At 34.5% G+C, this 144,179-nt stretch overlaps 14 protein-coding genes and 2 pseudogenes across 23 annotated transcripts in view; 13 read left to right on the forward strand and 3 right to left on the reverse strand.

Annotated features, from left to right (window-relative positions):
* The first annotated feature begins 7,421 nt into the window (after positions 1-7,421).
* On the forward strand, positions 7,422-9,192 carry LOC9322015. 4 transcript variants are annotated; one of them, XM_021030520.1, is made up of 5 exons: positions 7,422-7,563; positions 7,641-7,776; positions 7,878-8,069; positions 8,172-8,235; positions 8,832-9,191. In XM_021030520.1, exons 3-5 carry the CDS (start codon positions 8,014-8,016, stop codon positions 9,135-9,137), a joined length of 426 nt encoding a protein of 141 aa, XP_020886179.1. In that variant the 5' UTR covers positions 7,422-7,563; positions 7,641-7,776; positions 7,878-8,013; the 3' UTR covers positions 9,138-9,191. The 4 variants fall into 4 exon arrangements, 3 of the variants coding, with proteins under 3 accessions (XP_020886179.1, XP_020886180.1, XP_020886181.1); XM_021030521.1 differs by having other exon boundaries at positions 7,717-7,776; XR_002333129.1 differs by lacking the exon at positions 7,422-7,563 and adding an exon at positions 8,501-8,750 and having other exon boundaries at positions 7,570-7,776; positions 7,878-8,080; positions 8,832-9,187.
* A 1,029-nt stretch (positions 9,193-10,221) lies between these two features.
* LOC9319938 (histone H2A.v2) lies at positions 10,222-13,840 on the forward strand. The gene is made up of 4 exons (XM_021032136.1): positions 10,222-10,475; positions 10,556-10,622; positions 10,823-10,923; positions 13,500-13,840. Exons 1-4 carry the CDS (start codon positions 10,222-10,224, stop codon positions 13,642-13,644), a joined length of 567 nt encoding a protein of 188 aa, XP_020887795.1. The 3' UTR covers positions 13,645-13,840.
* A 5,098-nt stretch (positions 13,841-18,938) lies between these two features.
* Positions 18,939-19,856, forward strand: LOC110230511 (annotated as a pseudogene).
* Positions 19,857-23,499: 3,643 nt separating this feature from the next.
* Positions 23,500-25,165, reverse strand: LOC9319939. 4 transcript variants are annotated; one of them, XM_021033843.1, is made up of 3 exons: positions 24,895-25,164; positions 24,507-24,668; positions 23,500-23,798 (listed from the first exon to the last, which is right to left on the reverse strand). In XM_021033843.1, the coding sequence occupies exons 1-2, from the start codon at positions 25,047-25,049 to the stop codon at positions 24,518-24,520; spliced, it is 306 nt and encodes a 101-aa protein (XP_020889502.1). In that variant the 5' UTR covers positions 25,050-25,164; the 3' UTR covers positions 23,500-23,798; positions 24,507-24,517. The 4 variants fall into 4 exon arrangements, with proteins under 4 accessions (XP_020889502.1, XP_020889505.1, XP_020889503.1 ...); XM_021033846.1 differs by having other exon boundaries at positions 24,550-24,668; positions 24,895-25,155; XM_021033844.1 differs by lacking the exon at positions 23,500-23,798 and adding an exon at positions 24,099-24,318 and having other exon boundaries at positions 24,895-25,165.
* A 3,261-nt stretch (positions 25,166-28,426) lies between these two features.
* On the forward strand, positions 28,427-29,351 carry LOC9322016 (probable thionin-2.3). Of its 2 annotated transcripts, XM_002883826.2 has the most exons (3): positions 28,435-28,772; positions 28,872-28,949; positions 29,029-29,351. In XM_002883826.2, exons 1-3 carry the CDS (start codon positions 28,535-28,537, stop codon positions 29,124-29,126), a joined length of 414 nt encoding a protein of 137 aa, XP_002883872.1. In that variant the 5' UTR covers positions 28,435-28,534; the 3' UTR covers positions 29,127-29,351. The 2 variants fall into 2 exon arrangements, with proteins under 2 accessions (XP_020886275.1, XP_002883872.1); XM_021030616.1 differs by lacking the exon at positions 28,872-28,949 and having other exon boundaries at positions 28,427-28,772.
* A 6,166-nt stretch (positions 29,352-35,517) lies between these two features.
* On the forward strand, positions 35,518-36,826 carry LOC9319940 (probable thionin-2.3). Its single transcript, XM_021033679.1, has 2 exons — positions 35,518-36,410; positions 36,524-36,826. Exons 1-2 carry the CDS (start codon positions 36,173-36,175, stop codon positions 36,673-36,675), a joined length of 390 nt encoding a protein of 129 aa, XP_020889338.1. The 5' UTR covers positions 35,518-36,172; the 3' UTR covers positions 36,676-36,826.
* A 3,780-nt stretch (positions 36,827-40,606) lies between these two features.
* On the reverse strand, positions 40,607-42,526 carry LOC9319941. Its single transcript, XM_002885904.2, has one exon. The coding sequence runs from the start codon at positions 42,303-42,305 to the stop codon at positions 40,725-40,727; it is 1,581 nt and encodes a 526-aa protein (XP_002885950.1). The 5' UTR covers positions 42,306-42,526; the 3' UTR covers positions 40,607-40,724.
* A 6,231-nt stretch (positions 42,527-48,757) lies between these two features.
* On the forward strand, positions 48,758-51,554 carry LOC110230321 (receptor-like protein 12). The gene has a single exon (XM_021032869.1). It carries the CDS (start codon positions 48,807-48,809, stop codon positions 51,546-51,548), a length of 2,742 nt encoding a protein of 913 aa, XP_020888528.1. The 5' UTR covers positions 48,758-48,806; the 3' UTR covers positions 51,549-51,554.
* Positions 51,555-65,360: 13,806 nt separating this feature from the next.
* LOC9319942 (non-specific lipid-transfer protein 7) lies at positions 65,361-67,242 on the forward strand. Of its 3 annotated transcripts, XR_002333724.1 has the most exons (3): positions 65,365-65,886; positions 66,208-66,293; positions 66,898-67,242. XR_002333724.1 is itself a non-coding variant. In XM_021033916.1 (2 exons), the coding sequence occupies exons 1-2, from the start codon at positions 65,528-65,530 to the stop codon at positions 66,215-66,217; spliced, it is 360 nt and encodes a 119-aa protein (XP_020889575.1). In that variant the 5' UTR covers positions 65,361-65,527; the 3' UTR covers positions 66,218-66,500. The 3 variants fall into 3 exon arrangements, 2 of the variants coding, with proteins under 2 accessions (XP_020889575.1, XP_020889574.1); XM_021033916.1 differs by lacking the exon at positions 66,898-67,242 and having other exon boundaries at positions 65,361-65,877; positions 66,208-66,500; XM_021033915.1 differs by lacking the exon at positions 66,898-67,242 and having other exon boundaries at positions 66,208-66,500.
* A 7,367-nt stretch (positions 67,243-74,609) lies between these two features.
* On the forward strand, positions 74,610-77,686 carry LOC110230353 (receptor-like protein 12). The gene is given in 3 exon segments (XM_021032990.1): positions 74,610-77,137; positions 77,139-77,571; positions 77,574-77,686. Coding segments are annotated over 3 exon segments (2,973 nt in total). The 5' UTR covers positions 74,610-74,704; the 3' UTR covers positions 77,681-77,686.
* Positions 77,687-97,659: 19,973 nt separating this feature from the next.
* LOC9319946 (3-ketoacyl-CoA synthase 8) lies at positions 97,660-99,384 on the forward strand. Its single transcript, XM_002883833.2, has one exon. It carries the CDS (start codon positions 97,763-97,765, stop codon positions 99,206-99,208), a length of 1,446 nt encoding a protein of 481 aa, XP_002883879.2. The 5' UTR covers positions 97,660-97,762; the 3' UTR covers positions 99,209-99,384.
* Positions 99,385-102,397: 3,013 nt separating this feature from the next.
* LOC9319947 lies at positions 102,398-103,356 on the forward strand (annotated as a pseudogene).
* Positions 103,357-104,572: 1,216 nt separating this feature from the next.
* On the forward strand, positions 104,573-106,989 carry LOC110230137. Its single transcript, XM_021032137.1, has 5 exons — positions 104,573-105,155; positions 105,241-105,426; positions 105,524-106,015; positions 106,073-106,122; positions 106,198-106,989. Exons 1-5 carry the CDS (start codon positions 104,573-104,575, stop codon positions 106,987-106,989), a joined length of 2,103 nt encoding a protein of 700 aa, XP_020887796.1.
* Positions 106,990-115,133: 8,144 nt separating this feature from the next.
* LOC9319948 lies at positions 115,134-115,943 on the forward strand. Its single transcript, XM_002883835.2, has one exon. It carries the CDS (start codon positions 115,176-115,178, stop codon positions 115,866-115,868), a length of 693 nt encoding a protein of 230 aa, XP_002883881.1. The 5' UTR covers positions 115,134-115,175; the 3' UTR covers positions 115,869-115,943.
* A 24,957-nt stretch (positions 115,944-140,900) lies between these two features.
* LOC9319951 (triacylglycerol lipase 1) lies at positions 140,901-143,738 on the forward strand. The gene is made up of 9 exons (XM_002883838.2): positions 140,901-141,137; positions 141,234-141,338; positions 141,425-141,565; positions 141,836-141,946; positions 142,028-142,171; positions 142,244-142,284; positions 142,376-142,452; positions 142,977-143,072; positions 143,201-143,738. Exons 1-9 carry the CDS (start codon positions 140,994-140,996, stop codon positions 143,521-143,523), a joined length of 1,182 nt encoding a protein of 393 aa, XP_002883884.1. The 5' UTR covers positions 140,901-140,993; the 3' UTR covers positions 143,524-143,738.
* Positions 143,739-143,995: 257 nt separating this feature from the next.
* Positions 143,996-144,179, reverse strand: part of LOC9319952 (protein unc-50 homolog) — a 3,409-nt gene continuing 3,225 nt past the window's right edge. The window contains exon 10 of the mRNA XM_002885905.2: positions 143,996-144,179. This exon is cut by the window's right edge and continues 200 nt beyond it. The gene's annotated coding sequence lies outside the window, so the exon portion shown is untranslated.

Genomic DNA, 144,179 nt, shown 5'->3' on the forward strand with positions numbered 1-144,179 from the left:
GCGTAAATATGCCGGTTAGAAAATAAATGTAATTTTTTATCGATAATATTTGAAATCTAAGTAATAACCTATATATTTTGTTGATCTTATATAATTCTTTTAAACCAGATTTGAACCTCACATATTCTATTTTCCAATATAATTTAACTATCTATACCATCATAATAAACCATATTTTAATATTACACACCTAATGGATTAGAGCTAAAAAATTATATCAAACACATTTTATACATAATATCAAATCTATATCTTAGTTAGAATAAAAAATAATTTAAAAATTACAGAACACAATTATTAAAAAAGTAAAATATAATTCACAAAGAAATTTGAATATCCAACATTGTCTTAATCAAGTAATCGAAAGTTAATTTCTATAGCCTCATTCTGCTCCAAATATTTTGTACTTTCACATATGAATACATGCATTAAAATCTATACAAAAAAAACTATACTAATATTTTCATTACATATTCAAAAATTCATTTTTATAAGCTCATTATTTTTTTTTTAGTTGTTTGTATGTTTTACTTCCAAATAGAAAATATATATTGCAACAACAAATACAATTTGTATCCAATTAAAATAATATTAAATAACTTTTGTCTCCAATTAAAATAATATTAAATAACTTGTGTTTATATTTTTGAACTTCCTTATTCATTATTGATTGGTTAATATCTATGCTAAATGTATTTTTTAATATATATCAAAATCTAATTGAGAACACACGTAAAATTAGCATATGCAAATATATATTTTGTTTTTATTGGTTTAGAAATATAAAAGTTAAACAAACTTTTAGATATAAACATGTAAATTATAAGTACTGGTTTTTAAATTAGTTTTCGCACTTTGGTAAAACTAAAAAGTTAGTTTTTGTGACATGTGTCAACATCTTATCGATATACTTGACATATTTCTTAATCATATTAATTACAAACTTTGAAACAAAGATTTAAATAGTAAGATATGTTTTTCAAAAAAAATTAGTTTCCTATTTTATTAAGGAAAAGAAGTTTAAAAAATTAAAAACAAATTTGCAAGTATCAACATCTAATCGAGATACTTGACATGTGTTGCGATATCATGTAAATATTGTAAAACCCGTAAATGAAATAAAAAATAAAAGCTTTGAAAAATGAAATAAAATTACCCATGAAATTATATCTATTACATATTTCAAAGAAAACTTTTGTGAATACAACTCTTGTTACGTACTTAATTACATGATATGTCATTAGAATTTTTTTGTGAATACTAACATTTACATTTATTTCTGATAAGATTTTAAAAATTAAAACTACAAACACAATTGAAATCACAATTTATAACATATCTTGAAAAAAATTTAACAATTTTGAAAAAAAAAAAAATTCTATTTTTTTAAAATATATAATATATGAAAGAAATGTTTCTTTACCTTTTTTTAAATCTTATTATATATTTTAGATTTGGAATTTTCCATATTTATGTTAATATAATGTCAAAAACTAATTGGTTGTAATTTTTTACATGTGTCAAAATCTTCTCTAGATATTTGACACGTGTCGCAATCATATGAGTTACTAACTTTGAAAACCATACTTTATATAATAAGATTGTCAATATCCCGAAAATATACGAATTATAACATATTTTTTGGTAGTTTGTCATATTACTAGATGCAGTTTTTGGTGATTAACCAAATGCATGAAGTAATAGGCCTTTTTCTATAAACTTTATTTGTTTTAGAAAATTATTTAATACTTTATTTATGGTTTTTATTATTATTTATATTTATTTATTATATATTCTATCATAATAATATAAATGTTTGCTGTTTTATACTTTTTATAATCATAGATTATATTTATTTTAGTCATTCTCGATTAACCACTGTCGAATCCACTGGTTAATCAGTCATAAAACTTCCGCAAACACACCAAGTTTTAATCTTCTAAGCACAATCCAAATGACTGATTCAGCGGCTTGTGATGGTGACCAGTTATCCAAAAAGACATGACTTTAAAGCTCATGAATGGGAGTATGCAAAAGATATACATAGTCAATCTTTTTTGGTAGTTACCATATATTTTTGTATAAACCAATTATGAACTCTTTTTTTTTTTTTTTTGAATGTAATTTTAAATTATATTCAGAGAAAAAATAACGTTTGTACAACTAGTGTAACGGTTTGTCGAAATAAAAAGCTAAGAATTTTCTGAATTTGAAAAACCAATTATGAACTCTTATGGACCACGTACCCATTTTACTCTTGTGGAAGAAGAGCCTCAAAAGTTAGAGTGTATCAGTGTATATAGAGAAGATTGAAAGCTTTCAAATTAAGTTGAAAACTGAAATCAAACGTTCTCAGGTAACATTTTATTAAGGTTTTGTAAACTAGATCGGATACCGACTCGGCATTGCTATTGCCTATTGGATAACAGGGACCCGTCTAACCGGTTGAACCAGGTTTTGAAATTCTTGTTATTTTCATTGTGCTTAGATGGTTTACCGATCGGACCGGTTTAACTGGTCGGACAGGGTGGTCCATGAAAGCACATAGAATTTATATTGTCGAATCGAGACTGCAGTTTAAACCATATTTGGGTAAAAATCCTTTCTTCTGTTTTTTTTTTTGTAAAAATCACTTCTTTATTATCCTTTCTTTATTTAAAGTTAAAAAAGGAAAGAAAGAGGATTTTAAATTAAATTAAAAGTTTGGAGAGGAACGAGAGAAACGCGGGGCCTGACAAAAGGGAAGTGTGTTGCCGTGTTGGTGGTCGAAAGCAATGGTCTAATGGGCACGTGAGACAAATGCCTAAATTCCATGCATGCATGCTTTCTTGCCTAGCCATTTCCACTATTCAAAATAGATTGATTCTCTCTATAGTTACTACGAATGCGTCTCGTTTTAAATGGTTAGGTTTGTACTGTTCAACGAAGGTGAGGCTTTCCAGCTGCCAAGAAGTTCTTCACAATACTACCAGCTGAGAAAAAAAAAAAAACAACAACAATAACAACACTAGCTACCAGCTTATTTTGCGTTTTAAAAATTAGATAAATTTGGCTTCTTCTTTTATACACTTTGGTGGCTTTTGATATTTAACAAGTTTGTAGTGTTTGTAAATTCATATATACCACAAAATTCTGAGAGCTGAGACCCAAGTTGAAGGCCTTTTATATATACATTAATTATTATTGGAATGAAATATTTTTTTTAAACATATAAATCTTTCTATTATATAAAATGAATAAAAATAAATATGGGAGCATTATACTTTTCTTGTTCTTGACCAGGTTTCTGAATTCTATATTTGGTTTCATGATGTCGTTTTGTAACATCAGTCTATTTTGAATGGACATCAAATACACTCTATCGTTACCTATCACTTCTGATAATGAATAGGCCGCTAAATTAATTGCGATCATTACACTAAACTAGTCAGACAAATCGGTCAGCTCAATCTGTCTTATAAAAGGCCACCCAATTATATTAATACTACGGTTACTCGCATAACCAGTTGGTTTAGACTGTGATGTATACCATGGGAGGCCTATCAGTCAACAAGCCATCCTCGAGAGGAACTGCCCCTAGAGCCCAATTTATATGAGAATTTTCTGAATAGAAAAGAGAGGTGGGCTGCTCCTTCTTCTTTGTTACTTCCGAAAAACTCGCTCGAGAAGACATTTGAGAGCCTCTTGATAGCACATATTTCTTGTCACAACTCAAATGAGCACCTAGAGAAGGAGTCTCCCACATCAGTGGTAAATGATGGTTTGTTGTCGCATTAGTCTATTGGGAGAAACACGAAACCAAACAAGCATATACGAATTGAGGCGACAAGAATATTTCTTAGTTTTACATTTTCAAATATAATACAAATCTAAATTTTGAAACAAGTGGATTAAATACATGCCCTTCGCTTCCAAGTTAGGACGCAACATATGAATGGAAATGAATTAAATTTTGCATCTAGATGAAACCTAATTACATAAAATCTAGGTATTTTGGTATCAAATCTGTATCTAAAGATGAGAGAATACCAAGAGACTGTTACAAAATTATTTTAAAAATTAAATAAATTTATGCCAAAACTCACACGTCATAATTTTCATAAATTTACAAAATCATATTTTTACATCCAATTAAACATCATGAGTTTATGCCAGAATTATTAAATCTCTTTTTAAGGAAAACATATGTTAACATTACAACAAAACGGATGTGTATCATCATTTTATTTTTAATTTAGCATCGTTTTTAAAAGTGATACTAGCATTATATGGTCATTTTAAAAAGCAATGTCAGATTTAGTGAAGCTAAATATATTTAGCACTAGAAAAAGACCCACGCGATGCGTGGGAATAGTTTGAATATATTTTATCGTAAAAAAACTAAATTAGTTTAACCTAAAAACCTATTAAAATCTGTATTAATTATAAAGAAAGTATTAACAAAAAAATCTTCCAGATTATTCATTAAAAGTATTAGCAAAACAATCTTCCAATTTATTTCTTCTCTACAACGACTTAAAAAGTTGTAATTTACATGTTTAACTGAATCATATGATTTGACAAAACATTATCAATATATTTGAAAGGCTTGTGAATTAACATTTCTAGGGATATTGGAAAAATAATGAGAGGGCTTTGTGTCAAAAAAAAAAAAAAAGAGGACGGTGGACAAGAAGTGAAAAAATTGGAGAGTTCAAATAATATTTTTTTATCTTAAAAGTCAAATGTTTGTTGATTATTACAATATTACCATCACAAATAGAATTTATACCAAAATTATAGAAAAAAAATAGTACTCTTAAATCCTAGTAACTAAATAAATTTAATAAAATAATTTATTATCACTTGATTTTCATATTTTTGCCAAATTTATAATAAATTGTAAATTAATGTAGTGAAATGTTTTGTAACTTATGTGTATCTATAGAGGGTAACAAAATTTTGAAATAAAGTACTACAAAATAATGTCGGACTACCGTTATAAAGCTAAGAAAATGTAAAGACAATACATTTATTGTAAACTTTAATAGAAATCTAATGCTGTAAGATATTATTAAAAATATTTAATCGATATTTTACGAAACTTTTCAAGTAGTATAAAATATTAAATAATAAAAATAGACGTTAAAAGAAATAAAAACATGGAATATTTATAACATGGATGTTATGTTAAATTATCATTTGCATCCATTTTGATAATTTGATTTATTAATTGTTTATGTAATAGTTAGTTCACATAGCTATTAGTATTTTAAATTAGAAAGGAAACAAAAAGCATCGGTAGTCATAATTATAAAAGGTAGTATTCATAAGTGTTGTAAAATCGAATTTATAAGAGCTTATTCAATATTATCTTTTTCCCTTATGTTACCTGTTTACTTTAAAATAATGGAAATTTAGGCATATTAATTTTAAAATATATAAAATGTAGAAATAGTTATTTAAAATGTAGGCGACTTAAACATCATTAGAGCATTTCCAACTCCACTCTATTTTTTTCTTTAAACTCTATTATAAAGTACAATTCTCTCCAATCCTACTATATATCTCACTCTAAAATAGAGTAAAAGAGAAGATTATTCTATATATAGAGGAACTCTATTTTTTTTTACAATACTTCTATTTTAGAGTAGGGTATAGAGTGATACATTGGAGAGAAATCATGCTCTACTTTAGAGTAAAATATAGAGATTTACATTAGAGATGGTCTTAGGAGGTAATTTATACAACTAATGCTCCATTAATAAAAAAATCATTTATTAATAACACGATGTAAGGATGTTCATTATTTATTTGAAAGTGAAAAGAAAAAAAAAATAAGAAAAATAATATTAGAATATCTTATATATGTTAATTCTCGATTTTAAAACGACAGTAAAAAGGAAAAAAAAAAAATATATATATATATATATATATATGTCAGAGTAATTATTGAAAATTGCTAAGTTGAAGATTGTTAAAAAAAAAATTTCAATTTATACCGCATTAATAGGAAAATTAATTTTTCATAATAATTTATTTTAAAGGAAGAAGATAAAATATGGCTCATGTTGGCAAAAAAAAGAGCAACTTTTATATATGTGTAGAATAACTTTTAAAACTGTTTTTATATGAGATTTGAAATTGTATTTAGTGATTTTGAAAACTTGTCACCTATTTAGAATTGTTAGATAAACAAAATTCATCACCATATAGAAATATTTTTAACAATTTAGTCTACATACACAAAACATATATATATTAGGAAATATTTTCTTTATTTTCTGATCAAAAATAATAGAATTCAAATATACAGAGCATATCTTACCATTATAAACGTAATAACATATGACATTCTGGACTGAAATATACTTAGAAAAATGACATAAAAACAAAAGAAAATAACATATGAAGGAAAAAGGAATAGAAACCAATAAAATTAAATTCAAAGCATCAAATTAAAAGAAGAGATAACACCTAAAAAAACAAATCTACTCTCAAAACCTCATGTATTTTGGTTTTTGTTGGATGTTGGGTCTCTCATGTTGAAATTTGAGATTGGTTTGAGATTTGAAATTTGATCTTTATTTTTTACTATAAATTATTTGGAAAAGATAAAATGTTGGAAAATATCTCTTTATTCAACAATATCCTTAAATTATTTTATCAGCAAATAATTTTGATTTTATTTTATAATCTGATTTGAGGACTATTGTGGTTATTGTTCTCAAAAATCAAATAAACAGATTTATTGCACTCAAATTAAAAAATAAACTGAAAATGACATGTGTCAAAAGAGTAGAACGCCAAATGTCACATTCTTAGAGCTTGTTTTGAAGAAACCTTGTCATATACTTTAAATTATTTTATCATCAAATAATTTTGATTTTATTTTATAATTTGATTTGAGGACTATTGTGGTTATTGTTCTCAAAAATCAAACAAAAAGATTTATTGCACTCAAATTAAAAAATAAACTGAAAATGACATGTGTCAAAAGAGTAGAACGCCAAATGTCACATTTTTAGAGCTTGTTTTGAAGAAACCTTGTCATATTATATAAGATTGCTTTATTAAATGACGTGATAACTAAATTTTAGCATCATTTATAATTGGTTAGTGTCATAATTTGATTTTGACGTCAAAATCATATATTGGTTCAAAGGAGCAATCACTACAGGAAATGTGGGTATTGATAGCACTAAAAGATAACGGTTTTTATGTCTCTGCTATATTTGACTTGATCGTGATTTAAAGATAGCGTTTTTTGAATTGTAAACGCTATAGATGATTTAAGCGGGACATGCTGAAATTGACGCGGCCAATTTTCGGGTTACTAAAGTTTAATTCCCGCTATTGAATCTGTTAAGAGGGAAAAATGTGAAATTTTGGCTAAGGCAAAATAAATTAAAACAAGAAACATCACTTTTTCAATTTTTTCTTAAGGCAAAATAAACTTCTTCTCTCTCGATTTCTCTCGATTTCTCACAGTCAACAACACATCTCACTTGATTTCACTCGAATTCTCACAATCTGCAACTCAATCTCAGTCGATATCTCTCGATTTCTCTCGATCTCCAACAGGTATGTTCATATTCAATCGTAGCAAATCTATCTTCGTCTCGTTCTCTGAATGTCAATCTCGATCCTCTTATGTGTAGTCTCAATCTGTATCAATTTCTCGTTCAATTCAGCATCTCGTTCGATTCAGTCTCTATTGTTTTTTCTTAATCTCAGTCTAGTACTTCGATCTCTGTCTCAATCCTTCATTGTCACTTTTCATCGATCTTCATCCGTGTAAGTCGAATTTGACATTTACGGTGACATTGTGTTTGGGTTTTGGGTATTTGTCTCATGTAAAGTTTTAATTTACATCGATGAATTTTTTTCTTTTGCAGGAAGAGCTTGGTGAAACTTCTGTTGAAGGTTTATGAGTTTCATTTTGATATATCAATTTTAATGTTTTGGTAAATAATTGATATCTAATTGATCTCTATGTGACTGTTCTTGACTTCTTGCAACTGAGTTACGCTCATGAGAATAACTGAGTTACATGTTTTGGCAAGATGTCGCTTGCCTGTGATCTTGTGGTGTCATCCATGTAAAAATACACCGGTTGTGGTACTTCCATTTGTACTTCGTTTGTATAGCTTCCACATTTACATGTTGCCGTTTTTTTATCTTTATTGCAGGAAGTGGAGATGTGATTGCCCGCTCATCACAACCTTTATTTGGTTTGATGATGAACATGAGGAGGTATATCAAAGTTATTTTATGACCAGATTTTTCATGATAATTTAGTTTCTTATTTGGGTAGGAGAAAAAGATACTCGCTTGTTTCATATGTGCAAGGTGGTTAAATATTGATACTTTGTTTTGATCTCATAGGAAGCTTTATATCGTAGATGCACTTTAAGTATGTTCTTAGGTTCTTCTCTTTGGCAAAGTCTGCATTTTTTGTTTTGGACTGTTTTTTTATTAGTGCGATTAACATAGACTTTCATGTTTTTACGGGAAGCAGCAAAGGAACAATGATTGTAGAGTAATGGGATTAGTATTTAGCCAAGTTTTGGCAAGTTGTACTGCCGAGTGAAAAAGACACACCTGAGGCTAACTCCGACCACATCCTGTAGATTTTGTAGAATGGAAGAAAAGTTCAATCCTTTTTGTAGAGTTTTAGGTCTTCATTATTATTTTTGTTCAGTCTTGATAAAGTTGTGGAGCTAAATTATCAGTGGATTGCATTTGATGATGTTTGTTACCATGTTCAGGTGAAATTTTTCACTCTTAAGATTTGTATAAGATCCATATGCTCTTGTTCAGTTTTCTGATTTTATGAGTTTGTTTGATAGGTGACAGTGAAGAATCCAAACCTCTTGTTGCTTGTGGTTTCGTTACCAAATCCACCACCTGAAGCAATGTCCTTTGATGGACTTCCATTAGGAGCTATAGAAGCCATTAAAGCTACTTACAAGACTGGTTTTCAAGAGGTTGAAGTATTGTCTCATATCACATGGAAACCCAAATGGGGAATGATCTTCTCTGATATCAAAAAGAAAGTCAGCAGGAACTGCGAGGTCTCTCAGAGATCCACGATGGCTATTACAATTAGTTTAAGTGTCGAACACTTTGTGTTTTCTTTTATTACATGCACTTGACTATGTTTTCTTATGTTACTAATGGCATATGTTTTCTCTTGGTAAAAATATATCTGAGAATGCAAACACAAATACACAAACTTAAAACATCTTAACTGGAAAAAAATTGAAATAATTATTTTATGGCATGTACTTTAGGTTTCAAGTTAAATGATTTTTAGGATTTTAAGATTTTGGTTATGATTTTCGAATTTTGTAAAAACAAAATAAAGGAAAAAGAAAGAAAAAAAATATAACCAAATATCTCAAAAAGACACAAATATTTAATTATAATATTAATAATTATATAAATAATAACAAAGTTATAATTTTAAAGAGTTTAGGGTATAGGGTTTTGGATTATATTTGTTTGAAATAGTAATAATATTAATTATAACAAATAATAACATAAATAAAATTCATTTTTAAAAATAGTTTAGGGTTTAGGGTTTAGTTTTAGGGTATAGGGTTTAGGGTTGGAAGTTCAATCTTGAAACATATTTCACTTTTTATAAATTAACAAAATAAAATGCAATGAAATTATTTTAAAGTAATAATACTTGAGTAAAAAAATTTAAACCCCAAAGTTTAAACCCTAAACCCTAAACTATGCCCTAGTGTTTATGAACATATAAGTTAGATAGTTGGAATACTAACTTATATTAATTGTTCTTAATTTTAAAATTTTATACTTATAAGAAAAAATATTCTAAAAATTGAAATACTTATATTAAATTTTTAAAGAAATAATTTATATTTTTTTTCATTAATAAACTATTTTATATGATAATTTTCTGATTTTTTCATTAATAGCCAATGGGAAGTAACCTCCCAGATTGTGGGACTAATCCTACACCGTTAGATAGCGCCGACTTTGATCTCAGCCGTCCATTCTTATTGTTGATGTGATTAATGTACACCGTTGATCTGTCTTGATAACTTTGATCTGAGCCGTTCTTTTTCTTAGCCAATGAACATTAACCTCGAGGATTGAACTTTGGCTTATTCTCCACCATTGATGAATTAAATCCAACGGTTAAGATTTTCTCCTTCTTTTCTTTTTTTTTTGGTTAAAACTTCTTTTCCTTTTACCTCTTCTCTTCGTATGAGAAAATCAAAGGTCCCAAAATCAACCTCTGCGAATCTTGAGCAAGCGTATCGCTCCCTCATCTCCGCTTCCAGAGGTTTATCTCGCACTCTTAGCCCTTCTCTTCCTGAATCTCAGCCTCCGCCACCGCAATTAGAATCCCAATCCCCTTCTACGGTGGTTAGCTCGTTCCCAGCTCCGGTGACGCCGTCGCCTCCATCTCAGGAGGAAATTCAAACCAGAAGCAGGAACAGAGAAGAGATTCGAAGAGTGCATGACTGCTATAAGCGTCTCAAATCTTCTATTGGTCAGAGAGATGGTGGTGGGTGCTCTGCGAATCTTGAGCAATTAGAATCCAATCCCAAGACGAAGGTACTTATAATAAGAAGAAGACGAAGCAGGATGAAGCTTCCCTCAAGGTTCCGTCAGATTTGCAGTCAGATTTTGAATTGAAATCGATCGAATTGAATTCGTATGTTATAGAATTAGGGTTTTTTTTTCGCAGGCAAGCTATTCGTTTGTTAAAGTGAATGTCATGTCTGTCATTCGATTAGCATGTTAACTTGTAGATAAGTATATGGTCACTTAATGACTCGGCTTCCATTGGCTGTTATTGTAGTCTGAAGAGGACTTGGAACTAAAGCAGAACCTTGAGCTCTATGTCGAGAGGGTTCAGGATCCCAATCCCGAGTTGCAGAAGGCTGCTCTTGAAAGCATGAGGTAATTCCTGAATCTCTTTAACCCAAATTTAACTTGATCAGCTTGGAGTTTTCGGATTGTTGCCATTGAAGCTTGTACAACTTATTACGTTTTTTTGTGTGTTTTGTCTTGTTGTTCCCACTTGCTATTTGGAGTTTGAGAGGAAACCAAATGCAGTCTCAGTTTTACTTTTCCCTTACAATTCTCCAAAACTACGTTCTGCTTACAGCTTGGATTCCCTTCATGGCGCCTGGAATTTCTCTCACGCCCATAGTATATGACTGCAGTAAAGCAGAGCCAGTCTTCTATCATTAGTCAGCTGACCTTAGGAGCGATCGATCATTAGTCAGCTGACCTTACTGGTTCTTCGTCAGAGCCGGGCGCCGTCCATCACGTGGCGTTTGTCCACGGGTCAAGGAGAGTAGAACCGGCGGGGTACTTCTTAGTGTTTTGTGGTACATACCAAAAGGTTTGTCATTTTATACCGATTGATATGGCTTTCAATTTGTTTACCACATTCACCGAGAGGCTCCGCTTGGTCTCTTGGCGCAGTGTTTTTGAATAGGCGCTGGAGTCTGTCTGAGTATGTAAAAGATGTGGTGGATAGGATAAGAAAGAAACCTTCTACATCAGCTAATTCTTCTTCCACGAGGGACTCAAATAAAGGAGGATCGGTTTCTTTCCCGTTCATCGTATCCATAGGATTGGGGGTCTCTTCCTGTCCTGAAGAAGCAGCTCTTTGCCTTTCTGCTTCAAAGAAAGAGGGGGAATGAGCAGATCAAGCCTTTCCCTTCATGCACTAGATGGATCACTTATTTTTATAAGGATGAACAGGAATGCTTAAGATAACGAACCTTGACCAACTTGTTCAAAAACAGAGGTCGGCCTCTTCATCCTTCAAGCTTTGAGTGGACCGGGTAGCGTCAATCAGAGTGTGAATGAAAGGTCAAGGGAACAAGCAACGGATTGAACAACGTTAGCGAAAGCCTGTAAGACAGAAACGGAAAGAGTATGCGCGGACTAGGTTGAGAATCTCTGCGAGGCAGCACACCGGTATAACTTAAACTGTTAGATAATCCTAGTCGGCGAGAACATTACTATTTTCACCGCTATTTCAGAACCGTACATGAGGTCTTCGCCTCATACGGCTCCTCGGGGGCGAAGCTCTTCTCCTTTCCTTACTCTAACAAGTAAGCAAATAGGAACAAGTTCTTATATTTGAAGGTCATCTAGAGGGCCAGTGGAAGTACAATCATATAATCTCGATGTTCATTGCTATACCATCATTTGCTCTCTTATACTCAATGGACGCCGACCCCCTGCCCCTGGTAGAGGCTGCTCTCCCCCGCAGCCCGAATCTAAAGCCACTTGGCGTTCCAACCCAGTTCCAACAATGCACCTTTCGGACCGAGAAAGTGGAACTGCTTGACGTTGCATATTAGAACTCATTAAAGCTAACTTCACTCCATCTTCCCACCCATTCTGTCGATCAAGTGGTTATAATGACCCAACCCTGGAATGAATTTGTTTCCTTACGTTTTCGATAAAACCCTCTCGTAAAAGGATTTTAACAATACTTTCGGTGATGTTAGTCGGTAACTGTATCGGCTAAGGGGCCGGCGCTCCGCGTTCTAAGAGTATCTTTTCGTAGGAACTCTCTAGGCACTTCTCAAGTTATTTGCAGCATTTCGGGTATAAGACTTGGATTGCTATCTACCCCTTCAAAGTTCACAGCCTAGCTACTGCACCCCGACCCGAGTCCCCACGTCCGCTCTTACCGCCTCCTGGGCGAGACAAGCTACCTTGAGCTAGGAGCCTGTTTTCCTTCTGCCTAGCTCCCCGAGAACAACGTTCGACTTGCATGTGTTAAGCATATAGCTAGCGTTCCTTCTGAGCCAGGATCAAACTCTTCTTTTGACTATGATTGGGCCCTGCAGTGGTAGAACCTCGTGAACACAACCAAAACACATTTCTTGTGCTCAGTCGTGCGGGAAGGCTAGTAAGACCTCTCCCCACCGAGGTCTGCTGCTATTGAATCACCTGTACTTGAATATGTAGATTCTTTCTCCTACTAGTGAAGAAGATTGCATGCTTGAAGCAAGATCGATATCTCCCTAGGAACGCCTGTTTACTTTGAGTGCGATACAGCTACTCGACCGCCTGCCCTTTCATATGGATAGAGGGAATTTCCCGCTCCGGAGGAACCATAAAAAAAGTAAGGGAAGCTCTTTTTCGCAGGGTCAGAGGGCTGCCGCGCCTTGCCGCAGCAGCGGGGCCTACGGTCGGACAGCTGGGACGTGTCTGTTGTGAGGCTTGCGGGGAAGCTTGCCTGGATTATCGCCCGTGCCTGTTGTCAGGAATGCGCGCGTGTCTCCCTAACCTAAATATCAAGGACTTCAGGTGTTTAGATTCCAGATCAGGGATTACTTGTTCTCTGGTAGTGGTGAAGATGGACTCAGAGAGGGAGTTTCTAGTTACGTTTCTATGCACTATTGTGTTGGAACTCTTTTATTTTCCTGAGCTATCTCTTTGGGGATTGTTGTTGTGTGGTTTGTTGCTTTATATTGCTGTTAGAGAGTTGGACTCTGTGTATTCAGATTATCAAGAGATTGGGATGGAATCGCCCGAGTCGTTTTCCACCATGTTTATGAAGCCTATCCACCAGCCGATGTGCAAGATATTGCACCTACACAAGTGACTCTTCTTCTGATTGAGATATCTAGTGCCAGAGGAAGAAGATGAAGATAGGAGACAAGGGCACATGAAGAGGCATTCTATGTAGAGGAGATGTATTGGTCTTGTATTTTTAATTGATGTAGTATTTTTATAAAAGTTTTTGTATATGATTTCATGTAATAATGATAATAAAATATTGTATTTTTTATTTTTGATATGTAATTTTAATCCAAAAATCACAGTAAAGATGATTTAAATACAATTAAAATAATTAACAAAAATATAAATATTATAAAAATATAAATTATTGAAATAATTAATCAAATAAATATTGTAGAAAAATCAAATCATGAAAATAGGTACAACCCAATCATAACAATTATTACACGTTATTATAAATATTAATAATAGCAGTGTCATAACCGCTATCGTAGTTCAATTAACTATAGCACAACGAAAAACCGCTATCAAAAGTGTCCGACTTTCTATAACGGGCGATGTCAGAGCGCTTAAGGAAACGCTATGGTAGATGAATAATTGCGTTTTTCGGCCGCTATTAATACCCACATTTCCTGTAGTGAATCCTTCGGCACGCTTCTAACATGTGGCTTTCTCACTTGAACAAGTTGCCTACAAAGCAGAGAATGTTGTCTTGGGGTATCTCCTCTAGCTCAGCTTACTCCTTTTGTTTGTCAGCGACGGAATCGAGGGACCACCTGCTACTCTCTTGTAGCTACTCGCATGAAATCTGGAGGCTGGTCCTTGATCTCCTTGATTCTTCTAGAAGTAGCTTCTTCTCTTGGGCTGAGCTCCTCTCTTGGCTACGAGCTTTGACACCATTAACGTACACCTACCACTCTAAGGAAGATTGTAGCTCAAACGGTTGTCTATCACACATGGCGGCAGAGGAATAATGTGGTCCACAATCAGATTTCTATTCATCCGGATATCATCTTCAAGGGCATTGATCGAGAAACAAGAATCATAATCACTATAAGACATAAGCGCTAATGATATCGCAACTTGATGCAACTTTGGATACGATGAAACTCTTTCATCCAATTTCCTAATTATTTTGTCTCCTTGTTTTATTTTTTTGCCGAGAGATTCAAATACAAAGGCTCATACTTTGTAAAGCCAAACATCTTCATTTTTAATGATACTAACATTCACAGCAAAAAAAAAAAAAATTAAGACATTCATTTTTGAGAAAAAAATGGCAAAATAATTAAATTTTAAAACTGACGATGAAAAATCGTGTTTCGGAGCAAATAGAGCCCCATCAAATCTCATTTTTGCACAAAATTTTGGAATCACAGTTTTGCACCAAAACCATGAAATAATATTTTACCATTAAACCATAAGATGTCGTTTCAATGCTAAAACTGCAAAATCTATTTTTTTTTACGCCAAAACTGCAAAATACTTTCTTGACGCCAAAACCGTAAACTATTTTTTGGCACCAAACTCGTGGAGCCCACGTTTTAGCGCCACAACCATTGTTATCAGTTTTGTTGTCCAAACCATGGAATCATGTTTTGTCAGCGAAACCATGAAATTAAATTGTGTTTTGTCTCCAAAACCACGAAATCCTTCCCACCAAAAACCGCATACTCACATTTTGACGCCAAAACTAACGAAATCCCATTATGGTTTTGGCGTAAAAGAATTGTGGATTTCTATTCCAGTTCTAAAAGTTCGAAATCAAGTTATGACAGTGAAAAAGCAAAACTTCAAAATCGAGATTTCATATCAAAACGATATAATTGGATATATGGTGCCTACAAAATGTTTGATACGATCATAATTTTAATATTATCAGACTCTTCTATATCAGTCTATATATTTCAGATGAGGTCAACGTTTATTTGGAGAACCGGAGGTTTCCTGTTGCATTACAAGCATGTTGCCGTTATAAAAAACAACAATACGTTAACATATAAATAATCTTGTAGATAGAGACATTAACAACACAATAATGATATATATATGCAATTAAAAAGTTATTGACGCAGACACAGCAAATAAAGAAAGGAACCGTCACACCGGCCATAAGATCTTCCGAAGATTTGATGAAGTTCGTGGACTTCGGTGACTCCTTCACGTGCGCTTGCCTTTCCTCTCCCTTTCCTCATATATCATTTCTTCACTCTAATGTTTATTTCCTTGAATACTAATATGAAACTAGGATATGATCCGCGGTACACCGTAGGTTAATTATTTGATTTTTTATCTTTTTATAAATTGATGAATTTGTTGTGTATAATATTTTTTGTTCTACATCGCGGGTCATATGCGTTGTATCTAAAAAATAAAAAATTTAAGTTGTATTTGTTTTGTTTAGTATTTAAGATTGTAATTGTATTTTGATTTGTTAATTCTATTGTCCCGTATTAATATCGACCAAAATCCGTCCCACCATATAATCCCGTCTTGTGGAATTAAACATCATTTTGTTATTTATTTAATAACACTTTTATTTAAAAAAACATATAATTCGAGTCAATTTAAAAGTTTGCTTTCAAATGGTTTTCATTATATATATTTTTAAATTAGTGTGTGTTTTTTTACCAACCCGTAAAAATAATTTATAATTGTATCTTAAAATACTAAATACTTCTATTTTGATTTGTTAATTTTAGGATTTCACCCGTAGTATACTGTCCCGTTTTAGATAATATAGCAATTAAGGAAAGATCCGAATGACTCAATTTCGGGTTAGAATAAAAAAAACTACCTAATTAAATGCGCAATTAGTTATTCAAAAATGTTAATATAGATTACACACATATTTTTTTCTTCATCGATTGAGTAATATATGTTCGTTTTAAAAACTTTGAATCATAACATATGTAGAAAAAAATCTAAAATTTATTAACAATATATATTTTATAATAATTCAAAATAATATAAATATAAGATCAAATAAAAGTGAAATGAGAATTATATATTTATGTTTAAATTAGGTAGAGAGGTTTTAGGAAATTAGTTTAAATTTATTATATTAGCATTAAATCTTCATATTTGATTTCCTTACATATAAAAAATCGTAAAAAATATACCATAATTAAAGAGTCTAGATATAGTAATTAGTTGAGAAAATATATATATTTTAGATTTATTAATTAATTTTGTTTTTGAATTTTGCCAAAATTTAAGGAAATATCCGATTGAAGATTTCCAGGTCAAAATCAGAAAAAAACCCGACCCGATTGGAAGGAGCAAATTTGTACTTCAAAAATGTATAATGACTAGATATAGTAATTAGTTGAGAAAATATATATATTTTAGATTTATTAATTAATTTTTTTTTTGAATTTTGCCAAAATTTAAGGAAATATCCGATTGAAGATTTTCAGGTCAAAATCAGAAAAAGAACCCGACCCGATTGGAAGGAGCAAATTTGTACTTCAAAAATGTATAATGATGATCAACCTCAAGGTCCTCAACATGTATAATGATGATCAATCTCAACATGTATAATGAAAATGGATTTACAATTTTTTTTTTTTTGTGATATAAAAATTGCGATGCCTCGTTAACAGATAATCAATTATTCGATATTTTATCTTTAGTTGACCATATGGGGATTAACGTAGACTTTGATTACAGGCAACAAACTGAAAGAAACACTAAAAACGAATCTGAGGGAAGTTTCTGTTATATTTCGTTTGCATGTGCAATATATAAAAAACAATTGAATGTTTTTAGTGTAACGTAAAAGATAATTGAATGTTCAGAAAATATGAACAGTCACACGAAAAGAATTTTGTACGAAGGAGTTTCCGTACTCTTCTAAGTCTACGTACAACCAGGCATCGTAATATTTAAGAAAATGAATACTATATGCTTCACTTGGATTATTAAAATTAATGATTCAATTTAATATTTGTACGAAATTATTGGGTTGATTAATTATTACACCTCCCCTAATCATTCAAAGCTGTTTTATGTTCTTTGACTAATTGTAGCTAATTTGGAGAACATATACATTTTCTTTCTCGTTACTACCATAATACTAGATTTTAACCCGCGGTACACCGCGAGATGATTTAATTTTAAAGTTAGTATAAAAATATTTTGTAAATTGTATCTCCTTATAACATATTTATTTATATTATAGTTTATAATTGTTATTAAGTAACGGTATACCACGAGTCTACAAAACAATTATTAATATACGGAGGATTTAACCCGTATTAAAGCGATATATAAATATTGATTCAAATTCGTTTGTCATATAAATCCTTTCCGAAATATAACTTGTTCCGTAATTTATTAACCCGTCCCGTGATTTGTTTTTATTTTAAAATTTAATGATTATTTATTATATATAAAAGTTTACAAATCATATCATCCTCTAAGACCACGGGACATTATACCACGGGACAATTTTTGGTTTTATACAATCTTTTCTAAATGAGACTGATTTAATATGTCTAATATTTGTGGTATTAAAAAAAATATTTAATCCGTATTAAAGCGGCGGATTAATGATATTTTAATCTTTTTATTATTGTTGATTCAAAAACCCGTCCCGCCAAACCCGTTCGGCAAAAAAAACTCATTTATTTTGTTAATGTTCTTATTTATGATATAATTCTGAATCATTGTCTAAATATTTTAATCGATGTAGAACGTTGAACACACTTTTTCTTCAATTGGATAATATATGTCCGTTTTTAAAATTTCGAATCACAGTATATATGCAGAAAAAAAAATTGATTTTTTTTACTTTATGTATTATATGATGATTCAAAACAGTTAAAAACAAATCAAACAAAGATGATAGGAGAATCATAATTATAAATCTTAATCAAATTTTCTAAATATCTAAATTATTAAATATAGAATATCCAGTGTATGAGTTGGGTTAAATATAACTCGACCCAACAAATTTTTTGTGAAGGAATTTTAAAAACGGGTCGGGTATCCGATATACCCGGAAGCATTTTTACCCACCCGTCACCAAAGTGTTGCAAAAATACTAGTATAGATATATATATATATTATTCTCTCTGTTTCAAATTAAAATATCTTAAACAAAAGAAAAAAATTTCATTTAAGCAATGTTTATTAAAAGTTGAATGCAAAATATATTGGGTTTTTTTTAATATAATATACCAGACTGATGATATATATAGTTATATTTTAACTTTTCTTGATTTCTGTGTAGACGTGTAGTATGTCTAGATATAATTTAAAATGAAAGAGATGAAGTATGATTTTTGATTTCCTTAGCATATGTGAAGAAAATATTCTTCTTCTAAATATATGGTAGAAACAAAACTGATATAATAAACCATATAACTTTAGTTGTTTGTCATATATATATATATATTTTGAGGATTATAGTAGTACGAGCCACGGCCATGCTTTGAGTTTAAATGATGAGGAATAATATAAGAATCTAGAAAGACAAAACAGTATTTCTTGTGTTTAAGAAAGTCACTTAAAAGTGCAAAAAAGACTAGTTAATCAAAAGAACATGGTATGGGTCCCGCCTCAAAGAGATGTAGGGCCTTCGGACTTGAACTTTCAGATATTCAAAAAAATATATATATATATCAAAAGAACATGATATCATTTACTCCAGTTCTGAAGAGTCTATTGAGAAGACAATTACAGTTCGCATATTCTTGATCATATCTAAAGTTTCATTCTCTAAATGAAGAGGACAAAGACTCTTGTGGAGACTTGTAACACCCATTAGGGATGTCATTTCAATATTCTATAACAAATTTTGTTCTATTTAGTTCTCTTCTATTAGGGAGACCTGTGGAGATTGGATCTCTTATATTTGGTTCAAAGGGGCTACTCCAAGAAACTCTTTCAATATGTGGATCTCACATCTTGACTGGTTGCCTACTCGAGCAAGGTTGGCTTCTTGGGGCATGCAGATTTCTCCGCTTTGTTGTATGTGCTCTTCTTTTGCAGAGACCAGAGACCACCTTCTCCTTACTTGCGTCTTCAGTGTGTCCATTTGAACCATGGTTAAATCAAGACTCAGGCAGCCTCTTTGTCAGTTCCAGGACTGGGATTCTCTTATCTCTTGGACCAAAATTGCTGCAGCGTCTTCTCCTTCTATTCTCAGAAAGATCGTCGCTCAGGCCATCGTCTACGCTATTTGGAAGCAGAAAAATAATCTTCTACACAATGACCAAGTGATTCAGCCGCATATCATCTTCAGGACCATTGACCGAGAAATCATTAATACCATCAATGCTAGGAGGCATTGGAGAAAATTTAGAATGCTAATGTCTCTTTAGATTAGGTGATCTACGGGTTCCACCTTATAAGCTTTTTGCTTCCTTGTTTTTTCTTTCTTTTTGCCAAGGAACCAAAAAAATTTTGGTAATCAACATGTAATTCCAAAAACTTTTCATTTATATGATACTAGTATATATGCAGTCCCGTACTACGTACGGAAAAACAAATGAAAGTTCATTATAACTACAACAAAATTATTATACAATTATCATGCTATTTATGATTAAATCTCCAAAGTTGTTCATTTCTTAGATTTAAAAGAGAAATAGATGTGTTTCTGAGCTAGAAGAGAAATATATTTTTTTTTTAAGACTATGAAATCTCTTAAAATATGATATATGTACCAGAGTCTTGACTTGGCACTTCATAGATCCAAACATTATATTTACTGTTTTATTTTCCTTGATTTAATAAGAAATCTGCAAAACAATATATGTCAGTAAGACCAAAACGTCGTAGATGTGCAAAAAATAGAGAATGATCAAATCTGTTTTAACTCCATAATTCATAACTCACGTACTTGTGCTCACCATGTGCTTTCATTTGGCCTTTGTTGTTCTTCCTTTTTATCTTCTTCTCGAGTGAATCGATAAATATAACATTCAAAGCAAACCTTCTTTTGTAGCACCACAATCCAACACTGATGAAGCATCTGACGACAAATGGCTGTGAAGGTCTTAATTAGGTATTTATACAAATCATAGGAAATCGTGGAGCATAAATTTATCTATACTAGTATTTTTGCAACACTTTGGTGACGGGTGGGTAAAATGCTTCTGGGTTAATCGGATATCCGATCCTTTTTCAAATTTTGGTCATAAAAACTTTGTTGGGTCGGGTTATATTTAACCCAACTCATACACCGGATATTCCATATTTAATAATTTAGATATTTATAAGATTTGATTAAGATTTAGAATTATGATTCTCCTATCATTTTTGTTTGATTTGTTTTTAACTGTTTTGAATCATCGTGTAATACATAAAGTTAAAAAAAAAATCATTTTTTTCTGCATATACTGTTATTCGAAATTTTAAAAACGGACATATATTATCCAATTGACAAATGTGTGTTCAACGTTCTACATCGATTAAAATATTTAGACAATGATTCAGAATCATATCATAAATAAAATCAATATTAATAAAATTAGTGAGTTTTTTGGCGGGACGGGTTTGGCGGGACGGGTTTTTTTTTTTTTTGTCAACCACACATTAATTAATATATAACTCCTAGATTGGTTGCCCAATTAAGAGGAAAAGAGTCTACAAAAGAAATTTCAGAGAATAAAAGTCTAGAAGAGCGGGCTAAGCAGTCCGCTTTAACATTGCATAAACGAGAAATAAGAGAAAGCGAGAAGAAAGGGAAATAATCGCGGAGTAAACCAAACTCATCTAGCAGATTGGAGAAAGCGGGCCATTCATCAGGTGACTGTATCATCGAGACTAACTCCGAACAATCTGTTTCAAACGCCTGACAATCGATCCTTCTTGAAAGGATATTCTTCATAGCCCATATTAAAGCTTCCATCTCCGAGTGAAGTGGGGAGGGACATCTCCGCAGGCACTTTGCACCGAGTAGTATCATTTGTTCATTTCCTTGAAAACACCACCATCCTATACCCATAGTTGGGTCCGAATTTTTCCAAGAGCCATCAATCCGACATCTTATTGTCTGAACTGGGCTTTCCATAGTTTCCGTAATGGGACTAGTTTCGATCGGTTCTAACTGAGCTTCTTCCCACAATGATTTTTCACTTAAAGCGTGATTTAAGATATCTGTGGGATCTTATTGTAATCCCTTGAAAACCTTTTTATTCCTATCTTTCCATATGAACCACAAGATCCAAGCATAAAGGTCGGTTTTCTCCCCCCCATCTAACGTAGATGGTAGCCTCCAATAAAGATAATCTAGGTTTAAAAGTTCCGAGCTTAGAGGAAAACTACCTGATGCCGTAGGGATTGTGGATAACTCCCATATGTTCTGAGAATGTGAGCACTCAAATAAAGCATGATTTATTGTTTCCTCTGCCAACTCACACCTTTTACAGATAATATCACATTGAATCCCTCTATGTGCTAATTTTGAAGTAACTGCTAGGGCTCCTGAAACAATTTGCCATAAGAAATGTTTTATTTTTGGAGGGCATTTGATTTTCCAAGCTTGTGCTTGTAATGATTTATAAGTTGGGCCCCATTCGATCGGTTCTGTCATCTCTCGAGCAACCTGATAGCCTGACCTTACTGTATATCTTCCTGATTTTGTATGATATTAAATCAACAATAATAAAAATATTAAAATATCATTAATCCGCCGCTTCAATACGGATTAAATCCTTAATTTTTTTTAATACCACCAATATTAGACACATCAAATCGGTCTCATTAGAAAAGATTGTATAAAATCAAAAATTATCCCGTGGTATAATGTTACTTAATAACAATTGTAAACTATAAAATATAAATGTCTTTGAAAATGATACAATTTACAAACTTTTATCTATAATAAATAATCGTTAAATTTTTTAAAATTACTACTTTTAGAAAACAAATTACAGGATGGGTTAAGAAATTACATGACGGATTATATGGTGAACGAGTTTGAATCAACATTTATAAAATTTTAAAATTACTACTTTTAGAAAACAAATCCCGGGTTTTTTTAAATATAGCCCGTCCCATAATTTCTTAACCCGTCCCGTAATTTTTTTCGGAACAGATTTATATAGCGAACGGGTTTGAATCAATATTTATAAAATTTTAAAATATCATTAACATGCCGTTTTAATACGAGTTGAATCTTCAGTTTATTATTGTTCCGTGAACTCGTGATATACCGTTACTTGATAATAATTATAAACTATAAAACATAAAAATTTTATAAAGAGATACAATTTATAAAATTTTATATATACTAACTTTAAAAAATAAATCATCCCGCGGTACACCGCGGGTTAAAATCTAGTTTTTAAGTAAAAAATTAATCTATTTTTCTGTGTTTGTTTAAGAAAGGCTGGAAAAAAGAAGAAGCATGCTCCTATAATTATGGCTCGTAACGATAGATTGTGGAGATCGTGGAGAAACTTGATTTATTTTTAAAAAATAACAATTATTTTGTTTCGTCACATTTTTACAGAAACTTGATTTATTTATTTTTTAAATAATTTTTGAATTGACACATGTCACAGTATTATTGGTATAGTGACTTGTGCTTTATAAGATAAAGGATTTACTCACTTAGAAAAAAAAAAAAAAATTTCCCGAAGGAAGTTAATTTCTATTTTTCTTTCTCGAATCATCAAAATTGACATTTTGTATATGATGGTTCATTGGTTCCAACAGATGATCTAGCTCTTTTTGGACATTTCATTTCATGGTTTTTCAATCCTTTTGAGACGCTCCATTTAAAAGGATTGGAAGACCATGTCCGATTCAAAAACTTATTGGGCCTTGTGCCATGTTAAAAGAGGTTCCAAATTATGGCCCTATATATTTAGCAGTTTAAAAATCTCGGCCCTATTTTTCAAATAATATTATAGATTATGATCAGAATCTTTCAAAAATAGAGATTAAATATGCACAACATTATCCTATTTTATGGTTATTGTTAGAAAGATTGATAACTCTGATGAATTTGCAGCAAGATTATGGTAAGAGAAGAAAAAAGACAAGAATCAGGAACATTATTGTTTTAGTACTGATCTACACTTATTAATGCTGTTATGCATTTTTCCGAAACAAAAAACTGTTCTCTGAAAAAAAACATTGTGCCAAGCAAACGAAAAGATCTATAACTAATAATCCACACATTGTGGAACTAAAACTTCTAAAAAAGCAACACAACAAACAAGTTTTTGCTGAGGTAACCCCACAATTTCGATCTCACATCCCTTCAAAGTACTGATTCACGCATGCACGGTGAAAAGACACTCTTTTGCCTCTTCAAGTACCTGTCTCAAGTTGCAACCAAAATTACACATCCGAATAAGACACTGAGAGAAAATTCATCGAGCTTAGTGGCAAACATTCCTAACTATCGATTCTTCTTTCTCGTCATTGTGTATCATATATGACTTATTCTCGTTATCGATTTCATGAAATCTAACACTCTTTGAATGATAACCAAGTCAACTCGAAGGGAGCACAAGGAAACAAAACCCCATTGTGCAACTTTATTATGCCAAGCCATAGACAGTCTCTGCGCAATGCAGTCTATTTGGTGTTGCAGCCCTTATATTAAGCTTCATGAATATGCAAAAAGCTTTAAATCAAGAGAATCAAACAAACTGTTTAAATGAACAAAATATTTGTTATTCAGTGCTAAGCAAAGCTTTGTTCTGTCTAATCCGCCAACACAATGCAAAAGGAAACAGAGTCTAATCTTCAAATATTGATAAGAAACCTACAATGCAGCATCACTCTCTTGCCAGCGACGTAAAATCCATGTGCATCACCCATCTTTTCCAATTCCTATCAATCCCAAACCCAAATAGTACTTTTAACAAAAACAGGAACAACCAAAATATCACTTAATCCTACTCAAACAAAGAACGGTAAGGACATCAATGCGCAAGAATCTCCATAGTGTTAAACAAGAAACATATTCAGAGTAATCTACCAAATTTCCCTATAAAATCCTAAGTAAAGTAAACACTCACAAAGAAGACTACTAGCGATCCGGACAAGTTCGTTGGAAGGTACCGTTAGACAGCTCGCAGAAAGCCCGCAAATTAACGTTAAGGTGAGATGTGAGTTGAGAAGCAGCCACAACACTGTACAGAGGTAAGAACGACTGTGTGCAACCAAGTGCTCCTAGATTCCTGAAGAATTCAATTCAAAAAATAACATCAGATTCTTCCAAAATTCCAAATTTCAAATTTCAAATGCAAAATCAGAGACCAAGCAAAGATTTTCAAATGTTGATTGAACTATTCGAAATCAAGATACTAAAATCTTCAATTTCACAAAAATTCAATGGATTTGAGTCATTTGACGGAATCGATTGATTAGATTCTACTGAAATTGAATAAGAGACTATGACGGAACCTAGAAGGTGATGAAAAGGTGAAGCGACGGCCAGGTAAAGAGGATTGGGGAGGACGGAGGCGAGGAAGGGCCGTCGTCGGAGAACGGAGAGACGGTGATCTAGCGGTGGCGGAGACGAAAGAACGAGCAGCAGATCCTGCGTTGCGCCAAGCCATTGAAGGAGACGTGAATTGAGAGAGAGCGAGCAGGTTTTTGTTAGGGTTTTAGGGAAATGAATAGAGAAAAAAACTCTCGATGTGTTTGGTTTGTACGGAAGTTCAGTGTGGTGCATCGTAGAGGATAACACCGGTTGGGCAATAGCCCATATTTTTAATCGCTATTCTAGGCCCAGTATATAAAGACACAGCCCAAGATCGTTGCATAGTGTCATATGTCATAGTCATACTAGGGATTGACCAAGTATATTGCTTGTCTGGCCTGTTCGTTTGCATATCGCTGGCAACTAAAACCAACGATATCGACTAAAAGTTGTTCTTTTTTGTCGTTGGTTCAGCTAACAATCGCAGCAACTGTCGTCGCTAGCAATCAACGATTGCAATTTTTAATCGCTAGAATTTTCAGCAATCATAGTGTTCAAGAAAGCGCTAGGTGCTAAGCGGACGGTGACCCAATGCCTAGCGCTTAGAACGTCTAATCGGGACCTAGGCGATTTTTAGGCGGTTTAAACGTTTATAACATAAAACATTATAAATATGATAAGGCCCGCCTAAATAGGCGGATGTAAGAAATAAATGTTAATTTTCAATAGTAATCAACCAACTTTTTCAAATATTTAGTTTATTAATTTTTCTTCTAAACTAAATTTTAATCTTACTCATTCAATTTTGCGATACACATCAACTATCTATTTCATCACAATAAACTAAATTTCCATTCTACCATCATCGTAACGGATAAGTGCTAAAAAATTATATCAAAATAATATTTCAAATCTATCTCTTAGTTAATATCCAAAATAAATAATAAATAAAAACCATAAATAATAAAAAAGAAAACTCCACAAATTATTTTGGAAAACAAATATTGTTAAAATATATGTTTTTCTATCTGTTTTAATCTCATAAGTGAATTTTACCTCAAGTCAAACTAATTTTAAATGAGTTAAAATAAATAAAGAAAACATAAAAATATATATACTAATTAGTATTGTCATCAAATACCGAAAATTTATTCCTGTAGGCCATATAAACCCAAAGATTTTGATGTTTTCACTAATTACTACTTGCATTAAAAATTTTAAAATAAAATATAAATATAACTGTAACTATACTAATATTCTTATCAAGCTTTCAAATTTTCTTTCTTATAAGCTCATTACTTTTTTCAAAAAATTTGTGTTTTCAATTAGCGAATAAAAACACTATATTAAAGTGATAAATATGGTTCAACTAAATTAATTTTAAATAACTTATATGTTATTTGAACTTCAACGGTCATTGTTTATTAGCTAATATCCATGTTATATTAATATTTATTAAATAATATATGCCAAATTTAATTGACCAATAACACATTTTAAAAAATTGTTAGTTTTTCTTTATGGGTAAGGAAAATAAAAGTTAATTTTTTTTAGATATAGACATATAAATAAGTATATGTAAATATGTTTCTTTTTTAGTTTTCCTATTTCCTTAAAAAAAAAAAAGTAAAATATTTTCTGACACATGTCAACATCTGATCGATAGACTTGACACGTGTCGCAATCACGTGAATTACTAGATTTGAAAACCATACTTTATATAATAAGATATGATATTATATATAAAAGTTATAAAAAATATCTATATAAAACTAAACATTATAAAATTATAAACAAAAACTAGATAAAATATTTATTTATATTTATATTAAACAATATATGAATATTTATAACTATATATATATATAAATAAAACTCTAATTGAAATTGAAAAAATACATTAAACAAGATTTATGTAATTTTAGGCGGTTAAGGCGGTTATCTAGGCGTCGCATGAGAGTCTAGCGCCTAGTCGGAGCCTAGCGACTAGTCGCTGCGATTGCTCGCTGAATCCAACGGCAGACAAACGAACAACATAGCGATCAATATATATATATATATATATATATATATATTTTAAATAAACAAAATAAAATTAAATTAGATTAAACAAATTAAATTAAATATAATCAAAACTAAATCTAACTAAAATTCACTAAATATAATTGAATAAAAATATAACTAAATATATTTATACAAAATTACAATAAATTAAATTGAATTAGTTAAAGTGTAATATTATTTGGTTTTTATATGGTTTCTCTTCTATTTATTCAATTTGGAAATCTGGACATCGACCTGAAATTTGTGCATGAGTGAATGAATTTGTTCATTAGAAGTATATAAAGGTTTATGTATAGAGGATACATTTTTTAAGTTGTAGCCAACGGATACTTATCTGCGCATAAGAGTTTTGTTTCAAACGGATACATACTCTTAATTTAGTTTCAATTAACAGAATTTAACATTTTTCATCAAAAATCATATAAACACATATTTATATATTTAAAATTTTGAATTTGAAAAATTGCATCGACTGTCGCTGGCGACCAAGAAACGAACAACACATCGACAGTTTCTAGCAACAGTTTTCAGCGATAGTTTGTGGCGACATGCAAACGAACAACACAGCGACAGTCGCCAGAGATAGTCGCTGGCGATAGGCAACCGAAAAAAATACACTGTTTTGCCACAAAGAAACGAACAGGTCAGTAACCGCATAAAACATGTCACTAGATTCAGAGTATTTACGTCTAGTTCAATTCAGTTTCATTCAACCGGAGCTATATATATATATTGACATGATAAAATAGAGTTAATTTGATTTGGTTCTCAAAAAAGTAGAGTTAATTTGGTTTGTTTAAACTATTTAACGAGTTGGAGATTCAGTTTCTAATTAGGGAATCTCGGTGTAGTCGAAAATGATAACATCGACTTCCTTTTCATTGAGTGCGAGATCGGCAAATTAGAACACTCTCGAACTAAACGTCAACTAAATTTGTAAGGTTGTCGCTCAAGCTACTGTGTACCATATCTGGCGTCAAAGGAACAATGTGCTCCACAAGACCAAAGGTTACCACCTTCTTCTCTCTTTAGGACGATTGACCGAGAAATTCGCAACATCATCACGGGGAGGCGTCATAGGAAGCGTTGGAGACTTCTAATGCTTCTTTGGATTCGATAATATCTTAATTCAATAATATGTTTTTCTTGATTTCTTTGTATTGTAACCTTTTTATTTTATTTTCTTTTTGCCAAGGTTACTCTAGATTTAGGTAAAACTTTTGTAATGCCTTCACTTTCATTTTCTAATGATATTTACAAGATCAGCGAAAAAATAAACTAAATTTTCCAAAACAAAATAAAAAAAAAATTACTAGAGAAACGCAATTAATATGAAAGATGAGTAGGTGCGTAGTCAGTTCGTCAGCGATGCATGTGACAGTCATCGTGTGGACTCTATAGAGAGCACTACATAAATGAAGCTTGTCGTGGCAAATTGTAGAAGTAGTAGTATTTAAGTCAGTCTAGTTTGACCAAATTAATACATATATAGCTTATAACTAAAAGTGTTTTCTCTATATACACTTTGTTATCAATTTAAAAGCAATCAATCGAAAGATGGAAGGCAAAACTGTGATTTTCAGTGTGCTCGTAATGGGTTTGGTCATCTGGCAAATTCAAGTAGATGCACAAGAACAAAGAACCTGCTGCCCAAGCCAGTCATCCAGGGAGGAGTTTGAAGATTGCATTTCACAAGGAAATTTGCATACAGTTTGTGGAGCTGGGAGTGGATGCCTAGAGTCTTATGTGGGTTTCTGCCCTTCGCAGTATCCTTACGGGAGTCTCACAAACTCTGGTAAAAATTGAACTCACTTAGTTATATGCTTTGTTAGAGGATGGATCAAGATTACATTTTTTGATGTAAGTTGTATGTATTTTGATTTTTTGACTCAAGGTGATGTTGTCAGTGTATACTGTAAGTTGGGGTGTGTATCCTCTCTGTGTGGTGCTTTAACCAGTCTTCAAAAATCTGGTAAAAACTCTCCAAGTGCATTATTATTACATTGTTATTAGAACAAGAGAAGTCATTCTAGTTTTGTTTCGGTGATCAGACACAAGTGGAAAAGTGAACGAAGCAGTTGAACGATGTTCCAAGACCTGTTCTACTATATGCACCAAAGGATCTAAAACCGCAGTTGAAACTGTGTAATGCATAAATAAGTAAAGGGGTGGTTATCACTGAAAGTGTTGTTTCAATGCAATAATTTTCCTGTATTTGACAAAAATGCTAGACTATGGTGCATTGGTGCTAGTATAGTTTAATAAGTTGTTGCCGGTTTGCCTATGTATCATAGAGGGTTATCGATCTCTAGATTGTATCTCCCTTCTACTTGTTATTATCTAAATAAAGAATAACTAAATGTTATCCTCTCCATGCATAGTTTAATTTATTTTATAAAATCATGATGTAGTTTAATTTATTTTTCAGACTATCTAATAATTGAAGCCGATATTAACATGTACAAATGTTTTCTAATGGTCATGTCTAGGCCTGGACGTTCGGGTATCCGTTCGGTTGGTTCGGTTCCGGTTCTTTTGGTTCTAGAGTTTATGATCTATAAACGAAAACAAATAATTTCGGTTCGGCTCCGGTTCCGGTTTTTTTGGTTCTGAAGTTTAGGATCCATTCAGATATTTTCTTTTGGATATTTTTAGGTATTTTGGATATTTTTGGGTATTTTTTGGATATTTTTGAGTATTTTTTGAATACTTTAAGTATTTTTTAATATATTTTCCAAATATTTGTTGGTCTTTCGGGTATTTTGGTTATTTATTTTTAGATATAAACTCATATTTCGGGTACCCGAAATATTTCGGTTCGGTTCGGTTACGGTTCCGGTTCTTTTGGTTCTAAAATTTAGGATCCATTTGAGTATCTTAAATTTTCGGTTCGGTTCCAGTTCGGTTGTTTTGCTTCGGTTCCGGTTTGGTTCTTATGGTTTGGTTATTTTGCCGAGGCCTCATGTCTTGTAAATATGGTTTTATTCTCTATATATTAAAAGAAAGTCATTGTTGCTAATGTGCCAAATTCACAAGTTTTCTAACCTATGTTATTTATATTAGTAAATTCTACTATACACATTGCCAAATACATTTATTACAAGATATTATATATTTTAATTATTCTAGCATCAATTTTCAAACACATTTGAAGAATCCTAACTTTACCAAAAATACTTACTTCCACAACTCAAATCTTATCATTAAATGTGAACAAAATTTTCAGTATTTAAACCGGCATTTAACTTTTACACCTTGAAGTGATCCCAAAGATACGAAAACATTTAGCGATGACATCACAATTTATACTCTCCCTGCACCATTTAGTATCGGAAGCACTTGTCTGAAATCACCTCCAAAAACAACAACCTTTCCTCCAAAAACCTTGTTGTCTACGTGCTTGATAATATCACAGAAACTTTTATCTAAAGCTTCAAAACAACTTGCCCATCACTGGCGCTTCACCCCATATAATTAGCGATGCTTCTTTGATCAAATTTTCTAGCTCAGATTTAGGCTTGATCTTACAAACTGAAAACACATGAGGATTTAGTGGTATTGGAAATCTGGAATGTGCAGTCCTACCCCCTTCTAACAACAATGAAGCGATGCCACTAGAGGCGACATTAAGAACGATCTTCCCTCTAGGTCTAGACAGAGAATCATAAAGAAGCAGCATTGCAAAAAAAATCCTCAAATAATCTCCAAAACAAAACTGACTTGCTTCTATCAGACCATCAAAATAAAGACCTGATCATCATCTAGAATGTCACGTAAAAAACATGCTTCTTTGTAAGTTTTGTAGACATCAATATTATATGTTTTGATTTCATCATAACTCTGTGGACCTATGACAATGTTAAGTAGGACTCTAAAAAAATATTCATCTTCCATTTTCCTTAAGACATAGTTAATATGACCTAAAGAAAATCCACTGGATCTCTTTTTAAACTGCTTATTTGTTACATCCGAAGTAAAATATGCTGGAATTTCGGCATATAGACAGTCTCGAGCATGTTTTTTATTATTTCTAACTGCATTTTTTCTATTCAAAATCAACCAAGCCAAAAATTGAGAACCTTCACTGGATATACGTTCAAGAACCTCTTCTATATGAGCCTTGACATCAAAATAAGCTGGTTGCTTCCTTTCAAAGTGAAAAGATAATTTTTGTACAAGAGTTGATCTATGTTGAATTGGAAATTTGAAAATCCTACAAGTAGCCTCTGACGTTGATACTTATCTAAAGAAAGAGTATTTATTAAAAAAAAAACTATTTCATATAGGAAAACAATATTTGAAGATAAAGGTTAGAGAAAAAACTAACCAGCAGTTGAACCAATCTTTGATTTCATTCTTCTTTTTCTCAGTTGAACCTCGTTCTTGACCAAGAGTTGCTGTTTCACCAGTTGTAGTCTGCTTTACTGGCTCTACAATGTATACAACTTTATATGGTCTTTTTTGATATACTTAAATAAGTATTTGATAGAACCATTCTGATTGCACCATTCCACGTTGATATGAGCGTTATATCGAAGAGAAAGTTTCTTATTATAAGACTACTTACAATGGTCATTTTTGAAACTGTTTAATTAATTATTCTACTATTGAATCATTACAATGATATGTTGAATAAAAAAAAATGATAATGTGGAGACAACATGGTTGAAGAGATTCAACTGCGTTAAAAAAAAAAAAAGAAGATGAGTTTCACTTTGACATGTGGCAGACAGTGAATGAGTGATTTGTTTTTAATTATATGATAGTATTTGGATAAAAACAAGTATTCTGTTTCTATTGGATGATGGAATTTTAGATATTTCTTATCCAACCTAATTATTTGATATCAATTATGTCATAGAATATTAAATTTTATATTAATATTTTTATACCAAAATTTATTTTCATACTCTATAAATAGAGACTTGTTTCACTTAATTTGAACAGACAAAAAAACTTATTTTTTTAAATATATTTTGCTATCATCCTTCAGAAACTCTCGTTTATTGTTTTACTCGTCTGTTTAGGAAAATAGATCCCAATAATTACCTTTTTAGCTCCCAAAAGTTTTCAAATTACCCTTTTAACTACCCAAATCCCAACAATTATCAGTTTTAAAATCAATCTCCCAACTATCCCATCATATACCAATTAAGTTATGAGTGTTTTCTTACTTGTGTTTTATGATTATTGTATTGCATTTTAAGTTTCTCGTTAATGTATGTGTTTTATTAATGACTATTTGTATTTCTTGTTTTTATTATTTACAAAATAAAATTAAAATTAATATACAAATTAAAAACAAGAACAAAAATTATTTATAATTTTTTTACTTATTTTAATTTCATTTGATATGAACTGTGATTAATAATATGTAATCACAAAAAACATAAACATAAATAAAATAAAAAATATGAAATAAAAATGGTAGGGTAAAGTGTTGTAATTTTATTAAACAAAACTAATGTAGAGAGAAAAATTATGTAAGTATTAAATTATGATGTGGAGTGTTAAAATGAAAAAATGGGTGTTGTAAACATAAAACCAATGTAGATAGACTAAGGCACAACATACATACTGTCACATTTAATACCACCTTCCTCAATATAGACTTTTTTCTTCCTACTGCTATAGACTGGGTAACCATCACTACCAACCTTTGTGATATCTTGATGGTTTTTCGGATATAGTTTAGAATACTGGCCACGTTTGTCCGACGGTCCCATTAAGAGAGATGGCGGTCGGGGCGTTACAAGTGGTATCAGAGCCGAATCCAGACGAGTGTGGAGTCAAGACAACTCACACCGTCGGGGGTGACAGTCGAGGACGTTGCGATCTGTTAGTGGGGGTGAATTGTAACATCCCGGTTTGAGGAATATGGTAGTCCATGAAGAGAGGTTTAAAAGAATTGATTTGGCTACCTATGTCATCAAAGTGCACTTATCTTTTCAGTCAACTGTCCTGAGAGCACTCCAGGGTTAAGCGTGCTTGAGCTAAGAAAGTTTCAGGATGAGTGACCTTTCAGGAAGTGATTGTCAGAGCTGTGTGAGTGAGGAAAAAACACAGAGAAAGATAATGTGGTGATTAGTAGGGTCAGTAACAAGTATTTAAAGCCTCCCGGAATTAGCGGACATGCCGTTGGAAGATGGTGGGCCCACGAGCCTAGAAAGAACGTGGGACCCATTAAGAGAGATGGTGGTCGGGGCGTTACAAAATTGTATTTAGTTTTTCTGTATTTAACATATTCAAACATAAAACATACTAATCGTACAATGTATATTGTAAAGCTATCTATATATACATTCTAATTACACAACTAAATAGGTTATATATATATATATATATATATATGCTATTTTATAAAAAAAAAATTCTCTTATTATCTAACGAAAATATCGTCCCGCGGTGTACCGCGAATCAATCTCTAGTGTTGTGTAAATATGGTTTTATTCTTTCTATATTAAAAGAAATTCATTGTTGCTCATGTGCCAAACCCACAATTTTTCTAATCAATGTTATCTATATCAGAAAATTCTACTATACATATTGCCAAATATATTTATTACAAGATATTACATATTTTCTTTATTCTAACATCAATTTCCAAACACATTTGAAGAATCCTAACTTTAACAAAAATACTTCAAAAACTCAAATCTTATCATTAAACGTGAACAAAATTTTCAGTATTTAAATCGGCATTTAACGTATATAAACAACACATTTGTGGAAGCCCCCTTGGCCCATTGGTTGAACAAAGGTTAATTAATGCTTCTACACCCAGAGGTCTGGGGTTCGAGTCCCAGATACTACGATTTATTAATAAATTTGCAGATTATTGGAGGCAAGTGTGCAGGAGATCTCCAGCGATGTACAATTATAGCCGTTCGCCAGGATTCTACGCAGAGTGAGAAGTGTCCATCAAGAACATAAAGAAGGAGGTGAAGAAGGTGTCGTCTGTCGTGGATCTAATAAGGGTCGGAAGGAATTGTCCGTTGTAGAATCGTCTATGTAAAAGTTCTCATAATTTGCAATAAATAATAAATCCAGACGTTAAAAAAAAAAAAAACAACAGACATTACTTTCTAAAATTTAAAATCGTAATATTGAAACCATAACTAAACCAACTGCTAGGCCTTCTTTTAGCCATCAAATTGAGTGCTTGTTGCGAACAACTCTTTGTTCGAGCGAAAGTAAAAATTACGGTGAAAAAACACAACATTGAATAAAAATGAATCAACAAAATGTTATAATAAAGAGATGAGTATAATTATTTACTAACTAAAATTTTTAAAATGTGTATTATATGAAGGGTTAAAATAAATAGACACTACCATATAAGGCAAATTTACGGTTGACTAAAATTTTTATAATCATTCCAAAAAAATTTCAAGATCAAGAATTATAAGAAATTTTTAATATTAGAATGACATATGTTAAGAAATAGTTTAGAGATTATATAATAATGTTGGTTACTGAAATTCAATTTCTTTGGATTCATCATAAAAACAAAAAATCAGTGGTTTGAATCAAAATATTTTAAACATCATTAATCGGCTGCTTCAATACGGGTTAAATCTTTATTTTATTATTTTTTACCACCACCAATATCAGAATCGAATGATCCTGACTAAAATAAAATTGTATAAAACAAAAATAATTATGTGGTATACCATTATTAAATAATTGTAAATTATAAAATATAAAAGTCTTATAAAATGTTACAATTTGCAACTTTTATATATAACATATAACCATTAAATTTTTAAAAATATGAATATTAAAAACAAATCTTCCAGCGGTATACCGCGGGTAAAAATCTAGTATATAGTTAAAAGGACAACATTTTAAATAGACACACATGTTCGTCAAAGAAAAAACTATTAGAATGGAAAGTTGTGATAAAGAATACTAATATGACATAGTGAAAGACACAACTCTAAATGAACATATGAACTTAAAAAAAAAAACATAACTGTATAAGATGCATTTTTAAATTAAATGATTAAAAATCTAACTTCTATTACAAAAAATTACGATAAAAGACACAACTATAGAAAGCATTTTTCGAATTACCTTCAATCTGGGCCGTCATTTAATATCAAAATAAGTTACCATTTTTTGAATTTGTGTCAAAGAACAAAGTTTGGTAGTTATTTAGGCAAAAAAAGAAAATATATAGAGTTCAGAAGACATTAACAATTAAATAGAGATAATTGTTTCTAAAAGACATAACTAGTGGAACAAAAGTTTTGATGGAAAACACAAATAAAATATATATAGTGAGACATAACTATAAATATGAATAGTTGCAACTTTGTAAAAAGACACAACCATAAATATTATTAAAATTAGAAATAAAATAAAAATATTTAAAGAAGAGATATGATGAAAGATGCAAGTCAGGCAACCGTAAAAATAATTCAAAATTTTTATTATTATCTATACTAAAAGCCAAAAGTAGTACTTAAAATGCTGAAATGATTTATAATTGTTTTATATAGTAATAATAATAAATCATTTATTTGAATTTATTTTTTGTACTAATATTAAAGTTACAGGGATCTGCGTATGCAAACATACACAAGTATATTAATACAAATATTTAAGATACTAGCTACATCAGTAGATCGAGATCCAAACGCATATACTAATTTGTTGAAGTGGGAACCAAAGGCATACCCATCAGGTTCAAATTTTGCCACACTTCAACACACTTCCTTCCATTTCTCTCCCAACATCATCCCTCAACTTGTCGTAAACACGTTCTTTAAACCCTCTTGGTTCGGCTTAGGCTTCACCGTCGTCACTTCTTGGTCGCTCTCTCAATCGTACAACACCGGCACTCTTGCTCTTGCCTTAACTCCCGGAGCAACATTACATTTCCCAAAGTTTCCCTTTAGAACCCTCAGAACGGAATTAAGCTTCAATTAAATTTTCCAAAAAAAAATATATATATTTGAAAACTGAATTCTCTATTAATATGAAAGATGGGTAGGTGTGTAGTAAGTTGGTCAGCGATGCATGTGACAGTCATCGGGTAGACTCTATAGAGAGCCCTAAATAAATGAAGCTTGTGGTGGAAAATTGTAGAGAAGTAGTATTTAAGTTGGTCTAGCTTAACCACCATATGATCAATACAAGAAGTGTTTTCTCTATATACATTTTGTGATCAGATAAGTAATCAATCAAAAGATGGAAGGTAAAACTGTGATTTTCAGTGTGCTTGTAATAGGTCTTGTCGTCATCGCGCAAATTCAAGTAGAAGCAGAATTCCTAGTCTGCTGCCCAAGCGAGTCATCCAGGGAGAACTTTGATTTATGCATTTCCTACGGAGCTTCTCAGCCAGCTTGTTCATCTATAACTGGATGCGTCCGGTTTTTAGGGAGTACATGTCCTCCATTTCTTCCGGATGAAATTGTAAAAAACTCGGGTAAATTGAACTCATTTAGTTATGTTGTATGAATTGTGATTTATTAAAGTTGTTCAAGGATGGATCAAGATTCCATTTTTGATACAATTTCATGTTTTTTTTTTTGAATCAAAGTGATGCTGTCAGTGTATACTGCAATTTGGGCTGTGCATCCTCTCTATGTGGTGGCTTAACCACTCTTCACAACAAAGGTACAGCAAGCTCTCCAAGTACAATTATTATTACTATTAATCTATTATTATTAAAACAAGAGAAATCATGCTAATTTTGTTTGGGTGACCGCGAATGGAAAAGCAGTGTTCTAAAATGCGCTATAAGCTAGGCGTACGGTGGAGCACCGTATAGCGTATAGACGTATATATGGCCGTTTATGCGGAAACTATACGGTGGATATTTTTGTTAAATAAATAAGTAAATATAAATATATATATATATATATATATATATATAATAACAATAAAACATCAATATAATAACATGATGAATGCTATATATGAATACAAAAAAAATTCAAATTTTCAACTTTACAAAATATTATAAAAATTTTAAATAACTAATAAGCATAAAATAATAGAAAAGAATGACAATAAAGTTATTTTATAGTTAATTATTATGATTAATTTTTTGAGAGCCAAATTAATAATTTTGTTAAATCATTATTTCAAACTAATAAAATTACATAGTTTTTGTTTTTGAGTTTTTTTTTTTAAAAAGCGCTGTATATGCGGATTTCACCATATATACGCCGTATAATCTCCGTATATACGGACCATATAGCTTTCACCGTACGGTTTGTACGGCCGTATATACGCTGTACGGTGGGAAGCCGTACTGTATTATAGCTATACAGTTGTTTAATACGGTGAAAGCTATACGGTCCAAGACAAGGAATTTTTCTTCCTGCTAATACACTTTTAATTAACTCTCACAGCATGGTGTGATTCGGATTGGGCTGTGTGTCCTTTAACACGTTATTCGATCACTGGATGGTTTATGCACCTTGGTGGTTCTCCATTGTCTTGCAAAACTCGCAGACATGACACAGTCTTACCCGCTGAATCTGAATACTGAGCCATGGCCGATACCATTAGCAAAAATTTGGTTTCGCGAGTTGTTACCTGCTATTGGTATTGATTGTTCTTCTTCTACTATGTTGCACTCCAAGTCTCCAATAGCTTATCTGCCATCATTACATCTACGAATCCCGTCTATCATGCTCGCACAAAATATGTAGGTTCGGATTGCCATTTTGTAAGAGATGAGATCATTCGCGGAACTATTCCCCCCCAAACACATCTCGACCAAGACTCAACTTGCCTACATTATGACTAAACAATTTGAGGATCTCCTTCTCAAGCATGGTGTTTGTAAATTGTAACCTACACACTCCACCTTGAGGGGGTATTTGGGGCCCCTATGGTCCGTACGTTTCTATCTTGTAATTAGGTCATGAAATATGTCTTAGTTTATAGCTTGTATTAAATAAGAAAACCCTTTAATTTACAACCACTAGGGTTTCTTGACGATGAATCCTTATGTTACTTGTGTTTGATTTCTCCTTGTATCCATTTCATTATGAGAATATTGGTCCAATTCGTATTACATGAAATTTAACTGAAAAAACAAAATTACATTAAAAAATATTATTATATTTATAAGAACCTCAACTTTCTTTTATACCGATGGAGTTTCTCTAAAGGATCATGTTCTTTTCTGAGTCGCTAATTCAGTGACAGTGACAAGAAAATAGATGCGGACGGAGTCGTAGCGTACAAAACAGCCGCTACTACTATTAAACCGTGTCGCTGGAATTTTAAGCGACAGGTGCATCAACTCATTTGATCAGGAGCAACGACTCTTCTCTCTCCACATGCTGACGTCAAGGTCCCCCACTCAATATTTTTATTAATAAAAAATGATTCGTGATTTTTTTTGTTTTGGTAGAAAAAAATGATTCGTGATTTTTACACTGATATGAACTGAGCTTATATAGGCTCGTTATTAAAACTAATAATAGTCTAAGATAATTACAAGAAAAATAAATCAACATAAGTATACCAATCAACAAAGGATTAATTGAAATTGCATTTATGGGTGATTTTATTGGCCAAGTATTGGAAAGAAGAAGGTTATTTATATCTAGGTAGCTTGGGCATGAAGTTGTTCACTCTTGAAAGCTTCTTGAAGGTATAGAAGTCCTCAAAAACGTGCCTTGTAAGTTTGGTAGAGAGCTATTGGCGTTTTAATGCAATTGGATTTAAATAAGAAAAATCTTGTCTTAAATGAATTTGTTCGATCATGTGCGGTTCGGTGCAACTATGAACGAGTATAGAAGCCTCTTTTATGTATTTCATGATCTTTAAATTTGATTTCCACATACGAAGTGATCGTTGCACCCTCCAGTCTTTTGTGGGAGTCACCTAAGGTTTAAAAAATATTACGAACAACAATAGATTTTTCGCGAACACATACAAAAAGAAAACTATTCATAATTAACTAATGTCTCTGGAATACTGCGTAATCACATAATACAATGAGAATATGTATAAAGTAACATTTGACTTAAAAAAATTAATAAAATAACCTTTGACCAAATAGTACTCATTTGCTACAGAATTTTTGATAATTTTTTGTCTATTTCGTCTTTTTGCTTTCTTCTTCTTTTTCTTGTTTATTATTTTCCCTCTCACGAGATTTCAACCATTAAGCTCTCTTTCTCTCTCATTGAATCTCTTTTTTTTTTTTTTTTTCTAAAACTCATTCACCAAGGAATCTCTTTTTTCTTTTTTCTCCTTCTCTCTTTCGCGTCGAATCTTTTTCACAACCGGATCTCTTTTTTTTTACCCATATCTTTCTAGTATCAGATCTCTTCACGACATATTCTCTCTTTCTTTTTCCTATAAATCTCTTCCTCTCTCATCCCTTGGTCGTTCTCTGTTTTTCCTCCTCTCGTCAGTGTGATATAAGAGATTAGATCTGATTTTAAAACACATGTCTGATTTTTAAAATACTTCGTGTTATATATGAGAATTGCATGCTTTTTGTAACTGGATCGTGCTATTTTAAAGAATCACATAATTTTCCACTGTTTATCCTCCTCGCTGGATTTCTCCACCACTCGCCAATGTGATATAAGAGATTATATATGATTTTAAAACACATGTCTGATTTTAAAAATACATGTATTCTAAAGACAAAACATGCTATTAACACTGATATATAAATATTTGACAAGCTATCCAACAAAAACCATGAAAGTTTGTAACAAATACATATATTATATAATACTTGGTGTTATGTAAGAGAATTGCATGCTTTCGGTAAATAGATCGTGCTATTTCAGAGAAACACATGATTTTTTAATAAGAGTTGTACACAATCATTAAAAACTTTATAACTACTACCACCGACATTGTTGTAAAAACAAGAAAATAGAAGGATATTTTAGTATTTATCTCACTCCACAAAAGGTTATTTACTTATGTTTTCTGACACAAAGCTATTCTCTTAATTCTTTTCTATTCTATGGTTAGTTTGTAATATTACCCTAATACAATATGTAAAATAAAAAATTATAGAATGAAAAATTACAAAATAAAATTACTTTATAAATTGTGGAATTGTATATATATTGCGGAATGAAAAACGTAATATTACATTCCCAATATAATTATTTTTTAATAAAATAATATTTTTAATGAACTTTAATATGTCTTAAGTAATATTTGATAAAAAAAGTTATATAGGAATATTAAAACTATACTAAGAATTGTTAAAAATTTGTGAAAGATTTAGATATTATTGAAAAGTGGTATATTTTTCATTGTAAACAATTTACTACTTAAATAATTCTTAATTTTTTTCATAGGTAAAACAAAATAAAAATATCTAATCACTTGTCATGAAATAAGTAACTATATACCCACTTATTTGTAAAATGTATTTTTAATTGAGATTTTAAGCAAAAACCGATTTTTATTTATTTTATTTTTGTGTTTCGTCGAAAATATGCATGTTTTAATTATTGATAAATTAATTTTTTCCATATTGATTTATATATAAATTACTTGCATAATCTCAATAAAAACATTATTTTCTCTATTATGTGTGTTATTATAGTTGGAGCCATATTTATAAAATTCGTTTTGTGACCAAGTTTAACTAGTTATTTCTGAAGCTATGCAAATGCACACAACTATACGAATACAAATATTTGATATATATACAACAACAGCTATAAGAAGTAATATTTACAAACACATATACCAATTTGTGACCGAGATCTAATTGTTTTATGTGCTTACATTTGCGACTCTAACAAGTGGGAAGCAAAGGCAAATCAACCTCATCACACCACTCTACACATCTAGTCTCATAAAACAAAGTGTTCAACTTGTTTGGCCAATAAGTTAGCCAAATTTTGCCACCCATTCTCCACTTCAACACACTTCCTTCCATCTCTCTCCCTACTCTCCACCCAACTTCATCTCCATACGCATCCCTTCCAAATACCATCCCTCCACTCTTCGTAAACACATTCTTTAAACCCTCTTGGTTTGGCTTCGGCATAACCGTTGTCACTTCTTGGCCGCTCTCTCTATCGTACAACACCGCATCGAAAACAGCTGCGTTTCCTTCACTCTCCTGCTCGATTCTCCAATCTTTAACCTTCCTCTTCGTTGACATTCTTGCTCTTGCCTTGACTCTTGGAGCCACTTTACCTTTTCCGAAATTTCCCTTTAGCACCCTAGTCACCTCAATATCTCTCTCTTCGTTCTTCGTTGACTTTCCTAGGCTTAGCCCCGATACGTGGCTCGACCCGAGTTCTGGCCCGAGCCAGACCCGTACCCGTGACGGGAAGTACCTCTCCTCCGAGTAACAATCCGCTATCTGATTCTCCACGCCAACTCCTCCTTTGTTAAACCCTAACTTTGATACGTGGATGCGTATGTTGTCTACACGTGCGTTCACTTTTATGTAGTTCTCGTAGAACCTAACGGAGTATTCAAACTGTACTAGTATTTCCGCTTGTTGATGCGACAAAGCGTAACGTAGGACAGCTTCTTTAGGCTCTACGAATGGAAACTTGATGATCTTGTTGTGAACCTCGTTAGAGCTATTATTTGTGACGTTCATTGACAAGATTGGGAAATAGCCTTTCAAGATCCAAAGCCCATGAGCTTCTGTTGCATACGAAAATCCCAATGAATGACGAGGCATGAGGCTGCTACTTAACTGTTTCAACCCGAGATTCCCAAGTCCTATCTCTTTAGAGATCATCCATTTGGATAAGGCGTAAGAAGCGGCTCGTACGATACACAGCTCGGCGTCTACACCAAGTGAAACGAGAAACGTTCGTAACACAGGTGCGTGTTGACATGTAAGCGCGTTCACGTGTGGACCTAGTAGGTGTTGGAAGAAGAAAGAGCCTACTTCGCTAGGCGCGTCAAATACACACAACCAGAAGAGGCGCGTGAGGAGGATTAGATTAAAGACTGATGAGAAGGATTCAGGTGAGTGAGAGTCCATGACCCAGCTAACCGGACCTGGTTTGATTTCAAGTTGTTCAAACTTTGTGCACGCGCCGGCACGTGAGGTAGGGGAATGGGTGATTAGTTCTTGAAGAAGCTGGAGAACAAGAGGGAGGAACGGTTTCTCCGACGACAAGGGACATGTGTCCGAGACCCAAATGGTCGATGACTTAAGGAGGTTGAAACCCTCTGCTACCACTTTGAAGGTGAGAGAGTGAGACTCTAGGTCAGAACCCGAAGCCCGTTCGGCTCTAAGTTTGATCGAACGTGTCAAATCGCCTGCAAGCTGAAACACTGCGTGTGAATCAGACTCGCTGAACTCGGGAGCTTCGGGAAGCTCGCATATCCATGACCAAGGGTCCATTTTCTTGGTTTATTTTTTTTAAGGAAAATGTGTGTTTAAGAGAATGGAAAAGAGGAAGATAAAATTCTTTTTGCGAGGAATGGAGGTGGAGAATTTTATAGAGAGATCGTGTGGTGGAAGGGAAGCCATGAAGGAGCTGAAACTAATCAAAGATCCTTCAACGAAGGGATCACGGATTCTATGAGGATCGCATCACATTAAAAAAAATATGTGGCTTTACAATATCGTCATTAATGATTCACTTTTGTTTTCTTATTTGGATATTTGGCTTATAAAGAACCACGACCACTCTTTTTTGCATGGAGGAGGTCTCAAGGAAGGGACGTGGAGTTTTAACGTTTTCTCGTTTGTGGTATAAGGTACGTGTTGCATGGATTGGAACGCGAATACGTACATTCATTTTTCGATCACATAAAAGAGTGACTATAAATAAAGTATAGGTACAAATATTTATGGTTGAAAACGACATAGTTAGACATTTTCTTTGATAACATTAAAATTGCCGAGAATTTTCCATCTATATTTCTAACATTTACAGAGAATTTCGTTGGTTATTATTACCACGGAATAAAATGTGGGTAACATTTAAAATGACGGATGTACTAGAAATCTATAAGAAAACATGTGATTACCGACTGTTGAATCCATGGGTAATCACTAGGATTCCGTTAGTAATGCCAATTACCTAAGACTTAACAAAAACAGAAAACCTTTTGGTATATATAAGTATGAATAAGTGACATGGCTGTTACTTATTCAAGAATCTTTTCGGTTGAGACCTTATTATACAACTATACAGTTTATATATATATATATATATATATATATATATATATATATATATATATATATATATATTGAGCATCAAAGATAAATCAAAAGACGTATAGCTGCGTTTTTGCCATGACGGTCTGTGGCTAAACTAAATCTAGTCACGAAATAGCCACTAAAAATAATTCAAAACAAACGTGGCTTCCGCGTGGGTATTTTGTGGCTAAATAGCACATCCCTAATTTGGAAACAAACAATGCAACACTCAAGGAAGATATGGTTGTGTTGAAGGCTGGACATGGGCACAGTAATTGATAATATCGTATTTTTGCCCGTTTTAGCTATTGTTTTCTCATGATGTATGAAGAGTTTAGAATGATTTCAAACTTAAAAGGGTTATTTCCAAGTATTTTTAGTGTCAAAAAAGCTTTTATAGGTTTGAAGGCAAAAACGACTAAAAGGGGACAAAAATTCGTTTCATGACAGATTCGAAGCACCAGAAGTTTGACATCCGTTGGAGACCCTCCCGAGAACCAAATTGAGAGCTGTTGGACTATATGGAAAGCTAGAAGAGAGTCAATATTACAGTAGAGGAAGAATAACCTCAATATAATCTGCTAAACGGATTCTACACCAGATTGCACTCAACCTATCAGAGACCAATCACAAGGAGTGTGGCCGGTGGGAAGCTACCTCTTGGGACCGGCCACAACCCATGTGGCCGGCGTGAAGCCTTCTCCAGAGACTGGCTAGAACCCTAAATCGACCTCTTGGACCCCTAGGCCTATAAATACTTATTCCTAAACCCTAAAAGATGTTTGTCTTCAAAGTGTGGAGTTAGTGAAAACCCTAAGGAGACACTAGAGATGCAGCAGACATCACTCTACCTCGATCCGAAGCTTTGAAGTCCACCAAACTTCTTCTTTTCTCTTATTTGTTACTTAGATCTATAAGGGAGAAGTCTTGACCTCTTGTATTCGACATTAAAGAAGTAATCTCTGAACCCTATTCAGTTATTATTCATCTTATTCTTATGAGTTTATCTAACCTTGCTTTGATGATTCCTTTAACCATGCTAGAGTAGTTTACTAGTTGGGGTTAAAGGGATAATCAAAGGGGGAACATGATCGATTGTTAGGTGGCAATATCTTTGGTTTTGTTTGTTCGTTTACACTGTTATCTTTCGTTATAAACTATCTCTTAATGCATTGATACAAATCTCGGAATCACACCAAGACTCACAACAAAGATTCTATGCTTAAAGAGGCTTATTGAAGGGGTGGAAGCGTTGGTAGAGATGGGCTTTGGCTCAGGGATGAATTGACTGAGACAAAGGGCTGAGACTTGGCTTTCTTGGGGGTATTCCTCACACTAGAAAGACAGGACTCAATCGATTCTTAAGCAAGGGGATGATCCACACACAATACTTAAGAGAAATCGACAAAGCAGAACCAAACTCAAAGGCAGTAGCTTTGATACAAAACTCAAGTTTTATGATGATAAAGATGCGTGGCTACTAATGAAGAATAGAATGAGCTTATATAGAGCTCAAAAATACAGAAAACGAATAAAACATAGAAGGAAAGGCATTAATGAGAAATATGGCCGTTGGCCTTAGTTGAGAGCTAGGAGGAAAAGGAAAGCTTGGGGACAACTCTTGACACTTTAAGAATGTCGTGGAGGCCTCCTCTTCATGGTAAAATCTCGAGTCTTTAAAGCATATAGCTGTTGTGTGTGAACACGTCCATTTAAGGTAAGTGCGGGTCCATGTAGACTCTTCTTGGTGTGAACACTCTTGGACGAATTGAGCTGGTTTCTTGCCTTTCTTGGAACCCTCTTATGCTCCTAGAAGCTTCAAAAGTCGCACTTTTAGTTGGCAAGAAATTAGAGTCAAAACTTTCCATATTTGGACCCGGGTAAGGCCAAATCAAGGGCTGTTGGTTATGGCTCGTTCTTGGGCTGACATGGGCTGGTTTCCCTGGATCAAAGGTCTTCTTATAAGTTTTTTCTCTTAGAATATTCAATATCTCAGCCTTTGTTTGAGCAGAATCATCTTTGGTCCATGTTGGTGAAATCTCTTGAACAAAAGACTCCTCAGGTTCAAGCTCGATCGAGTGGTTCAGTCCATGGTCGAGCTCAAGGTCGAGCTCCTTCTCCAAGTTTATTTTTTCAAGCTCGATTGAGTGCTTGAGTGTGCGGTCGAGCTCATGGTCGAGTCTATCTGCAGCTACAAGCTCGTCTTCAGGTTCAAGCTTGAGCAATGGTTTCTGGTCCGGTTCAGTTGTGAGGTGAGCTGAGTGGTTTGATGGCTTCTTGGTGATGGAATAGGAGTCTAGGGAGAACAAATCAATGACAGTCGTCTCCCCTCGTCATCGACTTGTTCAACAAGGGAGATCGTCTCTCCTTTACCCTTGTCTAGACTCGCATGTTCGTTGCACCTAACTTCTCCATGGTTCCCGGTACTGAAGCTTATATCATGCATGTAGTTAGCCTCGTGAACTGATACAAGTGTCTAAGTGTCGCTTATCGCTTACTTAAATACTTGAACCTAGTTTAGATGAGTATCATGTTATAACAAGCAAATACCACTTAGTCATAGGGCTTTATGGACTATAATCGAACCCGATCTTAATGCTTTGATGTATGCGCCGTTGCCTGCATGAGTTGAGTAACATAGTATAAGAATTTTAGACGGTTAATTCTATATCATAGGGTTAATTGAATATTCGTGTTTCGTATATCCGAGACTTGGAAGTAAACAAACATTCTCTTAAAATTACCTAGATAAAAAGATCATTGAACCCCCTACGATCCCTTGAATGTCCAACGCTTGTCTTTTATTGATTTACACATTCGTTTATTTGCTTAGTACTTTAGTCGTGGCATGAAATCAAATACCTTTTTTATTGATTAGTCCTAGCCTTATCCTCTTCTGACGGATTCGTAAAATAACGTCCTCTCTCTATGAGATTTGATCCTTAAATACTACAAACGATTAATTGTGAACTTGCAGTCGTCGTGTGGTCCTCTAAGGTAAATCCTTGAGGTGAAAAAAATACGCATCAGTAATGAATGAGCTGTCTACAACCAGACTTGCGCTCACGGTGATTATGCAGTCACTTGGAGTTCAAATCCCTCAAACTGCTGCTGCTCCTCCTAGTGTTGCTCCTGATAGTGTTGCGGCTGTTCGTGATGGTGCTGCGGCTCGAGTTGGTGCTAAGGCTCGTGATGGTGATTGGTGAAGCTGCTCTTTCTCGGACAACTTCCCCGGGAGTCCCTCCCACAAAAACAAACCAAAGCAACTTAGATGCTTGGTGTGCTTCACTAGGTATATACGTATAAATATTTTCATGTTTTGGTTAGCTTTTGAATGACTTTTGCAACCCTTTTGGACCTGGTAATGTATGATATAAGATATATTGTTATTAGGATTTCATGTTTTTTTTTAAGTCTTGCTTTTGAACATGAACCTATAAAATATTGTTTTCAGGTTTAGAATTATAATTATTTCTTTGGCCAAATACAACATGATTAACCACAGATATTACAAGTAAAACATGGCTTATATTCGTAGCAAGTAAGCCGCCGATATACTCACGAAAAATTCAAAAAATCAGTGGCTACTTTGCAATGATTATGCCACTTTCATAAAACATGGCTTAATCAAACTAGCCACGACTATGCCACTTGCTAAAACGTGGTTTAAGGCTTGATTGGTTCTCCTACTAACACGTGGCTAGCGGTTGTTAATTAGCGGTCGGTTGCGGTTGTTAACGGTTGGTACCAATTGTAGAAACCGCTTCATACCGCTTCGACCGCTGGAAATCGGTGGATTTTAAAAGCTCTTTCCCGCAAGCGTTTGCGGTTGGTTTGAAAAAGGAAAGATACTAAAAAAGGAAAATGAACAAATTCAAATATATATTATCAAATCTTATATATATTCACGTTAATTCTAAAAAAAATAATTATTATATAACTTTAACTTGCCAATATTAATAATTATTTTTGTTTTCAATACAAAATTTATTTGAATAATGATTTAGTAATTATTTATGGTTTTTAATCATTAATCATGTTTAAAAAATTTATACTTTTTCATATAATAATAGAATTTGGTGTTTTTATACTTTTTCATAATTATATATTAAATTTATTTCTGTAAATTTTGGTTTAACCGCTATCGTACTCGCTGATCAACCAGTCGTAAATCTCCTGCAAATGCACCTGTTTTTAACTGCTAAACCAGTCGATCAAGACGCTAAATAACGCTTAAAACCGCAACCGTCCGCTTCCGCAAACTCCCACAACCGCAACGACAACCGATGCGTTTAAACCAGTCAAGCCGTAATTAGTCACGGAATTCGGGTGTCATAGCCACGAATTATATTAGTGACTATTCGCGGCTACATCGGCTTACATCCACGGATATTCAGGCTCAACCACTAAAATTGAAGTGGCTATACGTACTTTGTTTAATAGTAGAGTCTGATAAGAGAGATAAAACCTTCATGAAACTATTAGTGTATCGTCTTTGGAGTAGTCACTGAAGAGAAGGTACATGTAAAGAATAAATGCTCACGAGTTTCCATCGGGGCTTGGCAAAAGATGAAAAGAAGCACGATGGAATCACTCCCCTGTTCCAAGTAGACATACACTTGCCAGTAGTAAGCCTATTCTTTGCAGCGAGCCAAAACAAAAGGGAATATTTCGGGATAGATTCGGAGAACCAAACACTCTTGTAGCAGTCTATTGCATCTTTTGCTATGTATTTTGAGATAGTAAAGTAATATAACTTAATTTTTACGAGTTGTAGTTTTTATTAAAAGAAAAACCATAAACTAGAGTAAGATTTCAATGATCGATCCATAAAGATATAAAACCAAATGAATCACCACAGATCTTCGAACTTAATGTTGTAACCTATTGGGTCTCTAAAGTCACATTCGAGACCCAGAGTATAAGAAAGATTTGGGAAAGTTAAGAACAATATGATGGTTAATGTGTGGATTTAAACTTAAGATATGTTTGAAATGAATTTGGATCATGATCCAATCATATTGCTAAGTCAACTATTAGAATGTCCCACATTGCTTGGGATTAAGATCTTTGGGTAGTATATAAAGGATGTGACAATCCTTAACTCTTGAGCTAGCTTTTGGGTTAAGTTAGACCACATTCCTAATATGGTATCAGAGCCCAAGGTTGGTCCAACAAGCAAATTTCCCACAAAAATAGTTTCCCACCTATGTGGCCCATATAAGTGGCATGTCTTGTTGTATTTCCGAGATGTTGGGCTTGGGCTGTTTCCTGTTGGACCGTTTCCCACCCACATCTCGAGGAGGCCTATTAGAATGTCCCACATTGCTTGGGATTAAGATCTTTGGGTAGTATATAAAGAATGTGGCAATCCTTAACTCTTGAGCTAGCTTTTGGGTTAAGTTAGGCCACATTCCTACAACAAAGGAAGCAGCCACTGAAATTGACTGAAAAATGATTTTTTAGACAAATCAATTTTAATATATCATCCCTGTCTCGTTTAATGCCACGAGGAACTCCTAACCTAAAGTCGTATCTTGACCGTCCAGGATTTTTTTTAATTATTGTTCGTCAGTCAACTCCTGTTTTTTTTATTGAGCATACAAAGATATAGGAGAATGAGACGATGTTATTATCATAAGTTCCATTTTCTTGCTTTTTCATTATTGATACCCAAGAAGGTAAAAAAGGAAAATGAAAGGCTCTTGGAACACAATCAGTCTCATTCTTATAACTACTTTTTGTCTCTTCTTTTTCACTTCTAATTATCGAGACGTGTTTGCGGCTCCTACTAGACACTTGTGTCATAAAAAACAAAGAGACGCAATTCTCGAGTTCAAGAACGAGTTTGAGATTCATAAGCCTTGTGCTGAAGGGACTTTGAAGACTGATTCATGGGTGAATAACATTGATTGTTGTTCTTGGGATGGTATCGGATGCGATGCCAAGTCTGGGGTTGTGATCGAGCTAAACCTTAGCAACAGCTGCCTTCATGGCCAGCTCCATTCCAATAGTAATATTTTCATGCTTCAAAACCTTCGTTTTCTTGACCTTTCAAATAATCATTTCAGTGGTCAAATCCTATCTTCACTTGGAAACTTTTCTAATCTCACAACTCTAGACCTTTCTGAAAATCATTTCAGTGGTCAAATCCCATCTTCCCTTGGCAATCTTTTGCATCTCACATTTCTTGACCTCACTGATAACAATTTTGTTGGTGAAATCCCAACTTCACTTGGTAACCTTTCTCATCTCACCATTCTTCTCCTTGGTGCTAACAAGTTTGTTGGTGAAATCCCATCTTCAGTTGGAAATCTTTCTCATCTCACTGATCTTGCCCTCTGTGAAAACAATCTTGCTGGTGAAATCCCATCCTCATTTAAAAATCTTTTACATCTCACCAATCTTGATCTCTCACAAAACAACTTAGTTGGTGAAATACCATCTTTTTTTGGTAGTTTTAACCGGTTGGTCAGCTTATCTGTTGAAAACAACAAGTTTAGTGGTAACTTTCCCCTCTCACTACTAAATCTAACAAATCTGTCAGAATTATCACTCTCCAGCAACCAGTTCACAGGCATGCTTCCTCCTAACATGAGTTCACTCTCCAACCTGGAGTTCTTTTACGCAGACGCCAACGCTTTCACTGGTCCTATCCCTTCGTCTCTCCTCAACATTCCTTCTTTGACTTATTTTGGCTTGAGTTATAACCAACTCAACGGTACTCTTGAGTTTGGGAATACATCTTTATCACTCGTAGACTTACGCCTTGGCAATAACAACTTTAGAGGGCCAATCCCCAAATCCATTTCCAAATTAGTAAACCTTGAGGAACTTGACCTTTCCCATTTCAACACCCAAAGCTTCGTTAACTTTAGCATCTTCTCGCATCTCAAGTCACTCGGAAGTCTTCAGCTCTCCCATCTGAACACTACGACTACGTTTGACTTGAATGTAATCTTATCAAGTTTTAAATCACTATATACATTGGACCTCTCAGGAAACCGTGTTATAGCCACAAACAAGAGTTCAGTTTCAGATCCTCCATTGTTAGGGCAGTTTAACTTGTCCGGATGCGGTCTCACCGAGTTCCCAGAGTTCCTAAGAACCCAACACAAAATGGCGAATTTAGACATTTCCAACAACAAAATCAATGGTCAAGTACCTGGCTGGTTATGGATGCTACCAAATCTGGAGTACGTGAATCTTTCCAACAACACTTTCAACGGTTTCCAAAAATTAACGAAACCTGTCTGGCAACCATCTATGAGTTACTTGTTTGGCTCCAACAACAATTTCACTGGAAATATTCCCTCTTTCATATGTACGTTGCGCTCTCTAACCGTTCTCGATTTATCTACCAACAAATTCAATGGTTCAATCCCTCGTTGTTTGGGAAATTTTAGTAGTACTCTTCAAGCTTTAAATCTAAGAAAGAATCATCTTTGTGGAGGTTTTCCAGAGAATATATCTAGAAGTGTAAAGTCGCTTGACGTGGGTCATAACCAATTGGTGGGAAAGCTTCCAAGATCTTTGGTTCGTATCTCTTCTCTTGAAGTTCTCAATGTGGAAAGCAACAGAATCAATGATACATTTCCTTTCTGGTTGAGATCTCTACAAGAGCTACAAGTTCTTGTCCTTCGTTCCAATGCATTCCATGGACCGATACAACAGACCGGGTTTTCTAAATTGCGAATCATCGACATATCCCATAATCACTTCACTGGAACTTTGCCATCAGATTTCTTTGTAAATTGGACGGCAATGTTCTTACTTGGAGAAAATGAAGATCAGTCTAATGGAGAGTACATGGGTACAAGCTATTATAGTGATTCAATGGTTTTGATGAATAAAGGCGTAGCAATGGAGCTGGTACGTATCTTGAAAATCTACACAGCACTCGACTTTTCGGGAAACAAATTTGGAGGAGAGATTCCAAAGTCCATTGGTCTATTGAAAGAGCTCCATGTGCTCAACTTGTCAAGCAATGCTTTCACTGGCCACATCCCATCATCAATGGCAAACCTGATAGAGCTTGAGTCACTAGACGTTTCCCAAAACAAGCTTTCAGGAGAAATTCCACAAGAGTTAGGGAAACTCTCATACCTTGCGTACATGAACTTCTCTCATAACCAGCTGGTAGGGCTAGTACCAGGGGGCACTCAGTTTCAAACACAGCCTTGCTCTTCTTTCGCGGATAACCCGGGACTTTTTGGCCCTTCACTTGAGAAAGTTTGTGATATCCATGGGAAAACACCGCAACAATCTGAAATGCCAGAGCCAGAAGAAGATGAAGAAGAGGTGATAAGTTGGATAGCAGCTGCAATTGGATTCATACCTGGTATTGCCTTTGGATTGACGACGGGATACATATTGGTTTGCTACAAACCAGAGTGGTTCATGAACCCTTTTGTCCGAAACAAACGCAGAATATAACTCATTGGAGAGGTAATGTTCTGAATTTGGAAGAATTTGGACTATATAATATAATATATATTTTTTGGATGTATGAACAAATGAAACTAACGTATTTAATCGTTCTTTGTTTGTATAGCGTTCTAAAACCCAAGCTGAAGAATCACTGAAGTAGAAAATAAAAGCAACCAAACCAGACGAAATGTAGAGAACAAGGCGTGGGGAAAAAGAAATCTAATTATAATTTTTTCTTGTGGATGGGATTATCATGTTGTTTCTTGTTTAGCTTCGTGTTTTCTGTTTAAATATGTTCAATCTTCATATTTATTTGAACATCTATGTTTTTAGTATAAAAGATAAGTAATCTAGCCGTAACACGAATGTGGATTGCAATTTTTTTGAACAGTTTAATTGGAAAACGAGATGTTTCTCACTAGGGTGGAAAAAGGAGTGTCATGAAAAAGATTATATTTGATCATTTGATCGTTTGCATCTAAATGCAACCTGATAACTGGCTATGATTAGGGATTGAAACTGACCAAAAATTTTGCAAAATAAACGATGTCTTATCGAACCATAAATTAAGTGGAGACTGGAGACAGCAGGCCCAATGAATCATATTTATTCAGCTCCAACCAATATTGGAAGCTTGTCTTATTTTTGAATGAATTATTTTTATTAATTGGTTCTTGCAGTTAGGTGGTCGTAATCAAAATAAATATTTTCTTTGTAGAAAGGACCCACGAAATATGATTACAAAGTTTGTTTGAAAACTTTGATTCATAAAAAGCAATTATTTTTTTGTTACTTTACTATTCCCACCTAATGTTAATCAAGCCATAATTGTAAAGTTTTGTACTAGGTGACACTCAAGGACAATCATGTATTACTAGATATGTGGCGAATGGTGTGAACGATGTAAATAGATTTAACTAGTTATATAATAGGGAATATCGAAAAAGAGAGTATATATTCTTTGAATTACTCACAAAGTCGAGATAGAGAGTATTCTTCGAACTACTCACAAAGTCGGAGCTGCGAAGATGAAGTTCGATGTGCTTTCTTAAAATAGGGAATGCAAGTTTCTACGAAATTTGAAAATTCAGAGAACGAGAATTTCCGTATTTTGAGTTAAATTTTTCAAGCTAGTTACATTCTATTATTGAGTGGATCTTCAATTCGCTTTTCTTCGGTAGGTCATACCCTTTATTTTTGTGCCATCGAACATATTGGTAGTTCAAAAAAAGTATTGAATTATAATTGAGATCATAAAAAAGAAAAAGTTATGAAAGTTGAGACACTGCAGTGATATACCAACTGGATCCTGACCAGCACGTACGTGCGGGAATTCATATTTAAAGTATCGAATTCTAATTGAGATCATAAAAGGAAAAATTTATGAAAGTTGAGACACTGCAGTGATATACCAATGTGCGGACGATCCAGTGGTATTTTGTAACCGAATGGAGCATGACTCGCGAAACCTGATATTAATCATCACAAATACATTAAATCAAAATAAAGGTGGTGACTGGTGAGAGGGAAGAGGCGTGATAGAAACCTGATATGATTGATTATATGAATCACAAATACATAACTCAAATTAATAACACATTTGGTCTTTCAAAAATTTAATTTCCATTATAAATTATAGATGATTATTAATAAATATTGAGACCCACATGCCAAGCAACTACCTGAGAATTCTTCCTAATTTAAAACAACATTTTTTTTTGGTTAAAACAAATCATGCAAATGTCTTCAAAACTTTTTTTTTTATCTAACCAAATTATAGATGATTATGAATAAATGAGACGGAGACCTAAGAAGGGTTGACGGGTACTTAAGTTAATTTTTATTTGTTAAAATAAAACCATGAAAATAACTTATTTTCTAAAAAAAATCCTATTAACTTTTAGAAACTTTTCTAATCCCTTTAATGTTATTTTAGTATGCTGACGTGGAATATTCATATCCCTTATATATTAATTGAGAAGCATTTTTTAAAAATAACCTTACCCTCATGTGTGATTAACGAAAATGCCATGCTGACGTGTCGTTCTCACAGAGCTTCTCAATCTATTTAATTAAAGACCCAACATTTATTAAGATATTTACAGATTTTGCCATTAGTTTTAGTTATGTTTATTTTTCTAATTAATTTATGCTTTTTATTTAGCTCAATTAATTAAAACGAAAATACAATTAAAATATGTAATGAAGAGATACAAATCTATACAAAATGGAGTAGCTAATATTTTGTGTATCTATTAATATAACAAGATATATATCATGAATCATGATAAACACAAAACATTAATACATAAATAAAAAATTTCACTAATCTTGATAATTATTAATACACTATTGTTTATCTAATAATATAAAATTCGAACACCTTCAATATAATTAATACATTAAAATATATTTAATAATCATTTTGTCCCGCACATAGTGCGGGTTATTATCTAGTTGGCTAGTATAATCCTATGTTAATATTATGTTTTTTTTTACTTAATTAAGTCTTTAGACCCTAGACAACTTGATCAAAGAACTTCCAAATTTCTATTTGCTAGGTTTTCCATCATTTATTAATTTTAAATTTGGTGTTTTTTATTATAAGAAAGATATATTGGTTATTAACTCCGTTTTAATTTTTGTTGTCAAATTGTTCTTTTAATAAACTACGTTTTGAACCCACGCTACGCGTGGGTTTTTCATATTTATTTTTATGAAAATCTATACTATATAAAAGTCGAGGCTATAAGCCTCTGAGACCGTCCACCTAAGATTTTAAATCACCAATTGTGAATAGACATCTCATTAATTAACATTTTTTAGCCATCACTTTAATTAACATTTTTAAATTCTACTATTTTCTATAATAAAATATTTATCAAAAGGAAAAAAAAACATATGGAAATAAGAAAACGGAATGTAAAATTCAATTTTTGTAATATAGAAAAAATAATATCATTATTAGTCTCAATATGTTAGCTTCCAAATAAATTAAAAAAATTCTAATTCTAAGATAATATAATTAATTGAAATTGGAAAAAAAATTCGAATATAAGAAGAAGTTTTCCAATTAACAAAAATGTATTACAAAACAACTAAGAAGAAAATTTTCCAAGGAAAATAATAAAGCCCTAAATTCTAAAACAGTGGTTTATATATAAATAACCATCTATGGCCATTGATCGTTGAAAGTTCAAACGAAGAATTTATTGACTTACTATGACACATACAACTTCTCCACCTTCAACGACCTCTTGACGAGCTTGAAAAAGGCTTTTACTAACAAGGAAAGAAAGGAATTTTCGAAGAATAAATATGGAGCCTATGAAAAGTTTGGAAGGTAGGGCACGTACTGCTTAGACAAAATCATAAGAGGATGGAAAGACAACGTGAAAGAAATTTTCACTAGAAGGTGAAGTGAAGAGGGATTAAGGTGTGTTTGGTCTGTGAATATTTGAAGAAGAAATATGGAGCCTATAAAAAGTTTGGAAGGTAGGGCACGTACTGCTTAGACAAAATCATAAGAGGATGGAAAGAGACACCGTATCTGAAAAAAAATTTCACAAGAAGGTGAAGTGAAGAAGGATTAAGGTGTGTCTTGTCTGTGAAGTTTTAAAGCAACGATGACATGAATGTGTTGACGATAACACGATGGCAGCAACCACAAAGAAAAATATTGGTTTATATATAAATAACCATCTATGGCCATTGATCGTTGAAAGTTCAAACGAAGAATTTATTGACTTACTATGACACATACAACTTCTCCACCTTCAACGACCTCTTGACGAGCTTGAAAAAGGCTTTTACTAACAAGGAAAGAAAGGAATTTTCGAAGAAGAAATATGGAGCCTATGAAAAGTTTGGAAGGTAGGGCACGTACTACTTATATATTAATTGAGAAGCATTTTTTAAAAATAACCTTACCCTCATGTGTGATTAACGAAAATGCCATGCTGACGTGTCGTTCTCACAAAGCTTCTCAATCCATTTAATTAAAGACCCAACATTTATTAAGATATTTACAGATTTTGCCATTAGTTTTAGTTATGTTTATTTTTCTAATTAATTTATGCTTTTTATTTAGCTCAATTAATTAAAACGAAAATACAATTAAAATATGTAATGAAGAGATACAAATCTATACAAAATGGAGTACCTAATATTTTGTGCATCTATTAATATAACAAGATATATATCATGAATCATGATAAACACAAAACATTAATACATAAATAAAAAGTTTCACTAATCTTGATAATTATTAATACACTATTGTTTATCTAATAATATAAAATTCGAACACCTTCAATATAATTAATACATTAAAATATATTTAATAATCGTTTTGTCCCGCACATAGTGCGGGTTATTATCTATTTGGCTAGTATAATCCTATGTTAATATTATGTTTTTTTTACCTAATTAAGTCTTTAGACCCTAGACAACTTGATCAAAGAACTTCCAAATTTTTATTTGGTAGGTTTTCCATCATTTATTAATTTTAAATTTGGTGTTTTTTATTATAAGAAAGATATATTGGTTATTAACTCCTTTTTAATTTTTGTTGTCAAATTGTTCTTTTAATAAACTAAGTTTTGAACCCACGCTACACGTGGGTTTTTCATATTTATTTTTATGAAAATCTATACTATATAAAAGTCGAGGCTATAAGCCTCTGAAACCGTCCACCTAAGATTTTAAATCACCAATTGTGAATAGACATCTCATTAATTAACATTTTTAGGCCATCACTTTAATTAACATTTTTAAATTCTACTATTTTCTATAATAAAATATTTATCAAAAGGAAAAAAACATATGGAAATAAGAAAACGGAATGTAAAATTCAATTTTTGTAATATAGAAAAAATAATATCATTATTAGTCTCAATATGTTAGCTTCCAAATAAATTAAAAAATTCTAATTCTAAGATAATATAATTAATTGAAATTGGAAAAAAATTTCGAATATAAGAAGAAGTTTTCCAATTAACAAAAAATGTATTACAAAACAACTAAGAAGAAAATTTTCCAAGGAAAATAATAAAGCCCTAAATTCTAAAACAGTGGTTTATATATAAATAACCATCTATGGCCATTGATCGTTGAAAGTTCAAACGAAGAATTTATTGACTTACTATGACACATACAACTTCTCCACCTTCAACGACCTCTTGACGAGCTTGAAAAAGGCTTTTACTAACAAGGAAAGAAAGGAATTTTCGAAGAAGAAATATGGAGCCTATGAAAAGTTTGGAAGGTAGGGCACGTACTGCTTAGACAAAATCATAAGAGGATGGAAAGACAACGTGAAAGAAATTTTCACAAGAAGGTGAAGTGAAGAGGGATTAAGGTGTGTTTGGTCTGTGAATATTTGAAGAAGAAATATGGAGCCTATAAAAAGTTTGGAAGGTAGGGCACGTACTGCTTAGACAAAATCATAAGAGGATGGAAAGAGACACCGTATGTGAAAAAAAATTTCACAAGAAGGTGAAGTGAAGAAGGATTAAGGTGTGTCTTGTCTGTGAAGTGTTAAAGCAACGATGACATGAATGTGTTGACGATAACACGATGGCAGCAACCACAAAGAAAAATATTGGTTTATATATAAATAACCATCTATGGCCATTCATCGTTGAAAGTTCAAACGAAGAATTTATTGACTTACTATGACACATACAACTTCTCCACCTTCAACGACCTCTGGACGAGCTTGAAAAAGGCTTTTACTAACAAGGAAAGAAAGGAATTTTCGAAGAAGAAATATGGAGCCTATGAAAAGTTTGGAAGGTAGGGCACGTACTGCTTATATATTAATTGAGAAGCATTTTTAAAAATAACCTTACCCTCATGTGTGATTAACGAAAATACCATGCTGACGTGTCGTTCTCACAGAGCTTCTCAGTTCATTTAATTAAAGACCCAACATTTATTAAAATATTTACAGATTTTGCCATTAGTTCTAGTTATGTTTATTTTTCTAATTAATTTATGCTTTTTATTTAGCTCAATTAATTGAAACGAAAATACAATTAAAATATGTAATGAAGAGATACAAATCTATACAAAAAGGAGTACCTAATATTTTGTGTATCTATTAATATAACAAGATATATATCATGAATCATGATAAACACAAAATATTAATACATAAATAAAAAATTTCACTAATCTTGATAATTATTAATACACTATTGTTTATCTAATAATATAAAATTCGAACACCTTCAATATAATTAATAAATTAAAATATATTTAATAATCGTTTTGTCCCGCACATAGTGCGGGTTATTATCTAGTTGGCTAGTATAATCCTATGTTAATATAATGTTTTTTTTTACTTAATTAAGTCTTTAGACCCTAGACAACTTGATCAAAGAACTTCCAAATTTTTATTTGGTAGGTTTTCCATCATTTATTAATTTTAAATTTGGTGTTTTTTATTATAAGAAAGATATATTGGTTATTAACTCCTTTTTAATTTTTGTTGTCAAATTGTTCTTTTAATAAACTAAGTTTTGAACCCACGCTACGCGTGGGTTTTTCATATTTATTTTTATGAAAATCTATACTATATAAAAGTCGAGGCTATAAGCCTCTGAGACCGTCCACCTAAGATTTTAAATCACCAATTGTGAATAGACATCTCATTAATTAACATTTTTTAGCCATCACTTTAATTAACATTTTCAATTTCTACTATTTTCTATAATAAAATATTTATCAAAAGGAAAAAAAACATATGGAAATAAGAAAACGGAATGTAAAATTCAATTTTTGTAATAGAGAAAAAATAATATCAATATTAGTCTCAATATGTTAGCTTCCAAATAAATTAAAAAAATTCTAATTCTAAGATGATATAATTAATTGAAATTGGAAAAAAAAAAAATTTCGAATATAAGAAGAAGTTTTCCAATTAACAAAAATGTATTACAAAACAACTAAGAAGAAAATTTTCCAAGGAAAATAATAAAGCCCTAAATTCTAAAACAGTGGTTTATATATAAATAACCATCTATGGCCATTGATCGTTGAAAGTTCAAACGAAGAATTTATTGACTTACTATGACACATACAACTTCTCCACCTTCAACGACCTCTTGACGAGCTTGAAAAAGGCTGTTACTAACAAGGAAAGAAAGGAATTTTCGAAGAAGAAATATGGAGCCTATGAAAAGTTTGGAAGGTAGGGCACGTACTGCTTAGACAAAATCATAAGAGGATGGAAAGACAACGTGAAAGAAATTTTCACAAGAAGGTGAAGTGAAGAGGGATTAAGGTGTGTTTGGTCTGTGAATATTTGAAGAAGAAATATGGAGCCTATAAAAAGTTTGGAAGGTAGGGCACGTACTGCTTAGACAAAATCATAAGAGGATGGAAAGAGACACCGTATGTGAAAAAAAATTTCACAAGAAGGTGAAGTGAAGAAGGATTAAGGTGTGTCTTGTCTGTGAAGTGTTAAAGCAACGATGACATGAATGTGTTGACGATAACACGATGGCAGCAACCACAAAGAAAAATATTGGTTTATATATAAATAACCATCTATGGCCATTCATCGTTGAAAGTTCAAACGAAGAATTTATTGACTTACTATGACACATACAACTTCTCCACCTTCAACGACCTCTTGACGAGCTTGAAAAAGGCTTTTACTAACAAGGAAAGAAAGAAATTTTCAAAGAAGAAATATGGAGCCTATGAAAAGTTTGGAAGGTAGGGCACGTACTGCTTATATATTAATTGAGAAGCATTTTTTAAAAATAACCTTACCCTCATGTGTGATTAACGAAAATGCCATGCTGACGTGTCGTTCTCACAGAGCTTCTCAATCCATTTAATCAAAGACCCAACATTTATTAAGATATTTATAGATTTTGCCATTAGTTTTAGTTATGTTTATTTTTCTAATTAATTTATGCTTTTTATTTAGCTCAATTAATTAAAACGAAAATACAATTAAAATATGTAATGAAGAGATACAAATCTATACAAAATGGAGTACCTAATATTTTGTGTATCTATTAATATAACAAGATATATATCATGAATCATGATAAACACAAAACATTAATACATAAATAAAAAATTTCACTAATCTTGATAATTATTAATACACTATTGTTTATCTAATAATATAAAATTCGAACACCTACAATATAATTAATACATTAAAATATATTTAATAATCGTTTTGTCCCGCACATAGTGCGGGTTATTATCTAGTTGGCTAGTATAATCCTATGTTAATATTATGTTTTTTTTTACTTAATTAAGTCTTTAGACCCTAGACAACTTGATCAAAGAACTTCCAAATTTTTATTTGGTAGGTTTTCCATCATTTATTAATTTTAAATTTGGTGTTTTTTATTATAAGAAAGATATATTGGTTATTAACTCCTTTTTAATTTTTGTTGTCAAATTGTTCTTTTAATAAACTACGTTTTGAACCCACGCTACGCGTGGGTTTTTCATATTTATTTTTATGAAAATCTATACTATATAAAAGTCGAGGCTATAAGCCTCTGAGACCGTCCACCTAAGATTTTAAATCACCAATTGTGAATAGACATCTCATTAATTAACATTTTTTAGCCATCACTTTAATTAACATTTTTAAATTCTACTATTTTCTATAATAAAATATTTATCAAAAGGAAAAAAAACATATGGAAATAAGAAAACGGAATGTAAAATTCAATTTTTGTAATATAGAAAAAATAATATCATTATTAGTCTCAATATGTTAGCTTCCAAATAAATTAAAAAAAATACCAATTCTAAGATAATATAATTAATTGAAATTGGAAAAAAATTTCGAATATAAGAAGAAGTTTTCCAATTAACAAAAATGTATTACAAAACAACTAAGGAGAAAATTTTCAAAGGAAAATAATAAAGCCCTAAATTCTAAAACAGTGGTTTATATATAAATAACCATCTATGGCCATTGATCGTTGAAAGTTCAAACGAAGAATTTATTGACTTACTATGACACATACAACTTCTCCACCTTCAACGACCTCTTGACGAGCTTGAAAAAGGCTGTTACTAACAAGGAAAGAAAGGAATTTTCGAAGAAGAAATATGGAGCCTATGAAAAGTTTGGAAGGTAGGGCACGTACTGCTTAGACAATATCATAAGAGGATGGAAAGACAACGTGAAAGAAATTTTCACAAGAAGGTGAAGTGAAGAGGGATTAAGGTGTGTTTGGTCTGTGAATATTTGAAGAAGAAATATGGAGCCTATAAAAAGTTTGGAAGGTAGGGCACGTACTGCTTAGACAAAATCATAAGAGGATGGAAAGAGACACCGTATGTGAAAAAAAATTTCACAAGAAGGTGAAGTGAAGAAGGATTAAGGTGTGTCTTGTCTGTGAAGTGTTAAAGCAACGATGACATGAATGTGTTGACGATAACACGATGGCAGCAACCACAAAGAAAAACGTAACTGTCACGAATGACTATGCCACAATTACGATTGCTTGCTAAATTTAATAATTTTAATTTGTTTTTTCGAATATTTAGTTGCTTTTTAGAATTTCATAATTAATATGTAATGTCCACCTTTGCTTTTACTTTCACATGTTTGTAGCTTTGCTTTTCCTTCTGTATGTTTGATGCCGAATTTTATTTCATTGACTTATAATTTGGCCTGGGAAAAAAACCGATAATCGAATAACCAACCGAACCGAACTGAACCGAACCGAACCAAAGTTTTCAAAATAACCGAATGGTTAGTAAAATCTCCTATACAACTAACCGAAACCTAACCAAACCAATAACCAAACGGCTAACCGAAATATCTAAAAATTTAGAAAATATCCAAAAATAATACCTAAAACTATGATTATAAACTCAAATAATAATTATTTTTAGAATCAAAACAATCAAATACTTTTAGTAATCAACATATCCAAATGTTAATAGTTATATTTGTCAAACTTAAATACTCTCTTACAAAATTGAACCAAATTTTAATTTTCTTTCTAATTTTTTCTTTTTTATTGTATTTTCTTCGGTTAATTTTGGTTAATTTCGGTTATATTTGGTTAATTTTGGTTGGGTAAAAACCAAACCGAACCTTTAAAAATTTTGGTAAGTTATAGATATCTATCTAAACATCTGAACCAAACCAAACAAAAAGGTAACCGAACTGATCCGATATGAACTGAAATTCCTAAAATACCCAAATAGTTATTATATTACCATATATCTGAACTAACCGAAACCATTGGCGGACCCATGTGGGAGAAAGGTGGGTCAGATGACCCCCCTTAAATATATAGATTAAACATTTAACTAAGGAATTATGATGTTTTGTTGGCTGAATTGGTTAGTTATTAATGTCTTGACCCACCTAAACCCACGTTCAATTCTCCCTTGCTCCCATTATTTCTCCTATTTTTTTTATTGGGCCATAGCCCATTATTTAAACTTTGGCAATAATTGTTTTGAAAGTAAATAAATTACTTATTTTCACTTGTTTTCTCTAGTCTCCATTTCAATTTGTTTGCAAATTAAGTATATAACTTTGTAAACAAATAAAAATGATAAAAAAATGTCTTAAATGTAGTTTGAAAAATTTATTCAAGTATATATTTTATATGAAGTGCAAAAATATTTTAAAACATATATTGATTTTTTTTATAAGTTGACCCAGGTAAAAAATATTTCTGGGTCCGCCACTGACCGAAACCAATCGCAACCGAACCAAAACCTAACGGTTAACCGAATGCACATGCTTAACTTATATAATAAGTAATGTCCTACTTTGTTTTTACTTCATATTTGTAGCTTGGTGCCAATTCCCATTTCATTGACTTCACATGATTGGTGTAAGTTAAGAATAAAGAGTCTTAATGTATCCGAAAAATTATTGAAACCAAGATTGTCTAATAGAAAAAGTAGCATATAATCATTTTAAATGAAAAATATTAATTTAATAATTAATCTCATTACAAAAATGAGAAAATTTATTGAGCTTTAAAAAAAGGAAACAAAAAACATTCACATTTACAAATTAAAAAGGAAAACTATTGTAAATTCGTGGTTTAACACAATGACAATTGATATATTAAAACAATCGATAAAAGTCGAAGCTATAAGCTCTTCAGACCGTCGTGGGATTTAAAACTACCAATCGTGACTAGCCATATCCATTATTAACATTTTTAGCCATCACGTTAATTAATATTTTTAAATGCTAATATTTTCTATACTAAAATATTAATAAAAAGGAGAAAGAGATGTTGATTTCATTTTTGAAATTAACAACATATAGAAATAAGACAAATGTAAAGTATAGATTTCAATATTATCTTTAGTCACATTTTACCAAAATTTATTTTATTAATAAATGTTGATGCAATATTTTCGAAATTAAAAGGTCATATAAAAAGATCGATTAATATCTTTTAAGAAATAGAAAGATTTTTTCTTGAAATTTTAAGAAGATAGTGATTAAAAATATTAAAAATGTTTTATTTTCTTTATTTGTACTTAACTTTTATCGAAAAATATTAATCCCGAAATCTTTGACCGCCTCTTTTTTCAGACCATGTATCTTTCATAAAATTAAGGAAATAGTTTTTTAAATAAGCTGATAATGATGTGTATATATAGAAAAATAATTATTTTTTTCTTATTATATAAAGTATGGTTTTCAAAGTTAATAACTCACGAGATCGTGACACATGTCAAAATTTTCGATCTGAGATTTTGACATGTGTTAAATAAATTTTTCCTTTTAAAAAGAAAGAAAAAGTAGAAAAATAATTATTAAAAAAAATTATAAATTTAAACAGTTTTAAAATGTAAATAGCTAATTATAAGGAAATTGTACATATATTTCCATAAGAGTGTATATATATGGTCGTTTAAAAGCTTAGGTGGACGGTCTCAGAAGCTTATAGTCTCTACTTTTATATAGTATAGATTTTGTCAAAAATATGCTAACTTTCCACAACCCGAAACTTATGGTTGTAGGTATTTTTAATTTACGTTTGTACAACCCAAAAATATATACAAAGAAACATGAAAATAGTTGTAGACTTGAAAAACGGACATATATTATCTGCATATACTGTGATTCGATATTTTAAAAACGGACATATATTATCCAATTGACGAAAATGTGTGTTCAACGTTCTACATCAATTAAAATATTTAGACAATGATTCAGAATCATATCATAAATAAGAACATTAATAAAATAAATGAGTTTTTTGGCGGGATGGGTTTGGCGGGACGGGTTTTTGAATCAACAATAATAAAAAGATTAAAATATCATTAATCCGTCGCTTCAATACGAATTTAATCCTTATTTTTTTTAATACAAATCACAGGACGGGTTAAGAAATTACGGAACGGGTTATATTTCGGAAATGATTTATACGGCGGACGAATTTGAATCAATATTTATATACCGCTTTAATACGGGTTAAATCCTCAGTTTATTAATAATTATCTCGTGGACTCGTGGTATACCGTTACTTAATAACAATTGTAAACTATATTATAAATAAATATGTTATAAGGAGATACAATTTACAAAATATTTTTATACTAACTTTAAAATTAAATCATCCCGCGGTGTACCGCGGGTTAAAATCTAGTTAGTTGTATAAAATCATAATTAAACAATTTGAGAGGCAAATAGCTTCAACTTTTAGATAAATAAATCTTTATTGTTTTTATGTTACCAATCGGACTTGACTTTCTATTAAAAATAACAATTAAGTTATCCATATATTTAAGAGCATCCTCAACGAGACTTCTTAACATAATACATCATAGGCTCTTATTATTTTTAATCAAAAAATAATGAAGAAAGGCCAAACAGTATAAGAAGCGAGTCTTAAGTTTAACTTTTTCAAAATCAAATTAAACAATTCATAAGAGCCTCAACTTAGTACCCCATGGTTGGAGATGGTCTAAGTCTTTTGTGGAAGCCTTCTATGGAAGCCTTCTAACACAATGGACAAGGTTCAAAGGTTTTCGTGCAAATTATTGGATGCAAAATTTATTGAAGATCCTAGAGTGATGCATGTAGGAGGGTCCATCTCAAGGATGTCATACATGCAGAACCAACATCAGTCGTAGATTCAAATGTACGGGAGAGCTGCATGATATTGTTGTTTGTGGAAACTATTAATCTTAATCACATACGCTATAAATAGATAAAAATTATGATAATAGTATTAAGTTAAATATCAAGAATCTTACCCAAGGGATACTGAATCTCAAGCTTCCCGACCCTTATCCGACCTTGAGGGTCACCCCAATCCTTGCTTTGTGAGTTTCTTGGAACATTTGGTTAAGGATTCGTTTTCAACGTCACAAGATCAAGTGATCGTGACTATTCATCAATTCCCCGAAGCATTCGCGGAAGTGATTTCAACTTACCTTTGGATCGCTTGTGGCAAGTCACTTGGTTGTTCTTGTGTCCAAGGCCTTATGGTTTTCATGTTGAATTATGGTTTTAAACCTATCTATCCTTCTCTTGCAAATTTGATCTTTGTTATGTTTATTGTATCCAACCAAGAGGTTAAAGACTTTGTAAGCTTTACGCCCTTTTGGGAATGAATGAAATCAACTACCTTTGCACAAAAAAAAAAGTATTAAGTTAAATATCCTTGATGATAATGTAATAGATGCAAATAAAAGTATTCCAAAGAAAAATAGGATGCCAAAAAGGAGAACAAATGCTTTTTTTTTTCATTTAAACGAGAACAAATATTAATAAAATATATATTGATAAATTTATCACTTTTCGAAAATATAGAAGTTAAATTGAAATATCCATCAATATAGTGGGAGGATCAAATTAAATGAGAGTAACAACTAACTACTCCTTTCTTCTATAGTCTCACATCCACATTTCATCAGATACGATTTGTTCTCTATATAAACTCTACATCACCCATCTCCTTTTGGAAACCAACAAAAAAACCGGAACTAGCTAATAGATATATATGGCTGGTCTTATGAAGTTGGAATGCTTGGTCTTCGTCTACATGATTGCGGCGTGTCCAATCACAGCAAAGGCGGCTCTGAGCTGTGGCGAAGTTAACAGCAATTTGAAACCATGCACTGGCTACTTGACCAATGGTGGTATCACTAGCCCAGGCCCACAGTGCTGCAACGGCGTTAGAAAGCTTAACGGCATGGTCCTTACAACCCTAGACCGTCGGCAAGCTTGCCGTTGCATTAAAAATGCTGCTAGAGCCATTGGTCCTGCTCTCAACGCTGAACGAGCTGCTGCGATTCCTAGGAGATGCGGAGTCAGAATACCTTACAATACCAAAATCAGGACCACCACCAGGTGCAACACGTATGTTACCGTCTTAATCTATAGAAGGCCCTTGGTAAAATAAAAAAAAAATAAAAAAACTTTCTTAACAAAAAATTTTTCTTAAAAAAATTGAACCCTTTTTCTTCACTAAACTTTTTTAAATGGCTTTGGACCCATGACAAATGCCTATGTTGCCATGGGGTAGAGACGAGCATTGTTAATCTCTTTCTCATATATATAAGGACAAAATTTTGCCAAAATAGGAATATGCGCATGCAAAAGGAAGTATCGAAACCATAATTAATCATAAAATTGGAAACTTGTATTAACGGTGTTATGTTTAATTGTATGTGGCTGCAGCGTGAGGTGAGCGGCGGTCAGATACTCAGATGAAACTACTAGCGGATATATATTTTCTTGTTCAGAAATTCGTTACTAATCAGAAGGTAAATAAAATGGCCCAGTATTGGACCAATTAATTGGACATAAATCGGACAGTACTCGAGGATTAGTTATTTTCTATAAATTTTACCTAAATACATGTTTATATAATATTTGTAAGAAATCATATGTCAATGAAATTACATGGTCTGGTTGTTAAATTTAATGGATAACTTTCAGCCTCAAGTTGAGAGCTTGGATTTATTTGGATCTATTTTTCCTCGTTTTAACGACTTTGATTTAATGAGTGATAAAATTACTTTTTGTCCCTTTCACTTCCTAGCTCGTCCTAAAGATTAATGACATTTTGTTCTTGTTGTCCTCTTGAAGACCATGATCTAAATTTACTGACACATAGTGGATACAACTACGAATAAAGTTTAGGATTATTACTGTGAACAAGATATAAAAAAAAGTTTCTAAGGAAAAAAGTATTATACAAAAGGGGAGACTTTATTTATTAAAAGCACGCAATGGATTAAAAAGACTCAAACACTCTTAAATTTTTTCTCTCTCACTTATCTTTGTTCTAACATTACATCAAGCTTAGGTATTTATAGCACAAAGCTTAGAGAATATTACCTAAAATCATGATCATCCAATCTACAGAGTCGAAGGTAAAAAGTATAAAATCAAAAGATATATTCAAGGACAAAAAATCTATGTGACGGAAGTAGCCTCTGACAGTGAAGAAGACGACATAAGGCAAACATCACTTCTCTTTTTGAAACAAGAGGAATAATATCAAAGATATTTTGTGGTTATGAGTGTATTGAATAAAGTTATGGTTATGAGTATGTAGAATAAAGTTATGGTTGTAAAATAAGTTTGTAAAATATTTTAAAGAATATTTTAGGTAATATTCCCTAGGCTTTGTTCTATAAATACCTAAGCTTGGTAAAGTGTTAAACCAAACTAAGTGAGTGAGAAAGAACCTAAGAGAGTTTGAAAGTCTTTGTAATCCTTTGAGTGTTTTTGATAAGTAAAATCTTCCCCTTTTTATAAGAAAGTACATTCCTTTTTTGGACCGATTGGAAGGAGTTGTAAATGCTGTAGAAAAACAATTTTTATTTCCATAGCCATATAGTAATTCAATCACTCATTGACTTAAAAAAACAAGCTATAGGCAACAAAAAAGAAAAGAAAATATATGGACTGTTGAAATCAAATTTTCTACGGCACAGAAAAATGAGATTTCTGAGATTGTATTATATTAAAAATATATTATTTCGGGGTGTACCGCGAGTCATATCCTAATTATAAATAAATAAAAGGATAATATTATTGAATAGCCAAAAAAAACACTGAAATTAAGAAAATAGCAGAGAGAAATTTTTTTGTTGCAAAATAGTCATAGTCCCACGTTGTCAGATGAAGTGAAATACCAAAACTATCATTTGTTTGTTGCGAGATCAACGATATGCGAGATAGTTTCGTGAGATTTTTCAAAATAGCATGTAACATTTAAATTTTACATGTTATATTTAACTTAAGGATATGATATTTCAAAAAACATAGTGAACTTTAAAAAAAAACATTGTTTTGTAATATTTTTTAAGAAAAAACATTGTTATGAAAAATTTAATCTGAATAGAATCTTTTTAAAAAGAATTCACATGTAATCTTCATAAAAATCATATATTACTAAAAAATACTCATCTTTTTTAAAAGAAATCATATGTGATCTTAATAAAACACGTGTATTATTACAAAATAACATGATAAAGAGAGATATTAAACTGAATAAAATGTTTTTTCCAAGAAATACCATGTGTTCTTTATAAATAACGTGTAATACGAGAAAAATACATGATAAAAAGAGATATATTATGCTATCACATGTAATTCGAAAAAAAAGCATGTTAAAAGCAAATTTACGTAATTACATATGCATTCCGGCATGTTACCGACAAGTTACTGTATCTCATAGTTAGTTTGTATATTTTTTTTGAATCCATGATTACTTTGTATAGATTCCCGAAAAAAAAACAAATCAATCACCATCAGTGAGGAGAGCACTACAAAAAAAGTGTACATTGATAGCACTATGTGATAGCACGGATTTCCTAATTGCTATTAAAGATGGTATCTGGAATTTTGTAACTATATCACAGCGTTTCAAAAACGCTAAGACAAATAATAGCAAAGCGGGAAGTAAAAATACTTATGACCGCCAACAATTTCCCAAAATATTAGATTTAACGCCCACCACTTAACAAAAAAAAAAAAACAAAAACTCGTTTAACCTAGTTCATAACACTCAACTTCTAATTTTTTGTTCTAAGTCTTTTTACTCGTCTTCTTCTTTTCTAAAAAAGTTCTCTCATCTCTAGATCCACACCACCGCCTAGCCACATACCTTCTCCGTTGACATGGCCTCGTCTCCTCCGTCTTCCACCGTTAAAGGTACTAGCCTATTCCTCCTCGTCTTCTCTCCACATCTTCTTCTCCTCCCTCCCTTCTCTTCTTCACTTCTTGATGAAATTAAGCCTTATGGATTGAATTGATGTGTCAAGGAGATGAATTCGCACAAGATGAATTGAATCGGTAAGGAGATCGGAAACCAGATGATGGTGACAAGAAGGAGAAGAAGTTCGAACGAGTCTCACCACCTGCTCGTGTTGGGAGGAAGCAACGGAAGCAGAAAGGACTTGAAGCGGCGGCTAAACTGAAGCGATCACTACATAAATGATTGGGTCATGACCCTCTATTTCCTTGATTCGAGTAAGTTCCTTCATCTTCCCGCAGACTCAATGACTCCTCCACTGTTCGTAGATCTCCCGTCTTCGTTGTCCAGGAAGTTGTCAAGGAGATGAAATCCACCAATAGCCTAGTATGCTTCCACTTTCTCGTCTCTCATGCTTGTAAATTTATGCGTGCTTTGATTTGTTGTTTTGAAATTGATTTTATTCACTGTATTTCTAAGGGGTTACGTTTTTAGAGTTCTCTGTGCATACAAGGTGTTCGACGAATTGACTGTGAGACAAACTAAGAAACGACTCTCTCAACATGTCTTCCTATGATGATCTTTCATGTTTGCTAATTGAGTGTAAAAATTTGACCTTTGCTTTTGTAGTCTAAAATGGTGGACTATATCCTTGGAGTCTCTAATCCTATGAAATGACACTTTGAGGTGAGCAATATTTTTTGACTGTAATTCTTAGTTCATTAGCTATTTAAAGCCCACAGATTTTAACTAATATTTTCTTATTGTGTGACCAAGAATCTGAAAATTAATTCAAATCACTATGCTTCATGGATGGTTCACTTGGTTGAGCCAGGCTAGTATACTTCTCTCAATATTCTATATTCTTGCAATGCTTATACGGCTTAGACAAATATTGAACGTGCCATAAGCTGATGATGATGTCTCTATGTTCTTGAGTGTTGTGTTTGTTTTGTGGGTTATAAACAAATCAAAAGCTGTCTCCAGAAAGTCAAACCATTTCGTTTAGATACACCACTTGAATATAGAAAGTGCATCATCTGTCAATTAAGTTCAGATTTGGTTTCATTTTTCTAGTCCAAATCACTTATTTGTAGAAACCAATGTTTAGATTGGTGATAAAACAGATTTGTTTCTTAAGCATTAATTAATGTTTATGTGTTTGTTTGTTTGTTTGTTTGACAGGATGAATATAAGGCAAAAGATTAGATCAAAATTTGTTCACGAGGTACTTCTAACACTAATTAAGTTTCTTAATTTAACATTGTATCTTCTTCGCATGACATGTACATTTGAATTTTAGTGCTTGGTTTGGTTAATTTCTCCGTTTGATATTATGGATTTTTTGTGGATGACTTGATGGTTAGCAAAATAAAGAACAAGGAAGGATAATTCAGGTGCTTTTGATATTTCTAACATCTTAATTAGTTTTATATTTTGATAAAAACATAGGTTGTCTTTTGTAGTTATGTATTCTCTTTGTGATATGAAGAGATCAGTTTATAAGACAAGTGGAAATAATGTTAATACTCTGCTGCTCCAAATACCTTTGCTTTAATGTTATTACAGATAGCTGAGCAGAATATACAAGAACAGGTAGTGGAAATCAATTCTTCTTCATCTTTAGGAGCTGTTAAGAAAGAGGTGGGACATGTTGAGGACGAATGCTTTTTTCTTAAGAATATAAGAATATAAATACCTTGCTTTTTTCTTTTCTTTATTCTGATGATTTTAAAACTGTTGTGTTTTCTATGGTGTGGTGTGTTTACTATGGTGTGGTGTGTTTATCGTTATTTGGTTTATATACATGGATTAGTTTAGCATCCTCTTTGTTTAATATTATTACCATGAGCTTCATCACCACTATTGAGTTTGAATCTCTTTACCATGTAAAAAAAATTAGAGACTGATATATGTATGAGTTATCTCTTTATTTTCTTTTAGATGTCTCTCTGAATTTGTTAAATTTTTGGCGTTTGATGCAGCATTGATTTTAAGATAAAAACTATTGAGGAAACAAGATTGAAGACTGTGATATATGTTGATGCTTTTGTACACATGATTACAGAGATTATGGACGGGGATGATATGGGAAGGCGAAACATATAAAGGAGATGTTAGCTTTATTTTGTTTAAAACTTTGTATGATGTTATGTAAAAAATGGATAATGTAGTAATACTTTTATGTATTTTGATGATTTATGAAAAAATAAAATTTATATTATAAATCCAATTAAATTTATTTTGCAAAACAGGATTTAAATATAAATCAAATTAAATATATATATATATATATATATATCAAATAGAAATATGCTACAATACAATATAAAATAACACTAAATGTGTGCTATAATATGGTATATTGCAGCATTCTATTACCGCTATAATTGAACGATCTATAATAGCACGTCAGAAAACGCTATCGTATGAGTGTCCTCTACCATAGCTGCCGAGAACATAGCGTTTGTGAATTCGCTATCTATAACGTAAGATAGCATATTTTTAGCGCTAACAATGAACAAATTTCTTGTAGTGGAGTTAGACAGCTAGACTATTAGTTTGTAATTTAAAAAATTTATTGTCATGACGAGAATTTGGATTAGTTAGGTTGTCAATCCAATCATGTGGACTCCTGATCAAGGAAGCAGCATCGCCACTGAAGTCGACGATATATGAGACAAGAATCAATTAATTGATAATATATAAATGTGGTGGAAATTTCAGAAGAAGAGATAAGACTTAACGACTTTTACTCAATGCATCCAGCGTGACTTAGAAGACTTCGTAGAAAGACTAGTCAAGCTTATCGGGTGTATCTTCGTTATGTATAGAAAGAGATGAACATGAAACCAGGTTACGTACTGACTTGCAAAAGTCGTAATGGAAGTATATAGTCAGAATGTTCTAACCGAGTTTATGTGATATGCAAGTCATATTTTATAATACGATTGTAGAATATTTATGAGCTCCCATGATTTTCAAACCATATCTCGTTCTTAGGCCAAGGAAGTTTGACGCAAAAACAGGTGTATGATGCCTTTAGATGTTCTGGGCCGCACACGCACTACACTGATGTAAAATGAGTTCATACCTTAATCGACACGTCCGAGTAATCTTTGAAATTTCTTGGTGATGGGGATAGATCATTATAATTAATGTTCTTCAACGAGGAATTCCTAGTAAGCAAGAGTCATCAAATCGTTTTGATTACGTCCTTGCCCTTTGTATACACCGTCCATCTCTCCTACCGATTGAATGATGTGGTGAAGTGTTTAAATCACGGTAACGTGGGTGGTTCACCACCCACAATGTCGCGAAAAGTCCACAAACCTTATCATTTAGATGAAAGAGAAGTCGTAATTTCCATAGGTGGGCTGGTTTCTTAGCCGATATCGTGCCCATCTAATCCGTTGTTTCGCATAACATCCCGGTCGGGAGCTCTATTTCGGTCTGGCCGAACGTTTAGTTTCTGATATTACAAAACCCCCATAAAAAGTGTCAAAAAACATGCAAACGTATGGCTGGCATTCGCCTCTCCGGAAACTATGTGTGCGCAGATGTTTTGCTGCGATCTAAAGTCTAAAACTACTCGTGGCAACCGATATTTCGGCTCTCGTATCAATGAACAACATAGCGAAATGTGATACTCGGTGTGTATTTCAAAATCCCTTGAACCATCGATCGAGTCTTTGAACATAAATTACACCCAAACCTTCTGGCAAAGGGCATATCTGTTTGGGTGTCACAAATCACTGTCCCCCACTATCCTTTGTGGATACGGGATGGAAGCTGGTCTCCCTTGTATTACCGCACGTGGTTGACCAAGGCAAGGAAGTCTTAAGTGTTCCCACATGCAGTGGGTGAACTTGGCCCATTTTCTTAACAAGGTTTTATATCTAAATGTTCTTAATGATAAAAATCGTCATGATTTATTTCTGAATCAATTACGGATTTGTCATTTTTTTAATGATATTTCTGGATTTTGCCATTTTTGAATAGTTTGTGGATTTTGCCTTTTTTCAGACTACAAAAATATGATGTAACATGCGTTTACCCGTTATGTTTGGGTTAAGTCGGTTTCATTTATTCATAGGATTTAGTATTTGGTATAAAGTACATGTTTTGCAGAAAAAACCGTAAATACGTACATTTTTAAATATTAAAAATAGCAAATTCATAAGATTTTAGTAAAGATGGCATTTTCAAAAGATTTTGATGCAAAAGGGTAAAATCAACAATAATCCCTTTAATGTAGGTCAAGGTGTTTCAAGTTAATATAAAAGTAGGTTGGACAGAGATGTCCTGGAAGATGAGTTTTATACTCCCTTTGTTTCAAAATGTAAGATGTTTTGGCTAAAAGCACAAAGTTTCATAAACTAATTAATCTGATTTGTTTTTATATTTTCTACATTAAGAACATAATTTAATATTTTATTAAATAAAATTTGGCCAATGAAAATTTATACTACATAATATAAATAGTCACAAATGTATATAAATTTAATTTTTGCATAGAAACTTGAACATTTTTGTCCTAAACATCTTATATTGTGAAACAAAATAAAAAACTAAAACATCTTATAATATGAAATAATTGATAACTTGGAAAACTTTTGAATATGTAATAGCCTTGATATCCAGCTAAGTGATTGTTTGTTGGACACATCGATATATTTTTTCTCTTGACTGTGTTAAGTAAACTCGGGCCATGGATTTTTTGCGCAGTAGTTAAGGATACAAGAAAGTTATGGATAGTAGTTTGGGCTACAGGTAGGAATCCAGATGTACTATATAAATTCAATTATGATCACTTTTTACTTTCTACATCTATCCAATTTACTATGTACTCTACTTATTCTTCTTAATTTCGCCCAAACTATTAATCCTATCCAATTAACCAAATTCATTTAATCTTCGTAATTACGATTTAAAATGAATCTCGCGTTTACTATTTCGAGATTTGAATATACCCGACTATTTCGAGATTTGAGTATACCCGAATATAAAATATTTCCAACATGTCAACAATACATTTAAAAGCTTTGGTGCAGTAGTTACATTTTTGTACTATCACGTACGTAGAGACTAATATGTTGTTAATTATAAATATAGGATTTTTAGTATTTTCTGGTAAAAAACAAGAATAATGGATTACAAAACTGGTGTAGAATATTCCAGAAGAAGAAAAAGAGTATCTTCAACTTTGAAGAAGTAGAATAGTAGCTTGGATAGGAAGCAAACTTATTATGCCCTAAAGGCTAAAGTCTACAACATTGAACATTACTTTTACTTCTTTTTTACTTGCCTAAGAAATATGGCCAAAATATTTTTAAAAAAAGAAACAAAATAATAACAGATGAGCAAAGTATTTATATATTGACTATTCAAAGCTGCAACGTTATTTGCATTAACTAAAAAAAGAAGTTAAGGTTTTCTTTTTAATAACAAACGAAGACCCAAATTAATCTACGATATTACATTATTACTCTATCGGTCTTGAACAGTTTCATTCGCTCATCTGGATGAAAGTCAATAAAAGGATATATGAAACCACTAAAATCAACAAAAACGATGTTATCCAGACAAAAATCAATTGATAATAATATCTATCCCTGTCTTGTTTTAATGCTACAACGACCTTTGGATAACAAAAATGTGGTGGAGATTTCAGATGGCTCTCTAATGTGGTGGCAAATTTCATATGCCTCTGGACTGTTCTTCTGGAAAAATATAAAATTTGAATCATTACCAACAAAGTCCACAATGAATAAAAATGGTGGAGACTTTTACACAATGCGTCCAACGTGAAGAAGACTTGGTAGAAAGACTGGTTTATCTCTATTCTGTATATAAAGACTTGAATATGAAACCATGTTATCATCACAATTTCCATTTCTTGCTTTTTCATTATTGATATTCAAGAAAGTAAGAAAAAGAAGAAAAAAAAAACACTTAGAAAAAAAAAAGATGAAAGGCTCTATAACTCTTTCTTTTCTCATCATTTTTATTTTTCATTTTCTTGACGTGTTTGCGGCTCCTAGCAGACACTTGTGTAATCCTGATCAAAGGGATGCAATTCTCGAGTTCAAGAACGAGTTTGAAACTTTGGAGGCCTCTTGTTTTGACAGCATTCCTCCGAAGACGGAATCATGGACGAATAACAGCGATTGTTGTTATTGGGACGGTATCAAATGTGATGCCAAGTTCGGGGATGTGGTCGAGCTAGATCTTAGCTTCAGTTGCCTAAGTGGCCAGCTCAATTCCAATAGTAGTCTTTTTAGTCTTCCACAACTTCGTTCTCTAACCACTCTTGACCTTTCTAATAATGATTTTATTGGTAAAATCCCATCTTCACTTGAAACCCTCTCTAATCTCACCACTCTAGACATTTCTAGAAATCATTTCAATGGTAGGGTTCCTTCTTCACTTGGAAACCTTTCTCATCTCACCTTTCTTGACTTCTCTCATAACAACTTTAGTGGTCAAATCCCATCTTCACTTGGACATCTTTCGCATCTAAAATCTTTCAACCTCTCTTTTAACAATTTCAGTGGTAGGATTCCTTCTTCGATTGGAAATCTTTCTAGTCTTACCAATCTCTGCCTCACTCGTAACAGTTTTGATGGTGAACTTCCATCTTCACTTGGAAGTCTTTTGCATCTCACCTTTCTCATCCTTGATCGTAACCGTTTTTCCGGTGAAATCCCATCTTCACTTGGAAATCTTACGCATCTCACCTCTCTCAACTTCCATCATAACAACGTTTTTGGTAAAATTCCATCTTCACTTGGAAAACTTTCTCATCTCTCATATCTTGTCCTCTCTGTTAACAATTTTGTTGGTGAAATCCCATCTTCTTTTGGTAATTTAAACGAATTAGCAATATTCGTCGTTGATTACAACAGCCTTAGTGGTAGCCTCCCCCTTGCACTACTAAACCTAACAAAACTGTCAAAATTATCTCTTATTTACAATCATTTTACTGGCACTCTTCCTTCTAACATGAGCTCACTCTCCAACTTGGAGTTGTTTGATGCAACAGAAAATGATTTCACTGGAACTCTCCCTTCTTCTCTCTTCACCATTTCATCTTTGGAAACTATTAGTTTGGTAAATAACCAACTCAACGGCACTCTTGAGTTTGGGGATATATCTTTACCATCTAATCTAACAGTCTTACGGCTTGGCAATAACAACTTTAGAGGGCCAATCCATAAATCTATTTCCAAATTAGTTAACCTTAAGGAGCTTGACATTTCCAATTGCAACACCCAAGGCTTAGTTGACTTTACTATCTTCTCGCAGCTTAAGTCGCTCGAACATCTCTACCTCTCCCATTTGAACACCACCACTACGATTGACTTGAATGCAATCTTATCAAGTTTGCAGTTACTAGATTCACTGGATCTCTCAGGCAACCATGTTTCTACTACAAACAAGAGGTCTCTTTCTGATTCTTCATTGGTATTGATAAGTCAGTTGTCCTTGTCGGAATGCGGTATCACCGAGTTTCCAGAGTTCCTAAGAACCCAAAAGCTTATGGTGTCTCTAGACATTTCCAACAACAAGATCAAAGGTCAAGTGCCTGGATGGTTATGGATGCTCCCTGATTTGCAGTACGTGAATCTTTCCAACAACACTTTCATCGGTTTCGAAAGAATAACTAAACTTGGACTCTCCTCTGTCCAAGAACCAACTATAAGCAAGTTCTTTGGCTCCAACAACAATTTCACGGGCAAGATTCCATCTCTCATATGTGAGTTGCCTTATCTCAGCACTCTTGATTTGTCTAACAACAAATTCAATGGTTCAATCCCTAGCTGTACGGGATATCTTCAAGCTCCATATCTTCAAGCTCTAAATCTTCGAAATAATCGTCTTAGTGGAGGCCTTCCAAAGAATTTATTTGAAAGTCTAATTTCCCTTGATGTTGGCTATAACCAACTAGTGGGAAAGCTTCCAAGATCGTTGACTCATATATCTTCTCTTGAAGTTCTGAATGTGGAGAGCAACAGAATCATTGATACGTTTCCTTTCTGGTTGAGTTCTCTACAAGAGCTACAAGTTCTAGTCCTTCGCTCCAATGCATTTTATGGACCGATAGAGCAAACACAGTTTTCTAAGTTGCAAATCATCGACATATCCGGTAATCAATTCAATGGTACGTTGCCACCAAATTTCTTTGTCAATTGGACTGCAATGTTCTCACTGGAAAGAAATGAAGATCAATCTAATGTAGAGACCATGCCATTGTCTGAGTCAAAGTACATGAGTACAGACTATTACTACTTTGTGTCAATGGTTTTGATATACAAAGGTGTAGAGATGGAGCTGGTACGTGTCCTAAAAATCTTTACGGCGATCAACTTTTCGGGAAACAAATTTGAAGGAAAGATTCCAAAATTCCATTGGTCTATTAAAAGAGCTTCATGTGCTCAACTTGTCAAACAATGCTTTCACTGGCCACATCCCATCAACTATGGGGAACCTCACCGCTCTTGAGTCACTGGACGTTTCCCAAAACAAGCTTTCAGGAGAAATTCCACAAGAGTTAGGGAAACTCTCGTACCTTGCGTACATGAACTTCTCACATAACCAGCTGGTTGGTCTATTACCAGGGGGCACTCAGTTTCAAACACAGAATTGCTCTTCCTTCGCGGATAACCAGGGACTTTTTGGCCCTTCACTTGAGAAAGTTTGTGAAGATATCCACGCGAAAACATCACAACCAGGTGAAACGCCAGAGCAAGAGGAAGAGGAAGATGAAGAAGAGGTCTTGAATTGGATAGCAGCTGCAATAGGATCCATACTTGGTACTGCATTTGGATTGACATTTGGTACTGCATACTATTTTCCTACAAACCAGATTGGTTCATGATTCCTTTTATATTTTGTGGACCTAATTTTGTTTCAAATAAAGGTAAAATGGTCATTAAAAATTAAAAGAGGGCAAACTTAAAAATGGACTCTCAAAGGAGGCATTTTTGAGAAGGGGTATTGAAAAAGGGGCATTTTTAACAATTTCTCTTTAAAAAACCAGGAATTTAATAAATATTTATTTAGAAGCTTTCTTAATTTGAAAATTTAAAATATTTAATTTTGGTAAGTTTAATTAATATTTATATATATTTTGTATTCGATTTTTGAGTAATAAGAATAAGTAATATAAGTAATATATATAAATAAGAGTGTTTGGCAAAGAAAATAGTAGAATTAAAAAACAACATTGAGATTAACTGTGAGCTTCACACATAAGCATCAAAAATATCTTTTAATATAAAGATGATATATATAACTAGTAGTTTTAAAAACTTTTAATACATTATATAATCCATGATGCATTCTCCTAGATTTTTATCAATAAAATATATGTAATAAAAATCAAATTGATTATCTTACAATTCTGAAATTCATGCAAAATAAGTTGAATTAGTCTTTAAGAAATAAAAGGTTAGGATCCACATCAATTAGACCCTTCTAAGTATCATACATGTATTTGAAGTTTGAACTCTCAAAATTTAGATATCGAACTTAGCCATGTATTTCAGTTAGTTAGCCAATTTTAATTTTGTTATCTGTATAATTTTCATGTTTATATAGATTATGTCAAAAACTGTAAAATACTTAACCATATTGTTTTGATCTTATAATTAAACATATATCGCTTTTAGTTGGCATGTTATTACTAGATTCATAACTCATTCTCTTATTAGAAGTTTAGAACAAAAATTTCTTATGCATACGTCAAATGGATTTGAAATAAAAAAAAATAGTGAATCAAAAATTCAAGATCAGTTGGAATATCCTTTTTAGTTTTGGTGGTAAATTCAATGTGCGTTTATTTTATTGGTCAACCATTCTTTTCGGCACTAAACTCTCATTTGACCATTCTTGGTTGATGTTTTTTTTTTTTAAGATTTAACTAAAGCCATAAACAGATTACTTGATAAATAAAGGTAAAATGTTTTCCACAAACAAAAAGTATAAATTTCACACTGATTACTTTATTACTCCAAAAATTATATTTTTTCCTACAAAAATGAATTACTTCATAGGTTTGATAGTGATTATTATTATGAATGCTTGGTTGAATGAAGCTTGCGCGTATATTCAAATAGAAGTTATAAACAACCTCCCTCCTTGTACAATTCTCGATGTTCATTGTCGTAGCAAGAACCCAAACGCAGATTTCAGAGTTGTACAGTTAAGAAACGCTACCGTTCCAAAGAAATTTTTATTCGAAGAAGGTATCGTCTATTATAAAAAGAGAGAAATTTATTGTCGTTTATCGTATAAGGATACATTCGAAAACTATTATGATATTCCAGTACACAGAGCCGCATCTCGTTATCGATGTGGCCAGCTACGTCGATGGATTGCAAAAAGAGATGGAATTTACTTTACAAAAAATCATGATAAACCACCGGGATTTGTATTTCCATGGTTGGTGAAGCTCCCTAATTAATAACCCTCCTAAATAATAAAGCATTATAAACCATCAACCGCTTCTTTTATAGAACTAACTAATATTAATGTAAGATATCTTTGTGTTTCATGTCGTATGAACTAAGTCATAAGAGCTAGATAACCGTTCTAATTTTGTGTCAGAGCATTGTAATAAAATTATGAGTTCATCTCATATATATATATACTAGATAAGGACCCGTCCGATGGACGGGTTTATTTTTATTAAAATTAAAATTAAATTTAACAAAAAATTAATTAACAACGTTGTAAGTAAAAAATTTCTTTCAAAAGTAAAAATAATATTTACTTTTTCGCGGTTGCATTGTTTTTTTAACCACTAAAATTATTAATTCAAAATTATTTCGAATGAAAGATATATCACATAACAATAATTCATGGTATACTTATATGAAGAACAAAAATTAAAAATATTCATCATAAAGTTGGTGAATAAAACCGAAGTGATGTTTAATTAGACACGTTAAAAATATAAAGATGATAAATCGACTAAATTCTTTAGCCTTCCAAGCTAACGTTGCGGGTTCGATTCCTATATACTCGATTGCAATAACTTTATGATCAATCAATAAAAAATTGATAAATTCAATAAATTATAAGCACGATGATATATGAATCTTATATAATTCATATATGAACATAGAAATTGAAATAAACAATTTTGAAATAATATAATTAAATGCAAAATATCAAAAAGAAAAAAGAAGCATATATGTTTCTTACATATTTAAGAATTTCAAATAAAACAATATAAAACTTTACTTAAAATCATCACATATTTCTAATTAGAAAATAATATTGATATAAATAATGTAAATTTGTAATTTAAATCATGACACATGTCGCAATCTTAAATCATTAGAACTATGATATATTATAAATCTTATATAATTTAAACTGAATGTAGAAACCAAAATAAACAATTTAAAGATACAACAGTTAAACTAAAAAAAAAATTATAAACACGATGATATATGAATCTTTGATAATTAAAATATGAAAAGAAAAATTGAAATAAACAATCTAATTATACTACAATCATAATTGAGGACAAAAAAACAGTTAAGTAAAAAAATATTATAAAATAGAAAAAAAAAAAATTGATCTCACATATTTCTAATTGAAAAAATAAACTCAAATAAATAATATGAGGATTAGTTTAAGGGGAAATTGTTAAAAATACTCTTTTTGGTGTGCCCCTTTTCAAAAATGCCCCTTTTAGATGTCCATTTTCAAAAATGTCCTTTTTTAAATCTAAAATTTTTATAAAGTTTTATTAGGTTTATAAGGTACTTATGGATTGTAACTACTACTTGAAGACTCGATCCAAGTATTTATAAGGTTTTATAAGATGTTTTTAAAGGTTTTACAAGTTATTTTAAAGGACTCTGGCCAAGTCTGGAGATAGACCAGGAAAGACATCTTCAAACCTGCCCGCTGACACTAGTACTGCTATAAGTAATGCAACTATGAATCTCATGGAGAGTTCGATCCTTGCTCAGGATGAACGCTGGCGGCATGCTTAACACATGCAAGTCGGCCTCTCCTCGTTCCGCCTGCTGGCCTATTGGGATAGCAGCCTGCGGGCTTTGCCTGCCCATTAGAATAATAATCAAAAATTCCGGCTGAGTTATATCCCTTCCCCCATCAAGAAATAGAACTGACTAATCCTAAGTCAAAGGGTCGAGAAACTCAAGGCCACTATTCTTGAACAACTTGGATATTACAAGATATTTAAAATATTTTAAAGGTTTTTAAAGATATTTAAAATGCATTTATAAGGTATTTATAAAGTATTTATAAGATTTTAGATACATAGAAATGAAGTTTGTGTATGTTTTAATAATATTACATACATATTTGGGTAAATCTTATATTCTTAAGAGCATTTTTTATAAGGTTTTAAAAAAGGTTTTTAAGAGCATTTTTTATAAGGTATTTTTGAAAAATGACATTTTTGCAAAAGCCCCTAGTTTAATTAAATGATCACATATTTCTAATTGGAAAAGATATTGAAATAAATAATATCAAATTTTAAATTAATATATAATAACGTATGTTTCCTTTTTAATAAATTTGCCTGATTTTTTTTCTTGTTTAATTGAAATATAAAAAACGTATAATTTCCTTATTATTATCTTTTGACATTTTAAATTTTTTTTATAGAAATATGAATTATTTACAATTATTCTTATAATTATATTTTACATTTTTAAAATTATTTAAATTTGTAATTACTTTCAATTATCTTCTTTTTTATTTTAAAAAGGAAATTTTTGTTTTACACGTGTCAAAATCTAAGATCGATAGATTTGCCACGTGTCATGATCATATGAGTTATTAACTTTGAAAACCATACTTTATATAATAAGATATATATATCATAGAATTGTAATAAAATTATGAGTTCATTTTATATATCTTATTATATAAAGTATGGTTTTCTAAGTTAATAACTCGCATGATCGTGACACGTGTCAAGTCTATCGATCAGATGTTGACATGTGTCAAAAAATATTTAACTTTCTTCATTAACGAAATAGGAAAACTAAAAAAAAAAGAATATTTACATATACTAATTTATATATCTATTTTTAAAAATTTGTTAACTTTATTTTTCTTAACCAAAAAAATAAAACTAACAATTTCTCTGCACATGTGTTATTGGTCGATTAAATATGGCATGTGTTAATTTTTTTCTATAAAATCATTTAGTATGGATATTAACAAATAAATAATAACAGTTGAAGTTTTAAATAACAATACAAGTTATTTAACATTAATTTAATTGGATAAAATTGTATTTATCATCGTAATTGGATAAAATTGTATTTATTCATTTTATTCGTTAAATGAAAACACAAAGTTTTTACAAAAAATAATGAGCTTATAAAAACGAACGAATATTTGAATATTTGATAAGAAAATTAGTGTGGTTATACTTAATTTTATTTTAAGAATTTTAGTGCATGTAGTCATAATTATAAACTAAAAATATTTGGGGAAATGGCTTATATGATTGAATTTTTGATTACTTAACGAGAATGTTAATATATATATTTTTAATGATTTATTTATTAATTTTAACTTATTTAAAATTAGTTTGCCATGAGGTAAAACTAGCTTATGAGATTACGTTATATAGAAAGCTATATTTTAAACAATGTTTGTTTTCCATAACTTTTGTGGATTTCTATTTTTTATTAAATGTTTGTTAATTGTTAATTATATTTAAATTTTTAATATTAACTAAGATATAAATTTGATATGATATATATACGATTTTGATACAAAATTTATATGATATATATACGATTTTGATACAAAATTATTATTAGCCGTTTATTCATTAAGATGAACTATGAAGACTTAAAATCAAGATTGTGATGTTATAAATAGTTAAATTATATTGCAAAATGGAGAGTGTAAGATTAAAAATTTTTTTTATTAAAAAATACTAAATTAAATATAGAAAATGTGTGTTGGTTACTATTTAGGATTTTAAATATCATCAATACGAAAGAGTCTGTAGAATTAAAATTCAGTTTATTACGAAGAAATAAATAGTTAAAATGTATAGAAAAATGGAATCTGTAAGATTTAATTTTTATTTAAAACAAAAAATATTAAATTATTAAATATTAGGGAAAGTGAATGGATTACTATATTAATCAAAATTCAAATATCATCGATAACAATTTATATTTATATATTATACCCGCCTATTTAGGTGGACCTTATCTAGTATATATATATAATATATATACTATTAATTGGGAATCATTAGATAAGAAAATACCTTTAAGTTGTAAGATATTACAAAGAATGCCATTGGAAAAATTACATTCAAAGAGTAAATGAGAATATTCGTTCAGGGGTAAAAGTATAATTACAACTTAAAAAACCGCGGATCATGGATCGGATCAAGACGTGGATCTTGGATTTCTTTGGTGGATAGACACGCGGATCATGGACTCGACCCAGACGAAATAGAATTGTCAATTTCGTTACTTGACATGTGATGCAGCGTATATTTGGATAATTCCAAATATCTTTATTATTTCCTAATATCTTTATTTAATTATTTAGATAATTTCTATTTATTGTTTCTAGAATATTCTAGGGTTTTTTTTATGTTTTATTATAAATAAGCCGTTAAGGCCTCCTTTTGTATACAGTTGATTTGATTAATATAATTATAGAGCTTTTAGCTTTTCAGATAAAAGTATTCTCTAATCCTTGTTTTCGGTAGACTCGAGAGATCTCAACGATTATAAGAAGACGTAGGATTCGGTATTCGGGGAGAATCAACGAATTCCTAACGTTCTCTCGTTTCTGGTATTCTAAGGAATCAACAGATCCGAGAAACCCTAGTTTTCCGGTATTCCGAGCAATCAACGGATCTCTAGTTCTATCCTTAGAAGCTTCCACTACTTCAACATGGATCCACGACATGATCTTGCTTGTTGAGATTTGGTAATCTGCACAAAATTACCATAAACCATAAATGACATTTACGGATTTAAAGATATTACCAAAACAAACATATCCCATTGATTCCGAATAGTAAATAAGGATATATGGTAAATGTAACAATAATTTTTGAATAATAAAAATATGTAATATATAGAAATAAGATTGTTTGGCAAGGAAAATAGTAGAATTAAAAAAAATTGAGATTAATTGTGAGCTTCACACATAAGCATCAAAAATCTCTTTTCATATAAAGATGATATATATAACTAGTAGTTTTTAAAAAATTTAATACATTATATGATCCAAGATGCATTCTCCTAGATTTTTATCAATAAAATATATGTAACTAGTTTAATAGGTGATGTTACTTTTGTAAACTCTTCTCCTCCTAATTGGACAACCAATCATGGAGTTGTTTTTTAATGAACGTGTGGTTGACAAAAAAAAAAAAAAACTAGTTTAATAGGCTGCGCTTTGCGCGGTCAAATCAGTATAGCTATTTATTTTTTACTTAAATGATTAGCAAATTGTAATTTTTTCTTTAGTAATTAGTTACAAATTTGTGTAATAGTATTTTGTATATACATTGAGTCAAAAAGATTTTTCAAAAAGATATTGTTGAGATTGTGGGGGATATGGGAAAGAAGAACAGTTTTTTAATTTTTATTTCTTTTTTTTTTTTCGTAAATTGATTTTAAAAAGAAAAGAAAAAAGTAAAAGAGTAGAATTTGAGACTTAAGACAGGTGTCAAATGGAGAGAGCTGCAGTTATTTGGAAAGTGACCTGTGATTTATTATAATAGGATAAGCGCACTAGTTTAATAGCCCGCGCTTTGCGATGTCAAATCAGTATAGCAATTTATTTTTTACTTAAATGATTAGCAAATTGTAATTTTTTCTTTAGTAATTAGTTACAAATTTGTGTAATAGTATTTTGTATATACATTGAGTCAAAAAGATTTTTCAAAAAGATATTGTTGAGATTGTGGAGGATATGGGGAAGAAGAACAGTTTTTTAATTTTTGTTTCTTTGTTTTTTTTTTGTCGTAAATTGATTTTAAAAAGAAAAAAAAATAAAAGAGTATAATTTGAGACTTTAGACAGGTGTCAAATAGAGAGAGCTGCATTTATTTGGAAAGTGACTTGTGATTTATTATAATAGGATAAAATCAAATTGATTATCTTACAATTCTGAAATTCATGCAAAATAAGTTTAATTAGTCTTTAAAAAATAAATGTTTAGGATCCATCAAATAGACCCTTCTAACTATCATACGTCCTATACTATTATTTGGGGAGTACAATTTATAATTACCCTTTAATAACCTTCCCCTTTGTAAGTTATTACATTAAAATGCCATTAGAGATAAAAATTTAAAGAGTAAATTAATTCAGCTCATTATTGATAATCAAATCAAATACTAATTTATGCAATTTAATCAATTTAATTATTAAAAACAAAAATTTATTATTAACTTAAAAAAAAGAATGACCAATCAAAATGACCATATAAGATTTGATATCTAACTTACCCTATTAATTTGTTATTAATCATTATACTTCACCTCTCATCTTTATATGATTCTGTTTTTTTGAAACAAATAAATCATCATATCATCTATATAACAAAAAAAAAAAAAAAATTGCATATGCCAAGATTAGAATTTTTTAAAACGAATATAAATTGTTAAATCTATGAAAAAAAAAATTTAACTGGTCAAGAATTCACATTTGAGTAATATATTTCTTTTAACCAAAAATAAGTTCAACAAAAAATTTGAAATGTATTATTTTATTTACTACAATAAGATTTTTAAATATTTTAATGTGCAACATATAAAATTAGTTTTACTTGATATTTTTCAAGAATATCATCAATATTTAAAGAATATCATCAATAAATACTCTAATTTGATTTTTTAAAACAAATATTTATAATAGGCCGTGGGTTAAATATAATTTATTATATTAACAAATGAGTTATGATCCTTATAACTGTTTGAATATTTCTATTTAATTTTTTATAATTCTTTTTTGAAATTCATAATTTTTTATACTACAAGATATATTTTTAAAGATTTTAATTTGGAACATTTAAAAATAGTTTATTTAATATTTTAATGAATATCATAAATATTTAATAGATTAGAAAGATAAAAAACATTATAAATACTTTAATTTGATTTTCTAAAAAGATATATTTAAACAAAAGAATTAGAAATTAAAAAAAGAATTTTCTAAATTAATTCAAAATAATAGCTAATTTTTTTAATTAATTAAAAATAATCTACGTTTTAGAAGTGATTCATTTATAATATTTTGATTTTTGATCTAACCGAATTATATGCAATCTCATTTTGTGGTTGTTGTTGGGGTCGGATCCCACACATTTTCAGTAGGATCCACTTGGATCTGTCCACATCATTATTACATAATAATCTTCTCGGAATTCAAGATATTTAATTATAAGTATTGAACTTGACCGGTCGGGAGTTCGATTCAGTCCACTAGGAGAGTTCGATCTTTGCCAGTATGGAGTTCGCTCTCATTCGATATATAGTTCGCATAGAGAAAGACCGAAGCGAGGAGAGTATTGTTAGAGACTCGCAGTAGCGTCAAAACGCGGGAGTTCGGAGTCAGCAAGAAAGAGTTCGGAAAACCCATGTGAAGCCCAAGATAGTTCAAATTCAAGCCGTTTCGGTCAAATTGTAACTTACATGATTAATGCGGATTAATATGATTATGAGCAGTAAATGACCGCATTAATCATGTTTTCTCTATAAAAACAACCTCAAACGCATGTGTTTGGGAGACAGAATTTTATACACTACGATTAAGCAATACAACATACTTTTCCTCTTTACTATTTTGCAAGGCTTTACGTTTTCGTTCTTATCAAATTTCTTTACTTTTTCTTCTTGGTTAATTTCCCTTTCGAATTCCCATATTCGTTTGTTGATTTTAAGAGTTTTTCTCCACTGAAATACTACATCCACAGTTGTTAATTGAGTGTGATTGAGTGTGAATCCTACATCCACAGTTGTTAATATAAATTAACTCATTGTTCAGACCATATTAATTTATTAAAATAATTTTATTTTCCGTTTTCATATCTTCAAAAAATATATCCATAATTGAGTGTAATTAAAAAAAGAAAATATATTCATTCTAATATTATATATAGGGATGGACAAAAATCTAATTATATTTTTTCAATTACTATTATAATAGATCACAACTTTATTCTAAAATATATAATATATAAATTTTGTAATAAATAAAATTTAACCTGTACTGATCTAGTGTATTTGAAGTTTGAACTCTCATAATTTAGATATCAAACTTAACCATGTATTTCAGTTAGTTAGCCAACTTTAATTGTGTTATCTGTATAATTTTCATGTTTATATATATTATGTCAAAAACTGTAAAATACTTAACCATATTGTTTTGATCTTATAATTAAACATATATCGATTTTAGTTGGCATGTTATTACTAGATTCATAACTCATTCTCTTATTAGAAGTTTAGAACAAAAATTTCTTATGCATACGTCAAATGGATTTAAAATAAAAAAAAAAAAGTTTAGTGGATCAAAAATTCAAGATCAGTTTTGAATATCCTTTTTAGTTTTGCTGGTGAATTCAAAGTACGTTGGCATACTAGACACGTGTTGGCCAAAAAAAAAAATATTTTATTTTATTGGTCAACCATTCTTTTCGGCACTAAACTCTCATTTGACCATTCTTGGTTGACGTTTTTTTTTTTAAGATTTAACTAAAGCCATAAATAAATTACTTGAGAAATAAAGGTAAAATGTTTTCCACAAAAAAAAAAGTATAAATTTTACACCTTGATTACTTTACTACTCCAAAAATTATATTTATTCCTACAAAAATGAATCACTTCATTGGTTTGATGGTGATCATTATTATGAATGCTTGGTTGAATGAAGCTTGCAAGTTAAATCAAATAGAAGTTATAAATAACCTCCCTCCTGGTAAAATTCTCAAAGTTCATTGTCGTAGCAAGAACCCAGACGCAGATCTCAGAGTTGTAGAGTTAAGAAACGCTACTGTTCCAAGGAGTTTTTTTTTCGAAGAAGCTATCGTCTATTATAAAAGGAGAGAAATTTTTTGTCTTTTATCGTATCAGGATACATTCGAAAACTATCAAGATATTCGAGTATATAGAGCAGCAGCTCGTTATCGATGTGGCCAGCTACGTCGATGGATTGCAAAAAAAGATGGGCTTTATTCTACCAGAAGTAATAATACACCACCGGGATTTGTACTTCCATGGTTGGTGAGGCTCCCTAATAACTCCTAAATAATAAAACATTATAAACCATCAATCGCTTCTTTTAAAAACTAACTAATATTAATGTAAGATATCTTTGTGTTTCATGTCGTATGAACTAAGTCATAAGACCTAGATCATCGTTCTAATTTTGTATCAGAGAATTGTAATAAAACTATGAGTTAATCTCATATCTAGGTCTCTATTTTAATGCTTTAAATAATAACATGATATTCATATCATTTGCAGTTTTTTAATAAAGAGACTTAGACCATCTTTATATTAACTATATGAGTAACCGCACGTATCTGGTTTAGCTTTTAAATTTATTTTATATAATAATTTTATAGTATACGATTATGTTTTATTTTAAGTATAGCCGAATGCATTATCGATAAAGTACAAATACAATTCGTAATTATCTAAAATAAATCTAACTATATTGGTGTCTTTGACAAACGAAAGTTTGTTGAATCCGAAGTTCTTCACCACAAAAGAGAATATTGCGGGAAAAAAATCGGGATATTGTAAATAAACGACACAATTTGATATTCCATTTTGGAATAAAAAAAAGGGAGACGAAACACTTTTTAATTTTAAAAAAGTTTTTCTTTCATGTACGTAATCTTTAAATTTAGAGTATTAATAACTGAATACGAAGAAAACTCAAAAAAGTAATTTGGTACAATATTATAATATGAAATTTTAAAATAAAGAACAATTATATATTATAAAATTTTAATAAATACAAAAAATGTTAAAATACTATAACCAAAAAATAAATATATTGATTCTTGTTATTGCAAGGGTTAATACATTTAAAGTAACCCACTTGTAGCAAACCATTTGAATTCTCTAAACAAACAATAGTGTGGCTGTTCGAAGATCAAGAAAATATTTCCCCTCTTCGTTAATACGTTTATGCATGTCTCTCTTCTTTTGGGATGTGTATCATCTTGCATCAATTGAGTAATACGTTGTAGAAAGCATATTGGAGGTTGTGTTCGAGAGAAACTCTTCTTGATATATGAACAAATAAAATTCTAACTTTCTTTGTTTGCAAAGAATTCGTTACCCAAGCTGAATAATCTTAATAAAGAAAAAATATTAAAGGAATCAAACTTGACGAAATTTAGAAAAAGAAATTTGTGAAGAAAGGACTCTATTTTAAATAATCTTGTTTTTCATATGGATGGATAAGATAATGACTGTTCAACTATTTGTTGTTGTTTCGCATTCACTATGGTCTTTGTTGCTGTATTTTTGAAGACTACTGTTTCTTAAGTCAAAAGATAAGTAGTTAAAAGCGAAAGTAGTTAATTCATGTGCAAAATAAAATTATATGTACTTATATCTACAAATGTCATTCTTAACATAACTAAATAAATATTGTCAAAATAGATCATTTTTTCTCGGCACTATTTTCAGTCATTAAACCATGTAATTACACCCACTATTTTACGTCTATGTCCAATGAACGAAACTTATTAAGCTGCGACATTGTAAGCTTATCTTATCCTGGGATGACTTGTTATTTTTCATATTGGTTCTTACAATCAAGTGGTGGTCGTAATTAAAATATCAAATTTTTGTGGAAAACTAAATTATATGTCATATTTTACTCTTCCAACCTAATGTTTAGGCATGGGCATTCGGTTTACTCGGTTTAATCGGTTCGGTTTTTTCGGTTTTTCGGGTTTTTCGGTTATCTAAAATTCTGCCGAATTGAACCGAATAAAAGTTCGGTTCGGTTCGGTTCGGATCTCAGTTTATTTGGTTCGGTTACTGGATTTAAAATCAGATCTGAAATAAGCCGAAATTATTTTTTTCTCGGTTAATTCGGTTAACCAAAAATTTTCTTAGCAAAATCAGCCTTTCCATGAGAAAATATCTGACCTAAAAATCCAGAAGAAGCCGAGTCAAACCATTCGAAAACAAAAAGGAGAAGAAAAGATAGGGGGATTCGAAGTGAGATTGAAAATAAAAAAAATTGAATAAACAGCTGTCAATGGAATTTTGAGTTAAATATAGGGTTTCTGTTTTATATAAAGATTGTGGTCTGTATAATAAATATTGGGCCAAATAAAAAAATATTGGGCTTATGGCCAACTCAAATTGATTATATATCCAATTGAGAATATTTTGATTATTGGGCCAACGACCATAGCCTAAATACAAATAAAAATCCAGATTTAAGCCCAAAAATATTGAAGTTAATTAGGGTTTTGTAATGTCAACGCGGCGGCTGAGTCTTCTTTTTCCTCTTACACACACAGAGATGCAGACGCGAAGAAGAAGATGGAGTGATGAGAACAAAACCGAATAACCGTTCGGTTTCAGCTCGCCGAACCGAACCGAACCGTTACCCGAATTCCCCAAATTATTTTGCCGATCGGTTCACTCCCCTTCATCATGTGTTTGCCGAAAACCGAAAATTTCGGTTTGTTCGGTTCAGTTTTCTTGGTTTTTGCCGAATGCCCAGGCCTACTAATGTTGATCAAGCAAGGGTCAACGCTTATTATTGAAATTATAATGCCTCAACTAGATACTATCCAGCGTTCTGCATGACTTGGGCTTGTATGCTACGAGAAGGATCTCTATATCGTGGCTCCTGTGAAACCCCTTTTCGAATAGACAAGACAATGAGCCTGTTGCATAAGCAATTTTGAGAAACCTAATAATTCGTCAACTTTTTTGTAAACACTTCCAACCAAACTTTGTCCACATGTTACATTCTGATTGTCATTCATAATCAATTCCAACAACAACCAGATATGATATATCATCAGATCATCACTATATGATTTTTTTTTCATCACTATATGTTAATGATTATATAAAAATAAAATCTCTATAAATTAATAATGTTAAACTCACAATTTGAATCTCGGAACCATTTGTTTTTTGAATGTTGGTATTCTTCAAGTATTTGGGACATCTTGCTCGACAAATTCTGCAGAATCGATACACAACTAGCTATGATGATCTCTTTTTTGCTGCTTTCCGGATCCACATATACATCCACTACAAGATTTATCCTTAGGTGTCTCTTCCAAACTTTAGCTCACTCTATTTGGCATTAACGGAACTGTCGAAGGCATGGTGACATCCCGACGCCTCTTGAGTGTGGATGTAGGATTCACACTCGATTATCTTTAAGTATTTCAGTGGAGAAAAACTCTTGTAAAATCAGGAAATGAATATGAGAATTTGAAAAGGAAATCAATCAAGAAAAGAAGTAAAAGAAATTTGACAAGAACGAAGTACAAAATGCCTTGCGAAAGTAGTAAAGAGAGAAAAATATATTGTATTGCTTCGAAGTAATGAGTAATGAGATTCGTCCTCCAAACACATGCGTTTGAGGTTGTTTTTATAAAGAAAACATGATCAATGCGGTCATTTACTGCTCATAATCGCATTGATCCGCATTAATCATGTAAGTTACAATTTGACCGAAACGGCTTGAATTCGAACTATCTTGGGCTTCGCGTGGATCTTCCGAACTCTTTCTTCTTGACTCCGAACTTCCGCGTCTTGACGCTACCGCGAGCCTCGAACAATATTCTCCTCGCTTCGGCCTTTCTCTATGCGAACTGTATGTTGAATAAGAGCGAACTCCATACTAGTAAAGATCGAACTCTTTTAGTAAACTGAATCGAACTCCCGACTGGTTAAGCTCGATTCTCATAATAAAATATCTTTAATTCTAAGAGAATTATTATGTAATAATGATGTGGACAGATCCAGACGGATCTTACTAAAGATGTGTGGGATCCGACCCCAACATTGAGAAGCTCATTAAACTCATAGATAGGCTGGTCCGTAATCGACTCTTCTTTTTTACGCAACAAGCTCTATGTTTAAGGATGGGTTGCAAATTTGATTTGGCTCGAGAAATTTGGCAAGAGTTCAAAGACTTCCAACCAAATTTTCGATTTTGATTCAACTATTTTCAGTGGTTCCTTATAAAAACTCTACTAAAAGCTGCATTCATTGTAAATAAAGTTTTTTCGCTGAGTAAATTTTGCATTTATTAAAAAAATATATATAAAATATATCACAATATTATATTAGTTTATAAAATTATTTATTTAATTAGGACTCCGGACCCCCGCGATGTTGCGGGAAAAAATATTTTAAAAATCGTTTAAGAAAAATAACAAACGAAAAGTAAATTGTAACAATTTTGATTTTTTTTAATAATAAATCAATATATATTTACAAAAATTATGATAAAGAAAACTCTCACAAGCATTTATTAAGTATACAAGCATTTATTAAGTATATTAGCATTAGAAATACAGTAATTTGTTATAACGGTTTGATACATAAGACAAAATATTCATTAGTTTGTCAAATAAATCAAATGCTACTATGTTAAATTAAACGGTAGCAACAATTCATTTAAATATATTTTAATAATAAAATATTTTTTAAAAAATATGACGACCTTTAACCGAGAGAAGCGACCTTAGATATCAAATATACCAAAAGTTGCAACGATCCATCAAATATACCACATGTTGTAATGGTTCATCAAATATGCTAAAGATTACAATGGTTCGTAAAACAAAACCAAAAATTACAATGATTCGTCAAATAAACTAAATATTGCAACAGTTCAATTAAACACTTACAATCTCATTTAAATACATTTTAATAATTAAAAATTAAAAATTAAAATAATAATTTAGAAAAAGTTACACCGACGCTAGATGATTAAATGTTATAACGATTTATAAAATAAACTTAAAGTTGTAATTTTTCATGAAATAAACTAAATTTTGTAATGTTTCAAATAAACGGTTGCAACCGTTTTACGAAAAGTTACGATAAAGAGATGCAACTGTAAAAAACATTTACTCGGATTGCAACTTTCTCAAAAAACATAACGTAAAATTAATTTTTTTAATTTAAAAAAATAAACGAAATGTTGCGATATACCAAAAGTTGGAACGGTTGGTCAAGTTCGTCAAATAAACTAAATATTACAATGGTTCGTAAAACAAAACCAAAAGTTGCAATGATTGGTCAAATAAACTAAATGTTTCAACGGTTCAATTAAACTATTACAATCTCATTAAATACATTTTGGTAATTAAAAATTAAAAATATTAATATATGAAAGTTATACCGAGAGACACGACGGAAGATTAGATGTTATAGCGATTTATAAAGTAAAGCAACGGTTGCAATTGTTCGTGAAATAAACTAAAATATATAAATCAAATGTTGCAATCGTTCGTGAAATAAACTAAATATATAAATCAAAGGTTGCAATTGTTTATGATATAAACTAAATATATAAATTAAATGTTGCAATTGTTCGTGTAAACTAAATATTACAATAATTACAATAAGAGGTTCCAACTATTTATGAAGAGTTATAATTAAAAGTTGCGCTTGCAGAAGACGTTCTGATTGTAATTTTAAAAAAAAAGCCATAACCGTAAAATATATATTTTAGTTTTAAAAAAATTTAACGAAAAATTAAGATAAAAGATACAACCATTCAGATGTGAAAAAATCATTTATTGAGATTGCTATTATATATAGATTAGAAATAATAATATATCTGAACATTTAATATATCCAATACTAATCTATAGTAAAAGTGTAAATTGTTTTGGTGTACATGTTTTCATTATTCTAATCGCATTGAAAGAATCATTAAAACCAATCAACGTCAACCTAACTGTGGTAGGAAATTTAAAATGTTATTGAAAGCTGTGCCTGAGTCTAGGAGGCTCCATTTTTTCTGGATAGCACTCAGGCCTATAATTAAAGTTTTTAATACGATGGCTAAACCTTGTACTATGATTTTGTAATCTTTAATTTCCTCAGACGTCACACCTAACGTCTTTATCAACATAAATGAGCAATATTGGTAGCAAATAAAGTAAATTGTTTCTTTTTTTCGTAAGTATTTTTTTTCTCTGCCTGATTTTAAAAAAGAAAAAGATCTCAATGCCTAAAAATGGGTAAAACATCATTTAATGTTGATTGTACTTTATATTTCAAAATGGTATGAAATTATCAAAAGTATATGAAATCTTTTTTTTTTTTTTTGAGCAAAAGTATATGAAATCTTTGTTTCGATTCACATAGTAAAATTCGCTTTACCGGCACTAATTGGTTATTTTTTAAAAGTTTGAAGTGTATACAAATGTTGAATGAGTTAAATTCTTAATCTACTTTTCATGGGTCTTTTTACATCACTTTAAGTTTTCAGGGACTGCGGTAAAACCGTAAGATTAGTTAATTTTATGTACTTTACCTATATTTTTTTGTTTTTTAAGCAAATGTATTTTAGCTAGATAAGATATTGAAATCTTATTAAAATATAGAGAAATTGTTAAAATGTCCCTTTTTCAATACTCCTTTTCAAAAATGCCTCCTTTGAGAGTCAATTTTTAAGTTTGCCCTCTTTTAATTTTTAATGACCATTTTACCTTATTTGAAACAAAATTAGGTCCACAAAATACAAAATATTTTTTGGCGGGAAAAGTGATCCCGCAAATTTTTGGCGGGAAACGTAATCCCGCAATTTTCCCGCCAAAATTTTTTTTTTTCGGGAAAAGTGATTCCGCAATTTTTTGGCGAGAAAAATTTACAAGGTATTTTAAAGATTTTACAGAGTATTTACAAGTGTTTTGTAAGGTTTTATAATGTATTTTAAAAGGTTTTACAAGGTACATATAAGGTTTTATAAGGTATTTATAACTTGTATAGGGTTTCATAAGGTATTATAAGATTTTACAAGCTATTTTATAAGGTTTTACCAATGTATTTTAAAAAGCTTTTACAAGGTACTTATAAGATTTTATAAGGTATTTATAACTTGTATAGGGTTTTATAAGGTATTATAAGATTTTACAAGCTATTTTATAAGGTTTTAGCAATGTATTTTAAAAAGTTTTACAAGGTACTTATAAGATTTTATAAGGTATTTATAACTTGTAAAACCTTATAAAAAACTTGTAAAACCTTATAAAATAGCTTGTAAAATCTTATAATATCTTATAAATACCTTATAAATACGTTGTAAAACCTTTTAAAATACATTGTAAAACCTTATAAATACCCTATAAAAATAAAACCTTTAAAATACCTTGTAAATTTTTCCCGCCAAAAATTTAACGCCAAAAAAATTGCGGAATCACTTTTCCCGCAAAAAAAAATTTTTGGCGGGAAAAAATTTTACCGGAATATTTTACAAGGTATTTTAAAAGTTTTACAAGTTTTTACAAAATCAAATTTGTAATTTTGATGTTTGCACATTCTCGTGTGTTCCTTATATATTTGTGATATCTTTTATTAATAGAAGGGTAATTTAGTCATTTTGTACATAAAAAGGGGTATTTTTAAAAATTGACAGCCAAAGGGGATATTTTTGAAAATGAGTATTGAAAAAGGAACATTTTTGTGAGTCTCCCAAAAATATATAAAACCTTATAAATTAATGGATTGCAACTTATATAATATACCCATCTTGAGGGTATTTTAATTAGGTTTTTTTTTAGTATTTTAATTAGTTGATCACATGTGTAGGCTGAATCATTAGTTATAATTTACGACAAAGGTTATTTTTTTTTCCTTCAACCATACCACTGCCTGTATGGCCATCGAGATCTGCACAGAGCCCAGCGATCTTAACCGACTATTTTGGAACGCCATAAAAGATATTGGGTCTACTTGAGTCGCTAGGTACAGTACATTGAATAATTTATCTTTTATGCAACCATAATTTATGGCATTGTTGAATATATCTTTTATCTTGGGGAATATTGTTGATTTTGCTATTTTTCATAAAATTTTTTTGAAATTGCCATTTTTACTAAAATTTTACGGATATGCCATTTTCTAACACTTAAAAATATACGTATTTCGGATTTTTTTTGGTAAAAATACGTAGTTTATACAAAATACTAAACCCTAAGAACAACCACAACCGACTAAACCCGAACATAACGAATAAAATGCATGTTAAATCATATTTTCGTAGCCTGAAAAAAGGCAAAATCTATAAACTATTCAAAAAAGGGCAAAATCCACAAATGTCATCCCAAAAAATTAATCCATAATTGATTCTTTATCTTGTATGAATGATAATATTTTGAGCGAGTTTTGTGAAACTTAGGTAAAAAGTGTATTTTAGAGTTGAATATAGCGGTTTATTATACTGCTTATTAATTAGCTATATTTCACTACTTAAGTCTTGTATATAAACCATTCGTAAATCACATTTTTTTTATTAATGAAGCTGAAAAAAATATTATCAAAAAAAAAATTTTATAGACAATTATAGCACACACTTCATAGTTATTCAAAAAAATCAACATTATTGAGTTTACACAATAACTATTTTACCCTTATCTAATTATGTAAAATAATAAAACTAATTATAATTTGAAATCATGATTATAATACGATTGTGTGAAACGTCAATCAAATGTTTGTATTAGTCTTTTTAATATTAAATTTGTGCTATTTTTTCAACTTTGGAGACTGTGCTAAATTTGGTAACAAAACTTAATTTTTTGCTATTTGTGAGAATTGCCCAAAAATTTCATAGTTTATTCTAAAATGTTATTAGAGCTCAACTAAAAATTTCTGCCATAAAATACATCATTTCCATTTAATATAATTTCAATGATAATTTTCTTTTCGAAATTATTTAATTAGTTTCAGTATTAAATAGAATATATGTGCTACTTAATCAAAATTTATTAGTATTAAAATATATCTTAAATTTATAAGGTTATGGTTTTTAAAAGGAAATAAATTTCCTGACTTCTTATTGTGTGTTGCTTAATAAATGAGAATATGGGTACATAAATGGTTTGAGGAATATAAGAAGCTGAATTGAAGATTCATCTGAAATTCACCATATACAAATATACAACAAAAGTTGTGGTAATATTTTCAATTATGTGTGTTTCAAACATAGAATAAAAACCCACCCTACAAGGCCACAATAACCGAGATTAAAAACTACCACTAGATACGGCTACGTTACCTTGTAATGGCATGTTTATGATATTCGAAGCACATAGTTAGAAGTATACGGACAGCAGTAAAATGAGGTAGTTGATTGTTTCGTCACTCCTATTTATTACTCATGAATGTGGGTAGATACTCCATAAATATAGCATTATCTAAACATACTGTTTCTTTGGTAATAATTCAAAGAACCACGACAAAAAATAGGTGCGGCTTCATTTTCATTTTTTTTTCTTTTGGTACTGAATTATGTTTGCTTACATACATATATGTATATATCTAAATAATGAGCATTTGTCAACGTTTATGTCCCCTAGAGAAAAGAATAATTTTCAGAACAAAAACAAAGTACTTAATTTCTGATTTCTGTTGAGTACTTGAGTACTGTAATATTCATAGAACAAGAAAATTTAAGCCCACAAAGTATACGTAGTTTAAGTGTTTGAATTCAAGTTTCAAGTGTAATAAGTGCGTGCCAATTATATCATTTTCTCGGATTTAAGAATTTGTTCTGATATTTTTTCTTCACTTCTGAAACTGAAAGCAATTAAAAAATAAAATAAAAATATCTTATACAACGCGGAGCAAGAATAATTAATACGTTTGGTCATCACTCTCTCGATTCACACTCAATTTTCTATATATGTAAACCAAGCCAGCTAGAACCAAATGTCACGGACACAACTTAAAATAGGACCAAAGAGTAAACACTTAAACAAGACTTTTTTTGTCCTCTTCTTTCTACTCTTAGGTTATATCCAATGAAGAACTTAAATATGGTTTTCTTCAAGATCTTCTTCATCTCTTTAATGGTAGGATTAGCCATGAAAGGATCTTGGATCAACTTAGAAGATCTCCAAAACTTCTTCCTCCACCATATACAAAACAACCTCCAAACCATAAGCCTTCTCTCGTTTCTTGTCGGTTTTGTGTGGATCCTCTACATGTTAACCCGTCCTAAACCCGTTTACCTTGTTGACTTCTCCTGCTACCTCCCACCGTCGCATCTCAAAGTTAGTATCCAAACTCTAATGGGACACGCAAGACGTGCAAGAGAAGCAGGCATGTGTTGGAAGAACAAAGAGAGCGACCATTTAGTTGACTTCCAAGAGAAGATTCTTGAACGTTCTGGTCTTGGTCAAGAAACATACATCCCCGAGGGTCTTCAGTGCTTCCCACTTCAGCAAGACATGGGGGCTTCACGTAAAGAGACTGAAGAAGTAATATTCGGAGCTCTTGATAATCTTTTTCGCAACACCGGTGTAAAACCTGATGATATCGGTATCTTGGTGGTGAATTCTAGCACGTTTAATCCAACTCCATCACTCGCTTCCATGATTGTGAACAAGTACAAACTCAGAGACAACATCAAGAGTTTGAATCTTGGAGGAATGGGTTGCAGTGCTGGAGTTATAGCTGTTGATGTCGCTAAGGGATTACTACAAGTTCATAGGAACACTTATGCTATTGTAGTTAGCACAGAAAACATCACTCAAAACTTGTACTTGGGGAAAAACAAATCAATGCTAGTCACAAACTGTTTGTTCCGGGTTGGTGGTGCTGCGGTTCTGCTTTCAAACAGATCTAGAGACCGTAAACGTGCAAAATACGAGCTTGTTCACACGGTGCGGATCCATACCGGATCAGATGATAGGTCTTTCGAGTGTGCAACACAAGAAGAAGATGAAGATGGTATAATTGGAGTTACCTTGACAAAGAATCTACCTATGGTGGCTGCAAGGACTCTTAAGATCAATATTGCAACTTTGGGTCCTCTTGTTCTTCCACTGAAAGAGAAGCTTGCCTTCTTCATTACTTTTGTCAAGAAGAAGTATTTCAAGCCAGAGTTAAGGAACTATACACCAGATTTCAAACTTGCCTTTGAGCATTTCTGTATCCACGCTGGTGGAAGAGCTCTAATAGATGAGCTAGAGAAGAATCTTAAGCTTTCTCCGTTACACGTAGAGGCGTCAAGAATGACACTACACAGGTTTGGTAACACTTCTTCTAGCTCAATATGGTACGAGTTGGCTTATACAGAAGCTAAAGGAAGGATGAAGGAAGGAGATAGAATTTGGCAGATTGCTTTGGGGTCAGGTTTTAAGTGTAACAGTTCTGTCTGGGTGGCTCTACGCAACGTTAAGCCTTCAGCTAACAGTCCATGGGAAGACTGTATGGATAGATATCCGGTTGAGATTGATATTTAATTTTATGGTTAAGAGTCCAAACTATCTTATCTTGTTTATTTTGATTGACATTTTATCCTATGTTTGTTCTTTAAAGAGTTTGCATTGAATATTTGTTGTTGTCTATTTGGTAGATTTGTTTTTGGTACTTGTTTTAAGTAAGAAGTGATGGATGATACTGAATTTTCTTTACATAAGAGTCATTTCAAGAGAACAGAGAATTGGTCACTGAATGTTTTTGGCTCTAACCACAAATTTTGTCAGTGGTAATATGTGGCCAAACTGTTTGCAAAGCGATCACGGATTAAATCGATAGATGTAAAACTGATATACTGTATTTACAAAAATTAATTTTATGGTTGAGATTGATATTTAATTTTATGGTTAAGCCCTTATGGCTAATAGTTAAGGTTGAGCTTGATATTAAATTTTATGGTTAGGCCCTTATGGCTAATTAATTACTCCCTCCGTTTCGTTTTAGTTGTCGTTTAAAGTTTTTTCACACAAATTAAGAAAAACATTAAATTTTCTGTTTTATCCTTTATTAATATATTTTATAAAAAATTTCATTGACCACAACATTAAAATAATAGGGATAATACTGGAATTTTTACAAAATATTTGCTTGAAAATCTAAAACGACAACTAAAACGAAACAAAAATTTAAGTCCTAAAACGACAACTAAAACAAAACGGAGGGAATAATTAATAGTCTAAAGTATCTTATCTTGTTTAATTTTGTTGACATATCTTATGTTTTTGTTTTATATGAACATTTTAGTCTTATGTTTGTTCTTTAAAGAGTTTGCATTGAATGTGTGTTGCTATCTTTGATACCTTTGTTTGGGTACTTCTTTAAGTAATAAGACTTGATGGAGGATACTGAATTTTCTTTAGATAATCGTCATTTCAAGAAAACAAAGAATTGGCCGCGGAATGTTTTTTGCTCTAACCCTTATGTGGCTAAATTTAGTTTGGTCATAGATGGCCACAAATTTTGTCAATGTTAGTATATGGCTAAACTGGTTTGGTTGCAAAGCGGCCACGGATTATATCCATAGATTTAACACTGATATAGCTAGTAGCCCAGTTTCTAAGGATGGCAAGAAATATCAGTGGCTAAATGGCTATTGACAGAGTGGCAGTCACGATGGAAACAACAGTGACAAGTGGTTTGAGAAACTGTCACAAAAAATGCCTTAGGATATGGCGATGGTAACATATTAATACTTACGTACCAGTACACCGAATGGCCAACGCCCCATCAATAAATAAATGTTATAGACTAACCACGGCACACTACACGCATACACAATACATATAGAGCCATGTTATTTTTATTTTTATATAATTATCTAATAATATTAATAATTTGGGTTATGTAATAATAATCTCAATGAATAATTTGGTCTTCAAAATTAAATAGAACGTTTAATAAATAAATAAATAAGCCTTTGCCATCTATTCGTATTCTCTTATGGTGTTGTAAGTTTCAATTGGAAAAGTCATATACATTACTATCGAAAGGTTATTGACAATTTAAGTGAAATTTTGTGCATTGATTTATTAAATGTAGCTTTGAAAATAAATTCATTTGTTTTTTTTTTTTGCTTTTTTTTATAACAAATAAAATCATTTGTTAGTATTATCAAGATAATGAATCATTCATTTAGAAGAAAAAAAATATATATGAATACTTCTTCACAGTATAAGCTATGTTGCATGGAAACTCTCTTAAAGGTCCGTTTCCCGTTTCCAAAACGTTTCGGAATCAGAAACTCTTCGGAAGCACCAAAAACGTCACGGAAACGCGTTTCCTAAAATTTATGTTTGGAAACACGATGGAAACTCACGTTTCTAAAATGGAAACGCGACAAATCGTTTTTATTGACTTTGGAAACTTAATAAATAAAGATTGGAAATATTAAGATTTATAATACATATAACTAATTTTGGAAACTCTGAGTTTTAAGATCATTCTCTCGACAAACCAGATTTGGAGACATCTTTATATGATCTTTGGTGAAACTAATGAAAATAGAATGAAAATAGGTATAAATTAAATATTTGAACTTGAACTTTTTAATCTTTATCTTTTAGTATTTTAGGTTAACCTATTTCATATTGATATTTTGGACTTGTATTGTTTAAACCATTTTATCTATAATATAGTTTTATGTTAGTGTTATATATGTGTGTGTATGTGTGTACGTTTCCAAAACGTTTCCAATCCTTAATTTTAGAAAAAATCGTTTTTCGTTTCCGAAACGTTTCGCTTCCGCGTTTCCGTTTCCGTTTCCATGCAACATAGAGTATAAGAATCTACCACTCATTTTTTCTTCCAACCATTGAAGCCGATATCCATTCTCCAACAATATAGTGGTCCTCTTTAAGCATACTACGAGTGTTCTTGGTGACATGATTTATGAATAACCTTTTCACCATTATTAATATGTTGGGTATTTGATATATATGTTTTTAATTTATTGTTGGTAACCTGCATACTACAAGTCGGTACGAAATGTATTCTTCTCGAAATGGCATTACAAGTGCAAATCTTCAGTCGAAAAGTGCTTCCAAAAAAACTAGGACTCTTATAACCTAAAAGGAAAGATAAGTAGAATTCCACATCAATTAGGAGCATAAATAGAACATATGATTCTGATTTAGAAATAGTGTATTTCTAAATTTTAAAAGACTAACAGGGTCAATTAAAACTATAAGTTCAAATGAGAGAAAATCATTAGGATTTATTTGCATACAACATGGATTGTACCGAGGGTTGAGTGGACTATAAACCTAGGTTGATTATGATTGTTCTCAGTTGAGTATGGTTCACAGCAGGAGTGGACCAAAACAAATATGTGAAGGTCCGGCTTGGTTGCTTGAGATTGATGGATGACTTCAGCAGATCAAGTATGTCTCTATGCGCAACTGCGGCCGAATCCTTCTAATTATAAAAATCATTGTATTTGATAGATCTTTGGTTACGTAAATTAAAGTTGAAGCCATTGTCTCCCACCTGTGATGTCCACAATCTCTAACCCTACCGTTACTCACATGATGGTCGTTACTCGTCGTCGTCCAAGTCTACTTGCGCCGGCCTTATTAATGAGTCTACCATTGTTGTGGGATCCACTACCAAAGGAAAGGTCTTCGATTGACTAGTATCTCGATTATTTTTCATCGTTCCATGTTCATAATTCCATTTATTTTCTATATAAAGCTCCCTCTAAATCTAAACAGATGCAAACAAGATCAACAAAAGAACAAAAAAATGACTTGTCACAAAATCTTCCTTGTAATCTCTCTAATGCTCGCCATCTCATTGGTTAATGCAGTAGACTTCTCAGTCGTCGACACCACCGGCGACTCTCCTGGAGGAAGGAAATTCCGGGAAGAGATTGGCGGCGCCAGTTATGGCGAACAAACACTGAGATCTGCAACGGACTTCGTGTGGGGTTTGTTGCAACAAACTAACCCTTCAGACAGAAGGGACATTAAAATGATCACACTGTTCATGGAGAACGGTAACGGCGTGGCCTACAACTCGAACTTGGGAAACGAGATACATTTCAACGCGGGATATCTCGCGGGTGTATCGGGAGATGTAAAGAGGGAATTTACCGGTGTTGTTTATCACGAGGTGGTCCATTCTTGGCAATGGGACGGTCCGGGTGGGCTTATCGAAGGGATAGCGTATTACGTGAGGCTTAAAGCAGGTTACGCTCCAAGTCATTGGGTCGGGCCTGGTCGTGGTGATAGATGGGACCAAGGTTATGATTTTACGGCGAGGTTTTTGGATTATTGTAACGATTTGAGGAATGGATTTGTGGCCGAGCTGAACAAGAAGATGAGAAATGGTTATAGTGAATGATTTGCTTGGAAAGGACGTGAATCAGCTCTGGAGAGAGTACAAGGCCAAGTATGGTCAATGATTATAAACTAGTATGTAATAATAATCTCAATGGATAATTTGGTCACCCAATATAGTGGTGAGTGTTTATATGGCAAGTGAAAAGAAACAAATAACTAGTGGAAGACAAAATACTCGAGAAATATTTTACTTAGCTAATTTGGCGATGTGTATTTAATCTGTGATGTGTAAGCGATGATCTACCAAGTTAACGTCACCGCATTAAATGCTTATGCACAAGTTAATGTCACAATGTCTTCAGTAGAACACAACACCGATGCATGTTATGAAACTCCCTTATTTATTTGTTCATTGTTACGCGAATTAGTTTGCTCTCTTATTGATCCTCAAAATCACACAAGTACGTATTCGGAGTCTTAAGGGAGAAAGAAGAATCTCTTATTTAATGACGAGCCGACGATTACAAAAATAGACGAGCTGAGAACTTAGTATACGAGCTGAGCCGCAAAGTGCTCTGACGGTTGTACGAAATTCTCTGTGAAAGCGGTTATTTCGGGATCCCCCTATAATCGTTCCTTTTTTGCTATTTATAGGGTACAAAAGTAGGGTACCCTGTACGTGCGAAACGTCCCTTTTACCCTTTGGTCGGTGGGAAGGTGTGGCCTGGGCTTTTCTCGGGCTTCTGCTGGATTTCAAGATATTTAGGTTTGCTGGGCCGTAGAGAATCGTGGGCCCGCTAAGGGGTTTTGAGCCCAAGCCTAAAACCCACCATCAACAGTAGCCCCCCAACCCTAGTGCGTAGTGGTGACGCGGCTAGGGTTGCAATCATTTCGCCGTTCTCGTTTCAACTTCCTTTGCGCATTCCCGAGGCGCGTGTGTGAGACGCTCTTTCTGGTTCCCCCATTGCCGCTTTCGAGGCATCGGGAACCGGATCGTTCGCGTGTAATGGCGGCGAAGACGTGATGATTACATCGCTATTCGAGGTAATGATGACGCGGGTTTCTTCGACCGAATCCCTCTATAAATATTCTGCCCCCTTCTCATTTCTCTCATTCTTCCTCCGTACCAGCAGAAGGTATTTTTCTCTGTTCTCTCTCTTCTTTTCTTCTGTTCGTCGCTTTCTTTTTCCGATAATGTCTTCCAGCTCCGGTTCCCGGGGTTCCTTCTCCGATCACTGTCAGTCTCGTACTACCGAGGACTCCGCTGTCCAATCCGTTGATCGCTTTCTGAACGAGTCGCCTGATAGTCGCCGGGGTCGTAGATCTAGGTCTTCCAGTACGTCGGCGTCGTCTGTTGTGAGGAGTTTGGCAGATGCCGCGGAGTTGCAACGTCGCGAGCTCTTATGCCGAACAGGAGCTGCCGGGCCAAGCGCCGCTGCCAGACCTGTTACGACAATGTATCTTCGTGATGAGGATAGCAACGCGGCGTTTTCGGACGAGGACGACGTCCCGCTAATTAGATGAAAAACTGCTTTGGCTAGAACGGGCCCATCTGGCGGTGCGGCGTCTATGATTCCAAGTCGTCTGGATGACGTTCCTGCTCAACCAAGGGGTCCGGCGCCTGGTGTTGCGGATCATCTTCGCTCGTCGTCTTCGACGGATGAATCGATCGAGCTTTCGCTACGCTTCTGTGACGCCCAGGCTAATCTCGTCAAACTGGTTCCAAGTGCTTCGGATCGACCTTGGATGGCTCTGCCGGGTTATCTCTGCGTTTATGAGAAGCATATCACCGATTGTGGGCTGACCTTCCCGATTCCCGCCTTCCTCTTGCAGTACGCTTCGCGGCGACCGATGGCTTTTGCGCAACTATCCCCTGCTGCAATTCGAAATGCCTACGGTCTGATCCGTCTAGCGGAGAGGTGCGGCGTCGAGCCTCGTTGTTCCCTGTACGAGGAGTTGACGACGAAGAAGAATTTTGGGAAATCCAAGCCAGGCCTGGTGTATACCCAGTCTTCGCTGACCCCAAAGTTGGTTGTCGGTGCGAAGAACAAGACCAACGATTGGCTTCGTTGGTACTTCTTTGTTAAAGTTAACAACGAGTCCTCCGGGGACGTAGTGGTTACGAATTACCATGGGTGGACTGTTTCAACCGGTAGTTTGCTTATCTCTCCGAGATCGATCCCTTCTTATCTGATAGTTTTATTTGACTTGTTTCTCTTGTTTCTTTCTTTTTGCAGTTCGTTGTCCCAAGATCTTCGATCCGTACCCCGAGAAGCTTCACGACGACGTTCAAAAGATTCTAGCTTTGTATCCGTATACTTGGTCAGGTGAAGAAGATCCGGTCCGCCGTCCTTCATTGAAATCGAAAGGAACGAGCCGCAAGAAGGTTCCTTTGAAGTCAAAGAGAATCTCAAAGACTCCAGGTTGGTTTCGGCACTATTCTCTAGCCCCTATTTTGTCTTTTCTTCGGGAGTCGGAGCGTACTCATACATTTTTTTTTAGCGCCTCTTACTATCATAGGTAAGCTAAACGTTGAAGCGGTGGGCAACTATTCGTCGCGGTACAAGAAGAAATCGTTGGTGACGCCGACGAAGAAGATGACTCGGGAGAAGGAAGAGGCCACGGCTTTGGCCAAGCGTTTGTCTCTCGAGGAGTATGAGACGAAGGAAGTAGAGGGACGAGCTGAAGCTCGTCAAAGGAAGGAGTCCGGAGATGATCGTCGTGACCGACGTAGTCGTGACTCTAAGGAGAATAGGGAAAGAGAGGTGGCCGACGCGAGGTCAGCTAATCTGCCTGTTACCGAGACTTCTCGGGATATACCTTCAGGTGGCAGGGAGGTCGTCCTGTACGACGATTCTCAGGCTGAGCCTACCCGGAAATGGGCTGCGGATGAGTCCGAAACGACGTGCTCGGACCCGGCCAAGAAGCAGAGGACGGCCTGGGCCCCGGACTACCGCTGGCAGTATGATTATGGCGGGCGCGATGTCCATATTTCGACCGACTCTACGTCCTGTGCGGAGCTGTTCCGCAAGATCCATGTCGGTCCGTCTCCTTTTTTTGAACTCTAAGATATGTACGAGAGGACGGCGTTTACTGACGCCGCGAAGAAGACCGTTGCGGTAATGTCTTAGGAATTTTTTGCTTTACTCTGTTATTAAGTGTTTCGCTTCCTGACCGAGCCCTGACTTCTGTAGGCCGTTACCGCGATTGACTGGATGGCGTACATGTACGAGCGTCGCCTTCGCGTTATTGCTGAACAGAACACGGCTTCGAAGGAGTACCAGAGAGCCTTGGCGGCCGAGACGAAAAGGGCCGATCAGGCATCGAAGGGCCTGGAGAGTGCTATCTCCGAGGTGCAGCTTCTTCGCGAGGAGGTCGCCAGATTGAAGGAAGAACGAGATAATGCTCTCTTAGAACGAGAGCGCTGTCTCAAAGAGTTGTCAAAGTCCCGAGTCGACTTCAAGCATTATGCTGAGCAGTCGCAGGCCGAGGAAGCAAGGCTTCGGGAGCGGCGTACCGAATATGCTCGCATCCACATAACCAAGGCTCTCAAGGAGGCTGCTGACCAGTTCCAGCAACGTCTTGACGGGATCCAGAGGCACTTCACCACTAGGGACGCGGCGCATCCCAAATTTCTTGATTACAATCAAGCTACCGGGAGCGTGAATCTGCTGAAGACGCTGGCTGAGTCTGGGGAGATCGTCCTAAACTTCAAGGACGTAATCGAGAGACTCGAGCCCGATGTGGAGGATCTTAAGAATGAGGTGAACGCGTTCGAATTTGCCGACCTTGAAGAAGGTTGGGCTGATGTTCGGACTTTCTTCAAGGATCATCTTGTCGTCGAAGAATTTACTCCCTCCGTTATTAATGCTGATAAAGGGATTGCTGTTGATGCGGACGCCGTAGATCAAGTCATTGCGGATCCGGTTGCTGGCGACGGAAGTGTCCAGGTCGAAGATCTTCCTCAAGATGAGGCCGCGTCTTGAGACTTATGTTGTTGTTTTGGTTTTTAAGTTATCTGCCGCGTAGTCGGCCTTTTGTAAGACTCTTCGCCACTTTTGTTGGCTTTTTATCAAATATTTTAATGTTTTATTATTGTGCGTATACTGTTGAGGTCGGTCTTTATGTGCTTCAACCTTTGGGTCGGGCCCAAGACACTCGGTGATACGACCTTCGAGGACGTACCGCGCAAGTTATTGAGGACGACCTCAATAACTTGGTCGATAATCGTGTTTGGGACGGGTCCAAAACACTCGGTAGTACGACCTTCGAGGTCGTACTGCACAAGTTATTGAGGGAGACCTCAATAACTTGGCCGATAATCGTGTTTGGGTCGGGCCCAAAACATTTATAGGTGCGACCTCCGGGGTCGGCTTATCCTGTTCGAATGATTAAAACGGGCGTGACTGCGAGTTCAACCTTGGCTTACGCGATCAGTCGTTTTGATTATGCGAGTACGGAACTCGGCTTTCGTTCGATTAGACACCGGGCCAGGGTGCTAATGTATTTCGTTTCGTTTGTCTTTAGAAAGATAGATTTTATTAATATTTGCAGCTGTGCCTCGTAAACGAGGCTGCCTACGTACCCTCTGATCGGAGGGATCAAGCCGCTCGTAGTTCACATTACATAGTGAGGCGTCGGTAAGGCCGAGCTCTTTTTTTTTTTTTTTTTTTTGGTAATAGTATCGCTTCAGGTGCATCGAATTCCATGTGCGGGGGACTTCGACGCCGGACATTGTGAGGAGCTCATAGTCTCCGGGTCGGACGATCTTCGATATCTGATAGGGACCTTCCCAATTTGCGCCGAGCTTCCCGGCGTTGAGTTTGGCCGTGTTTTCGAACACTTTTCTGAGGATAAGGTCGCCTTCGACAAAATTCCGATTATGGACTTTCTTGTTGTAGTACTTTGCAGCGGCGAGCTGATAATTCTGGATTCGACATAGTGCGGCGTTGCGGTTTTCTTCTAGATCGTCGAGGCTGTGTCTCATCATCTCGTCGTTGAGGTTGTTATCCTGTACCATTATGGAGCGACGGAGGCTCGCACATCCTACCTCGGCTGGGGCCATTGCTTCCATTCCATAAGCTAAGGAGAAAGGCATATATTCGGTAGCGCTGCGCGGGGTCGTTCGATAAGACCACAGGACACCGTAGAACTCGTGTGCCCAGACTCCTTTCTTGGCTTCGAGTCGTTTCTTGAGTCCTGCTAGTATTGTCTTGTTTGTTGCTTCAGCCTGGCCGTTGCCTTGGGGGTAACGCGGTGTTGACTTGTTCAGACGGATTTTCCAGCTAGCACAGAAATCTTCGAACTGCAGTGAAATAAACTGCGAGCCGTTGTCCATGATTATTTCGTACGGTAGGCCGTGCCGACAGAAGATGTATTTCCAAACGAAGTTCTGTACGTCTTTGGCTTTGATCATTGCATAGGATTCAGCTTCGACCCACTTGGTGAAGTAGTCAGTCATGACGAGGATGAAACGTTTTTGCCGCGAAGCTGGAAGTGGACCGACGATGTCCATGGCCCACCGCATGAAATGATATGGTGCAGCTCCAGCTTTCATTAGTTCGGTTGGCTGGTGGATGACGGGGGCGTGCCGTTTGCATTGCTCGTACTTGAGTATGTAGTTTTTACAATCCGAGATCATCGTCGGCCAGTAGTAGCCGAGCTTTCTGATTTTGACTGCGAGAGATCGTCCTCCTGAATGGTTTCCACCTGCTCCCTCGTGTGTCTCCTTCATGACTTCTGCCGCGTCTGCCTTATGGAGGCAGCTGAGTACTGCCCCGGAGGCATTGTACCGAAGTAAGTGTTCGTGGTACAGCGTATATCTTGACGCTTTGGCGCGTAACCGCCGGGCTTCCCATTTATCCACCGAAACCGTCCCATTTGATAGGAAGTCGTGTATTTCGAGGCGCCAATCGTCGGGATTGCTTATCGGATATGGTGCGGCACGGCTGCACACAAAATTGACGGACTCGACTCCTTCGATGCTGGGGTGGTCGATGCTTTCGACTGGTATCATGCGGCGAAGGTCCGGGTTGGACGTCGAGGCTAGCGCTGCTAGCGCATCTGCTGGAGCGTTATCTCCTCGTGGTATCTTGCTTAACTCAAACTCCGTGAATTGTTTAGACAGGAGTTGGACGACCTTGAGGTAGGCGTCCATTCTATCGTTTCTGGCTTCGTAGTCACTGATGTATTGGCTTGCTACGAGCTATGAATCGATCATGGCTCGGAGCCATCAGATGTTCATTCCAATCGCGAGTCGGAGTCCAGCGATGAGTGCCTCGTACTCGGCGACATTGTTTGTGGCCGTGAAACGTAATCTGAAGGATTGTTCTAACATTTCTCCGGTTGGAGAAACGAGCCTGATGACGACACCTGACCCATGTGAAGAGGACGATCCGTCAGAATAGAGGGTCCAAGTTCCATTCGTCTGACCGGTGTTTGGCGAGGTGTCATTCGAATCCGCTGTTAGTGACGGTAGTTCGACGATGAAGTCGGCGAGAACCTGGGATTTCATGGCTGACTGAGCCCGGAAGTCGATGTCGTATTCGCTGAGCTCGACGGCCCACTTGGTCTTTCTTCCTGATAGGCTAGGACTGTGCAATGCGGCTTTAATGGGCTGGTTCGTGAGAACTGCTACGGTATGGGACTGGAAATAGGGACGCAGCTTCCTCGCCGACGTAACGACTGCTAGCGCGGCCTTTTCCATTGTAGGATAGCGGACCTCGGCCTCGATTAGCGATTTACTTACGTAGAAGATTGGCCTCTGTTCGCCGCGGTCGTCTCGTACTAATACCCCACTGACGGCCCAACTGGATACAGCTATGTATAAGAATAAAGTTTCGCCGTTTTCAGGTTTTGCGAGTACTGGTGGTGTCGTCAGATACGTCTTAAGCTCGGCGAATGCCTTTTCACTTACGTCGTCCCAGGTAAACTTGTCTCTCCGCTTTAGGAGGTTTTAGAACGGTAAATACTTATCCGTCGACCTCGAGATGAATCGGTTGAGGGCCGCGATCCGGCCTGTCAGCCGTTGTACTTCCTTGGCGTTTCTGGGAGAGGGTAACTCCAGTATAGCGCGAATTTACTTCGGGTTGGCTTCTATACCTCTCTTGGTGACGACGTAACCCAGGAACTCACCGGAAGTTACCGCAAACGTACATTTGGCTGGGTTCAACTTCATTTGGTATTTGTTTAGCACGTCGAAGCATTGTCGGAGGTTCTGAACGTGGTCGTCTCCTTTAAGAGACTTTACGAGCATGTCGTCAATGTAGACTTCGACAGTTCGACCGAGCTGTTCGGCGAACATTTTATTGACGAGGCGTTGGTACGTTGCTCCGGCATTTTTCAGACCAAAAGGCATCACCTTATAGCAATACGTTCCCCGATCAGTGATGAAGGATGTCTTTTCCTGATCGTCTTTGTGCATGAGAATTTGGTTGTATCCAGAGAAGGCGTCCATGAACGATAAGAGCTCGTTCCCTGCGGTGGCTTTAACTAGCCGGTCGATGTGTGGCAAAGGGTAGCTATCCTTTGGACACGCTTTGTTTAGATCGGTGAAGTCGACGCACACCCGCCATTTGCCGTTCTTCTTTTTTAATACGACGGGATTCGCCAACCATTCTGGATATCGGACTTCGATGATGGAGCCAGCGCCTAGCAGCTTTTCGACTTCGTCATTTACTGCTTTGGCTCGTTCCGGACCCAGTTTGCGTCTTTTCAGCTTGATAGGCTTGAATGTTGGATCCACGCCTAGCTCGTGAGACGTTATCGAGGGGTCGATTCCTGGCATGTCTTCGACGCTCTAAGCGAAGGTCGACGAATTCCCTTTGAGGAGGACTACAAGGGACGTTTTGATTTCTGGACTAATTTTAGCTCCGATACTAACACATCGTAGTGGATCCGACGCGTCAATATTCACAAGTTCTGTTCGGTTTAGCTCTGATTCTTCATAGGATTTGCCCGGCGCTTTTACTATTTCGGGGCTGGGCGCGGGCTCCTCTCTCTTTGGTTGTTATAACTTCTTTTCGGCGCGGTTCTTGTGTTTGATCAGGAAACACGTTCGCGCTATTTGCTGATTTCCTTTGAGAGTGAAGATTCCTTGATGAGTGGGAAACTTGACGCATTGGTGGTAAGTAGATGCGACGGCCTGCATTTGATGAAGCCCCGGCGTCCCTAAGATTACATTATATATCGCCGGTTTATCGATGACAACGAATTTCACCCAGGCGATCGTACCACCAACGAACGTGGGCTACATTCATCGCGGTGAGAGTATCTTTAAAAATTAGGTCGACTGAGCTGCCCGTATCGATCATGACGCGTGTGAGTCGGCTGTCACTGACGATGAGCTCGACGACCAGGGGGTCGTTGTGACGAAGGTCGATTCTGACGAGGTCTTCTTTTGTGAAAGAAATGGGTTCGATCTCCTCGGAAGGTTGGCTTGGCGTTACCGGCCACGTCTCCATCATTTCGGCTTTCTTTCAATACTGCTTGATTGAACGGACCGAATCGTTGCAATTTTGGAGGCCGCCCATGATCATGTGAATTTGTCGGACGACGTTGGGATCATCAGCGACTGCTTTGCCTTGGCGCTGTCTTTTGGCCGGGTCGTTTGCTTGATCGTCGCCTCCAGCTGCTCCGTCGGCTCGATCTTAAAGGAATTGCCGAGCAGTGGCCTCGTTCCGTCTTTGGTTTTTATTACTCCCTTGGGCGCGGTCGCATTCGATTGCGATGCGGCCGCTCTTGTACTTAGCCATGAGGAGCCCTTGCAGGTAGCGGCAGTCCTCCGTCGCGTGGGCCTTGCTTTTATGATACTCGCAATACACTGTCCCTGTTGCAACGTCGTCGGTGTCTTTCGTCCATTTATACCAAGGTTTGGGCGCCGAGCCTTGACCATTTATGGTGAACGTGGCCGGCTTTCTACCTTGGCTAACATTGCGGTCTAGATGTTGTCTTGGCTCTGTTGGTTTTACCACGGGAGCTTCTTTCGGTGTCGATGCCTTGTTTACACCGTGCTTTTGTGAGAGGACGAGCCGCTCCTCCTCTAACTCGATGTACCTCATCGCTTTATGGAGCGCGTCCTCGAGCGTGTTTGGTACGTGCAGCGTGATATCGTCCCTAAATCTTGAATCATACCACACCGCGTTGCACAGGGCTACGATCGCGGCTTCATCTGGAACGACGATTCGGGTAATGACGTCTTTAAAGCGATTGATAAATAGTCGGAGGGATTCTGTGTGTCCTTGCGAGAGGGACCAGAGGTCGGCATTGGACGTCTGGTTCTGTATGAGCGGCGAGTAATGCTAGAGGAACGTTACGGACAGTTCACGATAGCTGCTGATCGAGTTCGGCTTAAGTTTTGAAAACCAGTTGAGGGCGGCGCCGGTTAGATGTTCGGTGAAAATCTGGCATTGTCCTGCTTCGAAGTTTTCGTCGGTTAGTTCGGCGCGGTTGATTGCGATGCTGAACGACGTCAGGAATTCTTTTGGATCACCATTCCCGTTGTATGGCTCGAGCTTTATTTTCTGGCGCCCTCGAAGTGAGACGCTGGTTATTCTCCGAGTGAAAGGAGTTTCCTGCGTTTCTTCCAGGACGCGGTCAAGTTCTGGTGCGGCGCTTGTGGCCTTGTGAACCTTTGCGTTCATGTCTTGGTCAATGCGTCATAGCTCGGCGAGCTCTTGGTCCCGGGCACTTTCGCTTGACGAAGTAACAGGTTGAATTTGCCGAGCCGGTCCTTGGTTTCCTTGAGTGGGTCGGACATCCTGTCCTTGCGAGAGGGACCAGAGGTCGGCATTGGACGTCTGGTTCTGTATGAGCGGCCAGTAATGCTTGAGGAACGTTACGGACAGTTCACGATAGCTGCTGATCGAGTTCGACTTAAGTTTTGAAAACCAGTTGAGGGCGGTGCCGGTTAGATGTTCGGTGAAAATCTGGCATTGTCCTGCTTCGAAGTTTTCGTCGCTTAGTTCGGCGCGGTTGATTGCGATGCTGAACGACTTCAAAAATTCTTTTGGATCAACCTTCCCGTTGTAAGGCTCGAGCTTTATCTTCTGGCGCCCTCGAAGTGAGACGCTGGTTATTCTCCGAGTGAAAGGAGTTTGCTGCGTTTCTTCCAGGACGCGGTCAAGTTCTGGTGCGGCGCTTGTGGCCTTGTGAACCTTTGCGTTCATGTCTTGGACAATGCGTCATAGCTCGGCGAGCTCTTGGTCCCGGGCACTTTCGCTTGACGAAGTAACAAGTTGAATTTACCGAGCCGGTCCTTGGTTTCCTTGAGTGGGTCGGACACCCTGTGTTTGACTTGCGTTTATGCGGGTTATTTCGTCTTGAGCGCAAGCCTGGGCCGCTGCCAAGGACTCGAGTCGCATGTTCGTTCTTGCCTATTGCTGGCTCAGATGTGTGAGAATGTTTTGGAGCAGGTCGTTTGGTTCGCTGCAGCCCTGACTCTTTTGGTTCGTCCTGGCTCTGGCGTTGACCTGCGGGTTCGTCGCGTTACGTCCGTTCGAGGGCGTTAACTGAGCATCAGGACGTGGTTCTGGGTGCGGTCTGGTAGCTGCCGCGGTTGGTCCTTCTGGCGTCGGGGGAAGCAAAGGCGGTGCGGCTGCGGGCGTGCATGCTTCTCCTCCCGAGCTGGAGGCACTTGCGCCGAGTGCGTTGTGGAATGCGTCTGTCATCTTTGCTGTTTCGTCGGTTCGTAGTTATGAGAGAAATCTTCGAGCTTTTCCCCTACCTGGCGCGCCAATTGTTGATCCTCAAAATCACACAAGTACGTATTTGGAGTCTTAAGGGTGAAAGAAGAATCTCTTATTTAATGACGAGCCGACGATTACAAAAATAGACGAGCTGAGAACTTAGTATACGAGCTGAGCCGCAAAGTGCTCTGATGGTTGTACGAAATTCTCTGTGAAAGTGGTTATTTCGGGATCCCCCTACAATCATTCCTTTTTTGTTATATATAGGGTACAAAAGTAGGGTACCCTGTACGTGCGAAACGTCCCTTTTACCATTTGGTCGGTGGGAAGGTGTGGCCTAGGCTTTTCTCGGGCTTCTGCTGGATTTCAAGATATTTCAGGTTTGCTGGGCCGTAGAGAATCGTGGGCCCGCTAAGGGGTTTTGAGCCCAAGCCTAAAACCCACCATCAACATCTCCATCGGCTGAAATATATTTTCCTACAACATTAATTTTATTATTTGTAAGGAGGAGAAAAGTTTCTATTAATCAACTTTTATGTGTGGAAGCCCCCTTGGCTCATTGGTTGACCAAGGGTTGATTAATGCTTCTACACCAAAAGGTCTGGGGTTCGAGTCCCAGGTATTGCGATTTATTAAAAAATTTGCAGATTAATGGAGGCAAGTGTGCAAGAGATCTCCAGCGATGTACAATTATAGCCGTTCGCCAGGATTCTACGCATAGAAGGAAGTGTCGCCAGGTCGTGGATCATTGAAGGTATTCATCAAGATTACGAAGAAGGAAGTGTAGTCTGTCGTGAATCTAGTAAGGGTCGGAAGGAATTGTCAGTTGTAGAATCGTCTATGTAACAGTTCTCATAATTTGCAATTAATAATAAATCTAGACGACAAAAACAAAAAAAATCAACTTTTATGTTTTTTTTTTTTTTTTTTTTTGATAATAAATCAACTTTTATGTTATAATATCACATGAACAAAATAAGAAATTAAATTAGAGATATAGACATATAGTTAGTAATTCTTTTAACATACAATTGTTAGTAATTGTTTAACTGACCTAGTCTACTTTATAACTGACATAATCTACAACTAAAAACTTTTTAGTACAATCGACAATTATAGTTGAATCACTCTTCTTCGACTTAAAAAAAGAAAGAAAAAAGATATACTAACAAACTCACATTTCGTAAAAGAATAGTAAGTTAGTAACACACATTGTAGTTTTTGATTATAAAATAAAAGAAAGACCGGTCTTAGTTTCTTCTACCATCAAATAAACTAGAAAACTATGTTCCTCATTTCAAATTTGTTTTGTTACAATAAAATATGTAAAAAGACCAAGTCCCATTTGTACAAAGACACTGCCGAAGAAAAGGTTTTTGATTGACCATTCTTGATTATTTTTCTCAGAAATCCATTTATTTTCTCTATAAATACATCCATCTAAATCTAAACAGATCATTGTCCCAAAATACAAGCAAAAGACAAAGATGACGTTTCACAAAATCTTTTTTGTAATCTCTCTAGTGCTCGTTGTCTCATTGGTTAAAGCTGTTGACTACTCGGTCGTCGACAATACCGGTGACTCTGCCGGTGGAAGGAGATTCCGAGGAGAGATCGGCGGTATAACCTACGGCACACAGTCACTAAGAGCTGCGACCGACTTCGTGTGGCGTTTGTTCCAACAAACCAACCCTTCGGACAGAAAGCCCGTTACGAAAATCACACTGTTCATGGAGAACGGTGACGGCGTAGCGTACAACTCTGGAAACGAGATACATTTCAACGCGGGATATCTCGCAGGTGTATCAGGAGATGTAAAGAGGGAATTTACCGGTGTAGTTTATCACGAGGTTGTCCATTCTTGGCAGTGGAACGGCGCAGGTCGGGCTCCGGGTGGACTTATCGAAGGGATAGCGGATTACGTGAGGCTGAAAGCAGGTTACGCTCCAAGTCATTGGGTCGCGCCCGGTGGTGGTGATAGGTGGGATCAGGGTTATGATGTCACAGCGAGGTTTTTGGAGTATTGTAACGATTTGAGGAATGGATTTGTGGCAGAGCTGAACAAGAAGATGAGGAGTGACTACAATGATGGCTTCTTCGTTGATTTGCTTGGGAAAGACGTTAATCAACTATGGAGAGAGTACAAGGCCAAGTATGGTCAAGGAATACAAACGATATAACATAATCCCAATATATGGTATTGAAAATAAAATAAAATGGTTAATAAAAAAGTTAAAAATGTTTTGTAATCTCAATATGTGGTATTCAAAATAAAATAAAATGGTTAATTCGATAATAATAACAATCTCAATAAAAAACATTTTGTACTTGTGAACGGTTATGTTTTTTTATCGCTTATTTTTCGATAAAATATTTACGGTTATTTTTTCCGGTTATGTCTTTTTATCGCATCTCTTCGTTAAAATATTAATGACGTGGTTGAATAAAAGACAGAGATAAACATGATTGAAAAACAGAGCAAAACCAAGTTTGAAAAAACAGAGCACCACCTATTGAGTAATACGTGAGCTGAACCACCTTTGCAACAACCCTCGCAGATTCCTTCCCTCATAGTACCTCAACGACATGATCCTTGTCTTTATCACCCTCTCAATCGTGCGTGCCAGTTGGAAGTGTGTGCGGTGATGCGTATTGTGTCGCCTTTCGTTTCGCTCGCGCCATATATAGTAAACAGTAGCTTGGAAACATAGCCGGATGAGAATGTAGTCAGACCTCTCAAAGGAATGTGTTACTAGCCGCTGAATTGTGTCCGTCCAGTTAGGATCCGGGTCCGTCCTTAACAGATCGCCTGCAACATGAATCCACACCATGAATGAATAAGGACACGCAAAAAACAAGTGGTCTCGCGTTTCCTCAGGTTCTCCACATAAAAGGCAGGGTTGGTTATCTCCCCAAGCTCTCATCCATGAATCCACATCTCGCTTTTCGCACTTCTTAATGGTTGTGTCTTTTTATCGCAACTTTTCGTTAAAATATTTACGGTTATTTTTCGGTTGTGTCTTTTTTTCGAAATTTTTCGTTAAAATATTTATGGTTATTTTGTTCAGTTGTGTCTTTTTATTGCATCTTTTTGTTAATATATTTACGGTTATTATTTTCTTCAGTTGCGTCTTTTTATCGCAATGTTTTTTGCACTTCTGAACGGTTGTGTTTTTTTATCGCAACTTTTCGTTAAAATATTTATGGTTTTTTTTTCGGTTGTGTTTTTTGTCGCATCTTTTCTTTAAAATATTTACGGTTAAAAAACGGTTGTGGCTTTATGGACTGCCTCATCTCTTTATTATAGCTTTTTGTTATGTATTTTTCACTCATTAATAAATAAGTTTACATTTATAAAAAATGTTTCAAAAGTCTTTTTAATCATAAGTTTTCTTTTCTACATTTTTATTCATAAAACTTTTTAACATCTTTGAAAAATATATACGATATAACGTAAAAACATGGTAACTTTTATGTAATAATTCAAATATTTGAATATATTCTCATAATAATTTAATACATAAATACAATCAAATATTTCTTTGTAAATTTAATATATAAATACAAAAACTTGTTGGAATTGCCAATGGACCAATCTTTTGTAAGAGAAAGAGGATGGATTCTGAAGCTTATTACCGTCAATGTGAAGCAGCAGAAGACCAGGCAGTGATGGTTCATTTTCGTAAAAAGAAAAGAGCAGAGTCTCAGGGTTCTTGCTCCATAACAGGACGTGACGGAGGCGCGGGGGGCCCGGTACCCCCAGAACCAATATGAAGATTCTCTCCTGGAATTGTCAGGGATTGTGTGCGCCGCAGACGGATTCAAGGTTACATCGTTTGTGTCGTTTTCTTAAGTTTGATGTATTGTTTTTAGTAGAAACTCTAAATAAGTGTTCTATTGTACATAGTTTGGCTTTAAGTTTGGGATTTCCTAATGTAATAACTGAACCTCCACAAGGTAGAAGTGGGGGTTTGGCCTTAATGTGGAAAAACAATGTGTCTTTGTCCAAGATTTCTCAGGACGAAAGACTGATCGATGTACACATTAATAATAATAATCTAAGTTTTTATTTGTCATGTGTTTACGGTCATCCGGTTCATAATAGACGTCATGAACTTTGGGAACGTCTAGAAAGGATCTTATCTAATAGAGATGGAGCTTGGATTTTAGCGGGTGATTTCAATGAAATTATATCAAACTCTGAAAAAATTGGTGGTCCTCCACGTGATGAATGGAGCTTTCGAAGTTTCAGACATATGCTTTCACTTTGTGACTTAACTGATATGAAACATAGAGGAGACAAATTCTCATGGGTTGGAGAACGTCACACCCACTCGGTGAAATGTTGTTTGGATCGGGTTATTCACAACTCAGAATTTGCAGCCTTATTCCAACATTCTGAAGTTGAGTTTCTAGAATTCAATGGCTCTGACCATCGCCCTTTGTTTATCAACATTGACATCTCAAATCCTTTCATCAGAAAACCTTTCCGTTTTGATAAACGTCTATTTGATGTGCCGGATTTTAAATTACATGTTCGTGAAGGCTGGGAAGCTTGTAAACATTCCCAAAGATACTCGATTTTAGATCAAATTCGTACGTGTAGGAAGCACATGTCCTGGAGTAAACAAAAATTTCAATTGAACTCAGCCAAACGGATTAAATATCTTGAAGGACAACTAAACAGAAGGATGTCTAGTCTTCTTCGGTCAGATAGAGCACTCATTCCTCAAATCCAAGCTGACTTGGCGGCAGCTTATCGAAATGAAGAAATATATTGGAAACTCAAAAGTAGGAATCAATGGCTTTTTGAGGGAGACAGGAACACAAAGTTCTTCCATGCTTGCACAAAATCAAGATTCTCTCAGAATTATATTGTTTCAATCAAAGATGCCAACGATTTGGTGTATAGAGGATTTTCAGAAATTGGTTCTCACGCAGAACAGTTTTTTACTAATGTCTACACGTCCACTGGTCATCCGGTTTCACCAATGGATTTCGCGGAATTTGCACCAACGGTCACTCCTGAGATTAATGAGGATCTAACACAAGCCTTTACTAATAAAGAGATCTATGATGCTTTATCTCAAATCGGTGATGATAGAGCTCCGGGGCCTGATGGATTACCAGCACGTTTTTATAAGGAATGTTGGGACGTTGTCGGTGACGATGTAATCAAAGAGGTAAACAGTTTCTTTACTACGTCGAGCATGAAACCGGGCATCAACCATACCAATATCTGCATGATCCCGAAAATAAATGATCCTATCACTCTTTCTAATTATAGACCAATCGGTCTATGTAATGTTCTCTATAAGATCATATCGAAATGCCTGGTAATGAGACTGAAAAAACATTTGAACTCAATAGTGTCCGACTCGCAAGCAGCGTTTATCCCAGGACGTCTAATAACTGATAATGTGATGATTGCTCATGAGATTATGCACTCTTTAAAATCGCGGAAACGGGTCTCTCAAACATATAGGGCCGTTAAGACGGATGTAAGTAAAGCTTATGATCGGGTTGAATGGAACTTTTTAGAAACAACCATGCGACTCTTTGGATTTTCAGAAAAGTGGATTAGTTGGGTTATGGCTGTGGATGTCGGATTCACACACTCAAGTATTTTATTAAGTAGGAAAGATTATTCTTGAGGGACAAAAATGAATGTATAAAAACTTGTGAATTGCTACGAAAATTGCTATAATATTTCTCTCTTGAGAGGAAGATCCCTTTACATGGCCATTGGCCTTTATATTTATACATAGAGAATTGACATTAAAATGAATAATTAAGTACAATTATTCCCTCTTAAATGTGTCCGTTTTGATTCTTCAATTTTAATGCTCAACGTTTGAATTTGAGTTGACTCTGATCTTCGTGGGCCTCGCCTTTTCGGCCCAATTATCCTTGAACCATCTTACCCACGCCTTCTTCATCGATCTCATGTCGCAATGTAATCACTTCGGATTCTCGAAGTGGTGACAACCACTTCGACCGTTCCTTCGGCTGATGGGCTTCATTCTTTACGGGCCACTATCTTGACTACGTGGCAATCTTTGGTTGGTCTCGTACTTCTGGTGCGGGATCCGACACCAACAGTTAGCCCCCCAAGTTCTTCGAAGTGCTATTCCAATTCGGAGGACTTTAAATGCTCAAATAGCCAAAGATTGCGCTCGAGAATCTTTCTGATTTCCCGCCAAAAATCTCATCACTCCTTTAATTTCGGCACTAGCCTTTTTTAACTGAGTGACATCTGTCATCATTATGACCGTATATTGTTTAATTACTATTAAAATGGGAAAAACCTTCCCACTTCCCACACGACTTCCGAGGCGGTTTCATCATTAGCTTGAGGTAACTTCTTTTCACCATTACTCTCTTCTTTTTCTTTTGTGCTTTAGTCAAAAACTCTCTCTACTTTCCTTCATAAAAACCTTTCTTCGCCGGATCTTGAATTTTTCGTTTTTCCCAATGACTTCCGATTCCGATAGACCCGAGTCTCCGTCTTTCGATGAGAGGCGTTCTAGTAACGATGAGTGCACCCGCTCTGATGATATTGCCGGTCCGCACTATAGGTCCACTTGTACTCTTCAATCCCTCGAGCGGTTGAAAGAGCTTTGCCGGATTCCGTCGGAAATTATGGCGGAAGCACAAATAGCTTCCCCCACAGAATCCCCAGAGAACCATCGCGATGGTTACTTCTGTGTGTACGAGATTTATTTCAAGGGTTGCGGGCTGACCTTTCCTCTTCCCGAAGCCCTAGTTCTATACCTAGCGGCCCTTGAAATCGCTCTTCCTCAATTAACCCCCAATCTCCTCCGTACTATTCTTGGAATTATAACAATCGCGGCGGAGGCCGGTTACGTTGTCGGAGTTACTGAACTAAATGAGCTTCTAAGCGTAAGAAGTTCATCGAAGAAAACGGGGTATTTCTCAGCATATCCCAATGCCAACAGGAACATCATTTCTCATCTTCCGAACAAGGATGAAAATTGGCATCATCCTTGGTTTCTGATTAAGAAAACTCCCGCTTCGATTGGAAATCTTGCAGAGTTTCTCCCTTCGAAGTGGTCCGCGAAACCCGGTAGTGATTAGGTCGCCCGTATCTTTCCCGGTTGTTTCTTTATCTTTATTGACTAATACCGTTGTTTCATTTCGCAGCTTTCGTCGCTTCCACTCTCCCATCTGAAGAGTTCATCGAATTCTTCAAAATAATTCTTGAAGGGGAAACCCTTTGGAATTCTTTCACTCTCGAACGATTCCTAGAAGCTAACCATAGACTCAGGATGAGTCCTCCTGGTCATCTTCACCAAATTCCGCCTCCTCCTTCAACTCAGGGAATGTCATCTCGGGCCCTTGCGGCCAAGCGTAAGTTGCTTTCCAAGCCGATGGCTGAAGCTTGCGAGGAGAAGAAAAAGTTTCTCGCGACTTCTATAGACAAGAAGGACTACAGTAGGACCTTGCTGGTTGATGATGGCAGCACCGAGGGAGCTCGATCTGTGGCTTCCTTCAGATTAACTCCTCGTCGCGATCGTCGCGACTCACGTTCTCCTCGGAGGGATCAATCTCCTCGCTGTGACTCACCTCGTCCTCCCCGAGATGATTTTAGTAACGAACCAATTAAGAACTTGGTTCGCCGGAAGAGAGACAAGTCCTCTCGCAGTGATTCTTCCCCGCGGAGGGAAAAGTCAAGGGCCCGGACTGACCGCTCACCTCGATCATCCCCTCCTCCTGAACCAATGGGTCCTCCACGACCGGTTGATATGTCCTCCTCTTCCCAGCCTGATAGTGGAAAGACTGCCCGGAGTGCGTCTCCGAAAAAGGGGGATTCTGAATCTCGAGATGCTTCCTCGAGGTTAAAACCTGCTCTTGTCCCTCAAGTCAAATCGCTTTCAGGTTCGGTGGTTCATACAGTCTTCAACGTTTTTTTATTACCATTAAGATTTCGATTTTACAACTCTTCTTTCTCCGCAGCTATGGAGAAAGAGGGCAGCGTCTTCCGATGCTTCAAAACCCGATCGGGTTCGATCTTGCCAGACTTCGACAAATGGCGCCCTGCGATTCGTGAACGCTATTTGCTTCACGCGCATCACTCATCTCGGGTTAGTTCCGTTTTTTTTTTTTTTTTTTTTTTTTTTTTTTTTTTTTTGACACTCCATTCTGCGAACTGACTCGCTATCCCGGGTTTGTGTAAAATGCCAGGCTCATAGCGAATTTAACGACATGATCAAACAACGAAGGGCTGGTCATTGGACGGGAGAAGGAGATTGACATGTGGAAAAAGAAGTTCTCAGCTCTTGAGGCTGAACTCAATTCTTCTGCTGGCTCCAAGCACGATCTGGAGGATAAGGTCGATAGGTTGACGTCTGAGCTGGCGCAGGTAAAGGGGGAGCTGCAAGACTACTACGACCGGAATTACAAACTCCAGGACGAACTTTCTGGTGTTCAGGGTAGACTTCATGAATCCGAATCAACCGCCGATACCCTGAACAACCAACTTATCGAGCTTGACGCGAAGTACAAAGCGCTAGCCAAGTTGCGTGATTCTGAGTTGGCAAGGTCGGCATCGAAGGCCAGAAAGGAGGTTAAGGGATGCGGGATGGAATTGATCCAAGGGGCCATTCGCTTCATGCAAACCGAGAAAGCTAGGTCGGACTTGGACTCAGACATCAAGGAGCACGAAAGCAACCTGATTCTGCTGGATCAAATCTATGAAGCAGACTTCTCCGAGGAGCAAGAAAGGACTGAGCTGTCGACTAACCTTTCTGAAAAACGGAGTCGTTTGGCAGCTCTTCCCACTTCGATCTTCAACCCTCAGGACTTCGAGGAATTCTTCACTGAATCGCCTCCTATAAGTGAATCAGGTCTAGACTGGGCAGGTAATGCTTGGCTCCTGATATTTATTACCTTTTCTTACCTTGTACCTTTAATTGACTGGAATTATAATTCCTAGGCTCAAGTGAGACGGAAGACGTTGTCCCGCCAGTAGTTCCTATGGTACCGGAGGTCACTCCGGAGGTTGGTTGTACCGTGGAGAGTGGATCAGGAGTTCCATCTGACCAAGCGGCTGCCAAGGAGGCGAATGAAGCTTCGACTGTTGGGCCGGATTCCGAAGTGGCTGCTGCTCCGTAGTGGCTGTGTCCACTTTAAATTGGGAATTGTCCTTTTAATTTTAAGACTTAATTTCGAACTTGTCTTTGCCTAAGGAGGCTTTATTTTTTTTTTAAACAAGATATTTGCCTGAGGAGGCTTTTAAACCTTTCTAGGCTGTGACCCAAGGGGGTTTGGTTAAATTTATATGCGGGTTTGCAAAGTCCGCTTTTAACCTTTTGTGGCCTTGTGGCAATGCTTTCGAGATTTTTAGGCTGATCAGACCTTTCTCTTTAGAATGCGAGAGCTGAGCTCGGCTTAAAGCGAGTTCCCCACTTTGGGTTTAGTCAACTCGAAAGATTTATTGGGCTTGGGCCTTAGAAACTTTTGCAGTTAATGCGACGGTTGCTCTTTCCCTTCTTAAGGAAAACGGCTCGTCTTTTAATGCAATAATTGCCTTTTCTCGATTTTCCAAAAATGGTTTAAACCACTCGGACACGCTACCATTAATGGATTTATGGTTCCAAGACAAACCCTAAATCATTATAAATAAAGGCTCACCTACCTCTAATCTTTATTTAAACATGACTCTAGAATCTTACTTGAGAAACATTTTAAGAATGGAAAACGAAACAGTAGCCCCCGTTGATCCCGGCAGCCCACTCTTCTTGTCCGGCGACGGCTTTGAACCGGCCGGCGTTCTCTTCCCTCACGCCGTCTTTCACTTTCCTTCGAAGGAAAAGAAAGAGGCTTGCGATTTTATTGACAAGGTAAATATTAAAGTTTTTGATTTAAAAACTTCTTGTTTCGTCTTATTCACTCATTTTTATGTTAGGTTGCCGACAAGCACCGTCGCTTGTGTGAAGAGAGGCAGCGGCTGGGACTCAAAAGGCAGACGCTCGAGGCTCGCATCGCTCGGGTGGAAAGGAAGATACGGGCCTTGGAGAGCGATCCCTTTCAATGGGAGTAGCGGAACTTCGACTCCGTTGCTGAGATCCCGAAGATGCTTCGGATGTATCTCCGCGCTAGAGGAGTCCTGGGTCCCGTGAACGCTCCTGTCTGCGCCGTTCCATCCGACAGTGAAGAGGAAGAGGACTTGGAGGAGGAGGCCAGCAACTGCCGGAAACGCGTTCGGGATCGTTTCGAAGTGGATGCCAAGAACAAGGCGTCCACTTCGGAGACTAAACCGGCGATGAAGGAGCCTGTTCCTGAGCCTCTCCCATAAATGTTCTTTAACTTCTTCACTTCTTCTCTTTTTTTTTAAAACTCGTAATGGGCTTCGGCCCCCTTTTATTTATGGAAACGCTTGCAACTTTCCTCTCTTTTAAAATATTCTCGGAGATGCGCCTTTTAATGCAGGATCTGTTCGAGGGCATGAATCTCTCCGCGAATCACTCCATTCCTTGGATAGAATCCGTAGCTTGCTAAGGATATGGGGTTCCTATAAATTATAGGTTCAATTTCCCTTTACTTCTCACCCTTCTTTTCATTTTAGCAGGTATGGAGTTCAATCTTCGTTGTTCAGAATCTATGCCCGACTTCTCCAGAATCGGAATGATGAATGAAGATGTTCCAAATGAGCCAAACAGGCAGCCTCCTCCACTTCGCGGCTTCTTGAGATCTCAGATCCGAGCCCCCTGTGCTTTGATCAGGGATCTCCCAATCAGAGACCAAGGAACGGCGACGGCGTTCATAGAGGCACTCGAGCTTCAACACCGGAAGCTTATGTCGGAAAAGAGGAGACTTCGGAAGAGGATTAACCGGATGCAACGCAGACTTACTACAGTGTCAAGAGATCTTCACATCCTTGAATCTCACCCCGGAGAGTGGATTGAGCTTGGAATTTCTGACTTTGCTCGAATTCCGGACTGCATGATGCCGATCCTCGACCTTGCTGGTCAAGGAGTTGAAGTGTTCTGCTCATCAACAAGATTTCCATAATCCGAAGTGTACGATGAGGGACATTCCGTCTTTTAAATAACGCTCTATTTCCAATCTTTTGTATGTTCGCTTTAGCCGAACCTTCTATTTGCTTCATTTGTTCGCACAGTCGAAACTTTTTCCTTTAATAAAGAAATAAAACAAATTTTTATTAATAGCTGAACTCGTTTTCGAGCTGCCTACGTACCCATCTCGGGATCAAGCCACACCGTAGTTCAGGTACAAAAATAATGCATATAGCTTTAAACATAAAATTTCTTTAAGTTGATCACATTCCAAAGTCGCTTGACTGGATTGTCTTCTAGGTCTTTTAACCTATAAACGCCGTTTCGAACTACCTCGGTAATAATGTAAGGTCCTTCCCAATTAATACCGAGTTTTCCGGCACCTTCTTCTTTTTTGTTGTCAAAGACGCGCCTTAATACGTAATCTCCCACGAAGAACGACCTACTTTTAACCTTCGAATTGTAATACCGGGCTGCTGCCTGTTGGTAATTCTGGATCCGAATTAAAGCTTGATCACGCTTTTCATTTATGGTATCTAGTGAATCATTAAGCATTGCTGAATTTTCTTCCTCATTTAACGGTGCTTCTGTTCGGCGAAGTCCGGGCACATTGAGTTCAGCTGGTATTACCGCCTCCATGCCGTAAACCAAAGAGAATGGAGTTTCTCCTGTAGGTCGCCTAGGGGTTGTACGATAGGCCCACAGGACGGGTTGGAGTTCTTCATACCATCCTCCCTTTAGATGACTTAAGCGCTTCTTGAGGTTGCTTAATATTGTCTTGTTCGCGGCTTCAGCTTGACCGTTTCCTTGCGGATATCGTGGAGTAGAATAACTAACTTTAATTCCCCAGTCCGCACAAAAGGCATCAAACTCGTGTGAAATGAATTGCGGTCCATTATCAGTGACTATTTCGTATGGAATTCCATGTCGACATATAATGTTTTTCCAAATAAAGGTTTTCACCGCCGAATCCTTGATACCAACATACGCCTCAGCTTCAATCCACTTTGAAAAGTAGTCCGTAAGGACTAAAAGGTACTGTACACCTCGAGTTGATTTGTGTAATGGTCCAATGATGTCCATTGACCACCTCATGAATGGGTATGGGGCGGAAATGGAGGAGAATAACTCCGACGGTTGATGGATTAATGGCGCATGGAGTTGGCAGCGCTTGCATCTTTGGGCGAACTTAACACAATCTGTGATCATAGTGGGCCAAAAATACCCCATTCTTTTAACTTTAAAAGCCATAGCTCTTCCTGATGAATGACTCCCACATAATCCTTCATGCACTTCGCTCATGACGATTTCGACTTCGGGCCCAAAAATGCATAATAGGTAAGGTTCACTGACACCTCGTCTATATAACGCATCCTTTGATAGACAAAATTTCGCGCTAACGACTTTCATTTTCCTGGCCTGCCATTTATTCTTTGGGAGCTCGCCTGTCGTGATGTAGTGCTTTATTGGCTCCCTCCAGTCAGCCCCCCAGTCTTTAGCCGGAATTTGATCAACTTTTTGGAATATTCGTGGTTCTGGTTCGGGATGCTCGTTTGGTTCAAGAACATCTTCCTCGATTAACGGTTCGGTTTCTAATATTGTTTCTGGAATTACATCTTCAGCTAAGACAACGGGTTCTTTGTTAGATGTATTTGATCCTCTTGACTTCTTCCGTTTGTTGGGTGGTGGTTCGATCTCTGGTTCGCCACGGTCGTGTGCCGCCGCTCGAGATCTTGTAATGACGAGGGTTTCTTTGTTGTCTTGAATGCTTCGCTCCGAAATGCATTCCACTGGAATAACTCTTTTCAACTCAGGATCTGATGTTGACGCCAATGCGGCGAGCGCGTCCGCAGTTGTATTCTCTCCTCGAGGTATGCGGATTAATTCAAATTTCGAGAAATTTTTAGATAAATCCTTTACCACTTCGAGGTACGCTTCCATTCTCGAATCTTTGGTTTCATAGTCTCCATTAAATTGGTTAACTACTAATTGCGAATCGCAATAAGCCAATATTTCCTTAGCTCCAACTCCTTGTGCTAATCGAAGTCCGGCAATCAGGGCTTCGTATTCTGCCTCGTTGTTGGAGGCATTGAATAGCAACCGGAATGATTGTTCTAGAATTTCTGACGTTGGAGACTCCAACTTGATTCCCACTCCGGATCCTTGTTTTGTTGAAGACCCATCTACGTGTAATTTCCAAGTTTGGTTCTCCGATTGTTCTATCGTTCCAGGTATTGGTAGTTCAGTCAGGAAATCTGCTAAGACCTGAGCCTTCATACTGATCCGGCTTTTGAACTCTATGTCGTACTCGCTTAATTCCACCGCCCATTTCGCCAATCGTCCGGACTGACTTGGACTATGAAGTATTGTTCGGAGTGGCTGGTTGGTTAATACCTCAACCGGATGGGATTGAAAGTACGGGCGTAGCTTTCGAGCCGATATCACCACTGCGAGTGCGAGTTTTTCCATCATTGTGTATCTGGTTTCCGGATCCGTCATTGACTTGCTCACGTAGTAAATTGGCTTCTGCTCTCCACGGTCTTCCCGAACCAAGACTCCACTAACCGCGTGGTTTGAAACTGATACGTACAAATAAAGTTTTTCGTCCACTTCCGGTTTGGACAGTATAGGCGGAGTGGTTAAGTATGCCTTAAGCTGCCCAAAAGCTTCTTCACACTTCTCATCCCAAAGGAATCCTTTGTTCCCTTTTAGAATTTGGTAGAAAGGCAACGACTTATCTGTTGACCTCGAGATAAAACGATTCAAAGCCGCAATCCGCCCAGTCAACCGTTGTACTTCTTTGAAGTTTCTTGGAGATGGCATGTTTAGAAAGGCGTTAATTTGATTTGGATTGGCTTCAATCCCTCTTTCTATCACGATATAGCCAAGAAATTCTCCGGATGGGACTCCAAATGTGCACTTCGCCGGATTCAGCTTCATTTGATATTTATTGAGAATATCAAAACATTCCTCCAAATATTTAACATGATCTTCTTTCTTCAACGATTTAACCAACATATCATCTATGTAGACTTCCATAGTCTTCCCGAGGTGATTGTGAAACATTTTGTTCACCAACCATTGGTAAGTTGCTCCTGCATTTTTCAAACCAAAAGGCATTACCTTGTAACAGTAGATACCTCTATCTGTGATAAATGACGTCTTTTCTTGATCTTCGGGGTTCATCATTATCTGATTATAACCCGAGAAGGCGTCCATGAACGTTAACAGCTCATTTCCAGCGGTGGACTCCACAAGTCGATCTATATGCGGGAGCGGGAAACTATCTTTGGGACATGCTTTATTCAAATCTGTAAAATCGATGCAAACCCTATCTTTCCCATTCTTTTTCTTGACAACGACAGTGTTTGCTACCCATTCCGGATATTGCACTTCTCGTATGGACCCTATTTTCAAAAGTTTATCCACTTCATCATTTACTATTTTTGCCCGCTCCACTCCAAGCTTTCTTCTTTTTTGTTTCACCGGTTTGAAGCTTGGATCCACGTTTAGTTCATGACAAATTACACTCGAACTTATGCCAGGCATGTCTGCTGCTGACCATGCAAATGATGCTTTGTTTTTCCTTAAGAGTTCGATCAAAGCTTCTTTTATTTGGCCAGTCAAAGTCGCTCCAATTCGAATTTTCCGATCTGGTTTGTCTTCTTCCAATACCACTTCGACTACCACATCCTCTTTTTCCTGTCCACTAGGAAATTTCTGCTTTAGTCCTTCTTTTGCGGGCTTTGTTAATTGCTATTGGATCTTCAAACGGTGGCTAGCTAAGTAACACGTCCGTGAAGCTTCTTGATCTCCCCGAATCGTTTCCACCCCATTTGATGTTGGAAATTTGATACATTGATGATATGTAGAGGGGACTGCTTTCATTCGATAAATCCAGGGAGTCCCGAGGATAATGTTGTAAGCTGCGGGCTTATCAAAGACAACGAAGTCCACGATCTTCGATACCTTCTTGGCAAGGACCGGTAGCTTGATTGTTCCGAGAGACATGGCTGACTCGCTTGTGAACGCAACTAACGGAGATGGGGGTCCTACTATGTCTCCTCGGCTGATTCCCATTTTTTCTAGAGTACTTAAAAAGATCAAGTCGACCGAACTGCCTGTATCTATAAGGATCCTTGATACTTCGAAGTTAGCGACATCGAGAGTAATGACTAGAGCATCATCGTGCGGTCTTTCGAGATGCCGCGTTTCTTCTTCGTTAAATGATATTGAGGCACCTCGAAAATCAATTTCTTCGCTCAAGCTTGCTTTGAGTAAGACATTTCGTCTATGCTTTTTGATGGAACTTATTGAATCTCCGCAAAATCTGGAACCTCCTAGAATCACATTGATCTTACCCTTCGATCTTCTTGGTTCTTCCTCGTTGGATAACCTTGGTCTTTTGGAATCTTGATCTTTGGAGTTTTCCTTTGCTTCGTGGTATTCCTTCACAAAATCTTTTATATCGAATTTAGAAAGATCGCCGCTGGCCCAAAGCTCTGCGAGGTGCTTTTTAAGAACGCTGCAATCCTTGGTTAAATGTCCTGTTACTTTATGAATGTCGCAATATAGACTTTCATCACGGACCCAAGTGTTTGATCTTCCTTTCCCTTGGAATTGCTTCCCGACGGTATTGTTGAAGGGTTGCGACCCAAACTTCTTTGGTCCCTTGCTCTCCCTAGGCTCGAACTTCCTGGTAGGGACGGTGATTGCCGACTTTTCTTGTTTATTCCTTTTGGCAAAACTTTCTTTTTCGTCCTCTACCTCCATCCAGTTGTTCGCGCGGAAGAGTGCATCCTGAATTGTGTCTGGTTTATGAAGTATTAAGTCTTCTTTAAACCTTGAATCATGTCGCAATCCTTTTCGTAAGGCAGATAAAGCTGATTGCTGTGAGATTCTCGGGAGTTTTGACAGCACTCCTTTGAATTTGGTGATGAAAACTCGAAGTGATTCATTAGATCCTTGCGTTAAGTTCCAAAGATTGGCATCCGAAACGCTTTTATCCATAAGGATGGAGTATTGCTTTAAGAATACGGCTGATAGTTCGTCGAAATTGCTGATCGAACCCGGCTCTAATTGGGTGAACCACATTAGAGCTTGGCCACATAGATTCTCCGAAAACAGCTTGCAATAGCCTGCGTCCTCATCAGCTTCATCCAATTCGACTCTTCCTGCAGCGATCAGAAAAGCTGCGAGATAGCTTTTTGGATCCTCCAATCCGCTGTAAGGGTCCAACTTGAGTTTCCGGGAATCTTTGATCCTCAAACTCGCAATTCGCGAGATGAAAGGTGTTCGCCTAGCTTCTTCAATGACTCGATTGATATCTGGCTCTGAACTTGTAGCTTGATGAAATTTTGATTTCATTTCTTTTAATTCCTGGCTAACCTTCCTCATGGTCTCAAACTGGTCGAGGTTCTCCTGCTCATACTGAGCTGCAAGTTGTTCTTCATCCCCGAGCTGCGTCTCTTCCTCCAACGTCTGAGCTATATTATTAGTAGCACCGGGGGTTGTTTGTCCGCTGGTTTCATTTTGTGCAGCGGAACTTGGCGAGTTGAATATCCCTCTTCGGATTCCCACCGGGTTTCCTGCACTTAAAGAGCGAACACGAGTTTGTATAGTATTGACGTTTTGACTAAGAGATACCTGGGATGTTTGCAACGTATCGACGGCCTTTTCCACATCCGAGAACTTTTGTGATATGTCCGACATGGTTTGCTGCATAGCTTTGAGGGTTTCGGCCAATGATGTCTCAGCGGCGTCTCCTTCGGACATTGTTGCTTATCTCGGAAGTGTGATAAAGAAAAAATCTGACCACTCAAGAACCTAATATCCCCACAGACGGCGCCAAAATGTGGATGTCGGATTCACACACTCAAGTATTTTATTAAGTAGGAAAGATTATTCTTGAGGGACAAAAATGAATGTATAAAAACTTGTGAATTGCTACGAAAATTGCTATAATATTTCTCTCTTGAGAGGAAGATCCCTTTACATGGCCATTGGCCTTTATATTTATACATAGAGAATTGACATTAAAATGAATAATTAAGTACAATTATTCCCTCTTAAATGTGTCCGTTTTGATTCTTCAATTTTAATGCTCAACGTTTGAATATGAGTTGACTCTGATCTTCGTGGGCCTCGCCTTTTCGGCCCAATTATCCTTGAACCATCTTACCCACGCCTTCTTCATCGATCTCATGTCGCAATGTAATCACTTCGGATTCTCGAAGTGGTGACAACCACTTCGACCGTTCCTTCGGCTGATGGGCTTCATTCTTTACGGGCCACTATCTTGACTACGTGGCAATCTTTGGTTGGTCTCGTACTTCTGGTGCGGGATCCGACACCAACAATGGCTACTGTACGTACGGTTCATTATTCTGAACTAATCAATGGATCCCCTTTTAGTTCAATTACACCTCAACGCGGAATTCGTCAAGGAGACCCGCTTTCTCCATATTTGTTCATACTTTGCGCTGATATATTGAGTCATCTAATTCGTTCCAAGGCAAACAGTGGCGAGCTTAGAGGAGTACGAATTGGCAATGGCGTTCCGGCTATTACGCACTTACAATTTGCGGATGATTCACTATTCTTTTGTCAAGCAAATAAGATAAACTGCATTGCTTTAAAAGAGGCTTTTGAAGTTTATGAATACTTTTCAGGGCAAAAAATCAATACCTCCAAATCCATGATTACTTTTGGCTCAAGAGTTTTTGGATGTAAACAAGATGCTTTGAAATCAATTCTAGGTATACCAAATCATGGAGGTGGTGGCAAATATTTAGGATTACCTGAGCAGTTTGGCCGAAAAAAGAGAGAAATGTTTGATAACATAATTGAGAGGGTTAAACAAAGAACATCAAGTTGGAGTGCCAAATTCCTTTCCCCAGCTGGAAAGGAAATTCTAATTAAGTCGGTTGCCCTCGCAATGCCGGTTTACTCCATGTCTTGCTTCAAATTACCATTAGGAGTCATTTCAGAAATCGAATCTCTCCTTATGAGCTTTTGGTGGGAAAAAACAGCCCAGAATAAAGGAATTCCCTGGGTTGCTTGGGAGAGACTACAATTCTCTAAAAAAGAAGGAGGATTAGGATTCCGCGATCTTGCTAAATTCAATGATGCTCTCCTCGCTAAGCAAGCATGGCGGATTATCCGTTATCCCGATTCTTTGTTTGCTCGCCTCATGAAGGCTCGTTATTTTAGAGATGAATCAATCTTAGAAGCTAAACCACGAAAGTATCAATCGTATGGTTGGTCATCGATCTTGCAGGGATTAGACGTTATCAAAAAAGGCTCACGGTTTCAAGTTGGGGATGGAACGTCTATAAACATCATGAAAGCCAATTTAACTCCTACTCATCCACCGCGTCCTTTGACTCTTGTAACCCCAAATCCGGATCTGCACCTTAGTGATTTCATCTCTAATTTTGGTCCTTCCCGCCATTGGAATGTTTCCATGCTTGAAAATTTGAATGTTGCTGATCGTCAAGTCCTCCTTCGAACACATCTCCCGCGACTGATCTCTTTGGACAAGATTATTTGGCATTACCACAATTCCGGAGAATACACGGTGCGCACAGGATATTGGTTATTGACACATGATCCGACTCAAGTTCAACCAACCCCGATCCCTCCTTATGGTTCGATCTCTATGAAAAATGCCATTTGGAAGTTACCAATAATTCCGAAACTTAAACATTTTCTTTGGCGCATTTTATCACGAGCTCTTAGTACCATGACTCGTTTGAATACGAGAGGAATGAATTTGAATCCTCTTTGTAAACAGTGTGGCACTTCTGACGAAACAATTAACCATTGTCTTTTTACTTGTCGTTTTGCTATATTAACTTGGCGCCTTTCAAATATTCCGATTCTACCTTCATCTATATCGTCTACAGATGTGGAGGAAAACCTTTCAAATATATTGAATCTCCAACACTCCACTGGAATCTCGAAGGAGAATAAATTGTTACCTTTTTGGCTTCTTTGGCAAATTTGGAAAGCAAGAAATAATCTTGTGTTTAATAAAATCAGAAGCAGCCCCACTTTAGTTACTTTGAAAGCAAAAGCTGATATTAAGGAATGGCTAGACAGGCATGAATATAGACTACCACTAAACAACGACTTCCAAATGCCAGCATGTGTTCCAACTTGGACAAAACCTCCTTCTGATTATGTTAAATGCAATTTTGATGCTACATTTGATGCAAACACTAACCACACAAATGGGGGATGGATAATTCGGGACCAAAACGGCGAACCTAAAGCATGGGGCTCATCACGTTTGAATGACACAGGCTCACCATTAGAAGCAGAAGCACAAGCTTTACTCTCCTCGATGCAACAAACATGGATACGTGGCTTTACCAAAGTATTTTTTGAAGGAGATTGCAAAGTATTGATTGACAGCATCAATAAAGGTTTATTGGACGCGTCTATTAGAGGATTATGTGAAGACATCAAGTTCTGGATGCCTAAGTTTAAGGATCTTTGTTTTCTTTATGTTAATCGTTCTTGTAATCAAGTAGCTCATTGTCTTGCCAAATTTGGTAGCACCCAATCTTGTTTTTACTCTGCAAATTCAGATCCGCCTCCATGGATCGTGAACATTTTGTATGACGATATTTCAAATTAATATAAGTTATTTTGACGAAAAAAAAAATACAAAAATTTGTTGAAAATGAATTTCCCCGCGATATCGCGGGTTCATAACCTAGTAAAATAAATAAAAATGATTTGTAATCTCTTAAGGTGTTGTTAAGTTTCTATTGGAAACACACATACATTGTTGTCTTTGTATTAAAATATAGGGATTTTGGTCTAATGTGTCATTTACTGTAGCAAAACTTATACAAATTGCCACAAAAAGTTTTCTTTTCTCAATCTGCCATTTTTCCACTTTATGGCAGACAGACAAAGACGAAAATACCCTCAGACGAAAATATCTAAATATCAGATATTTGGTGGACAAAACTTTGTTTCGGAAAATTTTAGTAGACAAAAAATATTATCCACATTTGAAACAACAGATTGGGATGATATTTGGTAGACAACAAATATTGTCCACATTTAAAACAACAGACTTTAAAGAAATTTGGTGGACAAGAATTCAAAACGGCATATTTCGAAAATTTTGGTAGACAAATGTTGTCCACATTTGAAACAATAGATTGAGAAGATATTTGGAGGACAACAAATATTAGACTTCAAAGAAATTTGGTGGACAAGAATTCGAAACGAAATAATTCGAAAATTTTGGTAGACAAGAAATGTTGTCCACATATATCTTCTTCCTTCTCAGATTTAGATTCGCTTCCACTTTTCAAACCAGATTCAGACCCAGATTTTTAATCTCGCTAAATCGCCAACGATGTATTCCTAAATCGAAAACGTGATGAACTCTTATATCTAGGGAGATTGAGCTTCATTTTTTAGAGAAAAAGAGAGAGAGAGAGAGAGAGAGAGAGAGAGAGAGAGAGAGAGGGGGAGAGAGAGAGAGAGAGAGAGAGAGAGAGAGAGAGAGAGAGAGAGAGAGAGAGAGAGAGAGAGAGAGAGAGAGAGATGAGATAGAAATGAGAGGAATGGAGATTGAACAAAAAAAACTTTCTCTCTAAAGGATAAATTGGACTTTGCAAGTTGGGTTAGAAATTGGATTGTGGCACAATTGAAAGGGATTTGTTGGCTGTGGCAATTTTGGTAAGAATTGCTATATTGTGTGGCACATTTCTTAGATTTCTCTAAAATATAAGCTCTTGCTAAAAATGGTATTGTAAGTTTAGTCAAAGATAATATATTGGGAGTTGATTTAGAACGTTATGTCAGTGTTTGTTCGTGATCGTGGCCGAATAAAAACTCTTTCTTGTAATTGTCCATCAAGTTAACTTTATTATATGAGAAAAAAAAAAAAAGTAAAATCTGTGGGAATATAAAAGTTAACGTCTGGCAACAAGTGAACGACATGATTAAAGCCACCTAATTCCTATAGTTGATTAGAAACGACATGATTAAAGCCACCTAATTCCTATAGTTGATTAGAAAAAACGTTGCGAGAAAATCATGCATTATCGTATATAAATGATAGAAGTAAAATCGTATAAACCATATTTTATTCCATTTCGTTCATCAAACAAAAATATAATATTTTATTTTAGTCTTTTAATTATCATGATATCTATTGCCATATCGTAATTGTATTTACATTTTTATATTTTAAAGCTTTTTATTTTATTTTTGAGCCTCTTGCTAATATTTGCATCGACAATTCAATCATATATGGGAAGATTAATCGGCTACTACGTAATCGCCTAGTCTCCCTTCCACCCATTCCACTAGGCCTGGGCAAAAAAATCGCTAACCAAAAAACCGATCGAACCGAGCCGAAAAAAAAACTATATCCGAACCAAAGTTTTTAAAATAACCGAATGGTTAGTAAAATTTCATATCCAAACTAATCGAAACCAAACCGAACTGAACCGATAATCAAAGGGTTAACCGAAATATCCAAAAACATATAAGATACCCAAAAATAATATCCAAAACTATAATTATAAACTCAAAATATTAATTATTTTTAGAATCAAAACAATCAAATACTTTAAATAATCAAAATATCCAAATATTGTTTGTTATATTTGTCAAAGTTAAATACTCTTTTAAAAAATTGAATCAAATTTTAATTTTCTTGCTAATAATTTTCTTTTTTTGTATTTTCTTTTTGTATTTTTTTCGGTTAATTTCGGTTATTTTTGGTTAGTTTAGGTTATCTCTATACTATTAAAAGAGAAGTGCAAATGCAAATGGGTCGGGTCAAAATCAGAAAATTTACCCAAAATTCTGAAATCGGATCTTTAATTTATTTTTGAATATGATTTCTAATTAATATTTAATAATGAAAAATCAAACTAAAATCAAATATTTATGGAAATCAAATAAAATATGATTGTATTTATGGTAACTAATTATAAAAGCATTATAAAATCATATTCCGAACAATACTATACATTAATTACGTATAATATATTTGTTCATATATTTTTGGAACTAATTCCATAACAATCAACGTTTTTGTCATTAATTTTGCTTATTTTAGGCAATTATCATTAATTGAAAGATATCTTACTTGCTTTAAAAGATTTCTAGAAAATTTATCACAACTAACCCATCTATTTTATAAATTAAATAGATATTTTTATTTTGGTCATGTAAATTAAATAGATATGAAATCCATGTAACTAATTTTAATTTAATTAGATTAAATCGAAATTATGGTATTTTCATACTTATAGCTTACCAAAGAAGTTTAATTTTAAAATTATAAAGATTTCTTGAATATGATTTTTAGAATTATTTAACAAGATGATAAATATTTATTAAATTTTGTGAATCATGAAAAATAATAATTAATTTTTAATCATTATATTTCACCTTTCAAAGTTTCAATCTCTCATCTAACAAATAAGTTACAGATTCTATTATTCCTATGTCCAAACTCTATTTTGTTGTATGACTAAATAATATTCCCATTAGAGCTGTCAAAGCGAGTTGATTCGTCCCGTTAACCCCGTTTTGTGATAGGCAAAATATATTTTGACATATAGTTAGTCGGTCCACACGACCCGCGGGTAGCATATATGAAACACAAACCTGTCCCGCGAATGTATGCTGATTTGCGGGGTTGTCCGTGAATTTTGTTTAAATAATTTTAAAGTAGCAAAAATTTAAAATACTACTAAAATAAATAAATAAAACAAATTTAGAGAAAATAATTTTATATATCATTATATTTATAAATATTATAATTTCATTTATTAAAAGTTTTTTAAATTACCAAATGTTGAATAAATTATATTTTATCAATAAATACTAACATGCAGGCTGATCCGCCAACCCTCGAACGAAAACCGATTAAAACCTATGATCCGCTGCGAATCAATCCATATGGCCCGTTTATTTACGGGTTTAATATATTTTCCCAAATCTGCCCCATAGTGAGATGATTTGGGCTCGACCCATGGTTTTTGACCTATTTTGACTGTTCTAATTCCTATGAATCGTCTAATTTTTTAGAATTCTAAAACATAAAATTCCATTTTGTAATCATAATTAATATGATTGGTTTAATTATAAACAATTTAATATTTTCTCTACAATTCGTTATTATGAATATTTATAAGTACACTACACGATTCGCTCTACTTAAAACACGCACAATATTAAAATCAACGTATGTAAACCAATATTCTCCCGCGGTGGACCGCAGGTCCGATCCTAGTTTTGAGTAAAAACCCGAACCAAACCGAACGTGATAAAAATTTAGTTAGTTACGTTTATCAATTTAAATATCCAAACCGAACCGAATTGAAAGGTAACCGAACCGAACCAAACCGAAATTCCTAAAATATCCGAATGGTTATTATATTAACATATCCAAACTAACCGAAACCGAACGCAACCGAACCAAAACCGAATGGTTAACTGAATGCCCAGGCCTACATTCCACTAAACACTAGTGAACATTGATTTTCCCATATTTAATTCGAGGTTACCATTATCAAGATTTTTTTTTTTTTTCATTCTTGTTTCGCTTAGATTGATATATTTTAACATTGAAAAAGAGAAACAAAACTTTTGCTAAAATTAATAAGATTATAAATTAATAAATAGGTGACTTCAGTCAAATTAAACGTTGAGAACGAAGTTAAATAAATCAGCCTTTGGAATAATTTGTAATCTCTTGTACGTTTTCCTAGGGTTGGGCATTCGGGTACGGGGTCGGATTCGGATAAAACCGGATCGGATTCGGATCCTTCGGGTAGAAAAGTTTAGGATCCAATAGGATAAATCTAAAATATCGGTTCAGTTTCGGTTCGGATCCAATCGGTTCAGATCGATTCAGATTTAGAATTTCAGAACCGCTAAATACCCAAAAAAATTGGGTACCCGTCGGGTTCGGATAAATTATACCCGATTATACCCAAATACCCAAAATTGTACTCTAATACCCGAAAGTTTACCCAAATAACCAAAATTTTTACACGAATATCTGATTTTTACCCGAAATTTTATCCTAATATCCGAATTTTTACCCAAAAATTTACTCGAATAACCGAAATTTTGTCCAAACATCCGAAAAACTTACAAATATCGCGTGTATAAATATATTTAGTTTTAAGTATTTAAATATAATGTATTTATTTTTTGATAATTACTCTCGGATATTTGGATATAAATATATTTAACTCGAATATTAAATATATATATATATAAAGTTTTTATATGTAATTTCGGGTAATCGGGTATCCGTTCGGGTAATCGGGTACCCGTTCGGATATCGGGTTCGGATTGGGTTTTACCCTATACCCACGGGTACGACAATACAAGATCCAATAGGATAAATAGCTAATATCCGTACCTGCCTCGAACCGGTTTTTTCGAGTCAGTTTTGGTTCGGGTTTTCGGATCTGGGTTTTTTTGTCCAGGCCTACGTTTTCCATTGGAAACCAGACGACTATATACATTGTATTTTATTATTTTAAAGCTCTCACTAAAATTGATATTATAAGTTACTGAATTGTAAGTTAAGTCAGAGATAATAATGATAGAAGCTGATTATGAAGTTTTATGTCGTGGTCGAATAAAAAACACTTTCTTGTAATCATCCATTAACTACACTTTTAAGAAAAAGAGAAGATTTTTTTTTTTTTTGAGCAAATTAATCCACGAGAAGATGAGATTCATATCCGTTGACAAAAAATCCAATTTAGGAAACAGAGGATAAAAGGGTAATTTCACAAATTTCAGATAGAAACAGTTCCGTCTCCGGCGACGATGAAACTCGTCGCCGTTTTGACCACTTTTACGATCTTCTACGGCGAAACACAGTCCCATCTCCTCCATGGATCTCCGGTCAATTCTCTCTGCGCTGATCTCATTGATCCCGCTAATTACACCTGCACTGAACACAATGTAAATATCAATGGGTATAGTTTTTGAAAACCCGTGGATATCGGGTCGGTCCGGGTAATACCTGTTACCCAAACAGGGTACCCGAATACCCAAACATATAATTAAATATCAAAAATATTAATTATATATAATTTTAATATAATTTAATTATCTAGAATTACAGTTATAAATCTAAATATGTCAATTAACTTTAAACTTAAATATCCAAAACAACCAAACTATCTAAAAATTATTTGTTATGTTTGTCAAAATTTAGCAAAATGTATTCAAATATAACTAAATTTATTAAAATTTAACAAATTTTTAAGGTTTTTTTGGGTACCCGATATTTAACGTATAAAACCCGACATTTCACATATAAAATACACGAACCGAACGGATATCCATATTTCGGGTATTTATAGGGTCTAAAATTTTTTACACAAACCGATCCGAATCCGACGATACCCGAACCGGACCGGAACCGAATTTTTAAAAAGACCCGAATGGATCGTAAATTTATTATCCATTTAACCCGAATCCGAACGGGTTACCCATATGTCCAGGCCTAATATCTATCGATAGAGATGCTCAAATGATAGAAACTAAGTTTTAAGTCGTGGTCGAATAAAAAAATACTTTCTTGTAATCATTCATTAACTATGTTATTTTTCTTGTTGACAAAAAAAAAGTGTTATTTTTCTTTCAAGTATAGAGTGTAAATGGTAACATCGAAAAAATATTCAGCTGAATTCAGCCAGATTCAGCAATTCCGCAGTTACCATTTGCATAAAACTAAATTTAGCTACATTCAACAGTTCTCCCAACACCAAAAAGATACATAGTATGTTTATTTCAGGTAAAAATTCGGATTATAGCGATTACACAACTCGAATTAAAATATTTTGGATATCAAAAATTACACATCAAATTTATATTTTAAAATAAGTCAGATCATACAAATACGATATATGAATAATTCAGATACATAAAATCATTATCAGAATAGACAAGAGACGAATTTATGTTCGGATAACTGTAGATAACTTTAGATAATTTAAATAACTTTTAGATAATTAAATATATTTTTTCAAAATTTCGCAAAAACAACTCATACTTATGCTAAAATAAATATTTAAAATATCAAATTTTTTAAAAATTCTTAATCATCCTAATCATATTAATGATTTTAAACTACTAGAGAACAATTAACAATCAGTTAGATAATCTATACTATATTATCATGTTTATTTTTTCAATTAAATTTTCAATAAAACTTTGACAAAGCTTTTTATTAATTAATTACATAGTTCAAAAAATTAAATTTGGAAGAACAACTTAATTTTGCTAACAATATATTTTTAATAATAATATGAATTATAGTATTTATTTATAGTATAAGAGTTAATTAGACTATTAGATGATTTTATCTATTTTATTTAGATATTTTTCTTAGTTATTATATTAATATTCATAATTATTTGACGATATTTTTCAATTAAAGTCTTAATTATTTCGACAGCACTGCTAAAAATCACAAAAAAAAATTCAGCTAGATTCAGCGGTTACCATTTGAAAATGTAAAAATTCAGCCAGATTCAGCTAAAAATCACTAAAAATTCAGCCAGATTCAGCAATTCAGCCGGATTCAGCTAGATTCCTCGGTTACCATTTAGACCCATAGTTATGAATGATTACAAGAAAGTGTTTTTATTCGACCACGAGTTAAAGCTTCATGATCACCTTCTATCATTATTATTTCTTACTTAAATCACAATTCATTAATTTATGAATTAATTACGGATTTTGCCATTTTTTATAATGGTATTTATGGATTTTGCCATTTTTTGAATAGTTTGTGGATTTTGCTATTTTTCAGGTTCCAAAAATATGATTTAATATGCGTTTCACTCGTTATGTTTGGGTTTAGTCGGTTCCATTTGTTCTTAGAGTTTAGTATTTGGTATAAAGTACGTATTTTTGCAAAAAAAAAACATAAATACGTACATTTTTAAGTGTTAAAAAATGGCAAAATCCGTAAACTATTCAAAAATGACATTTTCGTAAGTTTTCCCCAAAAAATGGCATTTTAGACAATAATCTCTTAATTTATAATATCAATTTTAGTGAGAGCTTTAAAATAATATAATATTTCTTCTATTTCAAAGGGCAAAAATAAAAAAAACAAAATAAAAATCTACGAGAAGATAAGATTCATTTCCGTTGACAATAAAAAAAATCCCATTTAGGAAAGAGCGGACAAAACAGTAATTTCTCAAATTTCAGATTGAAACAGTTCCGTCACCGGCGACGATGAAATGGTTGCTCGTCGCCGTATTGACCGCTTTTACGATCTTCTCCGCCGTAACACAGTCCCATCTCCTCCATGGATCTCCGGTCAATTCTCTCTGCGCTGATCTCATTCATCCCGCTAATTACTCCTGCACTGAACACACTGTAAATATCTCCTCATCTTCTATTACCACTCTCTCTTAGAATCAAGATTTCATTGAATCAGTCGTAGAAAAATCTCAACTTTATTTGGTTTTGTAGATTCAAACAAAGGATGGTTACATATTAGCTCTTCAACGTGTAGCTTCTCTTGGTCCAAGACTTCAATATGGTCCACCTGTTTTGCTTCAACACGGATTATTTATGGTAAATCTTGTTTAAAGGCTTCTCTTTTCTTGGTGAAATTGCTAAAAATCTTATCTTTTTTGGTGGGTTTTTGTTTTTGTTATTAGGCTGGAGATGTGTGGTTCTTGAATTCACCAAAAGAGTCACTTGGTTTCGTTCTTGCTGATCATGGGTTTGATGTTTGGGTTGGAAATGTTCGTGGTACACGTTATAGTTATGGACATGTAACTTTGTCTGAAACTGATAAGGTATGCAAGAACTTATCTTGTATTTGTTCCTCTTTATGTATAAGCTTCACCTGAAAATGTCCATTTTAGGTTTGGTACAACATTTCATGTGTATGTTTCTCTGCTTTCACTTCTTTGATGTTGAGGAATAGTTTAAGAATATGGCCATTGTTCATGAGGCTTATTGGTGATTCCTTATGCCTGATTTGATGTTAGTAAAAGCGATTAATGCTGGCAAGAACAGGAGATGTGAATAATGTAGTTGACATTATAATGCTTATATATATGCAGGAATTTTGGGACTGGAGTTGGCAAGATTTGGCCATGTATGACTTGGCAGAAATGATTCAGTATCTATATTCAATTTCAAACTCCAAAATTTTCCTTGTTGGACATTCTCAGGTTATTATTATTCTCTTGAAATCATATAAGTGTGCCCTTTTGTTGATTTTTATAAGCTAACTCTTTTTATTTTTTTGACAGGGGACTATCATGTCTTTTGCTGCTCTTACTCAGCCGCATGTTGCGGAAATGGTTGAAGCAGCTGCGTTGCTTTGTCCAATATCATATTTGGATCATGTTACAGCTCCACTTGTTGAAAGAATGGTTTTTATGCATCTCGATCAGGTATTCATGGCTCTTGAATATCATTAAAGCGATTTTAGAGAATCAAGTTAACACGTTTGCTACTCTTTACAGATGGTTGTTGCTCTTGGGCTGCATCAAATAAACTTTAGAAGGTTGTGACTTTTGTCTTGTAGTTTTTGGGTGTGTTGATATAGTGCGACGTTTCTTTACTAACCATCTGGTGGATTTATTATGTGTTTCCAGTGATATGTTAGTTAAACTTGTCGACTCATTATGCGAAGGGCATATGGATTGCACTGATTTCCTCACATCCATAACAGGTTTTTTTTTTCTCTTCCTCTCATCTCCCTGTAGTGATACATTGACATGACATTCTATTTATATATCAGTTCGATAAGTATGCTTGTGAGAAGAAGAACAGAGAAACATATAACAATGTGAAAAATAGCGGAAAGTATTTAAAATTTTGTTTCTTTGAACTGAAGAAACAAAGGTTTTAGGATTATGTAATGCGAGCTCTCACCCTTTTCACCCAAATCAAGCTTGATTGCTAAACCCCATCAGCTCTGTACATTTGTTATCGTCTCTAGATGTCAATAATTAAGGCGTAGTTTCATTATGCCTTGTGTATTTTGTTCATCAATGGAATTAAAAACTTCTCAAGCTTAAGCACTTACTACTCTAGTTAAAGAGACCAACGAGCAGAAGCCAGGCAGTACATGAGACGAGCAAGTGTCCAAAGCTTGTTTTGGCTATAATTAGCCTCCATGTCCTTTGATACTTTCTGTGCATGAATTTGCGCCTTTTTGAATCTTTCTTTTGAACTAATATCAACGAATGGCAGGGACGAATTGTTGTTTCAACGCCTCGAGGATAGAATACTATCTAGATTACGAGCCTCACCCATCATCTGTCAAGAATATTCGACATCTTTTCCAAAGTAAGATTTCTAATCCTATAATCCTTGATTTAACTTGTTCATTGCCATAGCTTTTTGTGTGTTCCTTACTCAGACTCCCTTTTGATTTCCATATTACTGTATTCAATCTTTACGATCATTTACTCCAGTGATTCGGAAGGGGACCTTTGCACAATACGACTATGGGTATCTAAAAAATCTACGGATTTATGGGATGTCGAAACCTCCAGAATTCAAACTCAGCCTCATCCCGGCATCATTACCAATGTGGATGGGTTACGGTGGAACTGATGGTTTAGCAGATGTTACAGATGTGGAACATACTCTCGCGGAACTACCTTCCAGACCAGAGTTACTATATCTTGAGGATTATGGTCACATTGACTTTGTGCTTGGCACAAGTGCTAAAGAAGATGTCTATAAGCACATGATTCAATTTTTTAGAGCAAGGAGAAAGTCTAGTAGCTGGTAAAATACTCAATACACTGCTCTGCTTTGCACATATCTATTTTCACGAAAATATAAGTACGCATCTGATTGTAAATATTTCCTTAATGGTCGAAATTTTATGTTTGAAAGAGCTACATAGTACCAATCTAGATATGAAGAGATAGAACAGTCCAGTGAGTGACTCGAGGTGAAATATATTGGTCGTTGATGAGTTTAGAGAAATTACTACACATTTCATGTGTGATCTGTCTCCTACTTGTTACCAGTCATTTATATACGTTTACATCCGATGTTTGTTCGTGTGGCTAAGTTAATATTTGCATTTGGATGAAAAAATCGATTGCATTCAAAAACATTTTGATATTTTAGATGAAAAAGAATGAGCATTTGTATGCAAATTTTGCATCCAAAAATTACTTAATTTGTTGACCATATAGAGATGATCATCAGATCAAATATCTGACGGGTCGGTCCTTTAGTAAAACATTACAGAATTCGCGAGAGATCATGAGTTTTGTACTTAAGGCTCAATGAAACCAACGGTCGATCGCAACACTGTAACATATGAATTACCTAATTCGCGGGGAAAAAAAACACTACATTTAACAGAGCACTTGCTAAAAGGAGTCATGTTTAGAAAATGTCACTGGTTCTATTAAGTAGCCTTTTGAAGTTGTA

Source organism: Arabidopsis lyrata, assembly GCF_000004255.2.
Source record: "Arabidopsis lyrata subsp. lyrata unplaced genomic scaffold ARALYscaffold_3, whole genome shotgun sequence".
NCBI classification, from domain to species: domain Eukaryota; kingdom Viridiplantae; phylum Streptophyta; class Magnoliopsida; order Brassicales; family Brassicaceae; genus Arabidopsis; species Arabidopsis lyrata.

What these genes read in the sequence shown, in the direction of transcription:
- LOC9319942 (XM_021033915.1), top strand. Translation starts at nt 65,528, where the DNA reads ATGGCTGGTCTTATGAAGTTGGAATGCTTGGTCTTCGTCTACATGATT.
- LOC110230137 (XM_021032137.1), top strand. Translation starts at nt 104,573, where the DNA reads ATGATTCCAAGTCGTCTGGATGACGTTCCTGCTCAACCAAGGGGTCCG. An exon ending in TGGGTGGACTGTTTCAACCG is followed by an intron (nt 105,156 to 105,240) that starts GTAGTTTGCTTA and finishes TTCTTTTTGCAG; the next exon opens with TTCGTTGTCCCAAGATCTTC. An exon ending in CCGCGAAGAAGACCGTTGCG is followed by an intron (nt 106,123 to 106,197) that starts GTAATGTCTTAG and finishes TGACTTCTGTAG; the next exon opens with GCCGTTACCGCGATTGACTG.
- LOC9319948 (XM_002883835.2), top strand. Translation starts at nt 115,176, where the DNA reads ATGACGTTTCACAAAATCTTTTTTGTAATCTCTCTAGTGCTCGTTGTC.
- LOC9319938 (XM_021032136.1), top strand. Translation starts at nt 10,222, where the DNA reads ATGAGAAAATCAAAGGTCCCAAAATCAACCTCTGCGAATCTTGAGCAA. An exon ending in AGGATGAAGCTTCCCTCAAG is followed by an intron (nt 10,623 to 10,822) that starts GTTCCGTCAGAT and finishes CTGTTATTGTAG; the next exon opens with TCTGAAGAGGACTTGGAACT. An exon ending in GCTGCTCTTGAAAGCATGAG is followed by an intron (nt 10,924 to 13,499) that starts GTAATTCCTGAA and finishes CTGTGTATTCAG; the next exon opens with ATTATCAAGAGATTGGGATG.
- LOC9319951 (XM_002883838.2), top strand. Translation starts at nt 140,994, where the DNA reads ATGAAATGGTTGCTCGTCGCCGTATTGACCGCTTTTACGATCTTCTCC. An exon ending in ACTCCTGCACTGAACACACT is followed by an intron (nt 141,138 to 141,233) that starts GTAAATATCTCC and finishes TTGGTTTTGTAG; the next exon opens with ATTCAAACAAAGGATGGTTA. An exon ending in CTTTGTCTGAAACTGATAAG is followed by an intron (nt 141,566 to 141,835) that starts GTATGCAAGAAC and finishes ATATATATGCAG; the next exon opens with GAATTTTGGGACTGGAGTTG.
- LOC9322015 (XM_021030520.1), top strand. Translation starts at nt 8,014, where the DNA reads ATGAGAATAACTGAGTTACATGTTTTGGCAAGATGTCGCTTGCCTGTG. An exon ending in CGCTTGCCTGTGATCTTGTG is followed by an intron (nt 8,070 to 8,171) that starts GTGTCATCCATG and finishes TCTTTATTGCAG; the next exon opens with GAAGTGGAGATGTGATTGCC. An exon ending in TTGATGATGAACATGAGGAG is followed by an intron (nt 8,236 to 8,831) that starts GTATATCAAAGT and finishes TTTGTTTGATAG; the next exon opens with GTGACAGTGAAGAATCCAAA.
- LOC9319946 (XM_002883833.2), top strand. Translation starts at nt 97,763, where the DNA reads ATGAAGAACTTAAATATGGTTTTCTTCAAGATCTTCTTCATCTCTTTA.
- LOC9319939 (XM_021033843.1), bottom strand. Translation starts at nt 25,049, where the DNA reads ATGGCTTGGCGCAACGCAGGATCTGCTGCTCGTTCTTTCGTCTCCGCC. An exon ending in ACCTTTTCATCACCTTCTAG is followed by an intron (nt 24,669 to 24,894) that starts GTTCCGTCATAG and finishes TGAATTCTTCAG; the next exon opens with GAATCTAGGAGCACTTGGTT.
- LOC9319940 (XM_021033679.1), top strand. Translation starts at nt 36,173, where the DNA reads ATGGAAGGTAAAACTGTGATTTTCAGTGTGCTTGTAATAGGTCTTGTC. An exon ending in TGAAATTGTAAAAAACTCGG is followed by an intron (nt 36,411 to 36,523) that starts GTAAATTGAACT and finishes TTTTGAATCAAA; the next exon opens with GTGATGCTGTCAGTGTATAC.
- LOC9322016 (XM_002883826.2), top strand. Translation starts at nt 28,535, where the DNA reads ATGGAAGGCAAAACTGTGATTTTCAGTGTGCTCGTAATGGGTTTGGTC. An exon ending in CGGGAGTCTCACAAACTCTG is followed by an intron (nt 28,773 to 28,871) that starts GTAAAAATTGAA and finishes TTTTGACTCAAG; the next exon opens with GTGATGTTGTCAGTGTATAC. An exon ending in AACCAGTCTTCAAAAATCTG is followed by an intron (nt 28,950 to 29,028) that starts GTAAAAACTCTC and finishes TTCGGTGATCAG; the next exon opens with ACACAAGTGGAAAAGTGAAC.
- LOC9319941 (XM_002885904.2), bottom strand. Translation starts at nt 42,305, where the DNA reads ATGGACCCTTGGTCATGGATATGCGAGCTTCCCGAAGCTCCCGAGTTC.
- LOC110230321 (XM_021032869.1), top strand. Translation starts at nt 48,807, where the DNA reads ATGAAAGGCTCTTGGAACACAATCAGTCTCATTCTTATAACTACTTTT.